The sequence below is a fragment of the Pavona decussata genome, unplaced genomic scaffold (assembly GCF_977016875.1).
Source record: "Pavona decussata unplaced genomic scaffold, jaPavDecu1.1 SCAFFOLD_78, whole genome shotgun sequence".
NCBI lineage: Eukaryota > Metazoa > Cnidaria > Anthozoa > Scleractinia > Agariciidae > Pavona > Pavona decussata.
The window spans coordinates 1,325,049-1,467,993 of NW_028145496.1; the positions used below are offsets into that span (position 1 = coordinate 1,325,049).

Sequence of the window (142,945 nt, forward strand, 5' to 3'; positions counted from 1 at the left end):
CTGAAGTGCCCATCTTCATATTAATGAATCGCCACCTGGAAAATCAACAAGCAAGGTAAGTTGAACAAACGATACGAGCATGATAATATTCTCGGCCATCGCCGTGTTTGTTTATGTGTTAACATGCATAGTTGTCAAGTGACACATACGGGGGACCCCGGTCCCTACCAAGCCTGCGAACACAGAGTACGTATTTCCGGCTGTCGCTTATTCAGTTCATCAAGCTGTAAGCGACTGCCGGAAATACGTCTGTGTTCGCAGGTTAGTCCCTACCTTATAATCAAAGAAAATCACGCATGGATGGCTGAAAGTTCTTTTGGATCTCGCTAAAACGTTTTCCCTTCATTTTCGAGGCCTCCACTTCCCAAAAAGTCGACATGCCGCACAAATGTTGCCAAAGATAGCCTATGAAGAAACTTATTAGCTTTAATTCTTATGTTCTGTACGAGAAGCAGTAATATCTTGGACCCTCTTTCCGACAAATGCCCTTGAAAATTTCCAATGCTGTTATAAGCCAATCTCTAAAGTAAGCCTTGTTGTGCTCAGATTTAAAATTTATTTTCTGTCAAGTTCTGCGCCTAATCTTATAATATAAAATAAGCAATAAACAATTCTTTCACCTTAAGTTGGGGTGTTGCTTACTCTCACTTATATGCAAAGCCAATGGAGGTTGTAACTCTTCCAGAGAATGATCCCCCTAAAAGCGTCTCAAACGAATCCCCACGACAGTTAACGGTATCATGAACAAGGTGGATACGTTTTTTTCTTTTCGCCACCTTATTATGATAAAAGGGTAAGGTAAGATAACGTAAACTTTATTTTGCCAGGGTGGCCCATTTAGCAACGAGGCTGATATCCAGAGGGGCCCTAGACTGCGTTCACATTAGTGCCCAGCAAAAATCGTACTCAGACAACGTGCTCGCCGGAACCAAGTGTGATAAAGCCTAATATAGAACGTGAAGTTTGGCCACTAGAGAAAGCGTCGCTCTCACCTTACTCTGCCTGAGGCCAGTTTCTCAAGTTTCAGGGATGGAAATTCAAGGATAGTTTTTGAGATCCTTAATCCTAACTGAATGTTCTTTTTTGTCAAGGAGTAAGTCCGAATGCTGATAATGCCTGAGATTTGATTTGTTAGAGCAGCTGCAGGAATCTAACGCCATCATGAAGTGGTTAGCTAGCCTGCTTAGCAGTTGTTTCTTTTCAAGTAAGCCCGAGAAGCTCAGCTCAGCCTCTTCTCTCTGGAAGCTACCGAACGTTCTCCCGCTTTCTTTGAAAGAATTAAAGCGATTGCAGCACAGGCTGAGAAGACACTTGAAATAATTACACAGCTTGGTAATCCTTTAGATAATGTAGGCATTTATTTTCACTATAGAACGACGTAACAGCCATTCCACAAAACGACGTGTATGAGGCACTTATCTCTATTAATTTATTATGTATTACTTATTAATTAATTTATTTGTATAAAAGAGCAGTATAGACTCTTATTTTTAACCTATAGGTATTTTTTTACGAGACAATTTGACAGCAAAATTACACTACAGTGCACACAGCTATTTCAATCAACGTTGTCGGAAAGCCTACGCGACAAGACCGCAAGGTGATATGGGTAATTTATCAGCCCTAAACTCAACTATATTTCTAACGCCGAGTTACAGAAGTTAAATCATGGAGAAAAAAATTTTTATGGTATTTTCTCCCATCCTATGTCAATGACAGCCGTAAACTTTTAGTCAAATGATAAGATTTACACCCATCCATTGAACTTTTAAAATCCAAAATTACAATTGTCCTAACATTAAAATTGAAATAGCTGTATACTGTTGTACTATTTAACAGTTCAGTCGCGAGCGCTAGACTGATCACATGGTGACTGATGAGGGCGCATCCTGGATTAAGCTGCCTCTAGAAGTACGAAATCGAACAGTCTAATTGTTTTATTACAAATCTCTATAAATTTTTCACTGAAATATAAATTTTATTAATTACCAAGTTATTTTTAAGTTTAAACAGCACGGGTGACAGCCGTAATGACAGCACGGGTGAAGCGCCTTCTCACAGCTGCAGAACAGAAGGTAGCTTAGCCAACTATAGATTACGGTATTTTTCCAATAGAACGCTTGTTAATTATATTTTTATAACTATATGTTATTGATAAAATAGTCATTAATTATGTGCTAAGTCATCTTTAAAGAGTATTTAAAGTATTGATCATTGACCACAGTCGTGGCTTTCTAAAAAAAATGTTTAGCATTAAAAAGTTCCGACGTGACGTGTCCATCAATTGTTCAAAACTTCATCTCGTATTGGCAGTTTCTGAGACTTTTGCATAGCGGTAACTCGGATCGCTTGAAGAGATCAGAGGGAAAATGCCCTGTTTTCAAGAAACTTTTCTATCCCGGCTCTGTTGTCAACGCAACCAAAAAGTGGATCAACAATTAGATTCACAATTTCACAAAGATGAAAAGAAGAGAGAATTTCACTCACTCTCACTTTTCACTTGCACACAACTTCACAATAAGAACAAGAAACAGGAGCAATTTCTCATTAACAAACACAATTTATTTCATTGATATGCAACAAAAGCAAAGATGGCTTTTTTTTAGCTTGAAGTGGACTTAAATCAGATAATTAACCAAGGAATTTACAAATGCACATGGGCGCGATGTAACACTTGTGTCATTTGCAACACCGACAAAATAATAGAACTAAAAAAGTCTAACAATTTCACCTGAATCTTCACAAATGGTATCTACTGCAAAACTGACTCCATGCAGAAAGATGTCTATTGATGAAACAGGAGAAGAGTCTAACATGGTCGATAAAGAATGATCGACTCACCCAGAACCATCACTCAAATCTTTTAATCTATCAAACCATTCTATTCAGCGCATAACGTCTTCCACCTTTTTAACTCCAAACATTGCGGGGAAAACCATAAAAAAAATCATCTTTCAGATTTACATTCTTAATCGCCACTGGGCATGTTAATAAACACTTTTCGTTGAACTAATTCATTAGTCGGTGTTTTCTCCAGTCTTTTAATGCTTAAAAACAGCTTTTGACCTTTTAGTGATCGCCCCCCGGTGATTGTGGTCGATTAACCTTATTCCAGAATAAGCCGGAGAAAGAAACTAGCCTAAAGGTTTTTTGTCTTAGGTAAACTTGGGCTGAAAGGCTTCTCTGAGAACTTACTGCTGGCGCTCGATATCCAGGATCATTATGTATTCCGGTAGGTCAAAAAATCTTATCACGAGGAATTTTAGTAGGCTTTGTAAGCATTCTTTTTCTGGAAAATTGCCAATCGATCAACATTGGAGCCAGCACCAACTACCCACCTTGGAGAGACATGCATCTTGAAGAGAGTTCAACAGGTGCGCTGGAATGATTCAGCTGCAGCAGGGACCAACTAACGGCAGTGTTAGGAAGGCTTCCGTTTAGAGAGTCCTAACTGGATATGGTTCATGCTAAATGAAACTCGAATTCGAGGAATGCGAGGGATCCGACATTTATTTCGCGGTTTCGTGTTATGTCCTTGTTCAAACATTTCAGTTTCGTTATGGCGGCATTCTGTTCTGCTTCTCCCATTTCGTTCGCCGATTACCGATTATTAGCGGCATTTGACCAGAAGCTACGGATGAATTCAAGTTTCAAAGTTTCAAGTTTATTAAGTTTTTCAAACAGTTACTTACAATGAACACCGCCTGCAAATAGCGAGCTAATCTAGGCAGGCGATGTTAAGGACATATATACATACACGAATTACTAATTGAAGGCGTTAAAAAAGTCAATTTTGAATACATTATTTGTCAAAAGAGTAAAAAGTAATGAAAAGTGAAGAAGAAGTATATGATTTATGATTGAATTATAATTAAGATGACTTTTTTATTTCAGAAATAAGAGTGCTAATGTCAGCATAACTGTCCAGAGTTTCTAAAGTTACAAATAGTAATGCTTGAATTTTCTTTTTGAATATGTGCTTTGGAAGTGTTCGATACTGCTTCGGGAATGCTGTTCCAAATTTTAGCTCCAACGATGGAAAAAGAGTTTTTATGATGATATTTTTATGATGATAAAATAGGGAACGAGGAATCGGGGAACGGGGAACGGGGAACGGGGAACGGGAACGGGGAATCTTTAAAACGGGGAATCTTTAAAAGCGGGAATCTTTAAAACGGGGAATCTTTAAAAGCGGGAATCTTTAAAACGGGGAATCTTTAAAACGGGGAATCTTCAAAACGGGGAATCTTTAAAAGCGGGAATCTTTAAAATGGGGAATCTTTGAAACGGGGAATCTTCAAAACGGGGAATCTTCAAAACGGGGAATCTTTAAAAGCGGGAATCTTTTAAATGGGGAATCTTTAAAACGGGGAATCTTTAAAAGCGGGAATCTTTAAAATGGGGAATCTTTAAAAGCGAGAATCTTTAAAACGGGGAATCTTTAAAAGCGGGAATCTTGAAAATGGGGAATTTTTAAAAGCGGGAATCTTTAAAATGGGGAATATTTAAAACGGGGAATCTTTAAAAGCGGGAATCTTTAAAATGAGGAATCTTAAAAAGCGGGAATCTTTAAAACGGGGAATCTTTAAAAGCGGGAATCTTGAAAATGGGGAATTTTTAAAAGCGGGAATCTTTAAAATGGGGAATCTTTAAAACGGGGAATCTTTAAAAGCAGGAAGTCTTTTAGCTTGACAAAGTTTTCATCACCAGGGTAGTCGGGACTTAGCCCACAAGCAGTACTTTTCACTGTTTACAGTTTCTAAAAGCGCCCTCTACGCGCAGGACTCCATACCGAAATGCCTGGCCATCACGTGTGCGTTACCCACATCAGCGAAGTGAATGTTCTTTGTCACATTGGCTTATTGATTTGAGCCGTCGCTGCTAAAAACGAACACTCAAAACAGAAAGAATATGGTGTCTCAGTGTAGCCGCTGCTAATTACACTCAGCTCTTCGCATCATTTTCAGTTTTGTATAGTGGTGAGTATCCCCGCCTGTCACGCGGGAGACCGGGGTTCGATTCCCTGCCGGGATGAGTTACTTTGCAATGGTGAAGATAGATTTTGTTCATTCAAAGTTTAGTCGAAAAGCATGCATGCGTTCGAAAACATTTCAGCGCACACGCCGGAATGTTCTGTAAACAAAATTGTGTGCATGAATAATGAATCGCGTTACACACTTGTCACACTTCCTATGAATTACTTGGGATGCCTTTTGTAATATACAAATGTTATGATGTAATCATGAACGTGATTTACCATGGGTATCGAAGAAATTTTTCCCGTCTGTTATGCGAAAATTTGAGTTAAAATTCTTGAAGAAACAAGACGTTTATTTATCTGATTTATATCGCACACGGCTAAAAATGTAAATTTTGACAAATAATATTTGCCTCCTGAACTATAATTGTCTTACCGTGTTTTTACTTAGGGATCAGAGAACTGTTTTCTGTCGATTCCAAATTACTACGTACGGTCACTATAGTTCAATGTTGACGCAATAATTCAGTTCAAACAATATTTTTCACGCTGGCGAATGACGAAAAATGCGACGTAAATGTCTGCCAGCAGAGACGATATAGTTCGAAGTGTCAGAAGTACCTAGTTAAATATGTGTGGCAGACATTCAAGCGAGTGTAATTTACAGGATTTACTCGTCTTATTTCCACAACATGACTAACATGGGCTTCGCTTTATACCAGCCGCTGTTCGGGAAAATGACCGGACTCGAGCGGCGACAGAAATCAAGCTTAATTCATTTATTTTTGCGTCCGCGGCTCGGGGGCAAAATGCAAACAAACAAAAATTGAACATATCGGAATTATGGAACCGGTCGGTCTGGAAAAAACAAATATATTATTTATACACCACCCCCCCCCCCCTCCTCAGGAATTTCCTGGACCCTTGACCCCCCCCCCCCCCACCCCTCTGGAATTTCCAATCCCTTCCGTGGGGGAGGTATGGATATTTTCTGGAACCACACATTCCAGCTTTTAAAGATTGCCCATTTTAAAGATTCCCGCTTTTAAAGATTCCCCGTTTTAAAGATTCCCGCTTTTAAAAGATTCCCCATTTTAAAGATTCCCGCTTTTAAAGATTCCCCTTTTTAAAGATTCCCGCTTTTAAAGATTCCCCGTTTTAAGGATTCCCCATTTTAAAGATTCCCCGTTCCCGTTCCCCGTTCCCCGTTCCCCGTTCCCCGTTCCCCGTTCCTCATTTTAAAGATAGCCATGATTGAGCCTAGAATAATTAATATAGTAGTTACCAGAAGATGCTGAGCGAGTATTATACTGATGTATGTCTTGTGTAGAAGTAAAAAGATTGCAGATATTTTGAGGTGCAGAATTAGTAGTTATATCAAGCATTAAGGTTGATGAAAGTTTGAAGTAGAGCATTGTGATTGGCAGAATGTTAGATTGAGCAAACTATGGAATCACATGTGAATTGAATTTTCAATTAATTCACTAGTATCCTACTTTTTAAAGTACTTTATTGATAAGAACAAACTAAACTACCTCACTCAAGCCACCATAAGCCATGTTTTACACGTACAAAGCGAAAACGTCCACGCACGTCTTTCCTCCATTGTCATACTCTGTCTGACCTTTCAAATCTTCGCCGTACCACACTCTAAACTGTTGACCAGTTGAAACTTTCATGGGTACAGTAAGGTTGTTAAATGTTAGCTCGGTTGAATTAGACCATATCCCAGATAGCTTGTACCAATTTCCCTCAGAAACTTGTGGAAAGACAATTTTATTTCTAGCATTAGTAACATAGGTCACAAGAGCTTCTCCCACAGCGCACCCCCAGTTGCTGGAACGGTTTTTACGTTTAGAACACGATACGCTGCCTCTCAAGTGCACGAGTTTAAAAGAGGAGATGTTACCGTTATGTGGCATGGAAAACGTCCCATATGAATTACCACGGGCTCCAAAACACACTTCTTTGGTGTTGACCTTCAACCACGAAGGAACTAAAAAAGAAGGAAATTAAAAACGACATTTTTTTAAAATAATTTAATCAATACCCTAATTTAACCGTCTTCGTAGTACATCGCGAAGACAAATCTATGGATTTGATTGAGGCCTTTGAACAAAGTAACACCAGGTCTGTCCAATTCTGGCCTTTATGTTAGGTTATAAGACCTTCGTTAGAAGCTCACAGATTTGTCCCAGTTTACAGCTGTTTCGACAAAGGTTGTCCAAAAAAAGCGTAAAACGACTACTCGACAATGCCGAAAGGTAGTCTGGAAAATACCCAATAAATTTCAATAAAAGTTCAGAATCCATATTGCCCGCCGTCTCAAGTCTTCGCTGTACGGTCGAGCCATTATGGATTCTGATCTTTTATTGAAATTTATTGGGTATTTCCCAGACTTTCCCCTTTGGCATTGTCACGTACGCTTTTACGCTTTTTTGGACAACCTCTGTCGAAACAGCTGTATACTGGAGCGCCAAAACCGTATTTACTCATTCTGATGTGATTGATCATTGTACGGAGTCAGGACCTTAATAAGAAGTGTGACAAAAACTAACAAACGTGGTCTCGGATTGACGAAACGTTTTATCTTAGTCTTGTTCAAGGCAGGCGAGAGCGATGTGTTCGCATTATTATCGCATTATTGGGCTGATCGTATGGATGGGGTGGTGTTTATTAATTTAAGGCCAGGGTTGATTGTATTGTAGGTTTTGTGGATGGCTCAAGACGAATATCTCTTCCAGAAGCATTCCGCTGGTGGGGGATAAAGCGCCCGGCTCAATAGCTTTATCTGTATACATGTTAAGATGTGTTCAGAAGAAGAATGCATCTCAGGCATATTAAGGCATGGCCAAAAGCCTAATTTGCATAAAAGCAGAAAGCAATCATAACATAATGTCAAACTTGGCAGTTATATGAAACTTGAAGACCTTAACTGATTTTTGCTTCAAAGTGACGAGCATTTTGGTCACGTGACCTGTAAATGATCATTGATTGTTAAAGATCTTCTAAGCTAAATGGGGTATATAAAATGAAACAGAGTTAAATCTCCTTTGGTGTCATACGTTTACATGTCAAGGGATTGAAATGAATTAGCCTTGTCCTGATAACATCTAATAAGAATGACAGGTACCAACAAACAAGGCTAATTAATATTAATAATGAGCTTTCGTGTAATAATATGACACCCGAAAAGGTTTGATTATAGTTTGTTTTATATACCCCGTTCTATTTTCTTATATTGTTTAGACGTGAATTTCTTAGAGCTTTTTAAGTCAGTATCTCATTAGTTTTTTCACAATTGTATATAAGCACATGCTAATTTTTACTTCTCATCTTGAACTTGAAAATGACCGTCGGACGGTCGAAATGTTGTTCTCTTTTAGAATTAACTTTTTTAGTTAAATCCGTTTTACTTTAATGATTTTAGACGTTAATCGTCATTTAATGGTCACATGACCAAAATGTTCCACACTTTAATTAAGAATCCGTTAAGGTTATCAAGTTTTAATTGACTGCCAAGTTTGACATCTCTTTATTCAATCTACGAAATGTTATGATTGTTTTCTGATTTTATGCAAATTGGGCTTTTGGCCGTGTCCTTAATATGCCTGAGATGTGTTCTGTTCAAATAGCAGAACGTTTTCAGTCCTATCTAGAAATTGTACACAGAAATATGTTAACTATTTTTGTCTCTTAAATGAAATATTATGAGATTGATAGAGCTGTGTCATCAGTAGTTTGCTTGTGTCGTGCTAAAGTTATTGCGATATTTAAAATTCTATTAAGTTGATGTCAAAATCATGTCGCATGCAGAAATGCCCTTTCTTTTATAGTATGTATAGGCAAATTTTTGACACTTTCCTTGAACAGAACGTGGCATACCTTTTATCTGGCAGAAGTCTCCAATGGCGGAAACACAATGGCACACAAAACCATCGGCCTCGTCTCGTGGAATACATGTAGAACCGTGCTGACATGTGTATTCACAAGGAGTCTTGAAAATAAAAAGAATCACCCGTTAGATTGATGAATGTATGCAAGACAGAAGGATAGATAGTTGGATCTCTAGGATCCATTGTAATTAAAGGACAACCGGACAGCGGTACCGACTGTTAGAAAAGAATTTACAGAAGGAAGAATGATCCCTAGCACCCTTCAATGGAAGGCCTTTCTTTGCGACTATAACTAGTGACGCATCAAACCATAAGCAACGAGAGCGTAATTTGAATGATTTAGACTTGAGAAATAAAGATTTTTCGTGTTCCTAAATAGAGTTCAGAATTAACACAAGCAGAGGTATGAGAGCACAACAAACAGTTTGAAAACATGAGTCTCATTCGACGAAGTGTGCCACTAGTTCTGTTTCGACTCTCCCAAATTAGAGAACGACGTTTTGTAGTTTTTAAAACATGTTTCAGCATGTTCAAATGCCATCGTCAGTCTTTATGAGTACAGTAAAATTTTCACGAACAAAACAATACATGTACTGAAGTATTAAATTAATTAACCCAGGCTTTTAAAGCAAGTTCTTTGTCCCACTCGAGAACGAATGTAGTCCGGACCACGCTGAGGTATCACTGAATTATCTACCGAGGGTCTCAACCGTTAGCCGATAAACATGCAGGGCTGCCTAAAATTTAACTGTCAACTGTCAAAAAAGGGCAATCTTTGCCGACAACCGTAAAAAAAAACCAGTTATTATTAGCTGTCAAACGGTTTCAAGGTCTTTCAAATATCACTATTTCAGCTCCTCATCCTGGAATTCGTCTGATTAAGCTATTTCTTAAGTCACGAGACATATTTTGCAACCCATCGTGGTCTTGAAGAGAGAGGGAGAGATTCAGAAATGAACGTTTACAGCAAACGGTAAACGGCCAAAATAAGACCAAGTTAGCCCTATTTTTGCCGCTGCTGTTTTCAGTTTCTAAGTAAAATTAAGTACTTTAACTTTAGCATCAAAGGTCAGAATTATTTTGCACTATACTCACCTGTACGTGTTACTACTTTTTTCAAGAAGCATGAACGCGAATCTCGAGTTTGTCGTTAGCCGTAAACGCAATTCTAATTAGAGAGACTTTACGAGTATGCCTGCGCCACTGAGTTAAAAAAATATATCTAGAAGTATCGTGTTTGTGTACGAAATCCAATAAGCTAAGATTTATGGCAAAAATCTAAGCCAATAAAGATGCTACATACTGAGAAGCCATACCTCCCTTGTACATGTACTGGCAGTAAAATAGAAAAGAAAAAAGAAAAAAAAAACGAATTTGTACTTAACCTACCGCAATAGCGTAATGATGAAATTCGTCACTTGGTACAAAACTGCTGAAGTGATGGTACTTGTCTGAGGCCAGGAGATGACAAACGTGGCGGCCAGTACTGTTATCAGCCAAAATAGCAAAGTTGAAGGAGAAACACGCCAAGTTGGCGAGACATTCGAAGACACAGTCGACATAATCAGCAACATCAAGCGAAGCCAAAACTTGGGAAATATTCAGCATGTGACGAGAAATCTCCTTAAAGTTTCCATACTGCAGATCATTTTCGCCTCGTTGGAGCTGTTTTGCCTGGAAGAAGAAAAAAAAACATAACCCATCACCATTAGCTGCCGACAGCGAAACTGGTTTCACTGATCTAATAACATAGAGGAAAATTTGCTGAATGCTGATTGGTCGAAAAAGAGGTCATGTTTTTTGCCGAGAGCAAAATTACTCATTCCTGGTTGGTCGAGCGGCGAAAATACTCGCTCCTGATTGGCTGAACATACGATTTCTACATCTAGTTGGTTTCTTCATTTTTGTGCCCAAAAACTACGAGTTCAGTTTGGAGTTTAACTTTTATGCCGGGCAAATGGTAAACTTTCGTGTATTGCAAGAAGCAGTAAAATATTTGTGTCAAACGCTAAAAACTTGGATCGATTGAACGCTTGAGCGGATTTGTTTGGGTTGAAAAACTGAAATTGATGCATGGCATTTAGTTTAATTAAGCGTTGTTAGTTTGATCACGAATTTGAACTTGTATTCAGAAACTCGTTTTAACGAGTTTCTGGATTATTAAAATAATTCATGAACATTTAATACAACTTATCACGCCACGAGCTTTTAAAACCGGCAAAACTGAGTGTCAATATGAATAGCCTGGGGGCGCCATTTGCTTTCAGTCCCTGGGGAGATCTATTGTCTTTCGCCTCTTTAGTATTATTTGTATAAAAAATTACACTCATTAGTATTCTTCATATAAAGAATACTAATAAGGGTTTGCAAATCTTGAATTTCACTCGCAAGTTTTCGCAGCAGATGTGCTTAGTGCCTTCCAGGTTTAACTATTCGTTCTTGTTGCCTGCCACTCACAAAAAATCTTATCGAGCATCTGTTTACTGAACTGTTCGACTCAGTGGCACGACATTTTCTAATAATTGTCTTTCTTCCTTGGCAATTAAGGTTCGAGAAAAGTTCGCTTCGAACCTATGTTACAAACTAGTCTTTTCCCCGATTCATTCTCTCCACACTATATTTCAGGGTGAAGTTCATTTTCAAAGCCGTTCCCGATACTCTCGTAGTTCGTGTTTTCTCAAGTCACACATAGCACGCTAAAATTCTTTCTTGCAATAGTACTGATAACAATTCAGATTGTCTCAAGGTTAGAACGTTAAACAAGCAACTTTACATATTCTCTAGAGAGGTTCCTCAGTTTCAGTTTGAAGCTGCTAAGAAACTCGTTCGTGTTTTATCGGAAAAATGCTAAGTTTTCCTCTTAATTACATCATGCATATGACTATCAGCGTTTCTCGTTTTGTATGCTAACAGGTTTGTTTCTATTTTTTGGCATACTGGTGAGCGTTCCTTCCCAGCTTTGTCGCTGATTGTTTTACGAAGTGCCTCGATAGTTTTAAGAAAATTTTGCCCTCCATATTATATACAGGTAATCGCAACGAGTCTTAAGGATAAATTTTAACTTGTATTTTCAAAGTTTTCCCAAATTGCGCCCGTTGAATAGCTAACCGACTCTGGTAATTTGGGAAAACTGAAAATATCATTAAAAATTTATCCTTAATTCTACTCGGGCTTTATTACGATTACAAATACTAAGCAAAGGTTAAGAAACAATTTTTAACTCTGCCGTCCCTACAGACAAATACATTCTGGGAAGTCACAATTCCTTCTCTAATCTTTTTCGTCCATTAATTAAAATTGGAATTCAGAGATAATCTCTTTTGAAAAGTCGCCTTCTTCTTGTGATGTCTCCATTATTTTTTTCGCCGTAAACTTACCACTATTGCCGTACAATCAAAGCTAGCACAATAGCGAAAATTGGGTCAAACGTCTTTGTATCAATTTCCCCCAAACACGTTGAATTATTGTTTCTCACTTTGTGCTAACCTGAGGTTATTCTTCAAGTATAACAGTATTCTCTGCTGATGATTTGACCAATATGTAAAGCACTGACCTCTGAACGCTGTTGAGCAAACTGAAATAGCATAACAGAACCAACTGCGATCCAAACAGATGATATTATCAGTCGCATTATCACTCACTCGCTTTCAACCTCTGACTGCGGGGTCCAAGGCTGCAGGCTTAATTTGTTTCGTGCATGCGGCAGGCATAGGTTACGAGCAGGTACAATAACGCCTGCCAAGTTAAATTAAATGCATTAATATTGTCTTACTACAAAGTGTGCGATAATAGGACATTTTATCTATGGCGTCATTTGACTTCAACTACCTCGTTCAATTTGTTTGTTTTCTCATACTTATTACAGCTATTATTCTTTGCTTCCCACTGGGATTACAAAATTTGAATTTGAAAAGGAAACGAAATGATTTCTGGTAATTGCAGTCGAATGACCCCGTTATGAAAACGGCCTATTCACCGCCCAATCTTCCAAAGGGATCAGTCATTTCAATAATGTTTCAAAGTTTCGGCATTTTCTAAACTATGGTTTAGCCAATTTTGTTTATTTAAGTGATACTCTGTCAACACGTACTGCAAAATAAGTGCGACTTCACGTTTCCAAAACTTGCCAATTTTTCGCGGATTGCCAAAATTTCGCCAATCTTCAAAGACGCCGAAGTGCTGCCTCGGAGGCGACCAAATTTTGGCAAAGCGGCCAATTTTGTTTGTATAGCAATTAAGCCGTCATTCATTGTAGCGAAGCGAGTGCTAGCAGCACTCCTGACCCAGTAGAGCGGAGCAGGAAAGGCAAAAAAGGAAAGTACGACACCTGGGCCTAAGCTGAGCAACGACTGCTTGTTCAGTTGTGGGCCGAAAACCACGAGTGGCTAGAGAACAGAGAGTAACAAACGGCGTAGATAAAAATCTGCGACGATTCAAACGCTCGCATGAAATCAAGTGTATGAAGAATTAAAAGAAGGAAAGGAATGGAACAGGAAGCAGACTGGAGGGTCGAAGAAGAAAAGCATGTTTTACGATGAAATGATGCAGTCCTGGGTTGCCGAGACATTGTCACGTTAAGCAATGTGTTCATTCTCTTGCGCGAAAATGTCGAAAATGTTTTTTTTTTTTTCTTGATGTAACAGGAGAAGAAGGGTCAATTATCCGAGCGGGTTATGACTGATGTTGCTGTCAATCAAAGACATTTTGGAACTGCAAGTTTCCGTAGTGCGACCAAGACTAAAAATTGGAAGTTCAAAAATGCCTGCCAAAAAATTTGACCGCCAAAAATTAGAAGGTACAAAAATTCGCTTAGTGCGACCCGGCCCTAATGCTGAAATTTTTCTCGCCAAATCGCACGTATTCATTGGCAAGTTGATAGTTACATAGCATCTGTTTGCTGCGATAAGCCCTCGAGCGTGTAACCTCGCCTGGGGCTTGTTGGAAAGACTATGACGTCAGTGGGTAACATTAAACTAGTAATTACCCGCAAATGCTGACGCTTTTGCATGTAAACAGCGAGCGAAAGTGGCGTAATGTTGTTTTTAGATTCAGCAGGTATTTTTTTTTAAAGTTTTGTTTATCTTTTTTAAAAATAATTTTCTTCATTACACTGTTTTTTCTTACAATAAACTTACTTAGATCTACTTACAGTATTACATTACAGTGCTGACATAAATTTTAACAGTGATGTTATGTTACAATATTATTAAGTCCACAACGCTGCAAAGTTTACAAAGATTAAGATACATGACATTTACAGAAACACGATAACTTTACCTATGTCACTGCATGATATTATAAAGGAAAATACAGGGAGATGTAAAGAATCGACCATAAGAGGACACAGAAAAAATCTGAGACCCAGATGGGATTCGAACCCACGACACCATCTGAACCCACGTCCCTCAACAAAGGTGTGCAAAATTCTGTTTACTAAACCGATTATGGCGTTGAACACCCGTTTTTCTGGGAAGTAAACTACATTCCCCGCAATTAAAATGTTACGATTGCTAACCAATTTTACAGTACGTAACTGTCAAAATTCCCGCGCGCTGATTGGCTCGTAGCTGTTGTCTACAAGAGCCCAGTACGGAAGATGATAATGACGTCACGTGTAAAACGCGAGCGCTTTCTCAGCGGAAAATAAAGGCAATTCCGCTCGTTCTTTTTCCATGTTATTTTAAAACAAAAAATAAAATAAAAATCGACAGCAGTTTTCTATGGTATACTCTTTTAGACCATAAGGTGGCGCCATAAAATATTCAAAACTTGGCAGTGAAACCACTTGCCTGTGGCTCATGGTTCCACTTGAGTTTTGAACATTTTGTGGGAATTTTCAGTACATCTATAAGAGTATAGACAAAAAAAAAAAAACTCCCGTCCATTTGTTTAATACATTTCGTTTTTGGTAAAGGAACCTGCCAACTACTTCGCAATATATCCAGTTCTTTCGGAATCTAAGTATTCACGTTGTGCGATCGTGCATACAAGAGATTGCTTACACTTCGATATGCCGCTCACCTACAGACTGACAAGAGTAACAAACAGAGGAGCCTTTGAGATCACCTCTAGTTTGATTTGGGCCTTGCTTCGGCATCATGAAAATTATTAAAAACTGGATCATTGTGTAATGCAATTCGAGCGATTTGATTGCCTTAGCGGTCATGGTGTATGAGCCATTATGCCATGCCCGAGAAATAGAGACCATTAAATTTTCTCCTTATTCTTCTTGCAAAGCGAAATCAGCAAAATCTAGCAATGTTTCTTGATTGTTTTTAACAAAACAATTATTCCACTCACGCTTGTTGATGATTATAGCCAACTCCACGCTACGCGCCTCGTTGGCTATCTATCATCTCATATTCAACGCACGCTCGTGGAATAATTGTTAACTACTCAATTTTGGCTATATTCGTTCTGCACTGTTATCGACGGTTTAAACATTAAGACCAGGCAACTGAGTTCTTTGTTCTAATCACTTTAACAACGTCTTAGAACGAGAAAGCTCAAACAAATTTCACTCACGTCAGAAAAATGTTTTTTATTGTTTTTAGAAAGGCTCAGACCTTCTCTAAATAATAATAATAATAATAATAATAATAATAATAATAATAATAATAATAATAATAATAATAATAATAATAATAATAATAATAATAATAATATATCCTCTTCGGCTTCTACGAATTTTTATTTCACAAAGTAGTGTAGTTTATTAAAACCATTCTCCACAGTTATGTTTGCAATTCTGTACCGTGCTTACTTTTCAAGTCCGACGGTCAAAATTCTCATAAAACGTGACGCGTTAAAAATTCCTCTCAATAGGACATTTTCATTATGGCGTCATTTTACTACAACTACCAGAATCCTTCTGGTTTTTGTTTTCTCATGCTAATTAGAGCTATTGTTCTTTGCTGTCCACTGGGATTACAAAATTTACATTTGAAAAGGAAAACGAAATGAATTCTGGTAGTTGTAGTAAAATGACGCCATTATGAAAATGGCCTATTTCAATCGCTATCAGGTGTCCTGGTGTTTATTAACAAAGTGCTCTTCTCTTTTTTTCTGCCTACTGATTCAATTACCCTGTCTCACCCAAGGTATTCAAACCCTCGCACAGTTGCTTCTAATCGGTGCTAAAAACACGCGGTTCTTTAGAAGAAACACGCCGTTTGGCGATCTCGAAGAGCATTTTTTTCGCTCCATATTTTGTCCTCGTCTCTCACTTGTATGTCTCACTGAGTGGTGGATTTTGCTGCAAATCATCTCATCCATACAAACAGTTACATTGCAATATTCCGTGTCCACAACGGGTTTGTAAGTCCAGCGCCCAGCGCTGAAAAGAGTTCCACACAGAAGGAATGGTTCACAATCTGAATATCTGTACGAATTCCCTCAAGGAGCTCCCGTCTCGTTTCTCAGTTCCTCGAGCGGGTGGGGACATAAACAAACCAGTTGTAAGCCCCAGTACAGAGATGTCCCACATCGCATGGCACCGCTCTAGAGGGAACTCTTCACTATGCAGTTGATTATTAAAGCCATAACTGCTACTCAACTACACGTACGGAAGTTTCGTTCTTGGCATCGCCAGGCGTGGTTGTTTGGGGGTTTTGCCTTTCTTGGTTCTCGGTTTACGGTGCGCTCGACATGAAAGAACAGCGCAGTAAACAACGATCAGAGCTGTGAACAGCACCACGTACATGGGAAGGGTGGACATGACGCTCATGTGACTCGCCGCAGGAAGGTCATCCGGGTCTGAATCGGCTACATCCGGGTACGGAGCTACTCTCTGCACGTGACGTGGTACGATCACAGGTAACTTAGCAACATAAAAATAACCAATAAAATGTTAGTTTGAGAAATCACTGTGACGATTATAGATTGTAGACTGATCATTTACCTTCAATTAAAAAAAAATGGGAAGCGTCTGCATGAATTGCTTAGTTGACTGAAAGTAATCGGGATCGGGAGTGTACTACATGTAGTTACTACAACTACGTCCTTATAACGGAATCTTCAGGTTACTTCAATTTCTATGGCACTGGACTAACACTTCTCTGGCAAACATTCAACCAATCAATGCCGCATTCCACGACGTAAGTAGTTTGATGATAAGCCCACTCAGTACTACACATCAAAATGTAAACAGCCAGGCAAGCAGCTCTTGAGAACACACAACGTGGGAAAAGAAAAAAAAGACGCATGAATTGATGCATTAACTACATCGCTAGCAGTCCCTTTCCACATAATCGATGGATCATGCGGATGAGAGCGAGGACCGAATTGGAGCGAACTAGCCGAGGGCGACGCAATCTCTTTTCACTTTTTGCTCGCTCCAGTCTTGTCCAACTCACGCCCCTCCTTTGACCCTCCCGGTCCACTATCAAGAAAGAAACTGATAGCAGTATGGAAGAAACAAGCCCCCCGTGTTAACACAGAGTCTGACGCTGGTTCTGTTGTAGGAAGTGACTTGGCGCATGTGAATCGGAGCAGTTTAATCAGTTTGAATCAAGCGACCTTTCTTGAAATACACGCCAGAAAATCACACTCAAGTCGCGATAATGAAAATATGCCTACCTGATCTAAATTGACTGACAACAACCATCTTTGCTTGTGGAGGTTCTCTGGGGCCGTTATATTAAGGGGCTCTGGTTTGCTCCACGCCTGCGCAGGACACTCTGGTAAAGGGACTGTTTCAATGGCCCCAAGTTGAGTGGGGTCCAGTACTTTGGAGTATTTATGAAGGTGATTTCCTTAAAAACGCCACAGAAAAGCAATGTTAGAATTCTTACCGCTACATTTCAAACAAAGAAAAATAGTTTATATGTATTTGCCGGGATTGTTGAACCTAAACTGGTACAATGGCCCTCCACATCCTCCACATGAGTTATAATCTTTATATTTTAGTTACACTTTTTCTCCATCGTTAGCAAAACCAAACAACACATAAAAGCACTGACCGATTGTCGGTCTACGGAGAACCAGATTTTAAAGTAAATAATTAATTTTTCAAGTTTGGACTTGGATCTGAGCGATTAGCCTGAGAAAGCGGACGCCACTAAGATTTCCCCCACCCCCGCGCCGCCGTGAAACGTAGTTTCTTTTCTCAGGCTACTGAGTAATGTCTATGCTATAAAACAATCTGAAACTAATAATCATACAAAATTAACGCGATTTATCAACAGGACAGGGAAACGACGTTTCGCTCGTATAAATGCCCTTAGTTTATTCACTTTTCCGTGACGAAAGTGCCAAGATAACAATAAAGTAGACTATTCACAGTCCCCTGTTTTTCCATGGGATTTTCGAGATTCGTAAGCTTCGATCGAACTCCCGCCATCTTGGTATGGGCGCAACCTAAAGGGGGAGAATCTAAACTAATAAGAGGGCCCCCCTTGGTAGTTTAGGCACTCTCCCCAGGTTGCGCTCGCCGTTCCAAACGAAGATGACGGGAGTTCGATCGAAGCATACGAATCTCCAAAATCTCACGGAAAAATAGAGGGCTATGAACAGTCTAACAATAAAGTCATTTAATGAGTTTTTATCTTGTTGCCCTTGCTCGCCAGTGGAAAAATAATCGCCGCAGCAATACATAATTCGCCCGTGTACCACTGTAGCAGTGCTACCGTAAATCGTATCCTTACCATCCATTCTCTCTGGCAATGATTCAGAAGGCTTTGGAGGCCCACTGCTTAAGTCTTTTAGTACCGGAGATATAATCTGATTTGATGTGAAATCCAGCAGTAGATCCAACAACCAGAAACAGTCTGGGGATAAAAATAACAATTGGAGAAAAGATTAAGCACACATATAAGCGCACGTATTATATTGAATGCTCTTCCAAACCAAAAGGTAATTACAACACACAATCATATTTCATTGAAAGTTTGTAACCTGTCCGTAACAAGAGCTCCATAAAACAGATGTCGAGATAAAAGGTAATTTTATTTTAACGGACTAAAAGAGGACCAAGAAGAACTTTTTTTGCGGAGGCAGAAACTGTAATCTACTGACAGACAGACTTTCTACAAGTATATACAATATACAATATATATCTTTATCAAAAACAAAAATCCCTTTGACGAAATGGGAGGAGTAAATAACTGTAAGCAGTATGTAAGGGAACGAGTTTTTATTGGAGATAGAGAGAGTTTGAAGACAGCTGGTGTATGTACTTGAGGCAGCAGAAACTATAGAAAGACACAGCTACTTGTGATGACGTCGCACCGCAATCTCGGAGTTGCTATGACAATTCCGACGTAAAAACATGTCGGCTCTTTACTCGGGAGGTTTTTTTTAAAATGAGTTGTCCGTATGCAGAAGGAGTTACCTTTTTCCATATGTGCATTGTCCAGACAGTTTGAGTCACCATACAGAACAATCCTACCGCTTGAGAGGCCTGGAACCTGATAAAGCCCCAGGATTGGCACGTCTTCCTCGGTCTTAGTCTCCCCCGTAACAACCTCGTTTCCTTGATGATTCAGCTTTTGCTTTATTACCAAGCCGTCTGATGGAAACGAGGCTAGGCTTGTTCCAGATGAATATAACACTGCAGAAAAACCAATTGAAAAATTTACGTGAAAAAAGGTCGGAGCTACCGTTATTTGCCTTTGGGAAAGTCTTCGTTTAAAATACGGTATGCTGACGTTACATTTCCAAACTAGTGTAATGCCAAACTAAACCAAGATAGCTAACAAGGGATATAAACAAACTATACTACTGACACGAAAAAGGAACAGTAAGAAAGCTGGCTACACCTGCTAATTTTACAACAGCCATTCAGACAATTTCCCTTAAGTGATGTCGAACTGATTCTGTTGTACATTTGTACCAAAAATGTCGTACGAGCAACAACGCCAAAAGCCCATGAACTTTGATAGCAACCGAACTCACCTTTTTTTTCGGATAGTAAACTACCCTTCACACACTTGGTTACTAAATGCCATTGAAGCCATTAATTTTGTCTCATACAATGCCAATCCGACTCTATAATTATTACATTTGAAACAAGAGTCGTGCAGGCAACAGCGCCAAAAAGCCCATGAATCTTGACAGCAACCAAACTCACCTTTATTTTCTCCGATAGTAAACTCCCCTTCATATACTTGGTCACTAAAAGCCATGTCCCACTGGGACAGCAGGTTGTTAATAGCCGGCACATTCACCCCTCCAGTGTCCGGCATCCACCACTGTCTTGTGTTTTCATCATAAAATTTAATCTTTCTCATGACTGGCACATTAAACCAATCACCCACAACAATCACCGATAGTCCCTTGGTTTCCACGTCTTCTTTCAGTTTGGTAATTTCTTCACGAAAGTATTCTTCTTCACTGTCGACCAGCAACAGTGTACCTGAAATTGAAATAATTCAGATATCAATTCACCAAACAAAGTTTCAAAACGAATCATTAGTTTTATCAACTGATGCCCAACTGTAATTGACTTGAGCTGTATTGAATTGCCATCATTCAGAATTGCATTCTGTAACTTTTAAAACCATAAATAAGCTGATGAGTTAAATTAATTGTTTGCCTCATGATTGTGTAGCATACTGGTAAGTGTTAATCGCAACATTTCGAACACTACACCGCTGCATGAAGAAGAGAAATACAAGGAGTCTATACGGCTGTTATCAAAAGCTGCCAACCCGCTATGAATGGCCAACAACAACAGGTGATATGACCGGTCACGCAGAATTTGAAAATGACTAAAACGCAACAGAAAGGAGAGACGCAACGAGGAGTAATTTTACTCCCTCCGGATGGGATGCTGGTCCATCACAGGATGTCCAGCATGAAGCAATGGGGAGTAATGTTACTCCCCCCTGGATGGGATGCTGGTCCATCACAGGATACCCAGCAAGAAGCAACGATGAGTAATGTTACAGCCCCCCCCCCCCCCCCCCCGGGATGGGATGCTGGTCCATCGCAGGATATCAAGCATGTAGCAACCAGGAGTATTGCTACTCCCCTTCACTAAGTCTAGCAGGATGATTCAATAGTCTTTCTTCCAACTTCATATTATCTCTCTCGTTTTGCATGTGTGAACTACATGTACATGTGCGCATCTATAAAACTTATTAATTACAAGTAGACATGATATTCATCAATACATGTACATACTGTATTTTGAGGCATCAAAACACGTGAAAGGTGAACCAAGGACTTCCACAAAATACCCAGCATTCCTGAGGTGCATGTACATGTCTTTGAAGTTGGTGTGAATATGATCACCATTCCTGAAACAGAGAAAACCAAATCACTCATCATCTCAAACTATCAACTACCTTTCGGCAGAGGGTTTATTAAATGTACATGTACAACATTTAGTGCAGATATGTACGAAATTCACAGCTACAGTGTATGCACTTACCAATCTAAAGGATCATTCCTCATTTTCAAGTTATCTCGGGGGAAATATCCAGATGGGTAACGGAGGTTGTGATATTGGTCCCATAGTAAACGTTTGCTGAAAGGAACGGGGAATTCTCGTGATTAGTTACGTCCGAAAGCAAAGGAAAACCACAGACTGCTTGAAGTTTTCAAATGATACACTCATAAATAAAAATAAGAACATCTAAAGAAAGAGCTTGCTTTCCCCCTCCTTGGTGAATACCTTAGAAAGTATGGTGTACCGTACAAACTTGTAACTACTGCATGTTATATGTCTTATTGATTCTGCTGTTGTTGTTTTTTCTAGTTCATGCTGTGTGAAATTGACATTTTATTTTTGTGAATCATATACTGTACCTTCTAGGTGGGGTTGGTATAACTTTAACACGGACTGGCAGTTTGATGGTGGATCTCCTGGGCTCTATGTCAGACTCCTGTAGGTTAAAACAAGAAAACAGAATAAGAATAAAAACAGCATGTTGGAAGTCTACTCCATTGGTACAGAACATTCCTATCTAAAATAAAGAGGCAAGTTAAAATCTGTGACACTTCATGCCACCCTTTTAGGCAAAACGGATGCCTTACTCAACAAAGCAAAAAAAAAAAAAAAAAAAAAAAAAAATCAAAACAAAATACAATTTAACAAACCTGTGGTGGTGATACAACAGTGAGTGACACGTGACCTTGGGCAATGCCTTCCAATGATTCTGCCTTTTTAGCTGGTGTGATGACAACAGCCAGGTACCCAGACCATGGCCACAGAACAGACGAATACGAGAAACCAACCTGAACAATACATGTACACTTCAATACAAATTATACATGACAACCTACGTATATTGTAGAACTGTAGGCAGGGTTATTTCAAGGTTTAATGTATATTGTACACTGTAAGCTGGTGTTATCGCTTCAAAACTAAATTTCAGATACACTGTATGCAGATACATGTAATGTTATTTATTATTCCACTTTTATGTTATTTCACCAAATAAGGTCAAGAGAACGTGCAAAATATAAGACCGTAATACACTGTAGTGTCCTGGTTTGACCGGTTTACAACAGAGCGAATACTTTCTGTGTTGTTTACATTATTCGCACGCGCCGAAACTGATGGACAGATACATATGCCGGGTGTATTTCAACACTTTCTAGAAAAGAAAACCCAAAATAACAAAATATTTTTGTAGTGGAATAATAAATCTCTTATTCGATGGTTTTACAAATAATACCCACAGACATTTTGCTCATTGCCCAAAGGGCCTCGGAAAAATACTACCCAACTCGCAAAATATCCGCGCGTATTATATTTAAAACCACACATAACAATGTTGGTGTGTTTCGTCTCAGAAAATTATAAAGAATAAACCAAGATAGCGACACACATAACACGTTGCTCTGTGCAGCTTAAAAAGCAAAATAAGGCAAGTGATTGTGCCTTTTTTGTCTTTCACTTAGAAAAAGCTGCAATAATTTGGTTATTTTATCATTTACTCAGTCTCTGGTTCCTACTTAAACTAAAGCTCAATGAAATAAATTTTCTTTCTTTTGTCTCACAACAAAAAAAATATTTAACAGTAACAAAGACAGAATTACATGACTGTATGATCTCACCTGGATATAGTCTCCATTCTGAGGCAAGTATGGGTGCCATGTTGGCTGTTGAAAGAATGGTACAAAATGAACATCAAAACAATACAGTTGGGTGCTCAGTCTCAAGGCTAATGGGGCCACATCACCTATTTTCTTCACCAAAATAAACATTTGTATCAAAGGAGACCCAAAGCTATTGGGTCAGTTTTGTTTCAAAATTGCTTCAGTATTCAAAGGAACTTCCCTATTGACCAAAAATCACAAAACCCCTGAAGGATATTTAAAAAACATGTAGCACAAGCTAGAAATGTAAGTGTACCTTATAGAGTAATTGAGCAGCAAAAGAACAAGAACTCACCTTTCCTTCAATTTGCCCAGTGACCCCCATTCCATTCAGAATAGTGATCTGTTGGAGAAAACATCCACACAATTTTAAAATACAACTCCTCAAGAATTAAACAACTGTAAATGCAGCAGACACAATTTAATATTATTCCACTAAACCAAAAAGCCCATTGACAATATTGGCAAACTGTAAAATGGGGGGCAGGTATGGCGCAGTGGTGAGAGCACCAATGTGGCCTGGGTTCGATTCTTGGCATTGACACTGGTCATATTTCATGCAGGTTGAGTTTGTTGTTTGTTCCCGTCCCTGCTTCGAGGGTTTTTCTTCGGATTCTCCGAATTTTCTCCTTCAACAAAAATCAACACTTTCAAAAACTCCAAATCAACTCTTGAGGGGCACCCTAATTAACTTCGAGTTAGCTTGGTCCTACATGCCCAATTTTTCTATTATTTATTTAATATTAAAGCAGAGAATGAGAAGACAAGATTGCATGACTTACACTGTAGAAAAAGTGCTAAGCAGTTTTAACACAGCTGACTATGCACAAGTACCTACATTTACAATGGTTGGCATTCCGCCATAGTAGATTGGCTGTGTACAGTATGGCCACATGTAAGGACATTCAGTTAGGTCAATATAAGCAGGACTCAAACTGCCAAGCAAAACAAAAAATATATAAACAAGTTAAATTGCATAGCTCCTAGTTCATGTTGATAATTTGACAGACAGAAGGTGTGTTCATTTAGAGCATAGTTGTAAAGCCATGAACATATAACATAAATCTATGATTACATTTGGTAAAAAAATAAATTACAGTATGTTCATTATTACCTGGCTTGAGGTTTGTAGTTACTTAGAATCTGATAGGCTTTGATGAGATCAAGCTTCCCATGACCTGAGACCAATAAAAAATGTGATGATGTAAGTACAGAGTTACGCTGTACAAGGTAGCTTGCAAAACTACAGTACATGCACATTATGATATTATTAAATAGTTTTACAAAAATAATATTAGGGAGGCTAAGCAGTAAGCAACGACAACAGCAACGGCAACGACAACACCACAAAACAATAGGTTTAATGAGCAAAAACAATCACTCTGCACTTGCATTTTACAACTGCACATTTTGGTACATTTCTTTGTCGTCTGTAAAACAACAACATGAAATGACCACATTTAAGGTTTTGTGGAGAATGTCAACAGATGACAGTGAATTTTTCATTTTCTTTTCTTAACTTGTAGGCCACTCCTACCAATATTTGGTTCCTGGATGGTTCGCCATTTTTGTAAAAGTTGAGTGAGTTGAAATAATCGCAAAGTACATGTAGCACAAATGAAAGAAAGTTATATTTTCAGGTGACATTTTCGCCGTTATTGTTTTAACTACCCCAAATAAAGATTTACATTGTAAATTTGCTTTGACTATTTCACATACAAGTACACAGTACCTTGCTCAAAGATGTTGAATCCTGGAAGTCGACGAGCTGAAGCCATAAGAGCTTGTTTGACACTGGCAGGGTTTACAGTGTTCCCACGATGCTGCACAGCACTAGTAATGATAACAGAAAATAACATTTACAGCTGTACAATCTATCTCTCAATGAAAGGTTCCTTGTTTGAAAGAAAACCTTTCCTGGCTAAAAGAAACCCTGTCATGGTCCCACACAGTGACGCACAAAATAGTAGGAGGGAAAGGGGGCAAGCAATCTCAATCAATCTAAAACTTTTTTGTGACAGTATCACAGTCATGTACATGTACAAATATGGTCTTCCTGCAAGCCATGCTTACTACGTTAATAAATATTAGTACCTGAGAAGGAGAGATACTGCACCAGCGACAACTGGTGATGCAACACTGGTGCCAGATAACGAACGACATCCACCCCTGATAAACAAAGCAGATACACTTAGCAAGCGTTGTACATTCAAGATGTTTGCATTTGTATCTGGAAAATCAAATCAGTACATACTTGAGACTTGATCCTCGCACTCCAGAACCATATGTAACAACATCAGGTTTCACTCTGCCATATCCACCTGGAAGCTCCTGATGGCAAAACAGAAAAAGGAAATCACTTTGGGAAGAAAGCTTAATGTGCTGTGTGCCCTAAATCACCAAGACATTTTTTCTGCTGTCCATAATTACACCTATCACAGACATGTACTGTATATGTTGTGCCTCAAATTCTTTTGGCAAACCAGTTTGATTTTTATTTCCCTTTGTCTCAGATTATGGTAATGAATACTGCACAAAGGAAAATGAAAATTTAACTGATAGGATCACAACAACTGTTGCAAAAAGGTTTTGATCCAACAATACATGTAGCATGTCCTGTTGAAAGTTGCAAAAAAGCACAGTAGTTGATTGAATGCATTTGTGTGAAGTTAACATGACCTTGGCTGTGCACAATCTTACCCATGTTGTCATTCCTCTAGAAGAAAACCTTGCAATGTGATCCTCAAAATTGATTCCCCCAACACCAATAACATCCATCTGATCAGCAGGATTGTTCAGAGTTCTACAAAATGAAAAGAAAGAGAGACAAATGATTGAAAGAAATTTTTGACTGCACAAAGTGGTTCAACACAAAAAATTAACTTTGTCTCATGAAGTTGGATAACCACAATTTAGTACAGTGTACATCTGCAAATCACATTATAGTTCAAAACAACCACCATGGTCACACCTCTGCTCAGTAACTACTATACAGTAATTCCTTTCTGAACGTTTATTTTTAGTGACTGTGGGTTTGTTTGACTGATAATTTCAGTTGCAGTTCCATAGCTTTTAAGACTTTATGAAAAGCACTTTTTTTATTTATGATAATTATTTAACCAGAACGCCCCTTCCCAAAGTGGTTTTCAAGGAGGTTCTTTTGGATGCCTTCAGAAAAGGTGCTATATAAATTGTACATGTATATTATTATTATTTTATTCCCATGTCAAGACGGTTGCTCAGGGGGCGACATGATTTCTTGTATTACAAGATTCTATTTTCACTACATCTGTGTACAGTGTACATGTAGTTTGGCTACAAAGGAAATTTTATTCATTTTATTTTATTAGCTTCACCTAAAAATGAAGGAATAAGTATAATAAATGCTAAATTAGGCAGGGATGCCACAACAGTGGTCCCAATTAGTGGGGCTTGGTACAGCTGTACTGTACATGTATCTTTCACATGTGTCACCAAAGGTGGCCTGGCAGGTGGATTAATTTGTAAATCAAGATGTACCGTACAGGGTACATGTAGGTTCAGGATACTCATAACAAGTATTTTCTTACCCATAGAGCGGTCCATCATTCCCAATTGCTGAGACCATCACTACACCATTTGCAGTAAGTTCCCAAACCTGATTATGAAAGGAAAAAGCTACTCACAAACAACATTGAATTACAAATTAATCAACGTTCAATAAGACATGCTTGGTGATCATTAATTTTCTTCTGTTAAATCCAGGTCCAAATGAAGATTTCTGTCAAGATGACTTGCACCATATTTAATTATTAAATACAAATAAACAGCAATTATTTTAACCCCATCTAGACCTGGAAGGGGGGGGGGGGGGGGGTTCTATCTGCCGCAATTTCAAACCTGAATATTTGCTGACAGGTGGTTTTCCATGTCTAAAGCACAAACAGTATCAGCTTTTCTGTTTGGATCACAGTTACTTTCTCCTAAACAAAATAATGATCTATTTTTTCATGTCCAGTCTTTTACATCTGAATCGAAGAGATTTTATAAAAGTACCTAGATGTGTATTTTCCACCTGTTAGCATTGCTTAATGCTGCTTTTTGTTAATTTTGCTGCCGCTTTGACTAATTATTATTTAATGTTAATTTTTCAATTCAATATTATTTCAAAGTGAGCCCTCTCGATGAGTTTACTTTTTTTTCTCTTAGGGCAAACTTCGACAATAAAATATGTTTAAATAAAAATATGAAATAACTTTTTTTTAATATTATTTTACAAAAAGTGAAAATGCCATGAAACTTCAGAACATTTTCAAAATATTATCTGGAAAAAATTTGATGTGGTCTGTTAGTGTTCATTGACATTAATGTTACCATGGCAAACAATTTTTGACAGCATTTTTTTTTCCAGAAAATGGAAAATCCCTTTTTAAAATGAAGAAAAAATACTTTTCTTACTGTAACTTTTGTGGTTTTAGCTCATACACTGTATTAGTGTTCCTTCATTGGTTTTGATTACTTTTCACTTAGTCAGGACTTTCCTGAAGGTTTGGGGAAATCCCGAAATCCAAGATGGCCACCACCTGGCAATATTATTACAACCTACAGTGTGATTACTGCATCATATGACATCACCATTTCCCATTGCAGACCTCAAAGGAAACATCTTTGGACATACTACTGTACATGTATCTATTCTCTAAGCCCCCGTCTGTACTTCCCCCTGTACTTCTGTCCATACATGTATTAGGAGGTACCATCGTTACATGTAAGTTACAGTACAAACCTTGTCCACAAAAGGTTGATCCATAAAGTCAGGCCCTCCAATGCTCAAATTCAGAACATTCACTTTCTTCAGGATGGCATAGTTGAATGCATCAAGAAACCACGAAGTATATGACACCTGTTGGTCAGAAAAAGAATTATGCACGTCAAGGGTGAGTATGAATGGTGTATTAAAACCCAATCTCAAGGCATGGTTTTGACAGTTAAAATACTATAAATTACTTCTTTATTTGTTTGTTTACTTAATCACTTACCTGACTGTTAGTAAAAACTCTGAAGATGTGAAGCTCTGCATCTGGGGCAAATCCTAAGCATTCACGTGAACTAGCAACAACACCAGCTACAAATGTACCGTGACCAAGACCTGAAAGAAGATCAGTGTACACAGATCTGGTTTAATAAATTTTATTATAATTATTAATAGTTATCAGAGAAGAAAGCGGGTTTGCGTTCAAGGAAAGGTGGAATTAATTTCTGCAGCCATACAAATGTACACTGTGGGTGTTTTCCATTTGGCCTAACGTTCTTGTTTGAAGTTTCAAAAAATTTAGGCATCAAAACAAATGGTATTTTCAAGGTAAACTGAAATACACGTACAGCTGTAACATAATCAACTCATGATGAAGAAACAACTGGACCTTAGTAGGAATGGCCAATTGAAACAGAACTTTCTAGTTGTTCCAATTTCCCGGGAGGTTAGGACATTCTCACAAGGTACATGTATACCCAAACTTCCAAAATTTTAGTCCGGAAAATTTATGTTCCATTAAATTGCTCACACAGAATTTCTGGAATTTTTGATTGTATGGAAAGCGCTCTGTATGTTTCGGTGTTTCACAGACCTTTGGTTAAAACATGTACTTGCACTATGGAGTACAGTGAATGATTGATCATTTTGAGCTTCAGAGTGCAATGTTTCTTACCATCATCCAGTGTCTTTTCCTCGGTCCAGTTGGTCCTGTCCATGACCTTTCTAAAATGAGGATGATTCTTTGGCAAACCAGTGTCAAAAATGGCAACCTTAACTCCATCACCTTCAAGAAACCAACCAATGTTAAAGTGGAGAGCAACATTTCACCAAGAGTTTATAGCAAGTCCTACTCACAAGGTATTTCCAAAGTACTACAATTTTTACCATGTGCTTTTTGCACAATTTTGTATAAAAGCAATACTAATTTGTGTCATGAAAGGTGTGTACTTAGTCATTGTGGTTTGAAATGATAGCTCAAATTAATTGTTTAAGAGCCTCACCATTGTTTAGCATCTAGGTGTTGATTGGTCACCCGTTACAACAAAAAGCACTTGCAGAGTAGTGGAACTATCACCCTTGAGATTGCTAAGAGAGAGCCCATACAATCAAACAACACAACAGCCGATAAGTACAGGTACCACAGCAAAGACCTAAGAGAACAGTGTGTACTCTGAACAGTGAGGATAAAAATCCTCCGATCACTAACAACACTAACACACCAACCACCATCACCATGGTGCTACTTATATTGATTGACACACTCAGTCGACACCATTGCCTTCAGATGAACACAAGCAGATGAAACGTCGCAATACACACCTACATGTATGCTACACGATCATGAGACAAACGATTAGTCTGAGTTATCAATACAGGATCCGAAATTAACTCTTTTAGGCAGGGGCCACCTGGCGACTGAATATTTTTTTTCAGTCGCCATATTGAAAAATGTGGTCGCCAAAAAGTGTCAATAACATTTTTCCTTCGCAGTAAAACACAAACCAAACTTTTTGGTTGCCAATTTTTCTTTTAAGAATCAGAACGAAGAGAACGCATTTGGGGCCGCAATGGCGATTTTTCTGCTAACGAATAAGATTAAATACAAACACAATGATCGTAGCTGTGAAACGTTGTGGTAGATTTAATTAACAACAGAAAAATTGGTTTTATACTTCAAAATCAGCGGAAAGGTAAAAAGTAAGTCACCAATTGGCGGGCGGCTTTGAATTTTATTTTAATCGATTTGGCTGAAAATCAAAGTTATTGTTTGTATAATGATCATGGCATGAAATAGTTAATCGCCCGTTGGCGACCAGTAGTGAAATTCTGGTCGCCAGTGCAAAATGTTTAGTCGCATTGGCGACCAGGAAAGCGCAATTTCGGACCCTGCAATACAACTACAGTACCATAAATTAATTTCTTCTTTAAATACCTGTGTGGCCCATACTCCATAACACATCGGCCTGTAACACATGAACAATCTGAAACAACAAAAATACAGCTGTAATGGTACAATTCAACAATAAAAAGGATAATGATCAGTCTAATACCATGAACTTTGTGCACATGAGACTACAATAAATTCCTGTCACATGTATCTTAAACAACTTGCCTACTTACACTGTATCTAACCTTCATGTATCGATCAGGAGGAGAAGGTGCACTCTGGCATGTGTATATGTTGTGGTTTAATTTTTTTTTTTGGAGGGGGGGGGGGGGGTAAAATTTTTCAAACCAGTTTAATATTTATTTTCCTTTGTGCAATACCATAAAATGGGTTTGAAAATTTTTTAATCCAAAAAAATTTTGAACCACAACATAGTGTACATGTGTACAGCCGTACATGTAGAAGTACACTGTACATTGTAATACTAGAAATTCCAGTCTAACCTGTCTTGGCACAGATCTTAAAATCCTCCGTCCAGGGTTGTGACGCAGTTGAGATTGAATTAACAAGTTGTGACTCTAAGATAATGCACAGAAAATCATGGTTAGTTTGAAGCACTCATTGTACATAATTTATAGGTAAGACTGATTCCTGGATCTCTAAAGACCTGTTGCCATGAATTCAATATGATTGTTATTTCCAAGTGAGAAGTGACATGAGGACATTGTTGTCAGGCTCTGTAAATAAAGCTTTCCTTATTAGCAGGTTTTAGTCCATTAATATTATTTTGTTAACTCAGACCTCACCCCACAAGCTCACAAAAAAGAAAATAAATAAATTATAATCTGGAATTCTCGTGTGTACATAAGTTTATTTCTGGCAGAAATAAAAGAAGCTAATTAGCAAAAACATCATAATCAAAACAAAAAAGGAATAAGAGGTATCTGGCAGCATAGTCTACAGAAATACTACAAAGCCAATAAACAGAAGTACATGTATCATACTGTTTCAATTTGCCGCAACACGAGCAAATTAGGAACATTAATTATCACTGCAATATCAAAAACAAAACTCACCAATGCTAGGCTTGATCGTGTTGTTCTCCTATTTTTAAATGAAGAAACAATTTATTGAAACACTGTTTCAGAAAACCAAGGCTCAAATCTTTAATCTACATGCAGACACACTTCCTGGACTGATTCAAAGTAAAACAGATAAATACAGTGTAATAGACAGAACAGGCATTGAAACAACAGGGCTAGAGCTGAAACAATAACAATGTAGCAGTAGCTAAATGAACATTAAGACAGGCATCAATAGCATTATATAGGGTAGCATAGGCATGTAGTTGGTAATGTTTTTACAACTGATTCCATGTCACTGTGAAAATGTTGAGTGTCACAATGTAAGTATTCTTACCGTGCACTCCACTTTTGAGACCAACAACCGACATCTTGCTCTGCACAGTCACTGTCAGCCTCGCTCTTTTTGTCAGAGTTGTGTTCTTTCACTAAGAGCAAAAAGTTCAAACATTTCAAAATGTGTGCCACTAGATACAGACCAACAACTGGGCATAAAATGTACATCATTCAATAAACAAACTTCACCTTTAAAAAAGTTGTTAACTTAAATTCAAGGTGAAGATACTGTACATGTAAAGCCTTATGAATCTAGCTACATGTAGTAACTCTATTTAAGTAAACTGCACAGGCAATTAACTGACGAGACATGATACATGTAGCATCCTCCTGGAAAGAATGCTAATTAAATACTTGTCGGTGTGCTTCGTCTCAGAATATTAGTAAGAAACAAGCCAAGATAGCGACACACATAACACATCACTGTGTGCAGCCAAACAAGCAAAATAAGGCAATGAACTGTACCTTATTGCCTCTGAAACAGATTCAGCTGCATACACCTTGTACATGCGGACTACTGCAGTGTGTACATTGTATGTTGTGGTTTAAACTTTTTGTTGGTTGAAAATATTTCAAACAGTTGAATTTTTATTTTTATTTGTGCAGTATTCATTACCATGCGCATTACCTTCAACAAAGGGAAATTGAAATCAAACTGGTTTGAAAATTTTTAAGTTACCAAAAATAATTTGAACCACGACATGTACACCAATAACAAGCATTATAAAACTTACCCGGTACACTCTTGAGAAATCTTTCTACTCTTTTCTGTGGGGTTACAGATCGAACTTTAGGATGTCTCTTCAATGCATCAACTCCATTGCCAGTATCACCTTTCAGCTAAACATTGGGCACATGTAAATAGAGTTAATAACATTATAATAAGTTATTATTGTACAAATACATGCATCTGCCAGTCACTTGTAAGAAAAATTATCATTGCACCAGCACATACAATGTACTGTACACTGTACAGTAGACCACTATGAATAGCATACATGTACATGCAAGCACACAATAAAAGCTATTAAAAAAGGACTAAAACAAATGTATCTCATTATTTCAATGTACATGTAACCTTATGTTACTAATAAATTATAAAGTAATTACTATACATGTAAATGTATTTATTCATTTGCAGAGTAGGTGTAAATACATGCGACTATTGAATAAGTTTCAGTCTGGAGTTCACAATTTCTCTTTAAAACTTGTTCACAGGTCACGTAAAAAAAAAAAAATAAAGCATTCGTTATTATACAAAGTCACACTTCCTTATCTTTCGAGTTTTCTCTCTCCATGGAGACTTTGTCCAAGCAAATTAATTTTATAGTCAGGCCAGCCAATGTATAGTGGCTGTAACTGTTATTTCCAGCACCGGAAAATTATTTGATGAGTTATTGGGTGGGGTGGAAAGGGGGGGATGGTGCAGCGGTGAGAGCACTCGCCTCCCAACAATGTTGCCTGGGTTTGATTCCGATCATTGTTGTCATACTGTATGTGGGTTGAGTTTGTTGTTGGTTCTCGTCCTTGCTCCGAGGGTTTTTCTCCAGGTTCTCCAGTTTTCCTTCCTCCAAAAACACTAACTCTTTTAAATTCCAACTCAACCCAAGAAAGCACGACCACCTTTAATAAAGTAAGTGCTCAGTGGGTAAAACAAATTACATTTTTATTTACATTATTATGTACTAGATAAAATATGAGCGGGAGATTTGTATGGGCATTTATAATGGCAAGCCAAAGGTGAGCCATTGTAAAGCCCATACAGATCAGACGCGACTATTTTATCGTACTTGTGAAATGAAACACTTAATTGAATGTATTGTGTTTTGCATTTAAATCAGTAGAGATCTGTATCAAAAGTTGATTCTACTGTTTAACAATTCATTGATTTGTATTGGGGTTTACAGAGGTGTACATGTGACTAAATTCTACCTATTGACTGGTCATAACTTTGATGAATAATTAATGAATTTTACAATGTCCTTTCAAACACTGAATCAATGTCCGAACTACAGCTGTACCACTCACCTTTACCAGTGAGAAGTCACTCGGATAGTCACTAGCTGGGTTATGCCGAGGAATGATCTTCCAGGAATCCAGAGAGGATGAATCAAGGGCTGCCAAGACAAAGCCATCTCGAGCAGACGTGCTGTAGTATCCATTGAAGACAACTATGTATTCTATAAAATTTTGATTACAGTCAAACAGTTAAAGAGGGTTTGTACATGTACATGCATAAAGCGTGTCTAGTGACAGTAAGAAATTTTCCAAACACGCTTTAGTCATGTGTTTGTTACTTGAGTAACTCATTTTTAATTTCAAAAAGCCGCACGCTTCCATTAGGCAGTTTTGTAACTTGGTTAGAGACATTTCAATTCAAGTACATGTATCAAGAATAATTTACTTTGCTTTGCTTTTACCTTACTGTGCTCTGTAATTGGTTACCATGGCATTAATTGATTGGCCTCTACACGTACATTCTTAGACAAATTACAAGTATCAGAATGATCTAAGGCAAACCACCACTCAAGACATCCCCTTTAGCGCAATTTTGTCAACTTTGCAATCATGCAACTCAAGCCACAATCGCTGGTCCTCAAGTGAGACTAGAAAATTAATCCTCTGTTACCAAGAGCATGCGGACGCTCTCCATAGAGATAAAAGCCCCAAAAATACGTTAGCGCTGTATGAAATTAATCTTGTGATAACACTGTAAAAACCTTGACACGATTTTCTTCAGCATGACCTTTTCACCTGGGGATAGGAAACCTAAGATAAATTAAACTCGGTGAACTCAGATAAATTCTCCCCAGGTAAATCTATTTTCCCTAGTGTGAACACAGCTAATGACGTTGTGATACCTGACACATTAATGCTGTTTCAGTCAATTTTGATGTCAAACGTTTTTTTGAAAATCTCATTCAAGATCAAGTTTTGTTCAAAAGCCTCCCTCTCTGGTACACGTAATCTCCCTGGGCCAGAAAATAAAAAAAAGCCCCCCCCCCCCCCCCCCCTGGAGACTAACAGAACATTATTTTATGGTAATTTAGGCTCTCACTCCACAAAAGTGGTCTCTCAAGGAAATAAGGTATTATATGATCGATAGTAACTCTTGAGTCAATGAATGAGGTGAATTGATTTATATCAATAAAGAAATTGATGTGTTTGGGTCACCAAATACTTTTTAGTGAAACTACAATCACCAAGCCATTTTGAAGAAGTTGAAACCAAGGATTCGCTGTGCTAAAGCTTCAAGCGATACGGATAATCATACTTGTTGAAACTCCATTGGTTAGCGTTGTTTTTAGTACGCAAATAGGGGCATCGCGAAAACCAAGGTGACTCTCTGATTTGAAAATAATTTTGATCACGGATTAACGGCAACACATGGTCCAAACAACAACAGATAAAAGAAATGAAGGCTTTTGGTTTCCTTTAGGAACACCAGATAAACTAAGAAGTCTTATGAAACCAGTAATAATGAATTTCTTTCCATTGAATTGAACGTAACGACAACTAACATGTGAAGAAAAAAACACAACGAGTTTTAAGCTTACCGTACCTTTCCTTTACGAGTTCAGGTCTCAGACTTTAATACGCTGCATATAAATTTAAACGATTACAAAGGTAAAATAATTAAGTTTACCTACCATTTTCAACAACAGAAGTTTTATAGTCAAAGAAAGACTCTTTCTTGACAGACACAACTGTAGAATTTCTCGAACAGTCGAATGGAGTTGCATTGTAGACGTCCGACATTACAAGGCATGCAACGAAAATCACAAGCCAATGATGCCGTCTTCGAACACCATTTTGACTTCCCGAGGCAGGCATGGGCCTAAAGTGACACTCCTGAAGTCGCTGCTAAAGCCAATCCATCGTTGAAGGAAAGAACTCCAGAAAGAAAGCAATGAAGTAAGGCGCCATTTACTTTGCTGCATTCAGACAAACATGAAATGGATTCATGGAGTAACTTTAGAACTTGATCATGTGACAGCCACGGTGAGGTGTGATTGGCTAAATTTCACGGCGCTCGGAAACAAACCGGCCTTGAGAAAAATGCACAGATGAATGATGTAGGTCTAAAGTCGTTTAACTATGAAACAACCCTTACGATAAGGGATGTGCTACCCCCCTCCGCTTCTCCAACAAGGCCTCGGCGGGCTAAATTCGCTCTTGGAGATGACAGCGAGGGGATCTTGTTTAAACGTTTCCGAAGAAATTAAGAACTTGGTATAAGCGCGCCCCCCTCCGGAGGGGGTACTTCCCTAAAGAAATAAGGGTTTGCTCGTCGTTCTACAGTAGGGAGTTAAATTTATGAATTGATACCTCTTAGGGCGCTAAGATCTATGCGATAACTTCATTTAGACACGGTAATTCCAGAAATGAAAGTCAAAACGACTAGTCTACAAGGACTGGTTGGAACAACGTGAAAAGGTTCGAGTATACAATATTTCAACTGGCCAAATCAGGTTTATTAGGACAACTAACGAGTTCACAGAATACGGGAAATTCACGAGTGACTGGTGTTGGCCAGTCGAAATATCTTACACTCAAGCCTTTTCACGTTGTTTGATCAGTCCTTGCAGTGGTCCTTTTGACTTTTATTGCTATTTTTATCGATTTTGACTGATCACGATCCTAATTGATCCAACTTTGAGCAAGATTAATCGTTCACGGTATTTGAGTGGTATTGGGTAAATTCCAGTATATTTAATGAGAAGACGGTGTTCGAAAGAGTCGTCCTAGCGCCAGTTGATCTCTAATCGGTGAACATGAATTTGGACCATGGCCATGGTGATGCCCACAAAAGTAGATTCTGTTACCTGGCCAGTGTTTTCAAAATTTTGCGACGAGCACTCCTTCCGCATTTTTATAAGGGAGTACCCCCCCCCCCCTCCCCGGGAGTTAACACCATGCAGGAGCTTACGGATGCGCCGCTGGATAGGGTATACCGGTTTTTGACACCTCTGCCCTGCCCAAGGGTATCTATATAACTTCAAGCGAGTCTGTCCTAGACAACTGTCGTCGAGTACTTAGCAATTCGAAATCAAGAACGTTTATCTATATTTGCTTAGCAGTTAACATTCTAGGCTTTCAATATCTAATAGAGGCTTTTGTCCTACACAGAGCAGGTGTTTAAGGTTATTTTTGTCCTAAACGTACAGGGTCAGGGTTTTAAATCCCAAGCGGCACCCCTGAATGCCCAACTGATTGGTCAAGTACCACCCCACACCCCGAAATTTAGGCCTACCTGCGTAGCAGTCGTTTCCTTTCCAAGCGAAAAGCAAATGTTTGTTGTTATGGTAGTTTTTGATCCTTCTCCCCGGCCGCCGGGAGCTACCGCTCGCCTCTCGCGCTTGAAAAGGAAACGACTCCCTGCGCATGCGCAAGGTAACGAAACTGCTGACAATATATAGGATGAAACTTACCTTAATTCGTACTAATTTTCACGAGGCTTTAATTTCGCGATTTTCGCGATTTTTCACAAATCGCGAAATTAAAGACCCGCTAAAATTAGGATACACGAAAATTAAACACGCGAAATTTATTACACTTCTATAATTGCTTTAATCAATGATTAACTGCGTTTTTAGCTACATGGTAATTGTTAACAGTCTATTTATCTTCTACTTCAGCACTTTCTTTATCCGAATCACCCATTTTTTCTCCCTGTACATATAGCTCTTCTAAAACATCTTTCGTGCAGTCATCGAACTGTGTGGCATATGTATTTAAAATCATAATTTTACAATTGACTTTTATTTTAAAGTACAGTATTTCAGTAGCATTTGATTGATTTGCAGTAATTGCTTGATTTGTCTGATTATCAACGCTATTTCTATTACGTAATTGCAAATCATGATTGTAAATCAATCGTTATCATTCAATAAAAACGGTTTTCTAAGTCTGTCTTTTGTCAATTTTCGCGAAATTAAATGCCCTAAATTTATCATTTTCTGCAAATTTGCGAAAATTAATGCTCGCGAAATATTCGTGTTCCAAATTCGCGAAATTAAGTGCCCGCGAAAATTAGTACGAATAAGGTAATTATGGCCGGACTAGCTTGCACTGTAGTGATCGAAAATTACCTTAATCACTCGGTCTCTGGGTCTGATTTAATTTTTCCCATTCAAGCTCCTATGGAGTTTTGTAATCACATCCAAATTATGTGTCCACAAATCTATCAGATCCGGACCAAAATGCTCTCCTTTTAATTTCAACTGGTTTCGTATTGTCAGGTAGAACAGTTGTAATGAGTTTTTAGTTTTAACTTTTAGCTCAACTGATGATTCTCCGTGGTTAACTAAAGTTATACATACCATACACAATGACAATAGAGCTCGACTCGAATAGGCCTTCGGCCCACGAAGGAGTCCGCAATTAGTTACATAGGTACATATTCAACTGATGTCACTGTTTATTATATTACTGGCGTTAAAGAATTCGCTTTTAGTGCTACATTGCCGATTCAAACTTTGGTTCTGTACACGGGATAACTTTGTGTTATACGCGGTAAGTTCTGCACTAACACTGGCCAAAACTGAGTCTAATTAAGAGGTATGCCATTCATATTATACGAGATCAGGATCATCTTCGGCATCAACATATTCTGAAATTGTTGAATGCGAAGATGCATGAGAAACCGTTCCGTCATCAAGTTCTGCAAGCAATTGCCTACCAATCTTGGTTTGGATGATAACAAAGTGTAAAAACACGTGAATCAGGAAACCAAGGTACATGGGCGGACCCAGCTCCAGAAGAATGTTCAAACTTTGCAGTTGTTCTTTGATTTCACGTCTGTAAAGGATATAGAAGCTCGGAGTCAATGCAACATGTAAATGACACTACGCCCTTTGTTAATTTGATCAGAAATAAATGAGACATCATTGCAGTTACGTATAGTACGCAATTGAAGTATTTGCCAAAAGAAGGCGTGAAAAAAAAAATAAAGCTTCAACGGGATTTGGGAGTTGCGATGATCTCTCATCACTTACTTCATTCTTTCATTCTTCCCATCTACGGGTACATATTGTACGAAGTTAACCAGCTCCCAATAGACCCTTCTCCAAAATGGCGGCCGCAAATTCAAATAAGTTAAAATTAAAAACGTATACCAGCACTAGAAAGAACACTTTTACTTCAGTAACCCTGCAAAGTTTCAGCATGATCAGGGGTAATATCAGCTGAGAACATGCCAGTTGGAAAATTAAAAATTTACAGACGTTTGTATGACTGGGGGTATGACGAATACCACCAGTCAAATTTGTCAAATTTCATCTTACATTTTCTAAGCTGATATAACACCTAATATGCTGAAACTTTGCAAGGTTACTAAAGTAAAGGTGCTCTTTAAAGTGATGGTATCAGTTTTTCATTCAGTTCAATTTTAACTCATTCAAATATGTTGCCGCAATTTTGGAGAAAGGTCTATTGGCTTGATTAAGTTGGTAGAGCACTGCACCAGATCGTAAAGGTCATGGGTCCGAATCCCGTCCAAGACAGACTGTTTTCAGGCTTTCTTTTCACATCTTCTTATGTTGCGCACAGAACTGCGATGGTTACTCGTTTATTTTATTCTTTCATGCGCAGTCTAATTATGTGTATTTTAAATATTTGGCTTTCCAGTACGCCCTTTGACTTTCACTGTCTAACCCAACGAACGAAAAGGGGGCTTATCAAGTCAGTACGTATACCAGGCTCAACTTCACTTGTTGAAGCATGCAAGGACCTTGTCACATTGATTAGTTCCCTTTTTATTGATTGGGTCGCTGCATCCCTGTGCCACAACAGGAGTATAATCTATCGGGACGAAATTGATCGAGCATTATAATGCTCAACCACTTCGATTGTCTTGTAGCCGTGAATACGGACGCATGACAAATGATGCGTCAGGCAAACCGGCTACCCAGTTCTGCGCTATGTCTATACATGTACTGCAAGGCTTCGCCGAGGAGAAATAGCTTCACTTGCTTGCACATTCAATTTAGCCGTGAGGACAAAAGATTCAGTGATGGAAATAAACCTGAAAATCAGACATTTCTTATAAAATTGTGTAGCAGGGAAAATAGATAATAGTGGATAAATTATTGTTGACACAAATGATTTCTACTCTTTGTAACGGACGGTTTATAGTGGCTGATAAAGGGGTCACGCAATGGCTGCAAGGTTTCGGAAAAATGTGTTCGGGAAGACATTACCCGCCTCAGAAATTTGGATTTACCGGCTCAAACTTTCGCGATCCCCTTCGTTTTCGGATAGGCAAATACGTCGTCATTACCAGAAATCGGGGACATTTCACGCCCGCGATTAATTAACAGCGGTATCTCGTTTTCAAAATGGCGGCCGTAAGCAAACCTCGCGAGCGAAACGTGTTCCATACCATATTTTAAGCAGTGTGAGCTCACTCGACCTATTTACATTCTGAATTTACTTTAAGTGCCCATTCTTGCTTCTGTTTTTTGTAAGCGTCAAGAATCTCAGACATTTTTACTTTGTTTTGATACCGGCAGCACACTCTTAAAATTTGTGTTCGTTTTTCCCGCGTATTTACTTGCTAAAGAACCAAGCCTGGTTTATAAATTGGGGGTCTGGAACCTAATTCTATCCCGTCAAACATCGCTGGACTATAGCAACAAACAAAATGGCGGCTGGAAAGAAGTTCCGAGTTTGGAGTCTTTCCTTCCCTTCTTCGACCGAAATGAGGCGTTTGAAAATGGCGTCTGTTCACTGGAATAAAGATGGGAAAATGAGAGACTTTGGAAGTATTTCGCAGGGACATATTCATACTTTTTTCAGTGGATTTAAATGCACTACACATTGATGAATTTATATCGAGTCGCGCAAATTGACTCCATGGAAGGGTTCAGAGTGGAATGGACGAGTGTTTGGCATGACTTCAGCAGGATTTTAATACAATGTATGGGGAAATGGTGTGTAAAATGAGCGATGAAAGTGATCATCTCGGGAAGTAAGTGAACCTATGTGTATTCAGCCGTTTTACAATGAAATACGTAGCTCTTACTGTACTAATCATAATTCAAGTCGCGCACTGAAGACCCGTGAGCTCGTATTGGCTTTTTTTGAGAAAGTTTTTATCTCTCCATACATTTTCTTACACGATTTGGCCGCCATTAGGACCTAGGTGCGCACGCGCGGCCGCCATCTTGTCCCCAATTTCTGGCAATGTTAAATTACGAAAAAAAGGTCAGCTAACATGTTCGGAAAGCTAACAACAGCTCATAAATTAAATTCATTCGGGGAATAAGATTTTCGGAAACTTAAATTTTCAGTTAAAGAACAGGCAAACGGATCAAACGGTATTAGTTTACACAAATTTGCCTTTTAAAAGGTCATAAAATGATGCCGGAATGCAGGAAATAACATTTTAACGATTTAGCTTGAATTTTCTTGCAGGCTGCCCTTAAAATAATACATTTAGTATTTTAGATTATGTCACTCGTCTGACTCGTCGATCGCAAAAACGTTAGCAATAACAGTACTGGTTTAAATTCTCTCACAAACCTGAGCGTAGGGTCCACTGACCCAACATACTGATCAATCAAAGTTTCTAAAAAGACGGAAAATATCCCCAACATGACAACGGGTACAAGGAAGTGATTGATTCTCTCTGTTGGATTGTTCAGGGGGAGTGCCCGTACGTTTACTTTCATGAACAAGAACATGATAAATGCTGTTGTGAGCCCGCGAACTATGAACTTTGCGGCGGCCCAAGCCATGTACAACGGGTCAGCGAAGTCGTTTCTGTCATGCGCAGAAGCGGCAGTAGCTGCCAAGTAGGCCACGATAGCTGCCTTGACCATCCAGCATATGAAGCCAACAGCACCCAAACAGGAGACCTACCAGGGAAGAAAAACAATTATTGGATAACGAGCCATTAAGCTCTAGAGCGACCCCTTTTCGAAAAGTATCAACTGAAATTTGAAACGTAAAACGATACGATTCGTTTAAAACTGACAAATGCAGTGAAGACGCTCACAATGACATCAGTAATTTAAATACTAAACTTATTGGGGGTTTTGTTGTCGTTGTTTTGTTTTCTTTCTATAGAAAAATAGCTTGTTTTGTGTTTTAAAACTGAATATGGTCTCAACGAGTTTTAAGCCCCCCCCCCCCCCCTCCATGAAGGTCACTGTTCACTGTGCTTGAATTAGCACCGTATTAAAAAGTCGAAAACTTTTGCAACGTAACGCTAGGCGCTTATTCGAGTCAATACGATATACAGTCAGAATACTGAGTAAATTAAAAATTAAGTTTTCATTTAATTCGCCTAAAACAAATTCGATTCGCATTCAAGGATGCCTGTCGCTATGAACTCCTATGCAGCTGATCATGAGAGTGTAACAACTCCAGTAGCTTGAGATTGTTATCGTTTGAACTTACCATAATTTTTACTCCGATTAATTCTCTTATCTCTCCTTCTTCTAAATTGTTTCTACGAAGAAAGCATACGCCGGCAATAAGGATTACCAAGTTGACGACAATGGCGAGTATCTGAACTGATGGTCCAATCTGAATCGGAAGGATGCGCAAATAGTAGAGAATACAGAATTCTGGCGCAGTAAGACAAGTGAAACCCACAAAAAATCCACAGTGCCTCTTGAGTTGATCTCGTGGTGTCATATTGCTAATAGAATGGCCTTCGTCCCCTTCACCATCCGGAGCGTCATCATTTCCGTCGACTTGAAGTTCCATTGAATGCTCGAGGAACAGTAAACAACACAATAAACGGTAATCTATGATCAAAGCCTTGTACAAAACTATGAAGACGTTGAACCAACCACTGGGGTTCCCGGTGATGGATTCCGGACTTAACTGAATATCACTGTCAAAGTTCACTTGTGAGTCTACCCATTGAATTAAGTTGAAGAATGACAGTATTCTGAAATAAAATCGAGCATTCTCCCCGAACTCCAAACGAGTGATCGTGCTCCTCAAATAAAGATAGGTGATCACTTGAACAGGCTTTTGTACAAGAAACGCGGATTCGAAAATAATTACAATGATACTTGTTGTATGAGTTTCACAGCATTTGCGACAAGTTAGAACTAGAAGATAAACCTCGATGGCGAACAAAAAAAAAGTAATTACGCCAACTACACCCCCCATTGAAGGCTGCTGTCGACCCAAAGTTGCCGGTTGATTTGCGCCTTCTTGCGGTAGTGCAAAGAAAAGTGCTGCGCCAAACAAGGTGAAAGCTATTCCAATGACAATTACTATGGATGAACGGAAGTATAGCTTAATCTCGAAGTTGTCTGCGTTGGTGAAGACATTTACTGAGGCTAACAGCGCGCCGATGAGAAAGACGAAGAAAGTTCCTCGAGAGGAGCAGAGTCTGGCGAAACGCTGAATCCAAACACCGAGGAGGCTGAGAGTAAGAATGGCCAAGTAAAACAGCCCTGTACAAGAAGCGACGATTACTTGAGACGCTGTTTTCGTGGTGTTCACATCGTGCTTCGTGAATGTCTGACATGAAACGGGCCAAGTAGTTTTGCCAGAGGCAGAAGCCAAATCTGAGGAACCATTTTGCCAGAGTTCGGATAGATTCATTTTCATCCAAGAGAATCAGAGCGATTCAATGTTTTCCAAGAGACCCGAAACGGCAATCCAACTTGGCAGCTTCTCAGTTTTGCAATGCAAATTGATAGCGCTGTGGAATTCTACGGTCACTTGTTCGGTCAGTGAATCTTTTTCGGAAAAAAAAACTGAAAATCCGGCACTGAATCAATGGCGCTATATTGCATGCAGTTTTTAATGCGCCAACTCGCCGGCAGTTCTAATGCACAGAACTACAGAGCTAGAAGAGCAAGTAAACCGGGCTCAGTGAATGTGTTCCAGTGTTGGTTGATACATGGCTCCGAATAAGCAGTCGGACCACTGTTTGGTTTTATTTTCTTTCCCGAAAATAAATCGAAATTAGCGAATTTTTACCAACCGTTGGAATAGCCGCGATCCACACTAATGTACAAAAATACAGATGTAGTCGTGAGCCGAGTTCATCACGAAATCCTTCATTCAATTCGCCCATAATTACGCGAGATGCCCTGAGGGGCATACTGTGTCAAAAACGAGTCGATTTCTTTTCTTTCTTCGTCGTAGCTACAAATCTGTACATTAATTTATTACGCGGGATGCCCTGAGGGGGCATGCCGTGTCTAAAAACGGGTCGATTTCTTTTTACGCGGGACGGCATACCGTGTCTAAAAACTGGTCGATTTCCTTTTTTTTCTCAGTAGCAGCTTCAAATCTGCACATTAATTTATTCATTAAACTCACCCCTCTCCTAGTCGGTATGTATTGTTCTGATTGTCTTCAACAAAAGCAGGCCAGTCAAAATCCATTCTTGTCGTTTATATCGCGAGGGACGGAACCCACTCACCCCCTACGTGTGTGACGTCAACGCATGATTTATTCATAAAACCAGATTAAATTGTGGCGCCATATTGTTAACATGTTGTTGACTCAAGTATGCCGTTTAAAAACGGAAATTTAACCCTTTTGAAGCTGTAAATCGAAAGAATAACTTCTAGGAAGCATTCGACATTTAAAACGGTGGAAATTGGAGAGTTCCTGGCGAAGGAATCGTGCTTTGTTTGACAGTCTTAGAGCACGATGGAATGAAAAGAGGTCATTGAGAAGCTTACGTTATCGTAATGGAATGTCCGAGACTTCCGTTGAACCGCTAAGTAACGTAACAGCGTAACGTCATCTTCGTGACTCAAACTTTTCCATTAGCAAGGATAGTTTTATCAATCTGCGAAACATACAGTTGGAATAAATGAATCAGCTACAGCATCACGCGTAAATGCCAGTATAGACATCTTGTTCATTAAACTCTCCCCTCTCCTACTCGGGATGTATTGTTCTGATTGTCTTCGACAAAAGTAGGCCAGTCAAAATCTATTCTTGTCGCTTATATTGCAAGGGAGGACACCCACTCTCCCCTACCTATGTGACGTCAAAGCATCATTTGATTTATTCATTAAACCGGATAAATTGTGGTGCCGTATTGTTAACATGTTGTGGACTCAAGTCTGCCGTTTTCAAACGGAAATTTCACCATTTTGAAGTGGTAAATCGAAAAAATAACTTTAAGAAGCACTCGACATTTAAAACGGTGGAAATTGGATAGTTCCTGGCTAAGGAATCGTGCTTTGTTTGACAGTCCCGAACCACGATAGGAGCCTTAAAAGAGGTCATTGAGAAGCTTTGGTTATCGTAATGGAATTTCCAAAATTTCCGGTGAGACCCTTAGTAGCGTAACACAAGGGAAACAACATAACGCGATCTTTGTGACTCAAACTATTCCATTAGTAAGGATGGTTTTATCAATGGGCGAAGCATACAGTTGGAATAAATGAATCAGCCACAGCATCTTGCGTAAATGCCAGTATAGGCATCTTGTTTTTTTTTCTTCTCTGTAGCCTGATTGTCTTCAACAAAGCAGGCCAATCATCTTCCATTCTTCTCGCTTATATCGCGAGGGAGGGGACTCACTAACCCCTCCCTGTGTGACGTCAAAGCAACATTTGATTTATTCATTAAAACCGATTGTCGCGCTAATCGTGCTTTGTTTGACAGTTTTAGAACAACGATGGAAGACTGACACCCCCTCCCCCAGGAAATAATGGGGTATTTTCCCACACCGTTTATTCCAGTGTTCGAGCATTAGACTTTTACCCAATTACCCCGGGGCATTTGATCATCTCTTTTTCACCTTACAGCACTTTCCCTCCTTTAATGACCTATTCATTGGCAAATACAGTAAGTTTCTTATTGAATACGTCTATGTACAACAAAAATGGGACGCTACAGCAGCAGAATGGCCATATTGCAATACCACGGTGTGTGGGAATGTTTCCTGAGGTATTACAAACATTGTTTTGCAAGTCAACGATCTGTCATGTCACTCATCGTCGCTCGCGAGATTATCAACATTTCCTTTAAAAAAAAAAACAGGCTAACGTCATCACTCCCCGTGTCATCACGCGACGCGTTATTCAAGCTTTAATACGATGGGCCTTGTCAGATTATCCATAAACGCATAAAATATTGCTCGTGCCCCGACAGTCTTAAGTTCTCTTCTCCAAACATCTGATTTAAACAACCTTGAGGCTTGAGTAACATTTTCACAACAAGTAGCGGTAGGAAAAATGTGCAGGTCGTTGCACATTTTTGACCTTATGATTATTTTTGTGAAAATCAGTAGACGCATACGTCAGAGAATAAAGATCCTTAAGGGAACAAATTACTTTCATTTTCGATTGTCGCCTGACGTCTCACAAACAGATACTTAAGACTAACTAATTCCTTTGTTTTCTTCGGTCACTTGTTCCCTAAGAAAGCTACCAACAGTAAGTATATGACGTTCGCCTCTAATTTCGTTAGCTGTGATTTCGTACAATGACAAAAGATGAAAATTTCGTCAAACAGACCGGTAGGAGGGGTATCTGACTAAAACGTCGGTGGGTGAGACAACATAACGATATACTATTGCATGCACACATGGAAGACGCCGATAGAATCCCGGCATAGTAAATCGAACCCAATCGAACTAAATTTCAATCGAACTCAATCAAACTCAATCCGTGGATTGAGTTCGATTGAGTTCGGCAATCGAACGAAATCGAACTCACCGAAAAGAAAAAAAATCAATCAAACCCAATCGAACGTTCGATTTTCGAACTCGTGGTTTGTGTAAAACAGGCTTTGTAAATCCGTAACCAGATCTTGGAAGCTCGAGTTACTTCAGTCCGGAGTGTAGCGCACGTGTTTTTCGTAAACGAAGAAATTACGCAGAAATGGCTTCAGATGCGCTGTGGATTTTAAGCTTCAAATGCGTAGTAAAAAGGTTACCAGGAATGCCGCTTTGACGTAAAGGATGGCGAAGTCTTTTAGTAATTTGCTTGTAGTTTTGCATAAAAGTAACCCTTCGATTTTCTCATTCCGCAATTGTAAGTGAGCTAAAAAAGGAAAGGGTACGACGATTTCGGAATACGCCCGCGGGAATAATGATAGCTTTGTTCTGTTCTGTTCTGTTTTCTTAACGGCCGTGGACAGTTTATAAATGGGGTTTCTGTTATTGAATAAATTGTAACAAAGCACAAGAAAAACCTGCGTTGATGGGCTTGCTTTGTATAGGTTTACCAGAGCCAATCAGAACTCAATCAATTAAATTGTGTTCGATTGAGTTCGGTTTCCGAACTCAATCGAACACAATCAGATGGATTGAGTTCGATCGATTGAGTTCGATTTGTTCGATTGAATACGATTTATACGGAAATCGAACTCACTGAAAGTCTGGTGTTCGATTTCGTTCGATTGCCGAACTCAATCGAACTCAATCCACGGATTGAGTTCGATTGAGTTCGATTTTCGAACGTTCGATTTACTATGCCGGGTAGAATTGAAAAGTCATAATTTTACTCAATAAACGATCTCTTAACAAGCTTAGTCAATATGAAATGCCATCTTATCTTTGCAAGCTTATGTGTACTCTGGAGGGATGATGTACGGTGTTTGGAGCAAAAAATCAATTATGTTATTGCCATGCTATGAAAACAATCTCGGTGTAAGGTTACGTTGTGATGGTGGAAACAATCTAGGTACAACACAGAGGAAATGTAAGGGAATGTCGAAAATCCTCGTATTATCGTACTAGATTGCGATAAATGTTCTCATTTAACATCAAAATAAACGTATTTTAACCTTAAATATTGTGTGCTGTTGTTCTTGAGATTGAAGACGGCGATTTTAGCGATTTGAAGGGCTTGACGTTGGACGTTCACTCGAGTGTAATAGTAGAGAGAGGGAGGAGGAAAGATCCCAGTCGGACCGGTCCAGCGCCGAGCCAAAATTCACGAACAAATCCTCATCGCACGGGTTGCAAACCACGCACCAGGTAAGTTGAAAGTCCCAGCTTTCATCTCGTACCATTTGATATGAAATCCGTCCAAAACTTTTACAGGTAGAACTAAAATGAAAACGAAAAATTCAGCAATCCAAGCTCGATGGATGGGACTGGATAAGTAGCTTGACTTTCGTGTGCCGACCGAAAACTGTCACGCATTGATTTCAAACAGCGTGACAGTTTGCTGTTTGCTCCTCGCTGATTGGATGATTTCAAAGGGCATTGATTTCAAACAACAAGTAGTATATTAATAGAAACCGCAGCCAAACTCTTAAAATCCAGACAGACTCCTGGTTCTGATCAAATTCGCAATGAAATGCTTAAGACAGGAATACAATACCTCAGAGTTGCAATTTGCAAACTATTTAACCTCATACTAAAATGTGGGTTCTTCCCCACACCTTGGTGTCAAAGTATTGTAACGCCTATCTACAAGTCTGGGAACAGATTAGACCCCTCAAATTACCGAGGAATTTGTATTAATAGCTGTCTTGGAAAACTATTCACTTCAGTACTGAATATCAGACTGCAACACTATTTAAGTGGACGTAACATTTTACACAGAGCTCAAATTGGATTCCTGCCAAACCACCGCACATCTGACAACATCTTCACCCTTCGAAGATTGATTGATAAACATGTAACACATTCTACTAAAGTAAAACTATTCACTTGTTTTATTGATTTCAAAAAAGCATTTGACTCAATTTGGCATGATGGCCTGTTTTATAAACTTCTACAATATAAGATTGGAGGTAAATTTTACCACTTAATCAAAAACCTTTACTCAAAATCTAAATGTTCTATGAAAATTGGACTCCAAAGAACAGAATACTTTGAATACGCAAATGGTGTTAGACAAGGATGTATTCTTTCACCAATGCTTTTTAACCTCTACTTGAATGAAATTCCTACCCTTCTCTATAAAATGGATACATATCCAATCATATTACCAGACGGTTCAAAACTTAATTGTCTCCTATATGCTGACGATTTAATTCTGATTTCTAACACGTCTGAAGGATTACAAAGATCACTAGATACATTATCCAAGTTCTGTGATGACTGGTTACTAAATATAAATCTAGAAAAAACGAAAGTCATGATTTTTCAAAAGAAACGCAGAAAATCCACTTTCAATAATCACCATTTTAAGATAAACAAAGAAAAAATAGAAATTGTCAGCAACTGCACTTATCTTGGTGTCAATTTCTCATCAAATGGAAATTTTCGGGATAATAAATTAATTTTAAAAGAAAAAAACAAGAAGATCTATATTTGCAACACGCCATTACCTAAACTTCTCAAACTTACCAACTGACATTGTCAACAAGTTATTTGACTCTTTATTCCTACCAACCTCATGTACGGTACAGAGGTTTGGGGAGTTTATGACAAAAATGATTATCACTCATGGGAAAAAGACATAATCGAACGAACACATATCCATTTTTGTGAACTCTATTTAGGAGTCAATAAGCAATGCCCAAATATAGCATGTAGAAATGAACTCGGCAGATTACCAATAAAAGGAATAATTGACATAAATGTTATTAAATTTTGGTTACACTTGGAAAGCTTACCAGAAGATAACATTACCAAACAATGTCGGCTTTACCTCTCAAAAGAAATGGCCGACAAACTGATGAAAAGAGTTAATTCATTAAGCAATTCTTCAAATTTAATCATTTCAAATTTAAACGTTAACGATTTCGATAACATTAAAACACATATTCGATTAACTGTTACTAAAACCTCAATCAACCATCAACTTAATTTATTGAAATTAAATAAAAAACTGAAATTCTACTCTACCTTCAAAAAAGATTGTCACAAAACTGATTTTTTAGATCCAATAAAAAATACACTCCACAAGAGACAAGTCAATAAATTTCGTCTTGGAAATCACAATTTACGAATAGAAACTGGAATGCACAACAAGACACCTGAAAATCTGCTCTCTTTGCCATTTAAACGAGATTGAAGACGAGCTACATTTTTTATTTTCTTGTCATCATTATAATGACATACGCAAAAAAAAATTTCAATGAAATAAATGTTAGATATCAAAATATTTTGTTTCTTTTTAACAACGTTGACCCTTTTGTTAGCCTCCCACGCAGTCGTTTTTAGGGGACTCGTATTACCTCCTCCCCACAAAGAGGTAATACGAGTCCCCTAAAAACGACTGCGTGGGAGGCTACCCTTTTGTCGGTAGCACAATCGCTGCTTATATCAGTTTATGACTCAATGTTAATACGACAATCAATGTTAATTTAATTATTCAAATACAAACTATAATTTTATATTATATAGCTCTATTGAGTCGGTAATGCCATGTATACATATGGAAATACTGAATAAACTGTTGTTGTTGTTGTTGACTGACACCCTGTTCATGGGGATTCCCATATCACGAAGGGAGACAAAAGTCTCGGGGGTATGATGAGAAATTTTAATACGCGGTAAAATAAAAACTAAATTTTTTTATTCAAAACATTCACTTCGACGAAGAATAAAAAGTACTGGTTAAAGCGATAATTACAACCCTTAAATGAAAAAATAAGTTCACCTTAATGCTGTACTCGATTTTTATGAAAAAATAATGAAAACAGAGAACGCAGGCTGTTCTCGTTGAAGGACACCGTGAAATTTAGAATGACAACAACACTGTTGCACTGTTATTGCCGCGAAAGGAAGCGAATGAAAACTAAAAATACAACCACAAGGAACCAACAATACGTTGTACTTACCAGAAAAGACATACTTCTTTCGCTTGGTGTTGGATAAGATGTGAAGCAGAACCTTTGAAAACAGAAAAATGCATTGACACTGGACTCGCCAAATACTGGTTGCAGACAAACCGCCATCTTTACTGTCGACACGTCAAATCAAAAGGGACTTTCGTCCACCGAAAAATTACCACAGGTGATGTCAAACAAGGTTTTCCGTCTCCGCCTTGAGTTGCTTTTTATGGCAACATGCCTCACTTAGCTTGCCGTCGAACCGTTTCTGAATGCTTTTCATTTAAAGTTTAGGTTGTCAAATCTAACCGCGTTGAAAACCTCGAATCACGAAAAACTAAAAAAAAACGTTAAATAATTAACAATCATTCACCAAAGTGGAGGTGAATAGTGGCGGATATTTCCCGAGCCGCGAAGCGGCGAGGTAAATATCCACCACTTTTACCGACACTGAGGTGAATAATTGTTTTAGTATATACCACACAAGCTGAATAACTAGCGGGCCAGAATTCCTTTATTTTTCACAGTGTACCGACAAATGGTGGGAAATTTTAAAATATCGCGCGCCGCACGGTAAGCGATTTCTTGTTGTATAAAGTTCCGTCTCGCTTTCTTGCGAACAATTAAAACTTTAAAACTTTTTGAGACACTTGTTTAGTTGCCAAAGTGTCATTTCTTTAATTGTTGTGTGAAATTCGTCTTGATTTTGAAACCATGCTCCAAAACATTAGATGTTTTATTGTCTACATTGTAATTATAGTGCTCGGCAGTTTTCGTAAACAAGGCATTGTAGTTTCATTTTTCGCCTTAGAATATGAGGTCGAAAAAATTAAATAACTTACCATTAATGCCGTCAAACTAAACTTTGTTGTCATTTTTGTATTTTTTGTAACAGCTGCCTCGTTTATCTAAATAAATTCCTTTTCAGTGACCGTGGCAAAACGGGAAGCCATCTTGTTTTCTCTTCGGTTGCTCGGAGGTGAATAGTACTTGGCTAATCACCTCCGAGCTAGCCAATCAGCGCGCGCGAAAAGTACTATTCACTTGTGCGGTATATACTAATTTGGGTTATTGCGAGCATGCGCAGACAATTGTCTCCCTTGCTTTATCAAAACAATTATCTTTCTTTGCTTTGCGAATATTGCTCTTTCCAAAATACCTCCAACATAAACAAAGCTCCTTTGATAGTTTTTTTTTTTAATTCCTGGTTAATTCCCAGGTCTTTGGGAACGAAAATGACTAATAAGGGACTGGTCATAAAGTACCGGGGGGGGGGTGGGCTGGAAAAATTCATTTTTACGAAGGCTAGTTTTGTGTGACCCACCCTCATATTTTTGCAGAATAATGCATGGCCCACCCATATTTTTCAGGTAAAAAATGAAATGACCCACCCCTAGTAAATAAAGGTAAGACTATACATAAAACTAGACAAATTAGAGGACAAGTATGATAGAGGAAGGAGCACACATGCACAAAGTCTTGTTTTTGAAGTTTATCATTGCATGAGATCTATTTTTGTTGAAATACCTGAAATGATTTTGAGAAGATAATGTGCATCTAATATGTATCATTAATAACCACATGGAATCATAGTTGTTCATTTTAATGGATGCGAGTGAACTTGCCCTTTTCTTGATAGAATGTGTAGTTCCAGAAAATATCCTTACCCCACCCATGGAGGGAATTCAAGATTCTGGAGGGGATGGTGGTAAGAGAAAGAACAAAATTACAGAGATTGTATGAAAGAAACTTGGAAGTTCCTGGCGGTAGGGCGTCCTTTTATAAATTCCCTCTGTGATGGGGGATGGATATTTTCTGAAACTACACAATCATAATTTGTGCTTTTACTGTTAATACATTTCACAGTTTTACTGGCAAAAGGCACCATTTGATGCAAAACATGTGCAAAAATATTATGTGCCCCACCCCTTTAATGATGCATGGTTTTTGCTAGCCCACCCCTTTTTACATGCATGAAAACAGTGACCCACCCCCCCCTTTTTTTCCAGCCCACCCCCCCCTGTACTTTATGACCAGTCCCTAACTATAATTGTCGATTCCGAACGATGATGTCAAGTACTAAAAAAAGGATATCTCCGGTTCTCTTCGGCAGAATTCGCTAATTCAAACGGTAAAATGCTCTCCATTCATAGACAAGATTTTCCCTCAAAGTTTCTGTGATGCGCCGATCACATTTATTTGATTTTTCTGCAAGGAAAAGTTTTGTTTTTTTCGACAGCGGTCAACAACAAACAGCCGGAATAAACACAAGACGATCGACGGACATGCACCTTGACCACCAATTTTCAGTTTTTTTGCAATGCCCATTGAAATCAGCAATGACCTTTCCACAATAGAAGAAACAAAAGGCTAGCTCATACATGCCAACGAGACATACGCGTATCAGCATATACGCGTATGCGTATATGTCAATACGCGTATGCGTATATACGCAGACGCGTATTATCCGCGTTTTACGCGCACATTTTGGTTCGCTTATCTCTGAGCTGCACTGTAAGTATCAAAAATAATTTACTTTGCTTTGCTTTTACCTTACTATGCTCTGTAATTGGTTAACATGGCATTTATTGTGATTGGCCTCTACACATACATTCTTAGACAAATTACAAGTATCAGACTGATCTAAGGCAAACCACCACTCAAGACATCCCCTTTAGCGCAATTTTGTCAACTTCACAATCATGCAACTCAAGCCACAATCGCTGGTCCTCAAGCGAGACTAGAACATTAATTCTGTGTTACCACGAGCATGCGGACGCTCTCCAAAGAAATAAAAGCCCAAAAAATGTGTTTAATGGTATAACATTTAATCCTGTGAAACCACTGTAAAAACCGGGATGCGATTCTCTTCAGCATGAACTTTTCAACTGGGGACGGGAAGCGCAAGATAAATTTAACTCAGGTGAACTCAGATAAATTATCTCTAGGTAAATCTATTTTCCCTAGATTGTGACCACAGCTAATGACATTGTGATACACAACACATTAATGCTGTTTCAGTCAGTCAGTTTTGATGTCAAACGTTTTTTGAAAACCTCATTCAAGTTTTGTTCAAAAGCCTCCCTCTCTGGTACATCTGGTACACGTAATCTCCCAGGCCCCTCTTTCTCGGGGCCAGAAAATAAAAAAAAGCCCCCCCCCCCCCCCCCCCTGGAGACTAACAGAACATTATTTTATGGTAATTTAGGCTCTCACTTCACAAAAGTGGTAACTCAAGGAAATAAGGTATTATATGATCGATAGTAACTCTTGAGTCAATGAATGAGATGAATTGATTTATATCAATAAAGAAATTGATGTGTTTGGGTCACCAAATACTTTTTAGTGAAACTACAATCACCAAGCCATTTTGAAGAAGTTGAAACCAAGGATTCGCTGTGCTAAAGCTTCAAGCGATACGGATAATCATACTTGTTGAAACTCCATTGGTTAGCGTTGTTTTTAGTACGCAAATAGGGGCATCGCGAAAACCAAGGTGACTCTCTGATTTGAAAATAATTTTGATCACGGATTAACGGCAACACATGGTCCAAACAACAACAGATAAAAGAAATGAAGGCTTTTGGTTTCCTTTAGGAACACTAGATAAACTAAGAAGTCTTATGAAACCAGTAATGATGAATTTCTTTCCATTGAACGTAACGACAACTAACATCTGAAGAAAAAAACACAATGAGTTTTACCTTTCCTTTACGAGTTCAGGTCTCAGACTTTAATACGCTGCATATAAATTTAAACGATTACAAAGGTAAAATAATAAAGTTTACCTACCATTTTCAACAACAGAAGTTTTATAGTCAAAGAAAGACTCTTTCTTGACAGACGCAACTGTAGAATTTCTCGAACAGTCGAATGGAGTTGCATTGTAGACGTCCGACATTACAAGGCATGCAACGAAAAACACAAGCCAATGATGCCGTCTTCGAACACCATTTTGACTTCCCGAGGCAGGCATGGGCCTAAAGTGACACTCCTGAAGTCGCTGCTAAAGCCAATCCATCGTCGAAGGAAAGAACTCCAGAGAGAAAGCAATGAAGTAAGGCCCCATTTACTTTGCTGCATTCAGACAAACATGAAATAGATTCATGGAGTAACTTTAGAACTTGATCATGTGACAGCCACGGTGAGGTGTGATTGGCTGAATTTCACGGCGCTCGGAAACAAACCGGTCTTGCGAAAAATGCAATGATGAAGCATGTGTGTGTGTCGTGTGTCTCTGACGTGGTTTAACTGACCCTTACTACGATTAGGGATGGGCTACTCCTCCGCTTCCCTAACAAGGCCTCGACGGGCTAAATTCGCTCTTGGAGATGACAGCGAAGGGATCTTGTTTAAAAGTTTCCGAGGAAACTTAAGAGCTTGGTATAAGCCCCCCCGCCCCCCCCCCCATCCCCCCGGAGGGGGATACTTGCCTAAAGAAATGGGGGTTTGCTCGTTGTACTTCAGTGGGGAGATAAATTTGGATTGGTTCCTTTTAGGGCGCTAAAATCTAAAAGGACCGCCGCTAGAGTTGTCACGGATGCTCAAAAGAGGATACAAATTTATGACAATACTTTTCAAAAATCTTACTATGCGATAACTTTATTTTGACACGGTAATTCCAGAAATGAAAGTCAAAACGACTAGTCTGCAAGGACTGTTTAAAACAACGTGAAAGGCTTGAGTATACGATATTTCGAACTGGCCAAATCAGGTTTATTAGGACAACTCAAGAGTTCACATAATACGCGAGGAATTCATGTGTGACTCGGGTATTGGCCAGTCGTGTATCGTATACCCAAGCCTTTTCACTTTGTCTGATAAGTCCTTGCGGTGGTCGTTTTGAATTTCATTTCTTTTTGTTATCGATTTTTACTGATCATGATCCTGTTTGATCCAACGTTGAGCAAGAGTGATCGTTCGCCTTTTCTTAGCGGGTATTATATGTTTAAAAACCTTCATTTACAACGGTAATTCCTTTAAGAGAAGATGGTGTTCGAAAAAGTCGTCTTAGCGCTTGTTGATTTGTTCTTTTAGAATTGGTACCTCTTGGTGGTGAAAATGAATTTGGATTAAGAATGGTGATCCCCACAAAAGTTGACTCTAATACCTAGTGGCGTTTTCAAAATTTTCCGACGACCACATCCGGCCGTCATTTTTATAAGGGAGTAACACCCTCCTCCCCCCCCCCCCTCCCACGCCACCCCTGTGCCTGGGGCTCGTGGTTCCACTTGAGTTTTGAACATTTTATGCCGAGTTTTTAATAAGGCCCTCCCCATAAAGGTCACTGCCCTCGAATCAGCACCGCATCGGAAATTAAATTCGAGAACTTAGTTTGATAACGAGCAGCGCTTATTCGAGTAAATACGATGTACAGTCAGAATAAGTAAATGGCAATTCTTGCAAGTTTCCATTTACTTCGCCTAACACAAATTTGATTCGTATTCAAGGACGCCTGTCGTTTTAAACTCATCTACTGCAACTGATCATGACAGTGTGACAATAGGACATTTTACAGTTCTGTGCTCAGTGACCTGGCCTTAGCGTGATCAATCCAGCAACGACGGCGGCAACGGTAACAAAAACGTCACCTGAAGATATATCTTTATTTCATTTGTACTACTTCGCGATTATTTCAACTCGCTCAACTATCCAGGGGCCAAATTGGTAGGAGTGGCGTACAAGTTAAGAAAGAAAATGAAAAATTCACCGTCGTGCGTTCACGTTCTCCACAAGACCTTAAATGTGGTCATTTCACGTTGCCGTTTTGCAGAGGATAAAGAAATGTACCAAAATGTAAAACGCACGTGCAGAGCGATTGTTTTTGCTCATTAAACCTATTCTGGTTCAGTTGCCGCGTTGTCATTCCAGTGCCGTCGCCGTCGTCGTTGCTTAAGCTCCCTATTGTCGGGAACTATTTCTTATTTTCTCTTCGGACAACTGATTATTAACTGCAAATGCCCCCTAGGGTTACTGTGTGGTCATGCAGCCAAAATATCCAAGGACCCCACGGTATAGCTTAGAAAAGGGACTTTCTTTTCACCGTTCATTATAAAGGGTGTAAATATCCCATCGAGACAAGACCAAAATTATATTTCATTGCAAACAAGCTAAAATTTCATTAAATAATTAAGAGAGTATTAAACTTCACAACCAGTCACCAAGAGCATTTTTTCTGATATATTACGTTCCCTTTACTTTACTTTACTTTTAATATTACTTTACCTGCGACTTCTGAATTTTATTATGATTATGAAACAAGCTGTCTGGTTCTTCTTGCTACAAACAAAAATTATTGTTAAAGTCCCGGGGGAGGTACTCCGCTATATGGGCTATACGGGGACGTGCCGCTGGATAGGGTATGGTTTTTGGCCCCTCTGTCCTGAACAGGGTATATAATTTCAAGCGAGTCTGTCCCGGACCCGTCCTAGACAGGGTATTGTTGCAAGACTGTCGTCCAGTATTTGGCAATCCGAAATCAGAAACGTTAGTCTGCATTTATTTTAGTGAACAATGCTTCACGTCAATTGAGTTTCCACTTAAGGTTCACCGCTGTTAATGCGAAATTTTGGGATTTTTCGCCATCACTTCTAGGAAGTGTATTATTTTATCTGTTGTGATTGCTATTCGCGTTTCAATGCGTGGAACATCACGTCCGGTAAGTGACAGTGGGCCTTCAAATGTTATTACTATTACCAATAAACACTTGTCAGTTGTGTAACACTAGAGCTAGATGTTGTCCTCTGTCCTAAATAGGGTCTTAAAATTGAGGACATTGTCCTACACAGGGTAGGTATTTAAGGTTATTTTCGTCCTAAACAGGGTCAGGGTTTCAAACCCCCAGCGGCACCCCTATACCCAAACATGGGTCAAGTGCACCCCCCCCCCCCCCCGCCCGGGGAGCACTTGACCCATATGGATTCTACTTCATAAACTGTATTCTGCTGTTGCAAACTAAATAACAGCAGAATACAGTTTATGAAGTAGAATCCATATGAAAATTAGCCATGTGGAATTTTTCGTGTTGAGCCAATGACGTCACTTCCTGTAATTTGAGCCTTAACTTCCGGTACAAGGCCAAGTAATGTTGGCCGTGAAATCTCGAATAAAAAGCTAAAAAAAAATACTTCCAATCGCCGTAAAGGATTGAAATTTGGTAACATGAGTAAGAAGGTCATATTCTACACGAAAATGCAAAAAGATGGAAAATGAAATTTTTGTCCCAGGGGCACTTTAAGAGTGAATGTCGTTCATGAGGATTATCGAGCTCGTTTTTGAGCTTCTTGTTGTGCTCCGTTCTTGTGTTCGTACGTAAAAGCAAGTTAGTAATAAATTTAAAAAAAAGTGTAAAGGTTTTATGGAATGGAAAACCGTGAAAACACAACACTTTATTAACACAACACTTTATTAAAAATAGACAGTTACAAGGTGTTTATATACCTACCCGCAAATAGCTGAAGCTAGTCGAGGCGGGTAGGTATGTTTATACTAAAACGAAAACCGTTTAATGTTTCCATTTCCTCCGCTTGGATCTGTCATACTATGAGTAGCTACGACTTTCCGATAAAATTCAGACTCTACAACAGATTGCTGTCGCTAATAAGTGTTTGTCAAATTTTAGACTTAGATGGGCAGTTCTTCTTCCTTAAAAATTGCTTTATATAAATATATATTTTTTTCTTTTAATTTAGTAAGAATCTTTAGCAGTTGCTTTCTAGCTTGATCATTTTGTACGGAATCACTGTAAAATTTGTAAAAATTGTATTTGATGTAAAGTAATGTTTTGTTAGTAAAAATAAGAAAAAGTGTTCACTAAAAGACATAGCGTTATTCCTGTAAGTAGTGTGAACATTGTAAGCACTTTTAGTTTTGTAAGTATAGTAAGTATTGTTAACAATGTAGATATAGTCATTGTGGTTAGTACTCTATGTATTGTAAGTAATGTTAATAGTGCTCAGTTTTGTAAATCTCATGTCATGTATGCAAATAAAAATTGTTAAAAAAAAAAATGAGTAGCTACGAAACTAGCCTGTGAACAGTAATATCTGAATCTCTAGCGTTTTAAAATTTTTACAATAGAAATTCGAATGCGAGTTTTAAATGTATCCTGTCAATCTTCCCGCGCGGTGGACCAGGACGTTAACAACTCAGCCGGTCTACAATGAAAAGTACTTGCAGCTTCGCTAGACCAATGTTTATTTTTATAATATGATGCACAAGACGATTTTGTAAAACTATTTTCAGCGCAAAACAGTGGAGTTGTGATTCGCAACGACCATTTTGAACGCTATATATCCTGTTCCGTGGAAAGTTGACGTCGTGTAACAAAGATAAAGCAGAGTGCGCTACCAGGATGTGGGGACTACAAGTTAACACCCGCTGGCAAGCGCTAAAATTGTACTAAAAATTGTCCACGGCAACAACGTCCAACCCAACATTAGCGTAATTTAGAATCGCGCTTACGGCAAACGTGAGATTCGCGTTCAAGTTTCTTGAAAAAATTAGAACACAGATAAGAACCGTGCAAAATTTAATAATTCTGACCTTTGATGCTAATGCAAAACTACTCTACTCAATCGTACGGAGAAACTGCCGGAAAACAGCGCATGCATAGTCACGTGGTCATTTCTACCGTTTGCCGTAAATGCAATTCTAAATCTCTCTATAATTTCGCTTAAAATTGTAGTTGCGGATACCGGTGTCCGAAGTTGCCTATACTGTATTGATCATAGGTTCCAGTAAAGTAGATCCGTTCATTGACCGTAGGTGGCCCCATTTAGGGTATAATTTGGTGAGTAACATGAGACGTCTTGTTGTGAATGACGTCACATGCCTGGCTGGGTGGGGGGTTGAGACCCTGAAACGAGGTTGAGGTGGGACAGGTGGGGACACTTCGTGATGCTTTTAAAAGAAATGTGTGCGCATCTCGAGGGCGGCGAAAATCCGGCTCTGATGGAAGTTCCCACGGCTATGGAGTTCGTCTCTTCGGCCGACAAAGGAGTTCTGATCTGCTTTTGGTGGAGTGGCTACGTTTACATGCAACTAATGTCACCGTTTATTCCATTAAATCGATAAAGACATCGTCTTAGCGTTCACAGTGGAAAGGTGCGTATCTTGATCGCAGCGAAAATATATTCCATGACTATGGAGTTCGTCTCTCACGAACCTTCGGACTGCGAAGGAGGTCTTCGTCGCTGAGTCACATGAATGTCATCGTTTATGCTATTAAAGATATGGTCTTAGCGTGACTTACACTGGTGATCGAAAATGAAGTCTGAATATGTACACGAGACGACGATGTGTTATACGTTAGTTCTGCACCAACACTGGTCAACAGTCCAGTTAGATAGAGGTATGTCCCTCACATTATACGAGGTCATTACGGCCATGATCACGATCATCTTCTGCATCAAAAAATTCTACTATTGATGAATTTGATGATGCACTTGAATTTTCGTCATCAGCTTCGGCAGGTTGATGTTTGGCAATGTTGGTTTGGACGATAAAGAAGTGTAAAAACACGTGGATCAGAAATCCCAGGTACATAGGCGGACCCACCTCTAGAAGAATGTTTAGACTTTGTTCTTTGATTTCACATCTGTAAAAGATATAGAAGCTCGGAGTCAATGTATTAAGTGACAGTATGGCCCTCGAAATAAATGAGAGATTATCGTAGTCATGTACTCAAACTAAACCAGCTGCGAAAAAAAAAAAAAAAGATCGGAAAAAATTTCAGGCTGCGGTGAAACGGGAATCGGAAGTTGCGTTACCTGCGGTCTCTCATTTCATCCGCAGCTCAAACAAATGTATTTCATAGGTTACACTAATCTTTCATCACTTAACCTCTACGGGTATGTATTTACGAATCAAAAAAAGGACCAACTCCCAGTTGGCTTAATAACAGAAGCACCATGCAGTTCATCTCGCTGGATATGATATTCGCAGGCCTAAGTCGATTAGTCGTCTCACAATTTCTGCCTTTAGTTGTTGAGAAAATCTCAAGGTTATTTTGACAAAATGACAGCTCAAAATTAAGTAATACGGATAAACTAACTCCTGTCGTTTTCGGAGGGGCAAATATAGCGTTACAAATGCAAAAAAAGCGAGCTAGCATTTTCGTAAAAGCAAAGACAGCTCGTAAGCAAGTCTCAGGAAAATTGTGTTCATTTACGCACAAAGAATATGCCCATTTCAAAGCTGAATGCCATCGGGAATCTAGTCAGTGTTACAAGAATGAGATCTTTATGCTGCATACGACGTTAACATTACAGAAGTATTTCTAGTAACTACGAGTTGTAGTCACTGTAATTTCCTCGAGATTATTGACAATTCTCGTACCCATGCAGAATCCCAAGGTTCTTTGGCCAGCGGATGGTCGCCTGGAGTAACTCTGGGGAAAATGAAAAAAAAAAATATATTACTGCAGCATTTTTGCAAAATTCCAATGCCATTGAGTCTCTCCAGGCGACCCGGCATCCGCTGGCCAAAGAGCTCGAGGACTCTGGGTACGAGATTGGATTATTACAAACCTAAGCATCATCTCCACAGGCCCAATATACTGATCAATCAAACTTTCTCCAAGCGCGGAAAATATCCCCAACATGACAACCGGTACAAGGAAGTGATTCACTTTCTGCCTTCGATTATTGAGGGGCAGTGCTCTTGCGTTTACTTTCATGAATAAGAATATGAGAAATGGAGTCATGAGCCCACGCACTGTAAACTTTGCAGCGTCCCATGCCATGTGTGTCGGCTCATCGATGTCGTTTCTGTCATGCGCAGTAGCTGCCCAGTAGGCCATAATGGCTGCCTTTACCATCCAGCATACGAAGCCGACAGCACCCAAACAGGAGACCTATCAGGGAGAAAAACAACTTAACGGGGTAGTGTCTGGGCAAATGTTCTTTATAAATAGGATGTAATTTGAACACACATTCTCGTCGCCAGAAACCACGTGCCTCTTCCCCTGTCTCGATGACTGGAGCTAGGTACATGCGGTTGGAAGAATTTTGTGTATAAATTTATCTGTTTGTGTTGTAATAAAGTTTTGTTGTTGTTGAGGGTTTTGTTAAATTGTTACGCGATTCAACTGCAAAACATCGTAGGCTCCGAGGACGAGGATGTTGCACACGAGTGACAGTCCGCCACCACACGAGATCACAACGGATTTCCAACGGATTGTTTTTTCAGTTTTTTGGTTTACATTGTTGATGATCAGACATATTCCCGAGTCACAGTAGAATCATACCTATAAAAAAAAACCTGGTTGATGTCATTGATGTCTGTGACCTTGCGCGATTTTACTGGGCCGTCGATAAAATCCGGAACATGGAACATTCCGGAACATCCCGGAACATCCCGGAACATCCCGGAACAAGTAAAAAAAAAATTAAGATTCAAAAAAATAATAATAATAAATTAAACAAAAATAAAGGAACAAATGAAAAAAAAGTGTGTATATCTATATAAAATGAAATTACATTGTATTCGAAAAAAATTCATATAAGAAGAATTACGGAGTAGGTGGAAGGGTATCGAATGGTCCTTGCGAGCATTTGCGAGCATGCGAGCCGTGTGTTTATTTTTGCGAGCACGAGCAGTCGTCAAATTTTTCTCGCGAGCAGCGACCGCTTGAGAAAAATACAGATGGCGAGCAGCGAGCACTTCGTAAATTTTCCGCTAGCCGAAATCTCTCTTTTATTAATAGGATAAATGTTTTGCGCCAAGTACTAGCTAATAATCTGGCTTGCACCTCCAAAACAGGCTGAACTGTTGAAGAAAGACTGAAGCCAGAGGTAAGGATGTTTAAACCATTTTTTTTTTAACCCTATCACAACTGATTTATCTTTTATATATGCATAAAAAATAACTACAAAGGAGGATTAACGAAATTTCGAGCAATCGAGCACATGTTAACGAGAATGCGAGCATGCGAGCAGTTGCAAAAATTTTGCGAGCACGAGCAAGCGAGCACCCGTGTAATTTTTGCGAGCAATTCGACGAGCAAAGGCCAAATTTTGCGAGCACTTTTAAATTAAATGGGACCATTCGATACCCCTAGGTGGGACGGTAGTATAAATGGGTTGTTGAACTGACCACACTGGATGAAGGCGCAAGTACTTTCCCGCCATTTGCAGCACGTGCTTATCGTCCGCTACGCCAGAAACTGATCAGTTCCGGCTATTTTCAATGGATTTTATCTTAAAAACAAACAGGCCTAACAGGAAACTTTGTTCATATGAAAAATAGTTATAAGCATAGAGAACAGCTTTGTAAAAGCAAACAATCTACAAGGAACCGCACAACGAAAATGCTGCAATTATACGCAGGATCTGTGAAAGATCTAATCAGCCAAAAATATAAATGACTCAAATTTCTGCAAGGCTGATCGGACTGCTTAGAAAACCTAACACGACAGCGACATGATAGAGGTTGCCGCATTCTGTTGATTCTTGGTTTGGTCTCATTGAAAATAGCATGGAAGGGCAGTGAAGTTTTCGTGGCTTTCGTTCGAGAAACGGGTCCAAGCTCCCGAACGACCAACAACGGAGTACAAATACGGAACGTGAGGCCCTAGGCGAAGACACGGGGAGCCTGGGAGGGTTTTGGTAAAAAGACTGCGCGAACGACTTTTAGTTCCACTCCGAACATCAGGAAATTGATTCTTTGGTCAGCCGAGCCGGAACTGACCCATTTCTGGCGTAGCGGGCGATAAGCACGGCGGGAAAGTACTTGCGCCTTCATTCAGTGTGGTCAGTTACAACACCCCATTTATCGTAGGTAATTCATTTTTTATTATAATAAGGGATACATGAAGTACATACCATTGAAGTACATACTCCATTTAGACTACCCTCCCATCTACTCCGTACTTCATCTTATATGAATTTTTTTCGGATACAATGTAATTTCATTTTATATAAATATACACACTTTTTTTTTTTTTCATTTTTTCCTTTATTTTTGTTTAATTTATTATTATTATTTTTTTGTATCTCAATTTTTTTTTCGTGTTCCGGGATGTTCCGGAATGTTCCGGAATGTTCCGGGATGTTCCGGAATGTTCCATGTTCCGGGTTTTATCGACGGCCGTCTATAAATCAAGCGACGCGTATACAAATTTCTCACAATGAGCGGCATGTTTGCGAATCAAAGACCCGATGTGTACAAATTGAGCATACGATTTACTAGTCAAGCGACGACAAACAAATCAAAAAGACCCTTTCCAAATCGATTAAAATCGAATTGAAGCTAAGTTTTCATGAATATTCAGGAGGAATACTTCATTTAAAGAATCTTTTACAGCTCCGCTTTTTAATCGGAGACAAGTAATATTGATTCACTTACTATTTTGCCTCAGAGCTCCTTAAATGCACTCAGTTATGGGCTTGACTTTCCCGAGAGGGAAACACTAGGCTGATGTGCGGAATTTGTTTTAACAGATGATGAAAGCAAGTACAGTGGAATTCTCAATTCTCGAACCTCGATCCCGATTTCTCGAATCAAAATTATTTTCGCTTGGGGCTGCTTCACTCAGCCTGTAATTTTACCAGATTTTACCTCGATAAGCTTATCTCGAACTCGCCATTTTTCGAATCAATTTTCGTTTCCCTTGGAGATTCGAGAAATCGGGAGTCCATTGTACATTTTTGACTTTTAGAAGTAAATTACGAACCGGAAATTTAATACAAGGTCAATCAAACCGTTCTGATTCACATGTTGATTGCCCCTAGTTTAAATGGGAAGTATCACGCAAATTTGCTGTCATTTCAAAACCCCAAAATGTTTGTCTCTCAGCAGAAACAAAGAAATAATTGTCAAGTTTGTTATAAATTATCACCCCAGTGCAATAAATCTGTCGATTAGTGCCTCTGGCCAGAGACAGAGTAGGCCGGTATGGATTAAAACTTGAAAAATGTTAGGCTAATGTTTTTCAAGTTGTCGCATTTTTGTTTCCAAAATGCGCTAGAACAGATCAAGAGTTGTTCCTTTCAAGAATTGAGTTGATTTCTTTCGTCTCGTCATTCTAGAATTATTTGGCAGCTGATTGAAGGTCTTATTTCATCATTTTTAGCAAAAGATGCCAAAAACCCCATGATACTCTTCAACACGAACCGCAGAAAAGAAGAATATTAAATAAGAAGCAGCGTTGTACCCACTGTATGTGCAAGCCGAAGGCGGGTTTCGTTGCGTCAAGATCACTCAAATCAGAAATATTAATTAGTCATAAATACTCAAAAAGTGGAGCTGTAAAAGGTTCTTTAAATAAAATATTCCTCCTGATTAATTATTCACGAAATTTAGCTTATCGGCGTTTTGGTCCAAGTGGGAAGAGAAGAGACTTCGAGCCCGCGGACCTAGATAGGCAGCAGATTAAGGGCACCCCTGCGACAATCTCGTACCCAGACTCTTCAGGCTTTTGGGTCAGCGGGGCAACGCTGGGAAGACTCTGGGGACATCGAAAAAATTCAATTTTTTTGATTGGCTGTTCCGTAACGTTTTCCATTGTTTTACCGCAGAAATCCTGCGGTAATAAAATTCGATGTCCCCAGAGTCTTCCCGGCGTTGCCCCGCTGACCAAAAAGCCTGAAGACTCTGGGTACGAGATTGCCCCTGCGAGGAATCATGAGTTGCCTGCTCTTACCCAGAGTCCTCAGGTGTCTTTTGCCAGCAGTTGGTTGCTAGGAGAGACTCTGGGGTATCCGCTTCCCGACGTCGCTTGACTAGTATTTGGGTCAATTTGTACACATCGGGTCTGATTCGAGAAAGTAACGCAAACCGTCGCTTGATTTATAGACGTCGTGTAAACGATGCTCGATTTGCAATGTTGAATTTTGACTTTGGAAACTCATTAATAATTCAAAAGCCAAAGACAAAGGAAATCATGCACCGTGACGTGTTTGAAGTAATATATCAAACACGAGGAAGAGTGTTTCATCAGATATCCAAACACTGAGAAGTAGGTTGAGAAAACGAGGCGCAGCCGAGTTTTTTTAAACGCCTTCGACGTGTTTGGATATCTGATGAAACAAACTTTCCAGTGTTTGATATGGCTTCTTAAATGATCAATAATTCTTGGAGAAATTCAAGGATAAAGTTGGCAAAATTTTATGGTAACTAGGATTTTCTTTGTTTTCTCTTGATGAATTATTAATGAGTTTGAGAATAATGCACCAGTCAATGTAACCCCCCGCACCCCCCCTCCCCCCCGGCCGGGACATAGCGGGGTATTTTCGGGGTATTTTCGGGGAATTTTCCGTTATTTGACGAGCGAAAGGGCCGCCGGTATCGGGGACTTTGACCTCTTTTGCACGCCTTCCAAGAACAGCGGGGGAGTGGGCCGGGGTATTTTCCACCGAAATGTCAATGTCAATTCTTGACTGGGTCAAGAATCGCTAATCCGGCAAGATGGTGGCTTTTGGCTAGGAAAAGAAGGTACGAGTCGTTTTATCTTAATCACCTTATATCTTTGGCTGAATATGCCGTCCATCTTTAAGGTCGTTGTATAATGCTAAGAACACATAAATATAATTTATTGTTTTGTGATCAAAAATCTTTTGTCACACTTTTTACTCGTACTATATACCAAAGAGCTGGAGATAAAAAGATAATCTTTCTCTAGAGCCGGCGTGAAGCTGTGGAATGAGTTGCCAACAAAGCTCCGGGTATTACCCAAATCGCTATTCAAAAAGAAAATCAAAATTGTACTATTTAACAACCTAGAATCTGAAGACTTGTATGGTGATTTTGAATCTTTAGTAACAAAAGTCAAATCACAATTAACAAAGTTGTATATTACCGTTTTTTCATTCTTTTCCTTCCTACCCTATTTCATGTTTTCCTTGTCTTTTCTCCTGCCTTTCAAGAAGCTCAAAAAAGTTCTTCATTATTTTAGTCCTACCAGAAACCTTTCCTTATTCTTGTATCTTTGATCTTATAGCTCAGTCTGCCTTCTTACTTAGCAGTTAAAGTCATTCTTTCTTTTTGTCATCCTGATCGTCATAAATTAGCTTTGCTACCTGCGGCGTAAATTTATACAAACACCTAATAAAGTTGAATAGTTGAATGAGCACTTGAAAAGCATTGTTTGCGGTGACGCGTGTTTCTTGACAAATAAAGTTTAAACCATTCACATTAGCCTGTGTCTTCCACTTTTTTTCAACAAAAGCGGGGGATATGAGCGGGGTCATTAGCTTCAATAAGAGGAAAAACCTGACCTTGGGGTGCGGGGCATTTTGCAACTTTAGCAGTGAACGCTTGTCAAATGCCCCGCTATGTCCCGGCCGGGGGGGTGCGGGGGTTTACATTGACTGGTGCATAACTGATGAAAAACTCCTCGTTTTTGCATCCTTAATTTCACCTTCAAAATCATTTTGTTTGAGAAGTTATATCAAACACTCGTCACAGTGTTTCATCACAATATCAAAAACCTCGAAGTTCGTCAAAAATACTCCGCTACGCGTCGTACTTTCAACTCTCTTCTCGGTGTTTGATATGCCCGGCATAGTAAATCGAACGTTCGAAAATCGAACTCAATCGAACTCAATCGAACCCAATCCGTGGATTGAGTTCGATTGAGTTCGGCAATCGAACGAAATCGAACACCAGACTTTCAGTGAGTTCGATTTCCGAACAAATCGAATTCAATCGAACAAATCGAACTCAATCGAACTTAATCCATCTGATTGTGTTCGATTGAGTTCGGAAACCGAACTCAATCGAACACAATTTAATTGACTGAGTTCGATTGGCTCTGGTAAACCTATACAAAGCAAGCCAATAAAGCAGGTTTTTCTTGTGCTTTGTTACAATTTATTCAATAACAGAAACCTCATTTATAAACTGTTCACGGCAGTTAAGAGAACAGAACAGAACAGAACAAAGCTATCATTATTCCCGCGGGCGTATTCCGAAATTGTCGTACCCTTTCCTTTTTTAGCTAACTTACAATTCCGGAGTGACAAATCGAAGGGTTACTTTTATGCAAAAATACAAGCAAATTACTAACCGCGACACAGGCAACGGCACACAGTAGATGAATAATTAACAAAAATATCTTGCTAACAATATACATGATTCTCTCAAATTCATCTTGGACAATTAACAGTGACCAAGAGAGTAAGAGGTGAACGAGCGCCAGAATATTGGACGTTTGGGAGCATCTTACTGCCATGATAGAAAGGATAAATAGTAGATGCAACAGTAAAATTATTTTTCTCCTCAGATCAAAATCAAAGTAAATGATCAGATGTTCGTGTACATTTATTTCTTGAGTGTCAAGAGTTATCTTGCCCCGCGCTCTTAAGAGTGTACTGCTTGACGATGACAAAGCACTGTTCTCGTGGAAGGGAGAGCTGATTGAATTCTCTGTTACCTCGCGTAGTTCCTCTGTATGTAAATTCACTGAATCCGTAGAAGTAACAGTAACAGGCCAATTATCGTCACAAGTGTCATTTTGCATTTGTCTGGCCTGTGTTACCTTTTCAATTAGTTTTGCTTTGCTCTCACTTGATTTGAAAGACACACCCATCTCCATAAGTACTTCGCGTAGCAATATAACAGTCATATCTTTAGGATCCCCAGCTTTAATTTTTGCAATTTTCTCTTGCTTTTCTTTCTCCTCCTGCTTAGCACGTTTTGACTCTGCAGCTATTAGTGCAGGCAACCTTTCTGAAATGAACCTGTGATCTTCTTCCGTCATAACAAATCGACTATTATCTGCCTCTCCATTCAGGACAGGAATACATTCTCTCCTATTACACCAAAAATATCTGCCAGTTTCCTTGTAGATTCTAGGAGGATGGTCAGACTCTTCGTTGTCTCCATTAAAAGCCAATATACCAACTTCAGTTATACCTGACAACTTTGAACTGTCTTTGTCTACATGTAGTAGGTTAGTCCATTGAAAGGGTCATAACTATGACAGTTTGCCACACGCGTTCCTTTATATCCCGGGTTCACGTTGACCGGGCAATGAAGGGCTAATTGTCCGCGCTCTTTTGCAATTCGGAATGCACGGCCTTTCTCGCCTATTTTCTTTTAAACCTGGAAAGCTTCGCCATCCTTGACGTCAAAGCGACATTCCTGGTAGCTTTTTTACTACGCATTTGAACCTTACAATCCACAGCGCATCTGAAGCCATTTCTGCGTAATTTCTTCGTTTACGAAAAAGGGAATTATTATAATCACGAATTACGGCATTATCTTGTTCGGTATATAGGAACACTTTTTCGGCCGTTTTCTAGTTCTGTGAAATTAATTATCCACTATTTACCGATCGAAACTCGGCCGTTATTCCAATTGACTTAACGGCCGAATTTCGTTCGGTATATTATTGGAAACCAAAATTCGGCCGTTATTCCAAATGAATTAACGGCCGAATTTCGTTCGGTTATAATAGGAAACCCAAATTCGGCCGTTATCCCAAATGAGTTAACGGCCGAATTTCGTTCGGTCATAACAGGAAACCCAAATTCGGCCGTTGTCCCAGATGACTTAACGGCCGAATTTCGTTCGGAATATAATAGGAAACCCGAATTCGGCCGTTATCCGAAATGAGTTAACGGCCGAATTTCGTTCGGTTATAACAGGAAACCCAAATTCGGCCGTTATCCCAATTGACTTAACGGCCGAATTTCGTTCGGTTATAATAGGAAACCCAAATTCGGCCGTTATCCCAAATGAGTTAACGGCCGAATTTCGTTCGGTCATAACAGAAAACCCAAATTCGGCCTTTATCCCAATTGACTTAACGGCCGAATTTCGTTCGGAGTATAATAGGAAACCCGAATTCGGCCGTTATCCGAAATGAGTAAACGGCCGAATTTCGTTAGGTTATAACAGGAAACCCAAATTCGGCCGTTATCCCAATTGACTTAACGGCCGAATTTCGTTCGGTTATAATAGGAAACCCAAATTCGGCCGCTATCCCAAATGACTTAACGGCCGAATTTCGTTCGCAATATAATAGGAAACCCAAATTCGGCCGTTATCCCAAATGAGTTAACGGCCGAATTTCGTTCGGAATATAATAGGAAACCCGAATTCGGCCGTTATCCGAAATGAGTTAACGGCCGAATTTCGTTCCGTTATAACAGGAAACCCAAATTCGGCCGTTATCCCAAATGAGTTAACGGCCGAATTTCGTTCGGTTATAACAGGAAACCCAAATTCGGCCGTTATCCCAAATGAGTTAACGGCCGAATATAATAGGAAACCCGAATTCGGCCGTTATCCGAAATGAGTTAACGGCCGAATTTCGTTCGGTTATAACAGGAAAACCAAATTCGGCCGTTATCCCAAATGAGTTAACGGCCGAATTTCGTTCGGTTATAACAGGAAACCCAAATTCGGCCGTTATCCCAAATGAGTTAACGGCCGAATCAGTTCGTTCGGTCATAACAGGAAACCCAATTTCGGCCGTTATACCAAATGAGTTAACGGCCGAATTTCGTTCGGAATATAATAGGATAATAGGAAACCCGAATTCGGCCGTTATCCGAAATGAGTTAACGGCGGAATTTCGTTCGGTTATAACAGGAAACCCAAATTTGGCCGTTATCCCAAATGAGTTAGCGGCCGAATTTCGTTCGGTTATAACAGGAAACCCAAATTCGGCCGTTATCCCAAATGAGTTAACGGCCGAATTTCGTGGAAAATGTGGAAAAGAATCTGAAGAAATAAGATACTATAACCTCGAAAAGGAATATTTGCTCACACAACTTTTATTTTTTTATTTCAGTGTAATGAAATAGGTATGTCACAATTTATAACAAAAAGACACGTATGCCTTGCAAAAGTTGACACCCTAGTTCAGACGCCGAACTTTTCATGAGCCGAACCTAATACTTTGAATTGAGTACATGGAAAGTTCGGCGTCTGAATTACTTGAGAACGGCTATTTAAATTTGGAACGGCTTAGCCGGCAATTTCAGCTTTGGAACGGCTTTGATTCAGACGTCGAACTTTTCATGAGCCGAACCTAATGCATAACTTATCATAACGTACTTCAATTAAAAAAAAATAATAAAAATTGAATGAAAAGGTTCAGTAATTCCGATTGGTTTTGCTTCAAGTAATTTAAGTTCGGCTTATTAAGTTCAGCGTATGAATCAAAAGTCGGGATTTTCGTGATTTGGGCCGAAGTGGATTTGAATTAAGTTCGGCTCATGAAAAGTTCGGCCTCTGAATAAATACCGTCGTCTAGTGGGTGTGGCCTTTATTTGAAGGTACATATGCAAACAAACTCAGGCGACTACCCGCTACATCCTGGCAACAATGAGTCGAGCTGGTTACTCGATGATACCCTCTGAGTAGCTGTGATGATAAGCTACTCAGGTAATACCCTAGCCAACCAAAGAAGCGGTTGGCATAGGGGGGGACCTGGAAACCACAAACCCAATCCGGCCGTTAAGTCATTTGGAATAACGGCCGAACTTGGGTTTCATGTTTCATTCCATATACCGAAAGAAATACAAGAAACATAACTTTCTTAACATTTACATCGAATTTACAGTGCCACATACATCCATTTGAAGAAGATACAAGTTAAGGCCCGCCTTTTAACTTGTTAATATAACAAAACAAAAAAAAAACCAATTCAAAAGTAGTTTAAGCAAAATGCTCCCACTTCTCATTGCTCTACATTGGGGTAGCGTTGCTGGGCGCAGAGTCTCTGCAGAGTCCCACCATCACCGATCCACCCGCGCGAGGGAACTCTTAATAACTTGGTAATGCTGAAAACATTATATAACACGCGACAGCATCGTTTCCCCCCTATATGAGAGACATTTTCCTAGATGTGCACGAGGCGCAGCCTCGTTTTAGTGCGAAGCTTGTTTTCGTCCTATAACGTCATAAAATTACTGTTTTCATTAACAACTATGGCAGAGGTCTTGAACTCGTGGATTTCTTGACATATTTTAGGTTGATGTCGATTACATCAAGGATTTTCTTGAAAATGTTCATCTTAAAGGGACACTGTCACGGCGATTTTGCTATATTTTCGTCAAAATGGCTCTAATATTTGACAAAGAACTTTTTTTCTAACATGAAATTGCTGTTAGAGCACCGGGAAGGAAAATATCAAGGGATTTTTCCGGGGAAGAACAAACTATAACAGTTTTTGACGACTTCTCTACAATACACAGGAGGAACTTGAAAAAATTGGCCTCAAGTTGCAATCCATTCCCATCCTAGCCATCCCCAGCCAAAGATAATTAATACTAGTTTCTGTGCATTATTAGGGTTATTGTTAACAAAACTGAACCATTATTTTGACGATTCCATCGATTCAAATATGTTTTTTGGCTATTCAAAGTAACAAAAAAATCGGTGACACTGCCCCTTTAAGGGGGAATACGCCTAAACGCCATTTTTCCGCCACTTGACATGGCTTTATGGAAATATCTCGCTCACTTTTCAAGCAATCCAAAAACTCTTTCATCATCCCGTGAATCTGTGTTGCGGGGTAGTTTGCGAATTTTTGGGTGATTTTTGGGTATGTTTGGGCGGAGTATTCCTCTAAGAGGATTGGTCAAATTAAGAGAAATAGGTAATATATGGAAGTTAGTCCACTAGCAACCTGGGGTGCTTTTGCGTGGATACCAACTCTCTCAGTGTTGTTGTTCCAAATATCTTTTTCTTTATTCTTTCTCTTTTTTTTTTTAAACCTTCAAATTTCATTCGGGATAACGGAGAAAATAGGTTTCTTTTCCACATTTTCCACGAAATTCGGCCGTTAACTCATTTGGGATAACGGCCGAATTTGGGTTTCCAATTATATTCCGATAGAAATTCGGCCGTTAACTCATTTGGGATAACGGCCGAATTTGGGTTTCCTATTATGTTCCGAACGAAATTCGGCCGTTAACTCATTTGGGATAACGGCCGAATTTGGGTTCCTATTATAACCGAACGAAATTCGGCCGTTAAGTCAATTGGGATAACGGCCGAATTCGTGTTTCCTATTATATACCGAACGAAATTCGGCCGTTAACTCATTTCGGATAACGGCCGAATTCGTGTTTACTATTATATACCGAACGAAATTCGGCCGTTAAGTCATCTGGGATAACGGCCGAATTTGTGTTTCCTATTATATACCGAACGAAATTCGGCCGTTAACTCATTTGGGATAACGGCCGAATTTGGGTTTCCTATTATAACCGAACGAAATTTGGCCGTTAAGTCAATTGGGATAACGGCCGAATTCGGGTTTCTTATTATATTCCGAACGAAATTCGGCCGTTAACTCATTTGGGATAACGGCCGAATTTGGGTTTCCTGTTATGACCGAACGAAATTCGGCCGTTAACTCATTTGGGATAACGGCCGAATTTGGGTTTCCTATTATATTCCGAACGAAATTCGGCCATTAAGTCATTTGGGATAACGGCCGAATTCGTGTTTCCTATTATATACCGAACGAAATTCGGCCGTTAAGTCATTTGGGATAACGGCCGAATTCGTGTTTCCTATTATATACCGAACGAAATTCGGCCGTTAAGTCATTTGGGATAACGGCCGAATTTGGGTTTCCTATTATATACCGAACGAAATTCGGCCGTTAAGTCAATTGGGATAACGGCCGAATTTGGATCGGTAAATTATACCTAACGAAATTCGGCCGTTAACTCATTTGGGATAACGGCCGGGTTTGTCTCGGTATATAGTATTAATTAAATTGTATTATCATTCTTTGTACTGATCGAGACTCGGCCGTTAACTCATTTGGGATAACGGCCGAATCCGTATCGGTATATAACAACCGAACAAGTTAACGGCCGAAAAATGCTTGCTATATACCGAACAAGATGCCTGCTATACTGGCATTACGCGTGATGCTGGGGCTGATTCATTTATTCCAACTGTATGCTTCGCCGATTGATAAAACTATCCTTGCTGATGGAATAGTTTGAGTCACGACGATCGCGTAACGTTGTTTTCCTTGTGTTACGCGACTCAGACTTTCACCGGAAATGTGTGGAATTCCATTACGATAACGTAAGCTTCTCAATGACCTCTTTTTAGTCTCGCGTCGTGGTCAAGGACTGTCAAACAAAGCACGATTCCTTCGCCATGAACTCACTAATTTCCACCGTTTTAAATGTCGAGTGCTTCTTAGAAGTTATTCTTTCGATTTGCCGCTTCAAGATGGTGAAATTTCCGTTTGAAAACGGCACACTTGAGTCCAGAACATGTTATAAACAATATCACGCCAAATGCATTTAATCCGTTTTTAATAAACAGATCAAATGATGCGTTGACGTCACACAGGTAGGGGTGAGTGGGTCCCCTCCCTCGCGATGTAAGCGACAAGAATGGATTTTGATTGGCCTACTTCTGTTGAAGACAATCAGAACAATACACCCCGAGTAGGAGAGGGGTGAGTTTAATGAATAAATTAATGTACCGATTTGAAGCTACGACGAAGAAAAAGAAATCGTCCCGTTTTTAGACACGGTATGCCCCCTCAGGGCATCCCGCGTAACAAGGTTGAGGCTTATTTCGTTATTATCAAAACACTCTACGAAAAACACGTGCGCTACACTCCGGACTGAAGTAACTCGAGCTCCCAAGATGATGTGGTTAGGGATTTTCAAAGCCTGTTTTACAGAAATCACGAGTTCGAAAATCGAACGTTCGATTGGGTTCGATTGATTTTTTGTCTTTTTGGTGAGTTCGATTTCGTTCGATTGCCGAACTCAATCGAACTCAATCCACTGATTGAGTTCGATTGAGTTCGATTGGGTTCGATTGAAATTTAGTTCGATTGGGTTCGATTTACTATGCCGGGGATATGTGATGAAACACTGTGTCTCGTGTTTGATACTGATTACAGTAAAAACACGCCATACTATGATCGACATTTTTCATCAGTTAGTTCGCCTCAAAACACAAATTCGTATTTTCGGACGCCTCTCCTAAATACGTTTTGAAGTTATGACTTACCATAATTTTAACGCCGGTTGATTCTCCTATCTCTCCTTCCTCTAAATTGTTTCTACGAAGAAAGTTAACGCCGGAAATGAGGATTACCAAGTTGACGACTATGGCGAGTATCTGAACTGATGGTCCAATCTGAAGGCTGTCCGAATAGTAAAGAATGCAGAATACCGGCGCAGTAAGGCAAGTGAAACCTACCGAGACTCCGCAAAGACTTTTTAATTGATCCTGTGGTGTCATATTGTTATTGTTACTGCCTTCGTCACCTTCACCTTCCAGGGCGCCAATGTCTTCAGTTTCACTGATTTCCATTGAATTTTCGAGGAATAGTAAACAACATAATAATCGGTAATCTATGATCAAAGCCTTGTATAAAACTGCCAAAATATTAAACCAGCGAGCAAGCTTCTCAGGAATGGATCCACATAACTCAATATCACTGTCCACGTTCACTTGGGAGTCCACCCACTCAATCAAGTTAAAGAAGGATATTATTCTAAAATAAAATCGGGCGTTCTCTCTGTATTCCACACGAGCAATCGTGCTGCGCAAATAAAGATAAATAAACATTTGAACTGGCTTTTGTACGAGAAACGCTAATTTGTCAATAATGACAAGGATTCGTGGAATGGAAGTCTCCCAGGAAAGCTCGGCCGATTTGCGAACTGATAGAACAAGAAGAAAAATCTCGATGGCGAGCAGAAAAAATGTTACCGGAAGAAGTATACCCTGCATCGAAGGCTGGTGTCGACCAAAAGTTTGTCCAATTGCGTTTCTTCTAGGTCGTTGAAAGAAAAGTGCAGCGCCAAACACTGCGAAAGCTATTCCAACTATAGGCACTTTAAATGAACGAAAGTATAGCTTTACCTCGAAATTGTCTGCAGTAGTAAAGACATTTACAGAGGCTAACAGCGCGCCGATGAGAAAGACGAAGAAAGTTCCTCGAGAGGAGCAGAGTCTGGCGAAACGCTGAATCCAAACACCGAGGACGCTGAGAGTAAGAATGGCCAAGTAAAAAAGCCCTGTACAAGAAGCGACAATTACTTGAGACGCTGTTTTCGTGGTGTTCAGATCGTGCTTCGTGGCTGTCTGACATGAAACGGGCGAGGTAGTGTTGCCAGAGGCAGAAGCCAAATCTGAGGAACCATTTTGCCAGAGTTCGGATAGATTCATTTTCCTCCAAGAGAATCAGAGCGATTTGATGTTTTCAAAGAGACCAAACGGCAATCCAACTTGACAGCTTCTCAGTTTTGCAATGCAAATTGATATCGCTGCGGAATTCCACGGGTCACTTGTTCGGTCAGTAAATCTTTCTCGGAAAAAAACTGAAAATCCGGCTTTGAATGTCTTCAATGGTTCTATATTGCATGCAATTTTTAATGCGCTAACTCGCCAGTTGCAAGTTCCAATGCACAGAACTGCAGAGGTGGCAGAGCAAGCAAACCGGGCTCAATGGACCCGTTCCAGTGTTGGTTGGTACGTGGCTCCGAATAAGCAGTCGGGTCACTTGTTCGGTTTTATTTTCTTTCCCGGAAATAAATCCAGACTGGCGAATTCCGCTCTACCCACAGACCCTTGCGTAGACTATTTTTTACCTAACATGCATGCAATCAATGGTTTAACCATTCACACATGCTTGTGGTGTCGTGTTCAATCTAAGGCTATTAAACTGCTACTTAAATTAGTAATGCATGCATCCTTAATTTTTGATCCTCGGCTGTGTTTGTATTGTCAGACTGTAAAAATCGACTTCCTTGATAAATTCATTTAGTTTCACCTTGGATAAATTTTTTTAAAAGTTATGGAGTAATGGTTGGATGATATGTTGCACAACACAGCTCCTTTATACCTGATAGAGTTCTTCATATGCTACGAACTGAATCTCGGGTTGGCAGCCTTGTTCAAAGTGATCTCTTAGTTGTTATTGATCGTTTCTCCATACAGCAGACGCTGTCTGATACTGCCTCAGGTGTTGTTATTAAAGTTGTTTGGAAATAGTTTGATCAAAGTTAACCTCTACATATGAAGAATTGATTTCCATTATTGGGAGGAATTAATTAATATTGGGTGAGGTAACGTACTCTGAAAGTTTACTCAACATTGCACCCCATCCCCCCCCCCCCCCTTAAACTCAACCCTTTAGTGAAAGCGCGATATTTACCACAGCACAAAAGAGAACCAATTTTGATTCTATACTGATTCACACCAGTTTCTTGTTCATACCAAACAGACACAAACAACTTTTTGAGAAGATTTATTTCTTTCTTTTTTGTATTTGTCTCAGTATTATCTGCAAATTTAGCGAAGAAGTGGTATTCAGTATACGCATTGCGTACCTAGAGTGTTGTGCGCATGACAGTAAAACATGTGCTCGCCCGCCATGGAGAACAGTTGAAATATATGCTTGTGTTCTGCCGAATTCTTTTGCTTATTGCTTTGTTTTACAACATTTTGGCGACGAGGATGGCCGAGATCACATCCATACCACCGTTTCATCCCTTCGAACAGACCGGCAGTGTGGGTCCCCGCTGGGACAGATGGAAAACACGACTACAATATTACTATCGATGCCCGTGGAACTGTCTGTTGACAATCGCAAACGAGCGTTGCTACTTCGCCTTGCCAGGCCGGCTGTCCAAGCAGGCCTGTAGCAAGAGGAGGGGCAGAGGGGGGGGGGGGGGGGGGGGCTTGAGCCCCCCCAGAATTTTTGGAAGTTAAAAAACAATGTGCTAAAAAATATATAATTAAAACAAATAAATGTGCACTGATCAATCATTCTTGAACTCTGATGCTAAAAGTGCCTTTTCACAACCTTCAATAATTTGTTTACTACGGTACCTGTCAGTTTCCTTCGCTAACAGGTTGTTTTTATATACAACAACAACAAAGGCACTCCAACAATACCTTGTGAATCGGAAATAAGAACCAAAATGGATCAAAATCAACCAATTTCAAGCCGTGAAAGCTGTTGAAATAAACTGACATCCGCTCATTGAAAGCATTATAAATGCCCTTAGTTTATAACAATTTAGTGTTCACGCGTTGTCAAAAGCCACACAAGTATGTCCTCTCAAGAGCCAGAGAAAAAAAATTATCTTGCAGTCGGATTCTTACTGCCCGATTCCAAATTTAAAATGTGAAAAAAATCTGTCGTCGTTTGTTTATGTCCTCCTTCAAACTTGAAATTAGAAAATTTCATGTGGTAGTCTGCGTAAAAGAAATCGAAACGGCAAAGAACTGTACCAAAAAGTGTGATGCAGGTGCAAAGTTATTGTTTTACTTACTAAACCTACTGCTTTTTTTATGTTCTCATTGCATTTTAAACTGCCTAATCAGTCTGTTTTTTGAGCGACCGGCCGGGCGGGGGGGGGGGGGGGGGGGAGTAGTTTTGTTTAACCAGTTTTTGCTCGGCCCCTCCAGTTGTTTTAGCCTTGCTACGGGCCTGCCAAGGCATCTTTGTTTCTGTATCTGACACTGGGACTAGCTATATGGAGGCGCTTACCGCGCTGAACACTCACTTCACTCCTCAGAAGAGTTTACAATTCGAATGACACACCTTTCGCCAGGCTAATCAAGCGCCCAATGAATCGATTTCTCAATACGTAACACGTCTACGTCGACTGAGAGAGCACTGTGACTTCGATAAATACTCGCTCGACGAGTCTATTAAGGACCAGCTAATTGAACATTGTCACTCCAACACACTTTGCCGACGCCTCCTTCGTGAAAAATCCACTGTTTCTCTCAGTTCCTTATTAGATATTGCTCGCTGCATGAAGTCGGCCAATTTTAAGGCGACGAACATCGAAAATGCCTCGTCCCAGGAACACTCGGAATTCGCTTACCAACTGACAACACCAATAATCAGCGAAGAAGAACAAGCAAATTTTACTTCAAACAAACGGCAACAATGTACACATTGCGATAATCAATCCGACCACCAGCCACGAACCCCCACATGCCCTGTTTTTGGTAAGACATGTTCCTACACCATTTCGCGTGCGTATGAAAAGAACCACAAATCCAGGTCGCCCAAATGGCAAACAGGCAGGGATACCCAAGGCCCAGTATGTTTGTTACTCTTCGGATGACGAAGAAAGTCATGATGCATTTCAACTCAATCCTAACCAGTAAAGTACAGTCAGATATCACGGTAGCCATCAAAGGTACCACAGTCAAAGTCTGCATTGATTCTGGTGCTACAGCGAACACCATCAGTGCTGCAAAAACGGTACCCTTAAAACCCACAAATATTAAACTTCGCCCTTATGGGGAAGATTACCCTGCGCCAATTCCCCTTGCCGGATCGTTTTTCGGGCTGATCAATACTCCATCCGGGCAGACGGATCTGACAAGATTCCTGGCGCTCAAAGCATGGAATGCTGGTTGTCTCCTGAGCCGTGAAACCTCAACCTGGCTGGGAATGTTGCATATTGCTGCTTCTACCGCCACCGAGCATCCACTTGTACATGGTGAATACCAGCCTCTCTTACAGAAGTTCCCAGCAGTGTTTAGTGGCAAGATCGGGAAACTAAAAGATTACCAGCTCGAGCTCAACATTGATCCAACTGTACAACCAGTCGTACAAAATTCCCGTCTTACACCCTTACACTACTGTGCCAGGTTGAAAGCCAAGCTGAAACAGCTTGAAGATCAAGATATCATTGAACAGGTCACAGGTCCAACTCCATGGGTGTCACCACTCGTCATTGTCGATAAACCAAATGGTGACGCCCTCCTCTCTGGTACATGTAATCTCTCTGGTCCCTCTTTCTTGGGGCCAGAAAATAAAATACATGAAAGCCCCCCTGGAGACTATTAAACAGAACATTATTTTATGGTAATTTAAGGCTCTCACTCCACAAAAGTGGTCACTCAAGGAAATAAGGTATTATATGATCGATAGTAACTCTTGAGTCAATGAATGAGGTGAATTGATTTATGTTAATAAAGAAATTGATGTGTTTGGGTCACCAAATACTCTTATATGTAAGTGAAACTACAATCACCAAGCCATTTTGAAGAAGTTGAAACCAAGGATTCGCTGTGCTAAAGCTTCAAGCGATACGGATAATCATACTTGCTGAAACTCCATTGGTTAGCGTTGTTTTTAGTACGCAAATAGGGGCATCGCGAAAACCAAGGTGACTCTCTGATTTGAAAATAATTTTGATCACGGATTAACGGCAACACATGGTCCAAACAACAACAGATAAAAGAAATGAAGGCTTTTGGTTTCCTTTAGGAACACTAGATAAACTAAGAAGTCTTATGAAACCAGTAATAATGAATTTCTTTCCATTGAACGTAACGACAACTTACAACTACAGTAACATGTGAAGAAAAAACGTACCACAATAACCTGAAGTCTTACCTTTCCTTTACGTATGAGTTCAGGTCTTAATAGACTTAAGCTGCATATAAATTTAAACGATTACAAAGGTAAAATAATTAAGTTTACCTACCATTTTCAACAACAGAAGTTTTATAGTCAAAGAAAGACTCTTTCTTGACAGACGCAACTGTAGAATTTTTCGAACAGTCGAATGGAGTTGCATTGTAGACGTCCGACATTACAAGGCATGCAACGAAAAATGATGTAGGTCTAATATGGTTTAACTATGAAACAACCCTTACGATAAGGAATGTGCTACCCCCCTCCGCTTCCCCAACAAGGCCTCGACGGGCTAAATTCGCTCTTGGAGATGACAGCGAGGGGATCTTGTTTAAACGTTTCCGAGGAAATTAAGAACTTGGTATAAGCCCCCCCCCCCCCCCGCGCCCCCCTCCGGAGGGGGTACTTCCCTAAAGAAATAAGGGTTTGCTCGTCGTTCTACGGTAGGGAGTTAAATTTATGAATTGATACCTCTTAGGGCGCTAAAATCTAAAAGGACCGCCGCTAGAGTTGTCACGGATGCTCCTGAAAGAGGATACAAATTTATGACAATGCTTTTCAAAAATCTTACTATGCGATAACTTCATTTAGACAAGGTAATTCCAGAAATGAAAGTCAAAACGACTAGTCTGCAAGGACTGATTGAAACAACGTGAAAAGGATTGAGTATACAATATTTCGACTGGCCAAATCAGGTTTATTAGGACAACTCACGAGTTCACAGAATACGGGGAATTCATGAGTGACTGGTATTGGCCAGTCGAAATATCGTACACTCAAGCCTTTTCACGTTGTTTGATAAGTCCTTGCAGTGGTCCTTTTGACTTTTATTTCTATTTTTATCGATTTTGACTGATCACGATCCTAATTGATCCAACTTTGAGCAAGATTAAGCGTTCACGGTTTTTGAGTGGTATTGCCGGTAAATTCCTTTATATTAACTGAGAAGACGGTGTTCGAAAAAGAGTCGTCCTAGCGCCAGTTGATCTCTAAGGGGTGAACATGAATTTGGACCATGGCCATGGTGATGCCCACAAAAGTAGATTCTGTTACCTAGCCAGTGTTTTCAAAATTTTTATAAGGGAGTACCCCTTCCCCCTCCACGGGAGTTAACACCATGAACAAATTCCATACGGGGATGCGCCGTTGGATAGGGTATACCGGTGTTTGGCACCAAGGGTATCTATATAATTTCAAGCGAGTCTGTCCCGTCCTAGACAACTGTCGTCGAGTACTTGTACGTTTAGGACAAAAATAACCTTAAACACCTGCCCTGCGTAGGACAAAAGCCTCTATTAGATATTGAAAAGCCTAGAATGTTAACTGACAAGTGTTACATTGTCAGATCGATCTCGAAATCTCAAAATTTTCTCAGCTCTCGGCGACCTCGGCCGTCCGGCTACTCAGCAGCACCAATTTTGTGACGGCAAACACAACAAATGATCAAAAATGATCAAAAATCCCGAGACGTCCGCAACAAACGGCTCCGGTGAAGCGATTGGCGCGGCATGGCAGCGTTGACGAATAACGAGGGCCTCGAGATTCGACTGAGGAGCAGAAGAATTACTTTCACCATCGCATTTTTGATCATTTGTTGTGTTTGCTATCACAAATAAAATTGGTGCTGCCGAGAAGCCGGACGGCCGAGAGCTGAGAAAATTTTGAGATTTCGAGATCTGACAATGTCTTATGTTCAGAGCGACAGAGATTTTACGCAGCGGAGGGATTTGTTGCTCTCCTAAATTCGTCATCATTTTTTTTTTTTGTTACATGAGACTAACCTAGCGTCTCCGATGCCATCATCCGTTAGCATGAAATTAACCACCCTAACTCACCCTTGGTGATAAGCCGGATATACACGCTAAACAAAGGAATCGATGTACTACGAGCTACTATGAATAAACAGAAGCCTCCTTCTTCGAGACGCAAAGTAAAAAAAAAAAAGCAAATACTTTATTCATCCACGGTATTCTTATCAGTGACACTAGTACTACTTATAAAAATACTATAGCTAGTTACAAAATTCGTAATATAAATTATCTAAACCTACAATAAATTACGTAAACTGCTTTAATTACATTAAAAGAAGCCGCTGCAGCCAGCATGGAAAGATGCTAGAGATCCTGCCTGCCACAAGTGAGTTGGTAAACTGTTCCAAAACACCGCACCACTATACCTTAAAACTGTTCTTAAGAAAATTGGTGCGGGGAAGGGGGACGCAGCATGCAAGTTTATCTTCAGTGTTGCGAAGAGAAAAGCCAGTAAAGGAGTGCTACGCTCGACAAATCTAGATCGAAGATAATCATGCAAGAGCGAGCCCATTTAGAGATTTATACACCATGCAAGCTTTTTGTCATGGCGCTGAGATTCAAGCTTTCTCCAAGCGTCTTAACCGCAATGCAAGTAATACAAGGCCTTGATGTCCTAAATGATTACATAGAAAATCAAAAGTTACTCGTCAAGTTACCTAGCCTGCAGTGCAGGCGTTTTTCATGGGCGAGCGCTGAATAATAAATTTAGTTCGCGTATTTGTAGGAGGCTGAGGGGGAGGGAGGGGGGGGGGGGGGGGCAGGAAATGAGAGCGAAAGAAAAAACGGCGTATTTTTCCCTCCTCTCCCACTCTCCCCTCCTTTATTTCTCAGCCAGTCGTCCTCTCCCTTAGGGTCACTTTTGACTCGCTCCAGCCCTCTCGCGCTTCCTCGCCCAAGATGACAGCAACAAGCCATATTCAGCGCTCCCGCTCCAAAAATACGCCTGCATTGCAGGCTACAAGTTACCGGACTCAATTCATCGCAACTGTGGAACCGAGACTCTCGTGAGAGACTTAAACTGAAAACGCTTATTTTCTCTTCTCGGGAGACGAATTTGTCGTGACAACTAGCCAATCATGGCTCTACTACTAACCTCGATGTTTTCTTTTCCTGCGGAGGACTGAGCTCTCGAAAACGTAACTTATCCAACGTACTCAGGGGTTTGCATAAGCATTGACTGCATATTGACGGTTAATCCAGTCAGTATTAATTTGAATAGCATTTGGCCATCCCTTTCAAGTGAAATCCTCTCTCCTCCGTAGAGGAGTGTGTCGCTGGCTTAATGTGACTGAAGTGCAGGCATCATGAGGCTTTTAGGTGAAACATGCATGGTGCGACATCGTCGTACAAGAGGAACGGGCGTTTTTGACCGCGAAAATGGAATCTGGTGGACACATATTCAGTCTATAATCAGGTAAAGCAGTTGTAATGAGTTTTTAGTTTTAATTTTTAGCTCAACTGATGATTCTCCGTGGTTAACTAAAGTTATACATACCATACACAATGACAATAGAGCTCGGCTCGAATATGCCTTCGGCCCACGAAGGAATTCCGCAATTAGTTACATAGGTACATATTCAACTGATGTCACTGTTTATTACATTACTGGCGTTAAAGAATTCGCTTTTAGTGCTACATTGCCGATTCAAACATTGGTTCTGTACACGGGATAACAATGTGTTATACGCGGTAAGTTCTGCAACAACACTGGCCAAAACTGAATCTAGTTAGGAGCTACGGCCATTCATGTTATACGAGATCAGGATCATCTTCGGCATCAAAATATTCTGAAATTGTTGAAACCGTTCCAAAACTTGAATATCCGTTCTCAAGTTCGGCAAGTAATTGCCTACCAATCTTGGTTTGGATGATAACAAAGTGTAAAAACACGTGAATCAGGAAACCAAGGTACATAGGCGGACCCACCTCCAGAAGAATGTTCAAACTCTGTAAAGGATATAGAAGCTCGGAGTCAATGCAACATGTAAATGACAGTACACCCTTTGTCAATTTGATCAGAAATAAATGAGAGATCATTGCAGTTACGTATAGTACGCAATTGAAGTATTTGCCAAAAGAACACGTGCAAAAAAAAAAATTAAAGCTTCAACGAGATTTGGGAGTTGCGGTGATCTCTCATCACTTACTTCATTCTTTCATTCTTCCCATCTAAGGGTACACAATACGAAGTTAACCAGCTCTCAATAGACCCTTCTCCAAAATGGCGGCCGAAAATTCAAATAAGTTAAAATTAAAAACGTATACCAGCACTAGAAAGAGCACTTTTACTTTAGTAACCCTGCAAAGTTTCAGCATATCAGGTGTAATATCAGCTGAGAACATGTAAGTTGGAAAATGAAAAATTTACAGACGTTTGTATGACTGGGGGTATGACGTATACCCCCAGTCGTTCTGTAAATTTGTCAAATTTCATCTTACATTTCCTAAGTTGATATAACACCTAATATGCTGAAACTTTGCATGGTTACTAAAGTAAAGGTGCTCTTTCCAGTGCTGGTATCAGTTTTCCATTCAGTTCAATTTTAACTCATTCAAATAAGTTGCCGCCATTTTGGAGAAAGGTCTATTGCCTTGATCAAGTTGGCAGAGCACTGCACCAGATCGTAAATGTCATGGGTCCGAATCCCGTCCAAGACAGACTGTTTTCAGGCTTTCTTTTCACAACTTCTTATGTTGAGCAAAGAACTGCGATGGTTACTCGTTTATTTTACTCTTTCATGTGCAGTCTAATTATGTGTATTTTAAATGTTTGGCTACCAGTACGCCCTTTGACTTTCACTGTCTAACCTAAAGGACGAAAAGGAGGCTTATCAAGTCAGTACGTATACCAGGCTCAACTTCACTTGTTGAAGCATGCAAGGACCTTGTCACATTGATTAGTTCTCTTTGTTGGTTGGGTCGCTGCATCCCTGTGCCACCACAGGCTTATAATCTATCGGGACGAAATTGATCGAGCATTATAATTATAGTGTGTTTACTCAACCACTTCGATTGTCTTGTAGCCGTGAATACGGACGCATGACGAATGGCCAACCGGCTATCAGTTCTGCGCAATGTCTATACATGTATTGCAAATCTCAGTCGCCGAGGATAAAAAGCTTCACTTAAATGCACATTTAATTTAGCCGAGAGGAGAAAAGATTCAGTGATGGAAATAAACCTGAAAATCAGACATTTCTCATAACATTGTGTAGCAGGGAAAATAGATAAAAGTGGATAAATTATTGTTGACACAAATGATTTCTAGGCTTTGTAATGACGGTTTATAATGGCTGATAACGGGGTCACGCAACGGCTGCACGGTTTCGGAAAGATGTGTTGGGAAAGACATTACCCGCCTCAGAAATTTGCATTGAATTGTGTAAGGAAAAAGCAGTGTTTCAGTAATTTAACAAAAGGTCACCTCAAACTTTCACGATCCTTTTCGTTTTCGGAAAGGCAAATACGCCGTTTAAATTACGAAAACAGGTCAGCTAACATTTTCAGAAAGTCAACTACAGCTCGTAAATTCGGGGAATAAGATTTTCGGAAACTTAAATTTTCAGTTAAAGAACAGGCAATCAGATCAAACTCACGGTGTTAGCCTACACAAAATGATGTGAATGCAGAAAATAACATTTTAACTATTTAGCTCGAATTTTCTTGCAGGCTGCCCATGAAATAATACATTAAGTATTTTACATTATTTCTCTCGTCGATCGCAAGAACGTTAGCAACAACGGTACTGGTTTACAGCCTGTAAATTCTCTCACAAACCTGAGCGTACTGTCCACTGGCCCAACATACTGATCAATCAAAGTTTCTAAAAAGACGGAAAATATCCCCAACATGACAACGGGTACAAGGAAGTGATTGATCCTCTCTGTTGGATTCTTCAGGGGGAGTGCCCGTACGTTTACTTTCATGAATAAGAACATGATAAATGCTGTTGTGAGTCCGCGAACTATGAACTTTGCGGCGTCCCACGCCATGTACGACCGGTCAGCGACGTCGTTTCTGTCAGGCGCAGTAGCTGCCCAGTAGGCCACAATGGCTGCTTTAACCATCCAGCATATGAAGCCAACAGCACCCAAACAGGAGACCTATCAGGGAAGAAAAACAATTATTGGATAACAAGCCATTAACCTCTAGAGCGACCCCTTTTCGAAAAGTATCAACTGAAATCTGAAACGTAAAACGATACGATTCGTTTAAAACTGACAACTGCAGCGGAGACGCTCAGAATGTCATCAGTAATTTAAAACTAAACTTATTGGGGGTTTTGTTGTTGTTGTTTTGTTTTCTTTCTATAGAAAAATAGCTTGTTTTGTGTTTTAAAACTGAATATGGTCTCAACAAGTTTTAAGCCCCCCTCCCCCCTCCCCCCTCCCCCCATGAAGGTCACTGCTCACTGCGCTCGAATTAGCACCGTATCAAAAAGTCGAAAACTTTTGCAACGTCACGCTAGGCGCTTATTCGAGTAAATACGATATACAGTCAGAATACTGAGTAAATTAAAAATTAAGTTTTCATTTAATTCGCCTAAAACATTTAATTCGCCTAAAACAAATTCGACATGAACTCCTATGCAACTGATCATGAGAGTGTGACAACTCCTAGCCTGAGATTGTTATTGTTTGAACTTACCATAATTTTTACTCCGATTGATTCTCTTATCTCTCCTTCTTCTAAATTGTTTCTACGAAGAAAGCATACGCCGGCAATAAGGATTACCAAGTTGACGGCAATGGCAAATATCTGAACTGATGGTCCAATCGGAAGGCTACGCAAATAATATAGAATACAGAATACTGGCGCAGTAAGGCAAGTGAAACCCACAAAAAATCCACAACGCCTTTTGAGGTGATCCCGTGGTGTCATGTTGCCAATATAATGGCCTTCGTCCCCTTCACCATCCGGAGTGCCATCATTTCCGTCGATTTGAAGTTCTATTGAATGTTCGAGGAACAGTAAACAACACAATAAACGGTAATCTATGATCAAAGCCTTGTACAAAACTGTTAAGACGTTAAACCAACCACTGGGATCCCCGGTGATGGGTCCCTGACTTAACTGAATATCGCTGTCCAAGTTCACTTGTGAGTCTACCCATTCAATTAAGTTGAAGAATGACAGTATTCTGAAATAAAATCGAGCATTCTCCCCGAACCCCAAACGAGTGATCGTGCTCCTCAAATAGAGATAGATGATCACTTGCACAGGCTTTTGTACAAGAAACGCGGATTTGTCAATAATTGCAATGATTCTTGTTGTAGAAGTTTCCCAGGAAAACTCAGCGGATTTGCGACAAGCTAGAACTAGGAGATAAACCTCGATGACGAACAAAAAAAAGGTTATTACGCCAACTACACCCCCCATTGAAGGCTGCTGTCGACCCAAAGTTGCCGGTTGAATTGCGCCTTCTTGCGGTAGTGCAAAGAAAAGTGCGGCGCCAAACAAGGTGAAAGCTATTCCAATGACAATTACTGTGGATAAACGGAAGTAAAGCTTAACCTCGAAGTTGTCTGCATTGGTGAAGACGTTTACTGTGGCTAACAGCGTGCCGATGAGAAAGACGAAGAAAGTTCCTCGAGAGGAGCAGAGTCTGGCGAAACGCTGAATCCAAACACCGAGGACGCTGAGAGTAAGAATGGCCAAGTAAAACAGCCCTGTACAAGAAGCGACAATTACTTGAGACGCTGTTTTCGTGGTGTTCACATCGTGCTTCGTGGCTATCTGACATGAAACGGGTGAGGTAGTGTTGCCAGAGGCAGAAGCCAAATCTAAGGAACCATTTTGCCAGAGTTCGGATAGATTCATTTTCATCGGAAGAGAATCAGAGCGATTTGATGTTTTCAAAGAGACCAAACGGCAATCCAACTTGAAAGCTTCTCAGTTTTGCAATGCAAATTGATAGCGCTGCCGAATTCCACGGGTCACCGGTTGGGTCGGTGAATCTTTCTCGGAAAAAAAAACTAAAAATCCGTCGCTGAATCAATGGTTCTATATTGCATGCATGCAGTTTTTAATGCGCCTGGCCCAACTCGCCGGCGGTTCTAATGAAGAGAACTAAAGAGCTGGAAGAACAAGGAAACCGGACTCAATGGACGTGTTCCAGTGTTGGTTGATACTTTGCTCCGAATAAGCAGTCGGGTCACTTGTCCGTTTTATTTTCTTTCCCGGAAATAAATCCAAATTAATTGGTGGTTTTTTACCAACCGTTGGAATAGCCGCGATTCACACGAATGTACAAAAATACAGATGTAGTCGAGAGCCGAGTTCATATTGGTAATTGAACTGAGTGGAGTGCAATTTGGTCTGAAATCATACGCGTGATTTCAAAATCAAACGAGCGCGCAGCGCGAGTTTGATTTGAAATCACAAGTATGATTTCAGACCAAAATTGCACGACACGAAGTTCAATTACCACTTAATTACATCCATTTCGAAATCACAGAGTATCATTGTCAATATTAGTATTCTATTTGTGTTACTTCATTTCCATTTTGATGGGCTAAAGAAAGGATGCAATTTAGAACAAAAAATGGTGCAATTTGGGAATAAACTGCATCATTTTGGACCAATCAGGTTCCAAGGATCACCAGTGATTTCAAAATGGATGTAATTAATCACGAAATCCTTGATTCAATTCGGCCGTAATTCTTTTACTTGCTATTTTTACTTTTCACATCCGTATAGCCTCGGGGAAATTCCCCGATTTAACTTTTTGGTTTCTGTTTCGGTTTTTATCTGCTTCTTGGAAACACAGGAAAATCTTATTGAGAAATATTTGCTTATGACATCAGTGCTGGCTAAACAGGACTTTGTATCTACACCACTCTCTTCGCCAGTAAAAATTCAATTGTAAATCACTTTAGAACATAAAAATAACGCAATATTCATTTAGTCTTATCCACGAATCTCGATCTCCACAGAGGATAAAAAGTGTGGCGCTTTGGGCCTCGTTTACATGCACGTCTAACTTCCGGTTTACTTCATTGGCAATATGGTTCCCGCAATACCAAGAGAGGCTTTAGTACCCGAGGAAGCTGCAGACCTCAAACAACCTGCGGAGGATCGAGTCACAAGGGGTTAAAGCCCGTGAACATGGAATCTTACTGGAACAGTTCCTACGCAGACTTGAATCCAAAATTTAACTGTGCTGAAACAAGCGAACGCGATATTAACACAACTGTAACTGCCTCTCAAGTTATCGTCGCGTCGTATTCCATGCTCTTCTACTTGGTCTTACTTCTCTTGAGTATTCTCGGCGTTCGTTTCCAGCCATGCGTCAAAATCTTGAATTCCCAAGGTACTGCGTTGTTTCTCATTGGAGCACCGATAGTCTTTGTTAATATATTCAGCAATTCAAACAACCTCGAAGTCAAGATCTACTTCCGCCTTGCCAGCGGATCTCTGGTCGGAATACTGTTTATGGCCGCTGGCGCAATGCGGTTCTTTACAAAATCAGAAAACCAACGCAACCAGTCCACTCTGGAACACCAACAGCCTTCGATGGGGCTCGTGGTTAAAACGATAACACTTTTTTTGATTATCCTGGAAGCCTTCCTTCTCGCAGCAGCCAATGCCGCTGCTAAGAAGAATGACAATTCGGAAGAATCCCATGCCCACCAAATTTGGATCCTTGTTCTATCAGACAAGGTAACTTTCCTTGTTCAGAAGATCATTCAGGCGTTTATTTACTGTCACGTTTTGCGACCTAAAACATTTTCCCAAGATTACAAAGAAAATGCACAATTTTATTTCAAAGTGTTGGCGTTTTTTAATTTGATGGAATGGGTGGACTCCCAGGTGAACGAAGAGAGTGACGTGCATTTGAGTGGAGCCGGGCAAATTTACGGTGAATGGTTCGATATTCCTATAACATTCTATAAGGCTTTGATTATAGATTACCGCCTTTTGTGCTCATTGCTGTTTCTTGAGCATTCCTTAGAAGATGGCCTCGCTAAAAACAGTAGAGGTTCGACGGCAAGATTGATTACACCAGAACCGCAATACCAGAGTGCTGCAGTTATGATTGGTTTTACCAGCCTGTCTGCACCGATTTGCTGTGCCTTGTATTTTGTACCTAAGCTCTCTATGCCCGCGTGGGTCCATGTATTCTCCATAATAGTCAACTTGGCAATCATTGGATTTGGAGCGATCTTTCTTGGAAAAAATAACTTGGAATCCGAAGAAGAAAATACTCAAGGTTCTTCCGGTGTAAAGATTATGGTATGTGGACTTTACTGCTATCCGTTTCTTTTATCATGGGCACCCAACGGTATATTTCCGGTGAAATTTAGTCGTAAAGAAAATCTGCAGGTTTTTAGTTTCGGCAAAATGTCAGCTAAAAATTTCATAGCAACGAAAAACTGTCGTTCAAAATTGCGTAAAAGGTCAACTAGCCTCAATTTCGTAAAAATAACAACAGCTAATAAATTCATGAATGATATTTCGTTTTCTAAAAATGCTAACAGTTTAAATTTTAAGCCGAAGCATAAAGCACCCGACCAGGCCAACCTATATTTAATACGTTAACTTACATCAATTAAATACGATGGCCCAAAAGTACGGTGGCCCAAAAGTGTCGCGGCAATTTCAATTTCACCACGTCAATTTCAAATTCACAACGGCAATTTCAACCTCGTCACGGCAATTTCAATTTCACCACGGCAATTGTAACTTCGTCACGACAATTTCAATTTCGTCACGGCAATTTCAACTTTGTTCACGGTAATTTCAATTTCACCACGGCGATTTTAATTTTCACGGCAATTTTTTTCAACCTGTCTAAGAACTGGAAATAGTCACCTTGATTCTAGATATAGAGGCCCATTACCATCGGGTATAGACAAAACCTGGGTCACCCTATAGAGTGTTTTCATTCACGTGACTACCGGCCATATTGGTTTACTGAAACAAAAGAAAGTATTTGCATAAAAAAAGAGTTCATTTCCCAGAGGTTTAGTTTGGGACACCAACATGGCCGCCATTTCTTTGTTTTGGGACACCAACATGGCCGCCGTGACGTCATGTGAAAACACTCTATAGGCTACCCATTTCTTAATGAAAATAATAAAAAATAAAGAAATAAAGAAATAATTAATAAGTAATAGAAAACAAAAAATTATGACCAAATAAACAAATAGCAAAATAAATAATCAAAATAGAAGAAAAAAATAAATAGTAAAATATAGAATGAAAATAAATGATAAACTAGAGTCCAGAAAGCCAGTGTAGTGCTGGCACATGTAGCTAGGAACCTTACATGAATTGAATAAGAATGGTTTCGGCTTCAATATAAACTAAATACTACATAAAAATGCCAGGAAGTGATAAGATACATAATCTGGAAGTACAAGAAACTGTGCTATTATTTTTCCGAGCCCCGACGAGGAAAAATACGAGCAATGAGCAAAATGTCCGCGCGTATTCTATGTAAAACCATCGAACAAGAGATTTATTATTCCACTAAATTTTTTTTTTCTTTTGGTGAAAACATTTTTACATGTGGTGAAAGATTTCTTGGTCTTTGGGTCTCAACAGTTAGTTACGTGACAAAAATTAATGATTAATAAAAATTAATTATTACTTATTATTTATTTATTTATTTATTATTTTCATTAAAAAAAGCGGGTAGCCCATAGACCCTTTGCATAAATGGCGCCCAAATTTGAATAACAATACTTGATACATCCTAAGCCTCATATTCATGTGAAAAATCCTTTGTCTGGAAACATAAACACGAGGCTTAGGATGTATCAAGTATTGTTATTCAAATTTGGGCGCCATTTATGCAAAGTAGCCCATGGGAAACTTTTGGGTGCATGCGACCACACGACGCAAAATAAACTGTTGTGAATACTGATTGTAACTGATTGTAACTCTGCCGCTGAAGAAGACTTGCCTTTGCCTTAGTGTCAGCCCTGCAATCAGTTTGGTTTTTGTAGCCCATAGGGTGGCCCAGGTTTTATCTACACCCGGCAACGTACTATGAAAATTTACTCAAGGAACTGTTGCATTTAACATCAGTTGCCTCCCCCCCAAACTCAAACCTTTGGGGAAATTTCGATATTTACCACAGCACAAGCACAGCACTGATTCAGTCCAAACGGATCCAAGGAAGCTTTTGAGAAGATATCTTTCTTGTCCGTCAATCAAGCTTATCTCAGGTCATTGAACGTTTCATTGACGTTTTTTAAGTATCATGCTAGTGTAAGCAACTGAAAGACAAATTTTACTCGTTCTGCCGGATAATGGCGCGGCCATGAACTGATCTTAATATCAGTGGCGCTGCTGTGTCCTCAGATTTGCAAATTTTAAGACTCACAACATCGTAAGTATGAAAAGCTTGATACAAGGTGTTTGTCTGAATATCATCTGTAACTTTAGCGAACAAGTGGAAGGCGAAGTCATGCCATTCATGTACTATACCGGCTCAATGTATACTGTCAAACACAATATTTGAACCTTATAAAGGAAATTAAACGGATATATAACCACTGCCCAACCTGCGCCGGATTTCGTTTCAATTTTCAACAAGTTGACATTTCAAATCAATTAACTTCCTTGCTAGGTCAGTTTTAACCTGAACATCCTCCGACTTTAGACAAGTGACCAGCCGGCTAAATAGTCTATTTCCTTACGACAGGTTTGCTGTTTGGCTACTGTTGGATTCACTTGCTGGATGGTGAAAGCAACTATCGCCGGTTACTGGGCAGCTACTGCGGATGAGAGAGCTGACATAGATGACCAGTCTTACTTTGCTTGGGTGGTACCCAAGTATTCTATACGTGGGATTACAACCGCTTTCCTGATGGTTTTGTTCCTGAAGGTCGACGCCCAAAATACGGCTCAGAGAAATCCGGACGTGAAACTAAATCACTTCCTGGTGCCTGCGATCATAGTGACCACAATAGCAACGTTCTTAGAATGCTTGATTGACCAGTATGTTGGACCGGTGGACAGGAGACTAAGGTTTGTATCACGAACATATAACAGGCTTCAACTGATACCAGAACGAGCCATAATCAGTAAAAACTTTCTCAGTCTGTATACAGTTATTATCTTAAAAACTAAGCTTTGACTACCTGAAAATAAAGCTCGAGTCGGGTTTAGCATTGCAGCTTTCACTTAACATTGTTCTCGTGAAGCTTTGCCATTAGACTGAGGTTATAACAGTTCCAAGGTACATCTTTGCAAATTCTTGTTTGTAATAGAAGTAAAGGATATAAGTTGTGTCAAAACTGATATTTTCAGTAATTAAGTTGACTTAGAGATTGAGGCAACGTGGAAGAAGATTATTTGCAGTTGCCATCAACTGGAAGCATTGAATTCCGTACTGTTGTGTCTATATTATTTAAAATGACAGAGGAAACCTGCATAAGCCGACTGGTCTGACCGAGAACTGTTTTCCACAGTGGCTATCGGCCCTACATCTTAATAAAATAGATCGCTTCTTCGTGTCTATATTTTGGCTCAAAAGATTTGATAAAATATTGGCATGTTTCACTCTCGCTGAACGCATGTCCTCGTATCTGTTTTAACTAATTTTAAGAGAGAGAGAGAGCAAAGACATTACGACAAGGATTGTTTTCAATCATAAAGCTGGTAAAATTGTACAATTTGTGTATTCAGCACATGTTATTTACGTTTATCATTGTATGTTAATGAGCATACTCGTATTGTCCCTTAACAGGTGTGAGATCAAAGATCTAAGCTTGGATATTTTGTTTGACGCTGGTCCACCCATGTACCTTGGTTTCCTGATTCACGTGTGTTTGCACTTTGTTATCATCCAGGCAAAGCTTGCAAAACAATCTGGCGACGGACGATCGAGAAATAACAATACATATTCAAACTACGGTTTTGCCGAAAACAATGCCTATAGTGTTTTCAGTTGAGCTGGGCTCAGAAGCAATCACACAGACCAACCCATTCAACTGCGAATTGTCAGATTCATAGTCAGACTGAATGCGTCCAAGGAGATATGAAATATTTTTCACTAGGGTTCAAATTTTTATTGCGTGTATATAAGCGCAGTAGGTAATATTTACTCCGTATTATTTTACTTTGCTTGAGATAAACCTCAGTCCGTGCGATGTGGTCAGCCTCATTTTCAAATATCTAATTAGGGCCTACAGTGTGGCCATTCAACTGAAGGCTTTCCATCACCACTTTCTAAGTTATTCTAAATCTAGAGGAGTAGCTGTAATGCATGAAAGTTAGATACAAAAACTCGAGCAGCAGTGTTTTATCGGGATTTAAAACCACGAGGCGCAGCTGAGTGGTTTTAGACCCGACAAAACACGTGCTGCGAGGTTTTTGAACGGCTTCAAAAACATTCCTGGAAAAACGTGTGTCAAGAGAGTTCATAACAATGATGCTTTTGTGAACATTGGAAATTAGCATACCAGAAAAACATTGAACACTGCATTCTAATAAGGAGGAGGTTTTATCGGGTTTTATAACCACTGCACGTGATGTTTTATCGACCATTTGATAAGTCAATGGGCTTATGAATTATTAATGAGTTTTTGATAGATAGTTAGGTGTCCCCAATTAGCGTACATTCTAGTACATTAGAAGCTACGACACATTTATTTCATAAAGTTTTCTTTTCACTTCATTTCTTTTTTCATCTGCCCATGCTATTCCCACATAGTCATATAAACCGATCAGATCTTAGGGGTTTTGATCTGAGATCAAACGACAGCAATTCAATACAGCACAGGTACGATTAATTATGCGTATTTCCAAATAGAAAATGTTTACATGTAACGCAGAATAGATAAACGTATCTGCTTCATTCTGAATGCTGTCATATTACTTGCATCCGTGAAAGCTCTTAAAAGGAAAGCTCATTGATGTTTTAAAAATTAAAATCAATAAAAAATGAACACTTACTGTAACATGTTTTTACTGATGTTTAGACAAGTTCTCCCAAACAGAACCAAGAAAAATACATCAGGAGGATTAGGAGAAAGTGTCTAATGATATTATTGAAAGTTGAAACCGTGCGGAAGCCAAGGGTTGAATGGCAGTGAATCATCGTTATGTTCTGAGGAATTCAACGTCAACGGAATATATTGATTTATTTTATAATCTTCTATTATTCAGTTCAACTATTATGTTTTTGAAGAACCGTATTTATGTCCGTTACTAGTGACAAATTTAAACTAAGAAAATGGTTTAGTTTTACCGAAATTTTTACTACCTTTCACTTTTGAACGCATCAACCGCTTTTTGACGAGATCGCAATAGGATATTTCCTAATTTTTATGATTAAGAAAAAGCTTTTTTAAGAAAATAATGCTGATTCATATACTGGCAGACTAAAACTGCTGCTCTTGTCTTCAGTGCAATCATACTTAATCGAGGGACTAGCTGCCATGAAAACAATGATGCGGCTGCAAATTATGTTGGGAGGTCCGCGACCCTGCAAAATCCTTTGTTTTAACGTTCACACCACAGTTGAAAATCTCAACAGGAACGTTTCTATTAGTCATTTGCCCCAACACTTTTAAAATCTAGTGTGGTTTGTGCATGGTCAAGGCCAAAAATGCTAACAAAAACATATAACAAAGAAGTTTGCCAGGTTCCATAACCATTGCCTTTTATTAACGGTGCAATGGAAAAATGAATGAAACATAGTCATTAATTTTGTGACTGTTGGCGAATACTTCAGTACGGCCCAATCTTTTCACAAGCGCAGCATTGGTGAAGGCCTGATGATCCAACAATGGAGCCCCAGTCTGAGAAAACAAGCTCATTCTTACGTAGCGAAACTGTTCCCAAGGGGAATCACCTAAAACATGTAAAATATTCATGCATGACGGTCCTTTACCCTGAAGATAACTTCATTACTCGAAGACGTTCGGGTTCTTTTTCTTCTAACTATTTTAGCCTTGTAAAATATTATTTTAAATCTTTAGCGAATATTATGAACCTATCAAAGAAGATGTTCAGTGTTCCGAGGTGAGGTATTGTATACCACTTCTCGACCCTCTGTACAAATGGGCGTTTCCCGAACGCCTGGTCCTACAATTGATTGTTACTAGTAGCTGGGTATGTCATTTTCTGATTTGTAATCCAGACGTCGTTTCCCACGTAAAGCTCCTAGGAGTTATTATATTTTATTCGTCCTCTTCTAAATGACCACGCTTGGAGGACTCCTGTCATTTCTCCGCTCGCGGGGTTGTTTTGCAATCTCTGAGTGGATGACAACCAAGTGTAGAAACACGTGAATCAAGAAACCAAGATACATGGGTGGACCGATGCCAAACAAAATAGTCAGGCTCAGTTCTTTGATCTCATGCCTACGAAAAAAACACATTTTTATACTGGATTAAATGAACATGATAATATTTGAAGCACCACTAGATTTTAGGTTATAAACTGCAAGGTGTTTTTCATATCTTTCCTTATAAATTTTTGGAGGATGTCAGGGTCTCACATTACTTGATCTCTTCTAGAAGATAAGACAAAGCATCCCTCTGATTTTAACTATTACCAGCGCCAAACTCTGTTAATTAGTACCATCAAAAGTTGGTCCTATAAACAATTCGATAGGCATCAGAGTAATGGCCATATTTATGCGTCTACTGACTTCTTAAACACTTGTAGAATATCGCCTCTGAATATCCCGTTCGCTCACTTATCTTTGAGACTGATAAAACAGGCATTAATTGTTTGTTCTATGCATGTGAGAGCGGTTCAATTTTGGTACAAATCGGTACAACAAAGGGTAAGGGGGTGAGCCTCCATGCGAACTCCTCCCTCCGCACCCCCCCCCCCCCCCCCACTGATTAAAACCTTACGGACTACCCCTTCCCGATACCTACTGGAGTTTGCTGTCCAGTGGCCCAACATGCTGGCTAATCAAGCTTTCTAAGAATGTGCCAAGTATTGTCAGCATCAAAACCGGCAGCAGAAAGTGATTCAACGTCACGTTCAGGTTATTCAAGGGCATGGTTCGAGCGTCCACCTTCAGGAACAAACCCATCAGAAATACTGTGGTAACTCCACGTGCTATAAACTTAACAGCAACCCAGGAAAAGTAAGACGAGTGAATGGTGTCGACGTCAGTATGTGCCCAGTAAGCGGCAATTGGTGCTTTTGTCATCCAACATGTAAATCCAACGGCACCTAAACAACAAACCTACGAAGACAAAACGGACGAAGCAGGTGAAAAAAGATTAACATAAAATATTGCCCTATTATATGCTTTGTATGTTCTGTATTGGAGAAAACGTCTGATCTTCGATCTTCTTGAAGACACTCATACAATGGCAGGAGTCCGAAGATATTAACTTCCGGTAGATGCTATCTGCCGACCAAAGTGTTAGAGAATAGATGGGACTGGGGTGTTACTAATCAGAGTAACGCAGTAACGAGTAACTAGTAACGGAGTAACGATAAAACGAATAACGGCAAAAAAATTCCACAGGTTAAAAATAATAATAATAATAATAATAATAATAATAATAATAATAATAATAATAATAGTAATAATAATAATAATAAAATAATTAAATAATAAAAACGGGTAACGGTAAATAAAATTCGACGAGAAAAACTAAAAAAAAAATAGATTAGAAAAGAAAAATTTCAGAAAAGTAAAATTAAATGTAAAGATTATTTTAATATTGTAGCACGAACCACTTTTAATGTATTCACATTCTTTCGTGTACTGATCAGAAGCCTCAAGCATGCGATAGACATGCGGTTAGAAACCAAGAACTGCCGCCTCTTGGCTGGCAAATGTGAGGACACCTATATCTTTCGAGTTAGGAACCGAGTTAGAAACGAAAAAAAAAAAGACAAAAAATGGTTTCAAAAGTGGTTTGACATCTTCGCTTGGTGTTTTATATCAAATCTCTATTTAAAGATCTCAGTCAAGTAAATAAACGCAGCTGCAGGCGAAATAAATTGATGTATATTTTGAATCACGAGTCAATTGGTTTGCTCCATTTCTACAATCACATACAATACTTCGATAACAAGTCATTCAGTATTACAAGCCATATTGATTGTGTATTTGTTACAATAACTAACCCCTTTGATTTTGCGAGCGAGATTCGTGAACTACAGATCAACAGTGGCGATATTCTTGTGTCATACGATGTTTCCTCGCTATTTACCAACATGCCCCTAGAGGAAACCATAGAGATACTTGCTGATAAAGCTTTCACAGATAACTGGTTCAACAAAACCCACCAATTGAACCTTAGCAGAATGGACCTTGTAGATCTTCTCAGAGTATCCACCAAAGATCAGCTGTTTCAATTCAATGGCCAACTTTACGAACAAACCGATGGCGTCGCCATGGGTTCACTCCTTGCCAATGTCTTTATGGGATCCATTGAAGAAACCCTAGAGTTTGCAGGGAAAATCCCTTCTTTTTACAAGAGGTACGTTGATGATACTTTGACCATAATGCCGGATACAACATCAGCGGCTAATTTTCTCCAGGTTCCTAACAACTGCCTCACATCTGTGAAGTTCACCATGGAAACAGAGGTTAATGGTCTGCTACCCTTTCTTGGAATGCAGCTCCTTAACAGAGCTCCCCAAATTGAGACAAAGGTCTACATAAAACCTACTAACACGAGTCTTTTGCTCCAATACCAAAGTCATGTCAATATGCGCTATAGACGAGGGCTTTTGAGAACCATGCTTGATCGTGCGTATCGCTTATCATCGTGTTGGTCGTACTTCTCTGAAGAATGTGACCGTTTGAAAGCTGTGTTCACCCGGTTGAAATGCCCACAACACCTTATCAACACCACCGTTAGGTATTTTGTAGCCTCTAAGGCTGAAGGCCCTCAACCAATACCTGCCCCAGGAGACAGTCCAACTGTCCGAATAGTCCTGCCTTTCAAAGATCAGGCTTCGGAAGACCTGGTACACAAACAGCTCAAAGATCTTAGCCAGAAGATATATTGACACAGTCATCCAACCGATTTTCGTTGGTAACAAAATCCAGCAAGAACTTAAGATAAAAGAGAGAAAACCACCTATTGTAAATCACAATTGTGTTCTTTATAACTTTCAATGTGACTTCTGCGATGCAAGTTATGTAGGGTTTACATTTAGGCATTTACACCAGCGCGTGGTCGAGCATAAATACCAATCTTCTTCCATTGGCAAGCATCTTCTTAACAAACACCGTCATGTCCCTAAAGACCTTGACAAATGTTTTCTGTCCTTAAGAAGTGCATGAATAAGTTCGATTGCTTAATTTACAAAATTTTGCTAATTAGAGAGTTAAGACCATCTCTCAATGTCCAATCTACGGTGGCCCAAAAGTGTCACGGCAATTTCAATTTCATCACGGCAATTTCAATTTCACCACGGCAATTTCAACTTCGTTCACGGCAATTTCAACTTTGTCACGGCAGTTTCAATTTCACCACGGCAATTTCAACTTAGTTCACGGCAATTTCAACTTTGTCACGGCAATTTCAATTTCACCACGGCAATTTCAACTTCACCACGGCAATTTCAATTTCACCACGACAATTTCAATTTTGTCACGGCAATTTCAACTTCGTTCACGGCAATTTCAATTTCAATTTCACCACAGGGAGTCCACAAAAGTTGTGAAAAAGAAATAAATTGTTAAATTATTGACTTACGTTGTTCGTTTCTTACGGTTTTCTATAGTGCTCATTTGCATAAAATTTACGCGACAGCACTAATGTCGTGTACTGAGTTGTGCGCGAGCTGATCTGCATCTGCTGACTTTACTATATAAATATTGACAAGGGAGGCAACTTTTTCGTGAAACAATTTGAACATACTCAGCAAAATAGCTTTGAGCGTTCGACTTGTTCGCCTCTTTGCAACCAAATTCGTATTAAATGAAATCTGGATAAATTTTGGAACACACTTACCTGTTAGAATCCCAAGAAAAAACAATTTTGAGCCAGCATTTGAGCTCCCTTTTCGTAGTTTTGCTCGGTGAAGTTTTTCGCAACAGCTGCGGCCAGTTACCTTGGCGCAGACGTCACAGATTTACGCGCCATCTCGAGCGAAATGTCGCCTCTCCCTACCTCGCAAAGATGTTTTTGCATGACAGCCATGGACAGTCACCGCTCCCTGTTTAGTCACAAATTGCACGATCTGAAATTCTACTTTGGTTTTATTTACAAAATTTAGATTTGCGCGACAAGTCGGCTGAAATTTATTTCCGGCCCCGCTCAATTTGTGACAGTCACCGCTCCCTGTTTAGTCACAAATTGAGCGGGGCCGGAAATAAATTTCAGCCGACTTGTCGCGCAAATCTAAATTTTGTAAATAAAACCAAAGTAGAATTTCAGATCGTGCAATTTGTGACTAAACAGGGAGAAGTGACTGTCCATGGCTGTCGTGCAAAAACATCTTTGCGAGGTAGGGAGAGGCGACATTTCGCTCGAGATGGCGCGTAAATCTGTGACGTCTGCGCCAAGGTAACTGGCCGCAGCTGTTGCGAAAAACTTCACCGAGCAAAACTACGACAAGGGAGCTCAAATGCTGGCTCAAAATTGTTTTTTCTTGGGATTCTAACAGGTGTGTTCCAAAATTATCCAGATTTCATTTAATACGAATTTGGTTGCAAAGAGGCGAACAAGTCGAACGCTCAAAGCTATTTTACTGAGTATGTTCAAATTGTTTCGCGAAAAAGTTGCCTCCCTTGTCAATATTTATATAGTAAAGTCAGCAGATGCAGATCAGCTCGCGCACAACTCAGTACACGACATTAGTGCTGTCGCGTAAATTTTATGCAAATGAGCACTATAGAAAACCGTAAGAAACGAACAACGTAAGTCAATAATTTAACAATTTATTTCTTTTTCACAACTTTTGTGGACTCCCTGTGGTGAAATTGAAATTGAAATTGCCGTGGACGAAGTTGAAATTGCCGTGACAAAATTGAAATTGTCGTGGTGAAGTTGAAATTGCCGTGAACAAAGTTGAAATTGCCGTGGTGAAATTGAAATTGCCGTGACAAAGTTGAAATTGCCGTGAACGAAGTTGAAATTGCCGTGGTGAAATTGAAACTGCCGTGACAAAGTTGATATTGCCGTGTACGAAGTTGAAATTGCCGTGGTGAAATTGAAATTGCCGTGATTGAAATTGCCGTGACACTTTTGGGCCACCGTACCAATCGGACTCAATTCAAGTTAAACTATTTGCGTGACATTATATATTCAGCCATTATGTTAATTTTTTGGTGAACTATTTCTGACATTGACTTTATTTATTTCAATCACTTCGAACCAACCTCGTTCCCAGGGTCTCTCCTCTTCATGTCCCAAGGGACGCTCCCTGGGACGTGACGGAGGAGAGACCCTGGGAACGAGGTTGACTTCGAACATGATAATGGCGTCATGACGACTCCGAAACGTTGTTCGGTTTTATCGTTTCTTTTCACTTGTCTATGTATAACTAAACCTTTACTTACAGACAACAAACAAACAATGTTTATAAGCTTACTTCTTCCGTAACCAAGGCTCCCTTTTTCAGTTATAGTTGCTGGTGTAGCTGTCCTCTGTTAAACAAATCTATGCGATACAAGAGGGAGAAAACTTCTCAGGGGCTTGCCTTCCATGACACCAGCTGTGATCGAGGAAGGACCCCAGGAGGAATTGGCCACGCGATATTTTTGGCGCGAAGATGTCTTCGATTCCTTTCCACGCAATCTACGTTGGCAATTTATGTTTTATTCATTTCTTATTTACTTTTTGTTTTTCTAGTCGAATTTTATTTCCCGTTACTCGTTTTCTGTTTATTTTTTTTTAATAATTTTTTTTAACCTGTGGAATACTTTTGCCGTTACTCGTTTTCTCGTTACTCCATTACTCGTTACCCGGTTACTGCGCTACTTATCATTATCATTACTGCTACTCTGTTTAGTAACACCTTATAGGACTGGTCCGAACAACGTGAACAGCAAATAACTCGTGTGTCCCAGAGATAAGAATTTGTTGATCACTCAGTAAATCAATCAATCAATCAATATTGATGTGGACCCTCTTATTCAAATCAGAAATAATCCTTTGAAGCTATTAAAGATGGGGTCACAGATATGGATCTTTGTATCAGTTGCAAACATGAAATCAACATACCATTATTTTGACACCAGACCCCCTATTATTTTCTGATGAGGGTAAATCATTATATAGAAGGAAAAGGACACCAAAACCAATGACTGCCACGTAGACAACAATCGTGAATACATGGATCCATGGAGGGATTGCGGGCTTAGGTATGTAATAGAGGGCGCAGCAAATTGGTGCAGACAGACTTGTGAAACCGAGCATGAAACCAAGACTTCGACATTTTCGCTCCGTTCTGGTCAGATTTCTGGCCATTGGCTCGTTACTTTCGCCGCTTTCCCCATCCGCCTCGTCTTCTAAGGAATGTTCAAGGAACAATAATGAGCACAAAAGGCGATAGTCTATTACTAGTGCCTTGTAAAACCTCGAAAACACGGCAAACCAGTCACCATAGATCTCTTCTGCCCCGCTCAGTTCTACATCACTGTCCTCGTTCACCTGAGAATCCACCCATTCAACCAGGTTGTAAAATGATAATATTTTGAAATAAAACTTCGCATTTTCTTCGTAGCGAGGAGAAAACGTTTTATATCGCAAAATGATGTAAATGATCGCCTGAGTGATCTTCTGAACGAGAAAAGTTAGCTTGTCTGATAAAACAAGGATCCAAAGTCCCCGAGGTTGTTTAGATTCAATAGTGTCCTTGGAAGCGTAGGCCGATGCTAGAAGAAACACTTCGGTGATGATCAAAGGGATGGTTATCGCTCCAACGACGAAACCCATTGAAGGCTGTTGTTGTTCCAAGGTAGACTGGTTACGCGCTTCTTCTGGTTTAGAAAAGAACAGTGCAGCGCCAAAGATCACGAACACTATTCCGACCATAAACCCGCCAGCAAGGCGGAAGTAGATCTTAACGTCGAGCTTGTTTGAATTGGTGAATATATTGACAAAAACCATCAGTGTTCCAATAAGAAACAGCATAAAAATGGCTTGCGACGAGGCTATTTTGACGCATGTCTTGAAGCAAACGCCAAGAATGCTCAAGATGAATAAGATCACGTAAAAAAGCATGGAATACGACGCGACGATAACTTGAGATGTGAACACGGTTGTGTTATTATCGTGTTCGCTTGCTTCAGCATGGTTAAATTTTGAACTCAAGTCTACGTAGGAACTGTTCCAATAAGATTCCATGTTCACAGCCTTTAACGCCTTAAGTGACTCTTCTGCAAGTTGTTTGGTGGTCTGCAGCTTCCTCGGGTGCAAACGTCTTTATTTGCCGCCAGGCTCAGTCTCTTGCAGCGGCGATTATATTGGCGTGAACACCTAAAATATGTCTGAAATGTTTATTATGTTGTAGCTATTATGACAGGCGAGATCTTCACACCACAGAAACCACATGCACAGGAAACGAACGGTTTCCTATCGGTCACGGAACAAATTATTTTCGTTTTGTTTTAACATTCAGTCTTTTTACAAGTAAACAATTGCTTTTCCTTCCTATTTGTTTACAGTATACAGGTTTGGTAACCAATGTACTTGTGAGCGAGAATCGACATCGCCAAATATACGACATGGGGAAACCTTATCCTCCAGTAATCCGGGAAAACGTTTTAGATCTTCACAACAACGGTTTGTCAATCAGACAAATAGCGCTCAAGCGCGAGTTAGTACCGGATTTATTGCGAAAGTTATAAAGGAATACAATGAAAACAATTACTCTATGTTTGCATTGGTAATTAACTCCCTTGGGATTATTTGAATACAATCTGCAATTATTTGAATATGCAAAATAATAGATTGCATTGTGTCACACTCTGTCACTCAACTTGAGGACGCGAGCTCAAATCCTGTTTAGCGAGGCGTGTTCAAGGTTCTACCCAACTGACCTCATGGCTGATGCCGAACAAGTACCTCAAGCTGTCCAAGTTGAGGTTGTTCAACAAGTTGTGAACCCTCCTCAAGCGGTTGCCTCGGCGGTTGCTCCGGCAGTTGTTCCAGAAGTCGTCCCAGCAGTTGTCCCAGCGGTGGAAGCGCAATAACTTGTCGCTGGTCAAGTTCAGGATGAGTTACGTTAAGTTCTCACCTTCGTTTAGTCTTTTCGGAGCTTTAGCTTGTTTCGTGCCGCAGACTAGTTAAATTCCTCGTGTTTGTTCTTAGTTTGCATGTAGTGGCGAGATACCCCAAGTTGTGCTTGTTCATTTTTGCATGAACAGTAAGGTATCTAGAATTTGCTTGACTGTCTGGCGGGATAGTTTCTAGTCGGCTAGTCTTACCTGGGGGGTAAAATTTGCTTATGTGCCGTATCATCCTCTGGGGCGGCGTTGGAAATTACTTTAATTGCCTGTGTGGTTTTGCCCGAAGTTGTGGCAGTATTATCTGTGGGGTAAAATTTGCCTCAGTGTGGTGTTGCCTGAGGCGGCGTTGGAAATTGCGTGAATTGCCAGTGTGGTTTTTTGCCTGAAGTGGCGGCAGTATTTTCCTGTGTGGGTTTTTTATTTGCCCGTGTGGTGTTGCCTGTGGCGGCGTCGGGAATTGTGAGATTTTTTGCCTGTGTGGTTTTGCCTGAAGTGGCTGAAGTATTTTCACGTGTTCACTAGCCTTGCCTCAGTGTGGTGTCGTTTGTGGCGGCGTGGTAATTGTTTGTGGCAGTATTACCTGTGGGGTAAAATTTGCCTGTGTGGTGTTGCCTGTAGGAACGCGTGACGAACCCCTAAGAACGTCTGCGTGGGAGGCTATGTTGCCTGAGGCGGCGTCGGAAATTGCGTGAATTGCCTGTGTGGTTTTTTTTGCCTGAAGTGGCGCCAGTATTTTCCTGCGTGGTTTTTTATTTGCCTGTGTGGTGTTGCCTGTGGCGGCGTCGGGAATTGTGAGATTTTTTTGCCTGTGTGGTTTTGCCTGAAGTGGCTGAAGTATTTTCACGTGTTCACTAGCCTTGCCTGTGTGGTGTCATTTGTGGCGGCGTGGTAATTGTTTTTTAAATAAGCAAAGGCTGATATTGTCTATGATTGCGAATATTTTTGCATGTGGTTTTGTCGTAGTGGCGAGATTTTTTGCACGTGCTAAACTTACCTGTGATGTGTATTGTTGCCTGGCGCGTTATTGAAAAAATTAAAAATAATTTTTTATACCTTGTATTGAGAATTGTTCTGACAAGTCTTTGCGTCGAGACTCCTTTTTCTTGTGTTATACTGTGATTTACCGAAACGCGGTGTTTTGGATTGTTTTGAATTTGTTTGTTGAAATGCCGAAAGCCGTGAGAGGTGTTTATGAATTTGCTTGTAAGGTTCTGGTTCGGTGATATTTGTTTAGTTCTAATTGCCTCTTGTACTTAGCTCCCAGTGGGGTTTGCCTCAAGTGGCCGTAACTATTCTTGCTTTGCTGTTGCCTAATGGGGCCGGTTTTTGTCTTGTCGATGTCGTTCAGGATCCAAAGCGTCCGCAGATACCTGTATAGGGGTCATCTTTTTGTGAGACTTATCGTGGTGTTCACGGTTTTTTATTTTTAGCTGTGTTATTGCGGGTTATATGTGGTCCTTTGGTCCTTATGTTTTATATTTATTTACGCTTTAACGTTAATGGTCTAATTTTGTAATTTTCTAACGCCAATAGATTAAATTAACAATATAATAATTGTAATATAATAAAAATAATAATAATAATGATAATAATAATAATAATAATAATAATAATAATAATAATAATAATAATAATAATAATAATAATAATAATAATCGTTTATTCAACCTCCTCGATGATGAACAATGGTTTGTGAAATTTAGCTTTAGATCGGTAGGAGGTATTGTTCTACCAATTGGAGATGGGCTGATTCGGCTAGTGTTCGCGTAGTTTTTTCTTGCTTTAGTTTTTCTTTCAGTTACCTTAGTTCTGATTTCTCTATGAATTGTCTCGATTCTCAAGTAAATGTATTTGTAATTAGTGCATTGGTTGCTAATCCCCGGTATGTCATTCGCGTTTTATTTAATTTCATTTAGCTATTTTCCCTCGCACCTTGTAGCCCTTTTCGGTTGGGTATAGGTTCGTTTTACCCTTTTCTTGGTCGGGGTGAGTGACTCCTGTTGGTTTACCGTACCTCTCGGTGACCACCAGACGTTCTGTTTCAGACGTGTTGAAGTTGCTCCCTCCTGATCGGGAACCCCGGGATTTGCCTTCTTGTAGTCGCTGGTTTAGCTCAGGTTTGGTGCTCTTCCATTTTTCGTGTTGCGTGATCCCTGTTTAATTAAACTCTATTTTTTCTTCACCTCGTTAAAATGTGGGACATAAGAGAAAGATAATCCCGCTTGATGAAAATGGGAATGTTTCACGTTCAGACCCGTGGATGGAGTTTCGAAATCGTGCACTTGAAATTGAACAGCGACGGTCGTTCAAGTGGGTGAATATTTCCGGGGTCCCCGATCTGGAGGGGCTAGCAGCACTGTCCGATTGGAAAGATGTAATTTTGTCGGGTGTATCTCCAGTTCTTTAGAATTTACGATTAAGAGACCCCGATAATTTTTTGGTTGGCGGCATGCATCAGAATGTTGGTGCGTGGGAAAATATTCTAAAAGGCCATCCCCTGGAAGAATGGATTGGAGACTGGATACGGAATAAAGTTAACATCTTGGACTTCTCTATTATAGGATTTTGTATAAGAAATATTTTTATTTTGGTTATGTTAAGTAAGGATTGGGAAACAGTAGTGTTTGTATGCGGGCCGAGTTTGTAGTTGATGGCAAGGATTGGAATAAACATTTGTTGGCCATGTCGCGAACGCCTCCGCGTGGCCTCAGAAATCCACGACAATTCTCAGTATAGAAGACGTTTTATTTCAAGTCCCTGGTCCCTGGTCACAATGTTCAATGTTTTCAATGCGTTCACTCTCTCCAGTCCATAGAGAAACCTAATCTTCACTTAACATATTTAATTATTTCATTCTTTGATCTTATCAAGTGATTTAGTTTGACAAGTAGGTAATTAAGTACGACCGATTCTGAAAGCCTTTTATTGCATGGAATCGATTTCCGACAGCCATACCATTGGTGTGTTACTTTGGGTTAAAGTATGGCTAGGGGAAGGCCAGAGCGATTCCCCATACCTTATGTACACCTCAGGGAAGTTGAAAAGTTATGCAAGCCAAGTCCGTATAGTGACGACCTACAATACGAGATTATCGGTTGGATGGTGTCTGTTTACCAGGCGAAATACCGTCAAATGCATCCTTGAGGAGATTTTTCAACAAGGAATTGAGGACTCAGGCCCCGTCCACACTAACGCGTTTTGGTTTGAAAACGAATACTTTTTTATCCGTTTTCGCCTTCCATCCACACTAATACGATCGAAAACGGAGGAGTATGTCTGCGAAAACGGAGGTTTTCGAAAACGCTCTTTAGAGTAGAAGTTTTTGAAAACGGAGGTCAGCGTCTTTGTGTGGACCGGGACAGGCAAAAACGGAGGTTTTCGACTGGCATTGGCATGTCCCAGTTTCACTTGCGCGTAAAAAGCATATACTACCGATCCAACATTTAGTAAATAAACCCCTTCAGGCGGCTGGTCTGTCGGCTGATAATGTCCGTGGCTGAGAGATTGTCCGAAAAATGAATATTTGGCCACGAAGCGAAGCTTCGAGGGCAAATGTGAAATTTTGTTCTTGGATTTATGGTTGAACAATTAATTTCTGTTAAACAAATTGCATTCAAACGATGAGATTACAAAAACATTTCCATTGAATGTTATTAGACTTATAATATTCATTTTTATATTTTAAGAAGAAATAAGGCATACACAAAAGATTTTGATGTGTTTGTGTTCTGTATCGGTTTTTGTAGTCTCAAGTTTAAGAGCTAACCCATTCCCAGTGCTGGTATCCCTGAGCAAAACAGATTTGGTTCTCACTTTGCAAAGATGACTGCAGTCTGCTTAAAGCTTCTAGCATGATGAATAATAAAGTTAGGGGGCTATGTCTACTAGGCTAGTGGATTAGTTTTGGACGTTTTGCCCCATGCATTCAAATTCTCTTTCACCGATACACTTAAGTAACCACCCCCCCCCCCCCCCCCCTCCACCACACATCTCCAGGTATGTTTGGAATGAAACTATAAAAATTCCTTGGGCTCATTAATTGATGTGTCCTTGTTGTTTTCACAAGAAGTCTGAGTGGCCTCTTGTAACCCTCTCACTTCTTTAAAATTTTCACCTGAAAAATAACGGTTTTAAAATAAAAGATGTAGTGAGAGTTGCTGTGGTTGAGGGGAATTTTTCAAAGGCCCATGTTTCACCTTTTTCCTTTTGTAAACACATGAAAACATTATATAATTTTTATATCAAACTAAGCAAAAGGGCAGAACCTTGACTTGTAAATCATAAGTTGCATGGAACTAAGTAACTTATTTTCCAGTATTGGTTCTGAACATTACAACGTATTAATTAAATAAGCTAAAGGGCTTGTTGAATTTACATAAAAACCAAAAAACGGCTGTATTGTATGCAAGGGTAGTGAATTAGAAACCTATCTACCTTGGATGAGCCAGCAATCAAACGATTTCTGCGTGTATCCCTCTTAAACAAAGCCTACATTAAAATTGCTTAGAAACTCGATGAAATTCTGCCGGTCACTTTTAGAAAATCATTCTTACTTAAACAAACTCAAACTCAAACTGATCTGAAATAATTTAAAGGTGAGCACATACAGCTTAATTAAAAGAATTGAAGTTACCTTTTCTCCTCGATTGATAGAGCCACGGCTGAATTTTCTCAGTCCTTTATAGATACGGCCAATCACCATTTACTTCTGTTGCAATATTTACGACAAAAAAATTCCTCCAGCCCAGTATGTATGCTTGTGCTCGCAATACATCGAGGCAGATGTCGCGGAAGAAAAATTCGATCGCTCCCAAAAGCGAACAATTCTGCCATAAAAGTTTCCTTGGGCTTAAAAAAAATCCTTGTCATTATTTCCACCATCGTGATTAAAGAAAACGCATGAACAAGAAATCCTTATTTTGGCCGCCATGTTTGTTTATAATGTTTTCGTTGGCGCGCGTGTAATCGGAACCTGGGCTCTAGGAAAGAGATTAACCAATCAGACAAAAGTCTCTTTTGTTTTTTTCTGTTTCAGCCGTAAACCAATCAGGAGCGATATAGGTACCAGGGTTTGCCAGAGCTCTTCTCTCCCCACCGGTCATGCGCAGAAGAGCTCTGGAGTCGAGAATGGTTGAGGACGTCAAAACAACCGATTTGCCGTCTTCGAGTGAACGTAAGTATTAAAATTCACTTGTCTCATCTTTGTGTCCATTTATAATAAAATTTGCTCAAAGGAAACTTATTTTCTGCCTTTTACCGAAAGCTGGACGCAAATATATCCGTCAAGTTAGAAAACTGAGAGCTGAATTGCTCGATGGCGGTGGGAAAGAAACCGTGGGTGTTTTAGTTTGCCTTCAATGCTTATGACTGTATAAATATTTGTCCAGAGAGACTATTTCAGTAAAACTAAGATTAGATTTTTACTGAAGCATTCTATCCAGGGTGCCCAGGCGTACAAATTGCGGCAGAAGTAACCGCTTAAAACGAGCTTAAAATCACTGGTTCTCAGGATGCTTCGATTCAAACTCTTCCGATAGAAGAGGGAATTCTTCTTCGTTAATGGTATTGTGCTCAAGACTTAAAAGAAGCATGACGCAATTTACAACTTTCAGAGGTTCGAGGTCGGGAGCTTGCTAAAACATTTGTTATTTGTTTTTCGCGCCGTTCGGCGTCGTCAACCCGACCAGCTTGCTTAAACGTTTCTTTTTCCCACCGTGAACGGCGTCCTCGGCCCAGGGGCCCGTTTCTCGAAAGTCCTGGTAACTTACCGGGCCCGATAAACGTCTTTGGTGATAAATGTTTCTTGACAATAGTCAATTTTTGTTAGCTTTGAATACTAAATTTTAAAATCTTATTATTCTATGAAAACATTGGCGAAGTACCATGTCTGTAATCGTTGTGTAATCGGCGAAAAAACATTTAAAAATATACTTATCGGGCTAGGTAAGTTACCGGGACTTTCGAGAAACGGGCCCCAGGTCCTATTCGGTCACGCTCGTCGTCGTCCACAGACACGTCGAGACTGCTTAAGGTCCCTAATAAGGTTAAGATTTGCGACGCGATGCAAGACGACTTAGAACAAAATCTGTGAAGCAATGGCTGCGAAGTCATTTCAGAAAGTTCAAGAAATTCTTCTCTTTTCCTTAGAAGAAGAGATTATAGACGAAGAAGAGTTTTTTCCGCTTTACGAGGCATACAGCCCTCAAAATCTTCCTTTTCCGCACGCAGCATATGAAAAGTTTTCTCCCGTAAACAAAGACCCCGCCGAGTGTAAAGCTGATTTTCGGGTGAAAAAAAAGTGATATTCCTCTCCTTGTGGAGGCATTAGGAGTTTCTCCGCTGTTCGAATGCCGGAATGGAACAATCTGTGACGGTACTGAAGGCCTTTGTATAATGCTTAAGAGGGTTGCCTATCCATACCGTTATTCAGATATGATTCCAATTTTTGGACGATCCGTGTCGGACATAAGCATGATCAGCAATGAGGTCCTAGCCTGGATGTACACCAATCATGGGCACAGAGTAATACAGTGGAATCATGCAATTTTGAACTCAGCTTCGCTGAATACCTACGCGGATGCCATTCACAACAAAGGAGATATTATTGAAAGTTTAAACCATGAGGAAGCCAAGGGTTTAATGGCAGTGAATCATCGTTATCTTCTGAGGAATTCATGATCAACGGAACATATTGATTTATTTTATAATCTTCTGATATTATTCAGTTCAACTATTATGTTTTTGAAGAACCGTATTTATGTCCGTTCCTAGTGACAAATCTAAACTAAGTAAATGGTTTAGTTTTACCGACATTTTTACTACCTTCCACTTTTGAACGCATCAACTGATTTTTGACGAGATCGTAATAGGATATTTCCTAATTTTTATGATTAAGAAAAAGCTTTTTTAAGAAAATAATGCTGATCCATATACTTGCAGACTACTTATGTTGGGAGGTCCGCGACCATGCACAATCCTTTGTTTCAGTGTTCACACTACAGCTGAACATCTCAACAGGAACGTTTCTATTGGTCAGTTGCCCCACCACGTTTAAAATCTATTGTGGTTTGTGCACGGTCAAGGCCAAAAATGCTAACAAAAACATATAAATAAGAAATTTGCCAGGTTCCATAACCATTGCCTTTTATTAACGGTGCAATGGAAAAATGAATAAAACATAGTCATTAAACAACAATAACAACAACAACAACAATACTTTATTTCACCCCACTATTACAACAGAAAATACAAATATATGCATACAATAATTTTGTGACTTTTGGCGAATACTTTGTACGGCCAAATCTTTTCACAAGCGCAGCACTGTTGAAGGCCTGATGATCCAACAATGGAGCCCCAGTCTGAGAAAACAAGCTCATTCTTACGTAGCGAAACTGTTCCCATCGGGAATCACCTAAAACATGTAAAATATTCATGCATGACGGTCCTTTACCCTGAAGATAACTTCATTAGTCGAAGACGTTTGGGTTCTTTTTCTTCTAACTATTTTAGCCTTGTAAAATATTATTTTAAATCTTAAGCGAATATTATGGACATATCAAAGAAGATGTTCAATGTCCCAGGTGAAGTATTGTATACCACTTAATCTCGACCCTCTGTACAAACGGGCGTTTCCGGAACGTCTGCTCCTACAATTGATTGCTACTAGTAGCTGGGTATGTAATTTTCTGATTTGTGATCCAGACGTCGTTTTCCAAGTAAAGCTCCAAGGAGTTATTATGTTTTTTTCGTCCTATTCTAAATGACCAAGCTTGGAGGACTCCTGTCATTTCTCCGGTCGTGGGGTTGTTTTGCAATCTCTGAGTGGATGACAACCAAGTGTAGAAACACGTGAATCACGAAACCAAGATACGTGGGTGGACCGATGCCAAACAAAATATTCAGGCTCAGTTCTTTGATCTCATGCCTGTGAAAAAAAAAAACACATTTTTATACTGGATTAAATGAACATGATAATATTTGAAGCAGCGAAAAAGTTTTAGATTATAAACTGTACGTTGTTTCTCACATCTTTCCTTATAAATGTTTGGAGGATGTCACGGTCTCACATTTCTTGATCTCTTCTAGAAGATATGGCAAAGCATCCCTCTGATTTTAACTATTACCAGCGCCAAAACTCCGTTAAATACTACCATCAACAGTTGATCTTATTAACAAGGCGATAGGCATGGCCATATTTATACGTCTACTGACTTCTTAGACACCTGTAAAATATCGCGTCTGAATATCTTGTTCGCTCACTTATCTTTGACACTGATAAAACAGGCATTAATTGTTTGATCTATGCATATGAGAGGGGTACAATTTTGGTAGAAATTAGTACAACAAAGGGTAAGGGGGTGGGCTCCTCCCTCCGCACCCCCCCCCTCCCCACTGATTAAAACCTTACGGACTACCCCTCCCCGATACCTACTGAAGTCTGCTGTCCAGCGGCCCAACATACTGGTCAATCAAGCTTTCTAAGAATGTGCCAAGTATTGTCAGCATCAAAACGGGCATCAGAAAGTGATTCAACTTCACGGTCAGGTTATTCAAGGGCATGGTTCGAGCGTCCATCTTCAGGAACAATCCCATCAGAAATACTGTGGCAAATCCACGTGCTATATACTTGACAGCAACCCAGGAAAGGTAAGACGAGTGAATGGCGTCAGTAAGTGCCCGGTGAGCGGCGTTTGGTGCTTTTGTCATCCAACAAGTAAATCCAACGGCACCTAAACAACAAACCTACGAAGACAAAACGGACGAAGCAGGTGAAAAAAGATTAACATAAAATATTGCCTTATTATATGCTTTGTATGTTCTGTATTGGAGAAAACGTCTGATTGTTATGTCTTCTTGAAGACACTCATACAATGACAGGAGTCCGAAGATATTAACTTCCGGTAGATGCTATCTGCCGACTAAAGTGTTACTAAACAGAGTAACGCAGTAACGAGTAACGAGTAACGGGTAACGGAGTAACAAGAAAACGAGTAACGGCAAAAAGAAAAGAAACCAAGAACCAAGAACTGCCGCCTCTTGACTGACAAATGTGAGGATACCTATCTTTCGAGTTAGGAACCGAGTTAAAAACGAAAAAAAAAAAAAAAGAGACAAAAAAATGTTTCAAAAGTGGTTTGACATTTTTGCTTGGTGTTATATAGTGTGTGTGCGGATGACGTCACAAAATTACCCGGCGGCCATGTTGAAGGACGAATAAATGGCGACGGAAACAACAGAGGTTGAGCCTCTGATGCTCTCAAATTATAGCGAAAACCTTGAAGGCAAGGTAAAATATAGGTATCTTGATAGCATAGATTCGCTTATCATCCCAGCGAAAAGTTGAGCGAGGAATGCCTTCCACCAGTTGAATCCATGGATTTACTTTCGTACCTTGTGCTCGATACTAGTTTTTATTCCAACGCACATCAATTTAAAGCTTACAGAAGGTACTGTGATGTGATGTTAGGAACACGGCAAATGCTACATTCGGACACTTGTCGCTTTTGTTCCCATAACCAACAATTAAACAAAACGACGGCATTATATCAACAACACCAATTCACACAGGCTCTAGTTTAATCATTCGAAGGCTGCTTACACTGAAATGCACGTGGATCAAGGCAATTTTTCTCATAAAAACCATTTAAATTTTTCACTCGTAGCCATGTCGAAAATGAAAATGATCCCAATTTATAAGAAACTGTTGCACTAAAACCAATTTTTGTAACTTTCGCCGAATTTCAACACTGGGATCATGTTTTCAAATTTAAAAATAATCGGGCCTACAAAACAAAATAAGCGGAATAATCGGTTTTAGAAATTGAAAGAAATAGGGCTCAAAAAATCGATAGAAGGGGGCTTTGTGGTTGAATACACCTCAAATGACAAAAGGGCACTGTAAATTAGCTACCTTTCCGATTTTAATTCACAACGTTAAGGAGAACGCGAGGTATATCTTAAAAGCACTTGCGCTGCCCGTACTCTGAAAGGTAAACACAGGGAAAACCCATCAAAGTGGTCCTCCAACATGGCGGACGGTAAATCAAGGGTCACGTGTCCGCACATACACTATATCAAATTTCTATTTAAATACCTTGGTAAAGTAAATAAACGCAGCTGCAGGCGAAAGAAATTGATGTATATTTTGAATCACGAGTCAATTGGTTTGCTCCATTTCTACAATCACATACAATACAGCCAACTCTCTCATAGCGACCACTTCTCGTAAGCGACCACCTCCCGCAAGCGACCACTTCGTAAACAACCGTTTTGTTTCTCAGTTAAATACTGTTTCAAGAGCTCTCTCGTAAGCGACCACCACTCAGATTTCTTAAGGGACCGCGAGCACTTTTTAGGCCAGAAATTACACATCTTCTTTTGTTTTCCGTTTCCGCTAAGCGACCACCCAACATAATCACGAGTGATCGTCAGTAAATCATTACTCAGAAGTGACAAGAGTTCAATTTTTAATGACGCTACCCCAGACTGCTGACAGATAATAACAGTTTACAGACAGAGAAGTTAGCTATAATCAGATCTGTAGGTAAACGGGAATTGTTACAGTGATCTGTTCCAAAATGGTATACAAAGTTTCATCAGAAGAATGAATAGATGTGAAAAAATCAAATAAATTAGTTTCTATTTGCCCAATTTTAGCTGCTAAGGTAATATTTTTATGTAATCAACCTAGCAATCCAGTATTAGGCTTATTTTGTTGATCTTTCCCGTAAGCGACCACTTTGTCGTGCCCCAAGGGTGGTCGCTTACGCGAGAGAGTTGACTGTACTTCGATAACAAGTCATTCGGTATTACAAGCCATATTGCGCCATATTTTTGGAACGAATTGAAATGGCAAAGTACGATTTTTTGCCACATAATCACTGAATCTGTTCGTTACTTAAGAAACATTTTCTTGCTTTATTGCTTCTTACTCTGACCGCTAAAAGATTCGAAAACTTGCCCGCAAATGTGTTTGTACCCTATGAGAAAAACCTTGCCTTGAACTGTCCGAAATGACGACGATATTACAGGAAAAGCATAAATGAAGCAGCGAAGCCGAGAACGACAACAAACAAACAACTCCTTGTTTTCAGTTATAGTTGCTGGTGTAGCTGTCCTCTGTTAAACAAATCTATGCGATACAAGAGGGAGAAAACCTCTCAGGGGCTTGCCTTCCATGACACCAGCTGTGATCGAGGAAGGACCCGAGGAGGAATTGGCCACGCGATATTTTTGGCGCGAAGACATCCTCGATTCCTTTCCACGCGATCTACGTTGGCAATTTATGTTTAATTCATTTCTTATTTACTTTTTGTTTTTCTAGTCGAATTCTATTTCCCGTCACTTGTTTTCTCTTTATTTTTTTATGATTTTTTTTTAACCTGTGGGATATTTTTGCCGTTACTCGTTACCGTTACTGCGTTACTCTGTTTAGTAACACCTGATAGGACTGGTACGAACAGCGTGAACAGCAAATTACTCGTGTGTCCCAGAGACAAGAATTTGTTGATCACTCAGTCAATCAATCAATCAATCAATCAATCAATCAATCAATCAATCAATCAATCAATCAATCAATCAATATTGATGTGGACCTCTTATTCAAATCGCAAAATGATATAAATAATCGCCTGAGTGATCTTCTGAACGAGAAAAGTTAGCTTGTCTGATAAAACAAGGATCCAAAACCTCCGAGATTGTTTAGAGTCAATAGTGTCCTTGGAAGCGTAGGCTGATGCAAGAAGAAACACTTCGGTGATGATCAAAGGGATGGTTATCACTCCAACGACGAAACCCATTGAAGGCTGTTGTTGTTCCTAGGTAGACTGGTTAAGGCTGGTTTTCACTAGCGACGGAGTCGGAGTCGGAGTCGTAAGCGGAGTCGTAAGAGCGCTTATGACGTAGTGAAAATCAAAAATCGGAGTCGTAAGCGGAGTCATAAGCGCGACGGAATCGGAGTCAAAAGAATCAGAACGTTTCCATTTTCTTCCGACTCTGCTTACGACTCCGTCGCTTACGTTCAGGAGTCGGAACGCTGTTTTCACGAGATCATAAGCTCTACGCTTCTGACTCCGACTCCGTCGCTTGTGAAAACCAGCCTTTACGCGCGTCTTCTGGTTTAGAAAAGAACAGTGCAGCGCCCGGAAGATCACGAACACTATTCCGATCAGAAACCCGCCAGCAAGGCGGAAGTAGATCTTAACGTCGAGCTTGTTTGAATTGATGAATATATTGACAAAAACCATCAGTGCTCCAATAAGAAACAGCATAAACTTAACGTGGCTTGGGACGAGACTATTTTGACGCATGTCTTGAAGCAAACGCCAAGAATGCACAAGAGAAGTAAGACCAAGTAAAAGAGCATGGAATACGACGCGACGATAACTTGAGAGGTGAATACGGTTATGTTATTATCGTGTTCGCTTGCTTCAGCACGGTTAAATTTTGGACTGAAGTCTACGTAGGAACTGTTCCAGTAAGATTCCATGTTCATGGCATTTAACGCCTTAAGTAGTCTCCCTCGCAGCCGTTTTTTGGGCCCAAAAAACGGCTGCGAGGGAGACTACGCCTTAAGTGACTCTTCTGCAAGTTGTTTGTTGGTCTGCAGCTTCCTCGGATGCAAACTTCTTTGCCGCGTAGCTCAGGTTCTTGGTATTGCAGGAACTAAAAAATGTTATGCAACGATCAGTGATGCCACGTAAAGCGGAAGATTATAAGTGCATCAACACGAGGCTAATCGGCTGGCAGTTAATTAATTTCATTTATGTATTTTAACCGTCCTTGCAGATCGAGTTTTGTGCATTATTTCTACATGAATAAGTTTTTAATTGTCCCAAAGATTGTGAGTGACTAACAGGAGCTTTTACGAACTTCCGTTTAAATCGCAGATGAAATGTAGTTCACGTGATTCCGAGAAGCAGATCTTAATAGTTGGGCCGCGGACTAACCTTTCAATTTTAATCAAGAAAGGAAAACCGAAAACTTGAAATTGGGAATTTCCCGCAGCCATTATCAGATGTGAAAAGAGCAGAGTGTCAATTCATGACGACTCTCAGTCAGTCCTCATGTATCTGCTAGCGATGATGCGCCTTCAAGTTTGGGCTGGCTGGCCTTTACGTACGTTTCTGTCAATGAAATCACGTCCCGTAATATGGCCCTTTTAGCAAATGCGGATATTCATGACTACAGTACTCAGAACAGAGATAACCTGAGACTACCCCGTGTGACAAGGAACGGGGGAAAGCACCGGACAAATTACCAACAATTTTAAATGCAAATGGCATATGATTTTTAGCCGCAAATGTTTAAATCAATTTTAGAACATTTTTACTGTTACTTGTTAGTGCTTATCTGTCATTGCTTTTTGCACTTAATTTTTCCATTTTTTATTCGTCATCGATCTATCAGCTTTTTTCCAGGACCTTTCTGAAAATCAATTTGCTGAGAGTCTCAAGGTTTAAATTTTATAATTACTATTACTTATTTTGTATATTGGCACCTGCGAGCAAATATGAGACGCTGCATGAGCGCGAGTTGCGCACGGCGGAAGGAGCGCGAAAAAAATAACGCCTGTTCGCACACCATTGTTCATGCTCCTCCGCCCCAAGACACACCCCCAAATCACCAACCAATCACAGCGTTTGGTGTGGACATCCACTGATCGAAAAGGTGATAACTCGTGAAATTTTTCGCAGAGTTATCACTTTAGTTGCATTAAATTACACAACACAATAAACAAAGCAGAGTTTGGAATACAAGACAGCTCTTATTTTAATCATAATTTAATACAATCGAAGCTCTTTTAAGCAAACACTCAAAGAGTTTGATGTACTGTTCGTAGAATTGTTTAAGATTATTGATGTAAGTAGTAATAGGCCTGTAGTTTTTTGCCGCGAACTATTTTTAGTAGCAGTTCACGGCTGGTTCGCTGTGCAAACAAATGTATGGAAAGTTCAAAACACGACTGGACGCTTTCCGGCACAGCTACAACCCTCCATTTTTTTTCTTAAAATCACTTTCCTAGTCCCAAAAGTTTCCAATTCATGGATTTTTCAGAAACGACGTTTTATGAAAACTATTTGACATCGGATTTCCAAACAAACACTGCGGTTATTTCAAGACATGTTTGCCTACTCATCAAAATCGATGGCGTCGAAAACCGTGATAAGGCCTATAGTAACATCATCTCCAAAAGGTGAATGCTCTGGCCGATTATGCATTCCCGTCGGTCAAGTTCACATGTGGCGTGTTGTCTTTCAGATGCAGACTGTTGGTTCATGGTAGTGTGGATAGATTCACTCGTGTACCTGACTACCTCAAGGACAATACAAATAACCATTCATGCTGAAACAGTACTCAACTTTTGTTTTTGAAATCTGTGAATATGTATGGGCTACCTTCAATCAAGAGTTAGATCGGACAAAGGGGGGAGGGTGGAATGTTGGCGTGTCACTACATCATCCGAATCGCGATTCCAGAAGAGAAAGCATGAACACAAGGTATGCATAGAAGCAAAATTTCTGCAAGCCACGTCCTCGAACCAACATTGGGAAACAAATGTTCTTCTATCAGGTAATAGATCTCTGGCATGACTATTTCTCATGTCCTGAGTTACCCAAAAGACCACAGTACATTTTCTTTAGCCAAAGAAGTAAAACATTACTTTACTGTCAGAACAATACCCCAAGTAGTTTGGATAGAAACGCTACAACATTAAGCATTTTCGGATCGCTTTTCTACTGGATGGCGATCATCAATAATTGCCTTAGTCCGTTGTGCTTTAAGCCTGCAGGTTTTAGATTATTTAAAATTTATTGAGTGTTCGTGTTTTTGGTGAGAAAGTTTAGAGTGCTTCGTTTTCGAGTTCGGGTGCTTCGTTTTCAGAATCGGGGTGCTTCGTGCTTCCGTCTTCGTTTTCGATACTACCGAACACGCAACCATATTTACGGCTCACCTTAAAAAACCTTAAGCTCTAGTTGAAAAATTCACACGTAGGTGTAAATTTCTTCACCAGATCCAAGTATGTGATGCAGAAGAACAGGCAATGGAAAACAGAAATTACACAACAGAGTAAACCCAGCCTCCTACGCAGAAGTTCTGCGATGGAAGCGTAAGAGCAGCTGTAAGAGGCTTGGCTTATTCTGTTGTGTTACTTAGTGCACCACGTACCAACATTAGTCACCTCCGCTTCTCACAAAATCACGGCGAAAATGCGTTATTCTTTGTCCAAAATCACCGCTTTTGACGAAGAAGCAACTTAACGCCACAAGCGACTTCCAATGTTTGTTCCCCTGACAATCCTTCGCGCATAACATAGGTCTCTGATTAATACCAAATCATTCATTGATACCTGTACGGAAATCTCTACGGGTAATCACTTGTTCGGTCATTGAATCATTCTCGGAGAAAAAGAATACTTGAATTGATGGTGCTACACTGCATGCCATTTAAGAGCAATTCTCCAGGAAAGTGAAGCAAAGTTGGAAATGAAAAATTTTAACCCCCCTTTCAATTTTTGTGTGTAGGTAGGTTACCTTGGGGGATAGACAAAAACAACCATATTTGGATCGGCAGATGTATCGTTGCCATGGTAACCGCACTATATGACGTCGGCCTTGGGACCATGTTTTGAGCAAAAGTTCCACTCTCAAAAAGTAAAAGTAAACGAGTCTGGTTCTCGGCTGCATGTGAACCAATTCAAATGAAATTCATACAGATCGTAGAGCCACTCTCCCAGTTTATAAAATTCGCCGTCACAATAATTTGGGTTTTATAAACAAGAAGAAAATGCTCGTTCTACTATGTTCCCTGTCAGCCATTTAGACAAGCAGGAAAAACAAGCACAACGATATTCGTTATTTCTCCGAAAGTACTCTTTCCACATAAACCAAATTAGCAGCAGAGATTACATATGCATAGATATTGACGTTTCTAAATATTATAAAATCAATTTGGGAAAACTATACTCTGGCCATGGGTGCTGAAGACACCCGGGACAAATTGCAAAAAATTGCAAAATTGGTAATATTGAGAGCACTAGTATTTAGCTCAAACAGGCTTAAAAGAGAGAAAATCAGCTTCAAAAGTATCTTTTATCATCTTGTCTGCTACCTACATTTAGTAAATAAGGTTTTGGCCAACAAATTTGATGAAATATAAATTGATACAAAACCTACTTTGAGGGTTTTGCGAATTTCTTCAGGATGCTTCCGTCGCGTGGTTCTCTCCAGTATCTCTCCTTCGCACGTTCCGTCTTTTTGACCAAATCTAGCGCAGACTAACAGTTACTTCCGTCGAATATCCAGTTTGCTGTGTTTCAGACCAGGGATGATGATACAAGTAGCCCGCATACACTTGACAAAGAATAGTTGACAAAGTCCAAAACATGGTCGTAATGCTTGCGATTTCTGCCGTCGAGCACCTAAATTCATCAATATTATTCAGCCAGGAAGTAAAGTAAATGTGTCGAGATCGATGTACAAAGCAAATGCATGCCTTTGAACAATCCAAAGTAACGACTTTGGCTAAAATCGGGTCAGATATTGCGATAGTCGACAAGCCAAGAATGGTAAATAACCTGAACGCATAGGCCGGAAGTCCGAGAAGCACCACAGGGAGCCCACACAAACTATGTGACCGTTTGTATTTTGAATTTATAGAGGCAATGTATGGGAATATCGAAAATCCTCGTATTATCGTACTAGATTGCGATAGATATTCTCATTTAACACCAAAATAAACGTAGTTTTACCTTAAATGTTGTGTGTTGTCGTTCCTAAGGTTGAAGACGGCGATTTTAGCCATTTGAAGGGTTCGGCGTTGAACGTTCACTCGAGCGTAATAGAAGAGTGAGACTTCTCACTCTTCTATTACGCTCGAGTGAACGTTCAACGCCGAACCCTTCAAATGGCTAAAATCGCCGTCTTCAACCTCAGGAACGACAACACACAACATTTAAGGTAAAACTACGTTTATTTTGGTGTTAAATGAGAATATCTATCGCAATCTAGTACGATAATACGAGGATTTTCGATATTCCCATACATTGCCTCTATAAATTCAAAATACAAACGGTCACATAGTTTGTGTGGGCCCCCTGTGGAAGCACGACTGCTGACCGGATGTAACACAATGTAATAGGATGTAACACCGGATGTATGTGTAATGATATCCTCTTGTAATGGTGTTGTTTCACAATGGTAATGGTGAAGGAAGCCAAAAAAAAAAAAAAAAAAACAACAGAATAACCGAATAAACCAAAAACAAAGGAAATGAAGCTGAACTGAAGCTTGGGTGAAAATTGAACGCATGATCATAATAGCTGCACCCCCCCCCCCCCCCCAAAAAAAAAAAAAAAAAAAGATTGCTCTTTTGACTGAAAATGCAATTACAAATTCAGTTATGATAAACTATTCGTGACAAGAGAATGAAAAATTCGCGCTTGAAATCTTATAATTATTGACCTGCACGGCAAAGAATAAGATCCATTTCGTCGCGGATTTCATCACGGTTTATACTAAGTCCCTAGGCTTACACGTGCCTGGAAATATCCCTTTGACATTGACTGAGTTTTATATTGTTTCCACTGCACTCACAAACCGAAACGTCCCTTTTGGGATTTGAAGGAGACCAACTTTTCATTGTCCCGACCAGGATATTTTCCTTCGCACGACGATATGCAAATTTCCCTTACAGTGTTTTGATCGACGGCACAAATTTACGTCCGGTCATCCCTCCCCCCACCAAAAAAAACAGCAGCAAAAAATAAATAAATAAACAGAAAGAATGCCAAAATTTGGGCAGGTATTAGGTACTGAATGTGAAAATTTATCGGCTTGAAGAGGACTTATTTATTTCTGGAGGAGAGGTGGGTCAAAAATTCCAACTTCGTAACTTCTAATGTGTACGCTAATGCCCCAGATCAGCGTCGTATTTTACATGCAGGCCATCCTTAACATCCAATAAGCAATGAATTAAAAACAAACAAACAAACAAACCCAGGAAACATGGGCGGCTTATGTGGTTGCGTAAAACGACTAGTGAAGCTCTTTTATTTTGTCCTCTTTAAGGCTGGTTTCCATATGATCGCGGATCGCAGATCGCAATAAGGTCTGCGATCGTCTGCGATCATATGGAAACCAGCCTTTAGATAGAACATGGTTCTATCTTCTGCGATCGTCTGCGATCACGATCGCAGGATCGCAGACCTTATTGCGATCTGCGAGCTGCGATCCGCGATCATATGGAAACCAGCCTTTATTCACCACTGTAAAATAGTCATAAAAGCGGATCAAAAGTCGTCCTTTTATCCCCCCATCAATGATATATTGTACCAAAAATATCTAAAGAAGAGATAATGCCATTGCGACAATTAGTCGAAGCTACGAAAACAAACAAACAACCAAAAAGCGCGTATATCGCATTTAAAACTACATCCGGTCAGCAGTTTTGCTACTCGCAGGTCGTAAACAACGATTTCTTCGCTTCTCAACCATGCACCACGGAATGTACGGCTCGATTTAGCCAAAGACGTTATTCAGAATCGTCGCAGACATGCATTTGCTCAGAGCTGTGATCTTGATGCATCTATTTAACTTCCTGGATGGATTGTATCGATGAATTATTTCGATACTCGACACACGACTGTGTTTGACCTGTTCGACTGTTCTTTATTCGGGTTAATGCATCATCATCTTTGGTCTAAAAGTAGATGTTCGGCGAGCCAAGGCAGTTAGATTTGTCCTTTCGGCTAGAGTCTGTGCAACATTTGGTCAAGAAAATGGAGCGAGCGAACTGAGGAGAGACCCATCCTATACGACAAAAGCATCTGGAAGAAATTCCCAAAATTGCAAGGTAGGCTTTGTTTTAATTTATATTTCATCAAATTCATTGGCCAAAACCTAATCAATCAAATGTAGATAACAGATAAGATGAATGAAAAAACCTCTGAAGCTGATATTGTCTATCTAAAGCCTGTTTGAACCAAATACTGGAGACCTCAACATTTCCAATTTTGCAATTTTTTGCAACTTGCCTCGGATGTCTTCAACACCCATGGCCAGAATATAATTTTCCCCAAATAGATTTTATAATATTTATAAACTTCAATATCTATGTAAGCCCTGCTGCTAATTTGGTTTATGTGGAAAGAGTACTTTCGGAGAAATAACGAATATGGTTGTGCTTGTTTTTCCTTCTTGTCAAAATGGCTGACAGGCAACATAGTAATACGACCAAGGTCTTCTTGATTATGGAACCCAAAATACTCTAACAGCAAATTTTATAAACTGGGAGAGTGGCTCTACCATCTGTATGAATTTCATTTGAATTGGTTCACATGTGCTCGAGAACCAGACTCGTTTATTTTTACTATTTGAGAGTGAAAATTTCGGTCAAAACATAGACCTCAGGCCGACGTGATCAAGTGCGGTTTCCATGGCAACGACGCACCTGCCGATCCAAATATGGCTGTTTTTGTTCATCCCTCCAGGTAACCTACCTCCACACAAAAAATGAAGGGGGATTAAAAATTTTCATTTCCAACTTTGCTTCACTTTCCTGGAGAATTAAAGTCTTTAAAGCAACAACTCGATTTTTTTGTCGCAATGTCTAATAATGCACAGACTTCAATATTAATTAACAGCTATTGCATGAGCGAGAAAACCAGGCTTGTGGATGTGTTCCGGTGTTGATAGATACGTGGCTCCCAATAAGCAGTCGGGTCACTTGCTCAGTTCTATTTGTTCTCAGAAATAATTTCAAACTGTCAAGACTTTAGGGACCGTTCATTTGTTATGAGCATGGGGGGCTGGTGGGATTTGGTTAATTGCCACGACGAAACTGTATGACCCCCCCCCCCTAGCATGCAAGTTTTTTCCACATGCCCCCCCCCCCCAAGCAGTAACTATTTTTTTCTGATGACCCCCCCCCCCCCTCCAGCCCAACCAGAAACAAATCATACTCCTAACTTTAACAGAACGCTTATGTACTGTTTATATCAAAGATAAACGTAATTGTTACTGTGATTTCTTTACATTACTATTAAAAAGTTGCCGTTCTCTGCTTAGGTAAAGATTTCTCTTGTTTAAAAAAACGTTTTATAGATAGCAACACGTTTACGGCAACGGCAAACCCTAAATTTCCATTTAGATTCTCAAAGGAACTATAAAAATTAATCAAGCAAATGGTTAACGTGAAATTACTCTCCTTCGAGTAGAAACAATTAACGATTAATACACGTACGGACACACCAGGACACACAGATATCAGGCGCGTAGGTAAGGGTTAGATAGGGGTGTTCGTTGAGCCCCAAATGTTGCTGAGCGCCGGAGGCACTCTTACTAGGGGAAATTTTTGAAAATCTAGGTTCCCAGAAACCTCATTTCCTGCATTTTGAGACCCATTTTAGGCAAATCACAAATTTGTTTTACAGCAGCTTTTTGAGCTATATACATCATTTTTACGGCACAATTGTTTCAACTTAAACAAGAAAGTTCAATGTACATTCCACGCCCTGTCGAGTTCTGATAGCTATTCGATCTGCTGATAGTCATACACCAAGCTGGTAAACTGCATCATTCTCGGGTGTAGGCCTTCGAACAAATTGACTATCTCGTCAAGATTGACAGGCATATCATATTTGATATGCATTAGAACCAGGGCGGACATTCTACTCTCTCGCATGGTACACCTCATGTAGTTGTTCAACCTCCTCATTGTGCTTTTTCTTCCGCCATTACTGATCGAACCCCTCGAACCCTCCCTCCTACGCGCCTGGGTATTAAAGTACTGCTATTAAAAATGACAGTTACAAGCTTTTCTGAAGATGGCCTACGGCTCAGATTCACCGTCAACTGAAGTCACCAACAACAGTTCTATTATTAAAACTAATCTGGATGTTCACACTAGGCATACTACTGAGTCTACTGCATGATACTCCTGGGTTCAAATAATTTACTAATCAACAGTCTTTATAAAAGTGAGTACTGTTAAACAGAACATTAAACAATCTATTGATATAGTTCTGAGTACAACCACTTTGTAGAAAACTACTCCCCCACGGATGATTCAATAGTGAGACTGTTACGTTTTTATATTAATTTGAACTTGTACAAACATAGGTGTCTACTTCAGTTTATATTCATTATTGCTTTTCCAACAGATGTGCTTCATTTCCTCAGTTGTTGTTAATATAAAATGCAGATTTCGACCTCAGTATGTAAAACAAATTAAAAGTGGTTAGGAAAATCGCATTAAATAAAATTGAAATAATATTCAATTTCTTCATCTGTTTCTGTTTTGAGCCACTTTCAATTTCCCCTACTAGCCAATTATTGCTGGTGACCCCCCCTCTTTCACTTAATTTTTTTTGGTAGTCCCCCCCTTTAGTGCCATTTTTTTCTCGTGCCCCCCCCTAAATCCCACCAGCCCCCCCCCCCCCCCCCCCCCATGCTCATAAAAAATGAACGGTCCCTTACGCCAGAGTATAGACTGGATTACCTCCGAAGCGTCTCAGATTTGCTCACAGGCACGAATATACAAAATAAGTGAGAATTGATTGAGTCATCAAAAAATCCTTCAGTTCAATTGACACTTTGATGTTGTTTTGTTCACATCTGTTATGATAGCTTTGAAAAATTCCCCAGGTCAAGTTTTCGGTTATACTTAATTAATATTGAGACTGATCATTCCGGCCGACAAAAGATCTGCTTCTTGGAAGCACGGTACCTGTATTTCATCTGCTTATCACACTGGCACTGCGGTTAAACCTGACGTTGTAAAAAAGCACACTTCGTAAAATCTCTTGAAAATAACTCAGAATCATTGGGACGTAAACTTCATTTATGTAGACTTAATGCACAAACCCGTCGATGTGCATGGAGGGTTAAAATGAAGTTAATTGCCCGCCCAAGTTTAGCCTCGTGTCCGGTTGCAATTTCAACTTCCGGTTTACGTGGAATTACATCGTTGCGTTACTAAACTTACATTTAGTTCCCGCAATACCAAGAGACTGAGCCCGGCGGCAAAAAAGTTTGCAACCGAGGAATCTGCAGACCGCCAAACAGCTTGAGTTAAGACGTTAAAGGCCGTGAACATGGAATCTTATTGGAACAGTTCCTACGCAGACTTCAGTCCAAAATTTAACTGTGCTGAAGCAAGCGAACAGGATATTATAAACACAACCGTGTTCACCTCTCAAGTTGTCGTCGCGTCGTATTCCATGCTCTTTTACTTGGTCTTACTCATCTTGAGCATTCTCGGCGTTTGGTTCAAGACATGTGTCAAAATGATCTCGTCCCAAGCCACTTTTATGCTGTTTCTTATTGGAACACTGATGGTTTTTGTCAATATATTCACCAATTCAAACAAGCTCGACGTTAAGATCTACTTCCGCCTTGCTGGCGGGTTTCTGGTCGGAATAGCGTTCATGATCTTTGGCGCTGCATTGTTCTTTTCTAAACCAGAAGAAGCGCGTAACCAGTCTACCTTGGAACAACGACAGCCTTCAATGGGTTTCGTCGTTGGAGCGATAACCATCCCTTTGATCATCACCGAAGTGTTTCTTCTAGCATCGGCCTACGCTTCCAAGGACACTATTGACTCTAAACAATCTCGGAGGTTTTGGATCCTTGTTTTATCAGACAAGCTAACTTTTCTCGTTCAGAAGATCACTCAGGCGATCATTTATATCATATTGCGATATAAAACGTTTTCCCCACGCTACGAAGAAAATGCGAAGTTTTATTTCAAAATATTATCATTTTTCAACCTGGTGGAATGGGTTGATTCTCAGGTGAACGAGGACAGTGATGTAAAACTGAGCGGGGCAGAAGAGATCTACGGTGACTGGTTTGCCGTTTTTACGATGTTTTACAAGGCACTTATAATAGACTATCGCCTTTTGTGCTCATTATTGTTCCTTGAACATTCTTTAGAAGACAAGGCGGATGGGGAAAGCGGCGAAAGTAACGAGCCAATGGCCAGAAATCTGACCAGTTCGGAGCGAAAATGTCGAAGTCTTGGTTTAATGCTCGGTCTCACCAGTCTGTCTGCACCGATCTGCTGCGCCCTCTATTACATACCTAAGCTCGCAATCCCTCCATGGATCCATGTATTCACCATTGTTGTCAACTTGGCAGTCATTGGTTTTGGTGTTCTTTTTCTTCTATACAACGATTTCCCCTCAGCAGAAAGGACTAAGGGTTCTGGTGTCAAAATTATGGTATGTTGATTTCATGTTTGCAACATATAAAGATCACTAGTTCATTTTGGAGAAACGTATCCCATATCCCATAATCAAAAGATTATTTCTGAGTTGGAATGTCCACATCAATATTGATTGATTAATTGATTGATTGATTGATTGATCGATTGAGTGAGTGAGTGAGTGAGTGAGTGAGTGAGTGAGTGAGTGAGTGAGCGAGCGAGCGAGCGAGCGAGCGAGCGAGTGAGTGACTGAGTGAATGAGTGACTGACTGAGTGACTGAGTGACTGACTGAGTGACTGACTGACTGAGTGACTGACTGAGTGACTGACTGAGTGACGGACTGACTGACTGATCCAAAACTTCTTGTTTCTGGGACATCCCTGCTGGATACTTTGTTATCGGCAAGTCCTCTGTCGGTACAGTTCAAAACCATGTTTACCCTATATTTGCCAAATGCTGTTTTCAATTTCTCAGTAAAATTGAGGAGTTTTGTGTTAGCATCAAAATTCAGAATTATTTTGCACTATTCTCATCTATGTACCCATTTTTCCAAGAAAACATTAACGTGAGTCTCACGTTTGCCGTTGGTCATTAACGTAAAACAATGAAAGCCGTTACGGAGCTTATACAGAGCAACCAATCAAAAAATTTAAATTTTTTCGAATTCTCCAGAGTCTCTCCTGGCGCTTACTCGCTGACCAAAAAGCCTGAGGACTCTGGGTACGAGATTGTTTATCATCATGGTAACACAGAGGTAGTCTTGGGCGGCTTAAGACCTTGCGGGAAAAGCAGATCCTATGGCATGAACTATTGGAATTAAAAAAAAAAAAATTGGGGACGTCTTCACATTTTTCAGAGATGAAGATGCAACAAGTCAGTAATTAGGAATGTTTTATTGGTTTATCAACAGAGTTGATAACCAAAGATAAATTGGCCACCGCAAAGAGATTCGAGTTATGACGTTTGGAGCGTTAACGGTGGCCAATTTACCTTCAAATTATCAACTCTGTTGACAAACCAAACATTCGTTTCTACTCCCCACCGACGCAGCACCACAGTTTTTTAGAAACAACCCCCCCTAATTTAAAAATTAGTCTCAAAAATTCTATAAGGCTTTTTTTTTTCAGCTAATGTAATCTGAAATTTCTGTGATTTACACTCAATTTATCTTTTACATCCGATCTATTTTTCTCGTATTGCTATCACCATCAACACCCTCCCCCCCTCCCCCCCCCCCCCTCAACCTCCCAAAAAACTCCCAATCTCTCGGGTCATCCTGGAAGGCCAGGGGAACATTAGCCTGCGAACGCAGACGTATTTCCGGCTGTCGAGATATTTTTCGTCGGAGAGAATCTCGACAGCCGGAAATACGTCTGCGTTTGCAGGCTAGGGGAACATACGCGCACTAGCAAAATGAGGCAGCATCCGTCTCTCGGCAGGAGTAACTTTGATAAATGTTTTGTTAAGCCAGCGTTTGAGTGAAATGACTTCACACACGCACACCTTTGAACGGAGCTCTTTTTCCAAACAAATCTTCATGGATCGATTCTATTGGATCCAGAGCGCTTATGGCACCTTTTGTTTGGAGGAAGAATCTTCAAAGAGAAATGAGACGTTGTTTTTCGGGTTCTATGTTCTCATGAAACGTTTTCTCCAATACCAAACTTACAGAGCCTCTAAGGCAATATTTTATGTCAATCTTTTTTTACCTGCTTTGTCCGTTTTGTCTTCGTAAGTTTGTTGTTTAGGCGCCGTTGGATTTACGTGTTGGATGGCAAAAGCACCAATCGCCGCTCACTGGGCACTTACTGACGCCATTCACTCGTCTTACTTTTCCTGGGTTGCTGCCAAGTTTATAATACGTGGATTTGCTACAGTATTTCTGATGGGTTTGTTCCTGAAGGTGGACGCTCGAACCATGCCCTTAAATAACTTGAACAAGAACTTGAATCACTTTCTGATGCCCGTTTTGATGCTGACAATACTTGGCACATTCTTAGAAAGCTTGATTGACCAATACGTTGGGCCGCTGGATAGTAGACTCTTGTAGGTATTGGAAAGGGGTAGTCCGTAAGGTTTTAATCAGTGGAGAGGGGGGGGGGGGGGGGGCGGAGTGGGAACTTCCCAGGGAGGTTCACCCCCTAACCCCTAACCCTTTGATGTACCAAATTCTACCGAAATGGTACCCCTCTCACATGCATAGAAAAAACAATTAACCCTTTAAGCTCTCACAGTGATCAGCATCAAATTTCTCCTTGTTATATCGATGCTTATTCAACCCCTGAGGTCATGAGAATTAAGGATATGATCACCCAAAGTGAAACTTCTTGACATTTTAATAACCTCTCCCCGGTACTTTTGTAAGAAAAGTATGGGGACAAGATATCAGAATCTGTTCTTTGATATTAGGGTTTAAAAGGTTGAACCCCTTTCTTGATGGTCAAATGAACAAGAAATTCAGACGTGCCATTCAAGACGTCCCATACCTACCGCCTTGTGAATAGGACAAACGTTTGGTGGCTATTAACAATAAAAGTCAGAGGAAAGCTTTACTTTGTCTTCTAGAAAAAATCAAGCTAGAACTATGGAGATCGTAACGTCCTCCAACTATCAGTAAGGAAAGTTGCGAGAAAACAACGGGCGTTCACAACCTATCATGATAAAATCTATAGCGCTGTGTCAAAAACACCTTGATTGGATTAAAATGAACATGATGTTGTTTCATCGCAGGTGTGAAATCAAAGAACTGAGCCTGGATATGTTGTTTGACGCCGGCCCACCCATGTATCTTGGTTTCCTGATTCATGTGTTTCTGCACTTGGTTATCATCCACTCAAAGTTTGCAAAGCAACCTCGCGACGAGCGAAATGACAGAAATCCTCCAAGTGCAAGCGTTGTCAATTAGAAGAGGACGAACAAAATATAATAAACCCCTCGGAGATGTGCTTGGAAAACGATGGAGCAGGAGTTGGTTTACTTCAAGTGGAAGTAAAAAATACGAGGTATTCCAACGATCGAAGAATAAATGTTGGCACCTAAGTTAAACTTTAAATAGTGTTACAAAACTTGATTGAATAATGTTCTCAACCTATTTTTCACCATTGCAGTAAAAAAATTAATTAATGTTATTGTTTTCATTTAGTGTTTCCCCCCCCCCCCCAAAAAAAAAAAAACCCACCAAGAATCTCTATCTGATTATGTAATTAAAAAAACCCAGCAACTCTATTTCATTAATTTTATTTGTTCACATTGTTTTACTGCTACAATTACAATAAACAACAAGGAAACTTATCCGAGTAACATAGAAATATATTTTACTGACATTGATTCTGTAATTAATGACATAGTTAATTTATAGGTAATATGTGGCTCAGTATTATTAGTGAGTTTTAGTGAGTTCAAAAGTGAATGTTTAAAGTAAAATGTGGTACTTTGAATTTTGGTGAAGCTCAGGCAATTTCTTAGCTTAGATTTGGCTCTGATGACGGACATGAATATAGTTCTTTAAAAATAAAATAGTTGAACTGAATAATAAAAGATTATAAAAAAAATCAATTTTCACATTGATCGAATTCCTCAGAACATATCATAACGATGATTCAATGCCGTTCAACCCTTAGCTTCCTCACGGTTTTTGACATCAGGGATTCAATGAAAATTACGGATCCACACTATTGCTTAAACTACACCAGGGGGCAGTAGCTTTCTTGTGGTTAAAACATTTAGAAGTGTTTTCTTTACTGTCTTATGCAAGGCACGATGATTTTTAAAGACCTGGCAGAGCCGCTTGATTGACAATCGGCTAAAAGCGCGGCAGAAGTCGGCGCACTGTTGTTGTTTGAATTCCCGCGTGTGTACTCATTTCACGTTAGACTAAGTGCTCGGTGCCCGTTTTTTTTTATTTATTTATTTATTTTTTTTATCTTCGATACTGTCCGGAGGATTAGGCACTGTCGTTTCGTGTGTAGGCTGAATGCGGCAAAGCTGGCTTCACTGTCAAATAAGATTGATTTTTTTCTTTTTCTAAAGGCTGTGATCTTCTATAATTTCTTCCTATTGTAATTCTAAGGTGCAGAGGCAGCGCTTCAAACTCTGTCCTACATTTCAGCGATGCACAAGTATCTGCCCATAACTGGTTTGAAAAGTTGGTTTCACACTTTTGTTGGAAGTTCAGCTGTTTCAGCTGAGAATCGCCTCATTTCTTCTTTTAACGGTGGCCAGCTGAAGCTTCTGATCCAGCAGATATCTATGTTGAGAGTAAGAGAGAGCTTCTCTGTTTCTTAAACTTGGGAACTCTTATTTCTCTCTTGAATTTATTGATTGTTGACGATTAGTTTAGATGCGGTTTCACTCCCACTAACTTGAAGATTGCCAGCGTCGAACAAAGTCAACTGTGAATCTCTGCCGAGAATTCTACCCGAGAACGCACGGTACGTGTTCGTAGTTTTCGATTGACTGTCCTTTGCTCTTCGGCAAAGAATTCCCCACTCAAGAAACTCAGCATATGCGTTTATAATCCTGGGCTGGTTTCGACGACAACAATGTTGAGACCGGCGTACGCAATCTTTGATGACAATTGAATAAATTTTTAAAGGCACTCGGATCACAATTAATTGCAATGCACTAGCAATGATATTTCTTGTCCGAACGGTATCGTTTAACTACTTTCCATCGATTCGTAGCAGTGGATGGATTGGTTTTTCAATGATCGATTTTTGTCGATTGCGTACGCTGGGCATTTTAAATAGTATGAAAATTAAAGAAGACAATAGGAACGTTATGCAACAAAGAAAGGGTTCAGGGTTCACACAGGATGAGAAATGCCGTTCGATACTGATAAATCACGATCAAACCAAAGAACAGACGATGTTATGATGTTAATTTAATCCATTAATTTGTAATGGTAGTATAAAAAAAATAGAGTCCGGTAGAGACTAATTTGCATAAAACTCGTCGCAGGATTTTTGCTTTTCCGCCATTGCAAAAGCTTTTGAAAATGCCGCGCCAACAGCGTCTATGATAACTAAAAAACGTTTGTAAATGAAGAGCTAAGTTAACTTTCCGAAGATGAAGGCGATTCAAACAGATGAAAACAGCTTCCTGAACTATCCGACGGTATTTGAAAAAATTGGATATAAATATATGAAACATATATTTAGTTGAAAAAGTTGGGCAAAACGATTTCAAAGTGCTTCTCAACAACGCGCGCATGCGCCGGGGGTGACATAGTCCCTTTAAAAAATCGGACGACCGCGTAGCAGGAGTTCGATTTGTTTCATCACGAGTATTAAAACGTCAAACTAAAAATACAAAAACAGCGAAATAATTCTTAAGAACGAAAGCGAAACGTTTATAATGCAAACATTCACAGATATAAATAACTGAAAAGGGCTAAAATAAGCCGAAAAGGAGAAAGAACAAACATCTTACAGACTGTTCTCCTATGCACTTGCAACGACGAAGAAACAACAGATTTAACGCAATAAAATTACTCGGAGAATATTCTCGGAATATTCTCGTCCTAGCTAACTCGTAATGAAAACATACAAGAAGGCACATCCTCCATCTATTATTGAAACGCGCTTTGTTACGTAAATGAAGGGCAAACAAACAGACAAACAGCTTTCATCCCCGTTTTTCCTTTTATCTAAACGTGGCCCTTTTGCACCAACGTAGATAGGTCGTCGCAATATCTTGGACATATTAACAAAACCACGAGAGCGCTTTCGAAAATAATAACATTTACCGAGATAACATTTAAACGCGCGAAAGAAAATATACAGAGTTACAGTGGCAGCATTGGGAATGTTATTGGGTCGCATGAGCCTGACCCAGTTTGCTTTTGCTACTACAAGTGTCGATTTTAAAATAGTTTCTGAGAAATAAAATAATAACAAAGAAATATTTACACAATACAGTGGGTTTGGCTTTTTTTAGATCGGGTGATTGTTGCCCCGCGGAAATTCGAAGTTCTTAACCCTTATCTTGACCGGGCCTCTTTTTTTGTGTCTTCTGGGCCTGGGAGAAAAGATTCGCCTTCTTCCCCCCCTTCCCCTCCCCTCTCCCCTCCATACCTTTGCGACTACTAAAGATCTGGGCTGGGTTGTTCGAAAGGCGATTAACGCTAATCTACGATTAAAAGTTAATCGAGGTTTTCATCTCGCTCATTAAAAATTGTTTTAAAGGCTAATATCGAGCTAAAGGTAATGAAAAGTCTACAGTCAACTCTCTCTAAGGCGGACACCCTCGGTACCAGATTTACTGTCCGCCTTAGAGAGAGTTCATGTAAACTGATACCCGAACATCAAAACTGAAACCAGTGCTTTATTACTTTAATTACAGTGTACAATGTAGTCATGACAAGCCGGCTGTGTCTCTTTTAATCATTCCTTACGGAATCCAACATAGTTCATACACACTTTGAACATTTGTGAATCAACCTTAACAAAACTCGTTTGTGTCGCTTGTTATTTGACAGTACGTGGAGTTAGGGTTCATAACTCCCATTCACGACGAAAAAAACTTAGTTATGCTGCACTGTTGTTGCGTTGCAAGTCTGGCATCTTGTAGGTCGTGGCCTGGATAGCAAAGTGCTTGGGGAAAGTAAACGAGAATATTACAACTGCGGTTGATCTAAACCATCACGCGAAAAAGCGAAGGAAGAATACAAGTGACTCAACTGATTCCAGTAAACGGCAGCGCAAATGAGTTGCTGTATAAATGACGGGAAAAGTGACTTTAATATTGTATTAAGACATATTGTAAGGTCTGGTATACTTTATTAAAACCACTGTTATCTGATTGCGCTAATTTTTCGGAATTTTGGACCTGTTATAAAATTTCAAAAACATCCGGTGTCCGCTTTGAGAGGTTTATTGAATCGAACCAACATGTTGGAAAAAAGTGTCCGCTGTCCGCTTTAGAGAGATGTCCGCCTAAGAGAGAGTTTAGTTACAGAGAAGAGAGAGTTGACTGTAATTGAAAACTGAGGGACAAAGATCTTTTGGAAGAATCTTTATTGATTAGAAATTAAACTCGAATCAAAGTTTACGTTAATCCAGGATTAGCTTAATCAGGCTTTGAACAACTGAGCCCTGAAAATGATACTTGGAGGATCAATTATCCAATTAACACTAACCGACCACATCAAATTATTCCCAGATAAATTTCTTAAAAGCAGCCGTCAAGGTTCATGGCCTTTGCCAAAATATTACATTGTAAAAAAAAATTGTCCAGGTTAAAACTCTCCGCGGGCAGATTCCGCCTCCGAGAAGGGAAGCTGCTAGTTTTAAATTTCAAAATGGTTTTCCGATGGTTCCGAGACAGAAACACCGTATTGTTTTTCTTGTCAGAGTTCATCACCATTTTTTTTCTCAAAAATAGCTTGTGAGACTGCCACTTCGATGTAATTTGACAGTGCTATACTTGTTTGACCTGAAAAGGTTGAACTGAAAAAATAGGACCCAATGAACGTACAAGGTAAAAAAAAAAATAATACAATACAAGCAATTAGTAACCAGTTTTTTAAAGCCGGAATTAGAAAGAGTGGTTAAATAAGGTTCATTTTTTCTGGTAAGCGCCGTGACTATCCATCCGCATTTTCACTGAGTGGACTGTATCTCCCTCTTCGCAGATGAGTACTTTTATCTAGCGCAAAGGACTTATTGGTGACACAAATAAAAAATCTGGAAAAAATATGGGGGTGGAGTTTTGCTAATTGTGGTTACCTTATCCAAAAGCATTCACAGTTTGCTTTAGTCTTGATCAACGCAGACGTTCTTTAGCTCGTCACGTCACGCAAACTTCCCAGAAATGAATGCGTGTCGAGCCCAAAGGGCGTCTGCTTAGGAGGGTAGGGTAAGTTTGCTTTTGCTACAGCATATCGCGTTTAAATCGTTTCCGAGAAAAACATGACCTGTCTAGTATTAGCGCTAGTTTCCTGAGCTATCAATAATACTAAGTGGAGCCGGTAAAAAAGCGTACGAGTGATTTGTTAGTTCGAGCTTCTAAGGGTGAGTACCAGTCTAATCACACTAAATCTGACAAGTGTATACATCATAACGGAATTTGAGCAAGCAGCATGTCTTCAGAGTTATCTATTGTCGTCCGCTGTTCCGAGGTGAATGGGCACGATGAAAACACAACGGTAGCGGCGTCTGAGTCTATCGCTGCTTTTGGTGCAGGGCTGTTTTACATCCTAATATTTTTTCTTAGCATTCTCAGCGTTTGTCTCAGACCTTGTGTCAGATTGTCTTCATCTCAGGGAACGTTTTTTGTCTTTCTCATCGGTGCACTGCTGGCTTTTATAAACGTCTTCACAAATGCCGACAACCTGAAAGTAAAGTTATACTTTCGTATAAGCATAACTGTTCTCATGGGAGTAGCTTTTACCCTCTTCGGCGCAGCGCGTTTCTTCTCAGAGCCACGACAAGAGAGAAACGAGCCAACATTAGGTCGAAAGCAGCCCTCTATGGGGCTAGTTGTTGGGTCGATAACATTTCCTCTCACGATCATCGAGATTGTGCTTATAATATCAACTCAAGCTTCCAAGAATTCGTACCAGCCTTCGAGCGACCCATATCAATTATGGACCTATGTCCTCATAGACAAATCATTATTCCTGTCTCAGAAGGTTGTTCAAGCCGCTGCCTATCTTTACCTACGGAACACGATCACTTGTGTGGAATACAGAAGGAATGCTCAGTTTTATTTCAGAATAATGTCTTTTTATAACTTGATGGAATGGGTAGATTCTCAGGTAAATGTGGACAGCGATGTTCGATTAACCGGAGTTCAGGAAACACTCGATAGCTGGTTTGATGTTTTTACAGATTTGTACAAAGCTTTGATCATAGACTATCGCTTGTTGTGTTGCTTGCTTTTTCTTGAGCACTCATTGGAAATTCAGACTGATGAAGGAGACGATGGAAATGGTGGACAACAAGCGGATGATGCGGCAGTCGACGAGCTTGAAGGTCCTGTCATTAGCTATATGGCGCCAGCGGCTCGACAACAAAGTTGTATTGGATACATGGCTGGGTGTTTGTTCCTGATTGTTGCAGTAGTCAGTGGGCTATCTTACGTTTACAGCCTCAACATTGAGCAGTACGCGTGGGTCCAGGGGTTGCCTATTATTGTCAATTTGGTGATGGTCAGTTGTGGAATATGCCTTCTATATAAGAATAACTTAGAGGAGGGTGAAAATAGGGAGTCACCTGGAGTAAAAATTATGGTAAGTCAGTAGAGTACCGTAAGTATTTCCTCGGTCTACTAAAGCCGGCGACACACAAGGCAATTTTACTCGCCGATCGCGGCGAATTTGATCGCCAGCGAAAATCGCACGCGATTTTCGCCACCGATTGATGTGGACACTGGCACTTCGAGCTTGTTCCCTGGCTTCATCTTATCTGCTAACTACCATTTTGAAAAGCAATATGATAAAATAGCTCATCCCCGTTGATTGGCGATTCGCAGCGATGAGCGTAGAAAATCGCTAGAGCGAGCACACTTGGCGAATGCTGGCGAATTCAATCGTTGATATCTAACATGCCAGATATCGGCGATGTTATACGCCGATCGCGGACATCGCGAGGTGTGTGGCCGGCTTAAGCCTTATGTACAGCGTAATTCATTCCCGACGAACCAAGTGGTACTGCGTTTAAACGGTTGGTTTTGCACGTTTGAATTAGGTACAGAAAAATCGCAAGATACGACAGGAAATTAGTTTGCTGCTTGTAAATTTGATGTAGAAGCGACTTCGATGTACTATAATGTTTTTTTTTTATGTATTTTTTCACTACTGAGTCTTCCAGGCCTAGTCCTGGCGGCCTGACTAGTGAAGCTTGCGCACGCAGAAAAAGATTCCACGAAATCGGTACGGTATAGGCTGCACCCGATTTGAACCAGTCGTCGTCACTCCAAGTTGGCATCTAAGTGGAACTTGATTGAATTATAAGGTTACGCCGTCTGAGTTTAAGTATATAAACCCCCTTTCTTTGATCCCTAACCCACAATCAACTAATTCACCCCCCCCCCCCCCCAATCCCCCTTTCCTGTCAGAAAAATTTCTTCCATCCAATGATTGACTGGCCCCTTGTAGTGGGAATCAGCACCAGTTATACTTGCATTTCCAACACGAAATTGAACTGAGACTAAATTAATACAAACTTACTGTTAACAGGCTCCTTGTTTTAAGCGGTCACCCTGTTGGCAGTAACAAAATTCCTTCCGTTTATAACCCAATTTAATGTTTATTTGCATTCGACTTCCTTCCCCTCCCCCGTCCCCCTACATTTAAGGCCAAAAGTTATTACACTTAGGACCTTTATTACATTTAAGGTCGAAAGTTATTACACTTAAGACCTTTATTACATTTAAGGCCAAAAGTTATTACACTTAGGACCTTTATTACATTTAAGGCCGAAAGTTATTACACTTAGGACCTTTATTACATTTAAGGCCGAAAGTTATTACACTTAGGACCTTTATTACATTTAAGGCCAAAAGTTATTACACTTAGGACCTTTATTACATTTAAGGCCGAAAGTTATTACACTTAGGACCTTTATTACATTTAAGGCCGAAATTTATTACACTTAGGACCTTTATTACATTTAAGGCCGAAATTTATTACACTTAGGACCTTTATTACATTTAAGGCCGAAAGTTATTACACTTAGGACCTTTATTACATTTAAGGCCGAAATTTATTACACTTAGGACCTTTATTACATTTAGGGACATTTATTACAGTTGAGGCCTCCCTCTTCAGAAAAAATAGTCGAATGGTTCCTTCAATTCATTATTCTTTTATATTCAGGTGTGTTGTTTGGGTGCAGTTGGATTCACCTGCTGGGTGGTAAAATCAGCTATTGCCGGTTACTGGGCAGCTACTGCGCATGACAGGAAGGACATCGCTCCTCTGGGCCAGGCGTTCATGATTTGGGACACTGCAAAGTACACAGTGCGCGGGCTCACTACATTGTTCCTGATGGGATTATTCATGAAGGTCAACGCACGAGCGTTGCCCATTCAAAATCCGAACAGAACAATTAATCACTTTCTAGTTCCGGTTATAATGTTAGGAATATTATCCGTGTTCATTGACAGCCTGATTGATCAGTATTTTGGACCAGTGGACAGAAAAATCAAGTAAGTTGAAACAGCGTTATCTAAAAAAAAATGGGCATTGTTTAGACCAAGCCGTGTTTTTTTATAAAACATTTGAAAGTGAGCAAATTATCACGTGCAGTGAAAATTGAAATTTTTAATTTAAAAATACTTTTTATTTTCCCTCGATCTGGCGCGAGAATCAATTTAAATAAAGTTTGCCTTCTCTTAGCGAGGTAAAATTCTTAGTTTCTTACCGGGTTACCTTGGAATCTTGTCAGAATTCAAAATAATTTCAACGGCTTTTCTTTGATTGACGTCCACCAAAACGCAACTTTATCTATAAATAGTTTGAAGCTAAAAGGGTATCTCCTGTGCAGCTGACTGCCGAAAAATGAACTTATTCGTTGGAGCAATGGCCCAATCAGTTTCGATATGTTAAAATTCAGTCTGAAACAATAAAAAAACACTTCGAGGCTCCGGGAATAAATTGTAGAGTTTATATGGGTTTATTACCCGGAGCCTCGCAGTGATGTTTATTGTTTCAGGCTGAATTTTAATATATCGAAATTGGGCTATTGCCATCTGTCCATCAAAATAATCCCATAATCCCTCACGCCTGTCAGTCTCCCCTCAGTTTCTATCAGTGTGAATCAGTATAAACTTAATTAAGATGCTGAATTAAGTTTCGGCGGCTATAAATTGGGCAAAATTTTGTTCTTTCCTTTGTAGGTGTGAAATCAAAGAGGAAAGCATGAAGATTCTCTTGGATGCAGGCCCGCCAATGTACCTAGGTTTTCTAATTCACGTTTGTTTGTATTTTGTGATAATCATAACAAAGATCGGTACACGACCTCACGCTCAGGATAATTTGGAAACCTTAAGTAACTCAAGTTACAGAACAGCTCGCTCGTCAACTATTTCGAACTATGAAGAAGCAGTAGGGGATCTCGTATGACAATCAGCATCTTTACAGCGGTGAAACACACGAGTTATCCGAGTTCCTCTGAATGCACCACGCCCATTTTGACTGTCACTAAGGCCGTGGTTGAGTCATGTCACTGTGGTCTGGGAACGCGGGTCTTCCATAACTTCGCAAATATAAAAAACTGTAATAACAAAACTTGAAGGATAGATAATAAGTCCGAAGGTGTTTCCTTTTAGGTTCGCAGGGGGAAATCATTACGTCATATGACGTGGTAATTACGCGTCATGATTGCACAATGGCGCTCATCTTTGATCCGCCTCCTTTGGTTTTCTGGATTGCCCCAAAACTTCAGGAAAGCGCCAAAATTGAACGAAAAGTAATCAAAACATATAAAGAAACAATACTATGGGGTTAAAAACATAAAAGTAATTTTTCTTAATTCAAAAAAGGTTTTCCATATTAAGAAACAACTATCTGCCCAAAATGTTTCGCTATGATAACATCAAAGTCAAAGAACACTAACTTACTACAAAACATTTTTCCCAGACAAAATTTTAGAAAAAGTACGCACGTACTAAAGTTTCATGGCATTAGCTCAAAATTAAAAAAAATGTTATTCATGTTCAAAGTCGACGCGAGCAGACCGGAGAGCTGAGTAACGTCCTAAAAATGTTTTCTTTATTTTTTACCATATAGTTTGATAGCAAATGTAACTTCTTTGGCAGTTGTTATTCCTACTTTGTGAGTTAAGAGATTATTTAGAAATCTTAAGGAAATCTTAAGAATTTGCAGTCCAGGGGTGAGTTGCATAAAATTTAACGTCGGGCGTAACTGCTAACGCAAGACCTTCAGCCCAGTCACATTCAGTATTTTAACGTCTGACGATAGCATTTACGCCCAACGTTAAATTTTATGTAACTCACCCGAGATGTTTTGCTGAGGAATCATGTTTTTTTCTTTAATTTGTGTGTAAATTGTTGTTGTAAGTTGTCCTGGACTTTTTAAGAATTTCAGTACTAACGTGCTCAGACGCGATTTTTGTTTTGATGAAAAAAAAAACTGAAGATTAACCACATTCACTTGCTTGTTTTTATTGTGTAGAAGAAGTCAGTATACATGTATCTCGAACCTTTGCAAATTTTATTCAATATGTCTGTCACTTTCTTTAATAGATATATATTTTTTGCGTTCTTCAGTTTTTTCCAAATTCACTTCACGCCACTGAAAATTATATTCGTCACTCGCGTTTTTTAATTCTCCGTCCAAGTAGCAAATGCCACAGTCTGCAAGGAAGCAAGCAAGCACGTAGGTGAAACCTTTATTTACCCGCTGGTTCCATGAATAACAATCATGATAACGGTCTGTTCCATTGGGCCGTGCAAACTGCTTGTTTCGAGACTCTTAAATGACAACATGTACGGGAAGGACAAAACCAAGGCAGTTCAAAGTTAATTTAATACAATTTTATTCTGATGAAGTACTTACTGTCTTACAGATTAAAGAATCTAATGCGTAAGTTATGCAATCCAAACTTTATGCCTATTGTACCACAGTAATTATTGTCAAGCGAGAGTCAACCGAACTCTGCCGAGTATTCTACTCGGAGAACTCGACAATGTTTGGTTGACTCTCGTTTGCTTTTTTCCACGCAAGTCTTGGTTTGGTTTGGAATGTCAGTAATGCAAGATGACTTCTTTATTAAGCGGAAAACATTTTTTATAAAACACGCATTTAAACTTTTGTTGATAGTTCCCAGTTTGATTTGTAGTCTTCTAAAGACCCGGTTATCATAAAAATTGCCTCAGAATTTTCCATGTTTAAAAGGATAATGAGCCGAGAATTAAGACTGTTTAAAGTGCACCAGCATTGTCAGTTCTGCTAGTTATCTTGACGCCATCTTGTATTTGACACTTGTACTTCGCTTTTCTAAACAAACCCAGAACCGCGCCTTATGACGAATTTTTGAATAACATTGGTAGAGATTTGGCCCTGATATCAGGCATATGAAGAACTATCATAGTTGAATTGCCGGGAAAATGAAAAAAAAAAAACTCTCATCATTAAGCTAAAATATATATTCACTTAGTTCGCTAAAAAAAAAACTCAAAGAAATATATCACTGTATCAAATATTGTTAATCAATTCACTGCTGTTCAGCCAATGTATTTCTCTCGGTCTCTGCCGTCAATGTTTCCGAATCAGATTTCGCTGTTGCTTGAACAGCCCCAGGTGAACAAAAGTCCTCTTGCGGTTGCACACTTGGTAGAGGCTTCTTTACTAACTCCTGTAGGCTGGATGAATTAAGGCCTGGCAAAGCTTGTTTTACAATCGGTTGAATGTGCGGCAGTGGTCGTTTCATTGTTGCCTGGATCCCCGTGTGTACTCTTTTCACAATCGGCCTAGGGCTCGGCAGTCCTTTTTGTATCTTCGGTGCTGTCGGTGGATGAGGCACCCCCACCGTCGATTCGTGTGTGGGCCCAATGCCTGGCAAGGCCGGCTTCACCGTCAAAATTCGATCGTTTCCACCTTTTGCTGATGTCTGATGTCTCCCAGCTATAAGTTCAAGACTCGGCGTCAGCGCTTCAAACTCTTTCCTCTTTAGGTTCAGCATTGCATAACTACCTGCCGACAACTGCTTCTTATCGCTTCGATTCACAGTTGGTCGACAGCTCCGCTTTTCCTCGTTTTCTCGATTCTTAGAATTATGCAGCTGTGATAACGACTCTTTCCACTTACGGCTCAGCAATGCATAGCTATCCATCCGTGATAATTTCGTTCCGATTCGGCTCACCTTATTTTCTTCTTCTCCCTGCTTAGATTTCTTCGTTTCTTCTCTCTCTGAGCACTGATCAATCGCATTATTTCCTTTCGCTGACGGTGGCCATAGAGCCTTCTGGTCCAGCGCATGTTCAGCTTCTCTTTTTCTCAAGCGTGGAAACACTTCTTTGTCTCTTGATTGCCGACTGTTCTTGATCATTTCCACTGTCCCCTGAAGACGTGGCAATGCTCCTTTCTCTGAAATTTTATGACAGTCCTTCGTTCCTTTAGCTGTCGCTATTGACAGCCTTTGATTCTTTGCTACTTGAGCCCTTACTTCCGTGTCTCTGTGCATTGCTGTAAAGCTTACTGACTCCTCTTTTGCTTTCGAATGGTAACTCTCCCTGCACTGCTTCACGCTTGACAGTAATACGTCTTCTCTCAGGTAGTCTGGTCTGACTTTGCTCCTTGATGTAGGTCTTGGAACCGCTTCTTCCACTACTGATTCAGAAACCTGTACTTCTTGACACTTTGTCGGTCTGAGCGGCGAAAATTTCTCTTTTGCTACGGTGTCAGGACTGGCTGACGTTGGCTTTACCCATGGATGGCTCGCTCTGTTCTCTTTCCTTCGTCTTCTCTCTTGTGTCATGTCCTTATCTTTATCAATCGGTTTGAGGCCAGGACGTGATTCCTTGTCCACGGGATGGATACTTGTTTGGGTTTCTTTAACAGCCTTCTTTGGTTTCTTTTGTAGCTCTTTCTTTCTAGGCTGAATGTCCTGTTGGTTCTTCTTTCGGCTCAGTGTCTCATCTTTCTCTTCTTGTCGAAGGCTTGATTCCCGCTTTTGCTGTAGACCAGAAATGGTCTCTCCTTCTTTCAGCACAAGTGATGCCTTGTTCTCTGCGAGTGCTGAATCTTGATCGCTACGATCAACCGAGGCCAACGGTGTTGTCTCCTCCACTAGCGAAGGGGACGCTTGTTCTTCTATTGTCGGAAGGCTAGGTAGCATTGGTTTCCGGCGCGCACCTCTGAATTTTGTCAGCGGCTTAACCACAGTCGGTTGGATACTCGACTGGTCTCGTATCTCCGTCGGTGGCATTCTCGGAATTCGTGTCTCTGTAGGTGGAATACTCGGCAGAACTCGTCTCACCCTTTTCGTTCTCGTGCCTACCTTGGCCGCTGACATATGTGCACTCCTTAGACTTTGTTCCTCGAGCGAGGTCTGAAGAATCGTCGTGAGCGTTGAACACTTATCTTTTTTCATTGCGGTCAGCTGAATTCTCGGAAGAGTAAAATCCTCAATCCTTGGAAGACTAGGAAGAATTCGCCTTCCTGTAGATGTAGGTTTCGGTACTGCTTTCCTATTCTTTGTCGGGCTGTTCGGAGTACTTCGCTTCTGTATTGACTGAAGGCTTGGAAGTGTTCGTTGAGCAGTTGGCAACGCTTGAATTACTGTTGGTTTCATAACTGGCAGATTTAGTTTCTCTGCAAGTAAAAGGCCGGAAGGCTTGTTGGTGTTTGCTCCAGAGTTCCACTCTGAATTTATTTTCTCCGCTTTCCTTTCTGGAAAACTACGATGATTTTCACGGGACATTTTCCCGTTTGGACGTATTTTGTCGGTTTTTGGACGTTATTCCAAATCAGAAGACGCAAAATAAATCTTTTCTCTTCGCAAAATAAACGTGACAAACAGCAACTGTTTTTCCATCGAACAAGTATTACCTGGATACGTCTGACTTAACAAAAGGGAAT

The 142,945-nt window shown here is 39.8% G+C and overlaps 10 protein-coding genes, 1 long non-coding RNA gene and 1 pseudogene across 13 annotated transcripts; 4 read left to right on the forward strand and 8 right to left on the reverse strand.

The window, feature by feature from the left end:
• Positions 1 to 6,236: 6,236 nt before the first annotated feature.
• Positions 6,237 to 12,587, reverse strand: LOC146476247 (uncharacterized). The gene is made up of 4 exons (XM_085114813.1): positions 12,428 to 12,587; positions 10,264 to 10,548; positions 8,864 to 8,975; positions 6,237 to 6,974 (listed from the first exon to the last, which is right to left on the reverse strand). The coding sequence occupies exons 1-4, from the start codon at positions 12,503 to 12,505 to the stop codon at positions 6,541 to 6,543; spliced, it is 909 nt and encodes a 302-aa protein (XP_084970939.1). The 5' UTR covers positions 12,506 to 12,587; the 3' UTR covers positions 6,237 to 6,540.
• A 2,808-nt stretch (positions 12,588 to 15,395) lies between these two features.
• LOC146476248 (membrane-bound transcription factor site-1 protease-like) lies at positions 15,396 to 53,989 on the reverse strand. Of its 2 annotated transcripts, none has more exons than XM_085114804.1 (28): positions 53,708 to 53,989; positions 33,269 to 33,420; positions 31,975 to 32,080; positions 31,242 to 31,332; positions 30,899 to 30,926; positions 30,326 to 30,400; positions 29,868 to 29,916; positions 28,608 to 28,718; positions 27,939 to 28,048; positions 27,686 to 27,802; positions 26,490 to 26,557; positions 25,621 to 25,723; positions 25,175 to 25,251; positions 25,015 to 25,089; positions 24,653 to 24,753; positions 24,035 to 24,098; positions 23,759 to 23,855; positions 23,216 to 23,263; positions 22,879 to 22,923; positions 21,916 to 22,053; positions 21,625 to 21,701; positions 21,248 to 21,343; positions 20,998 to 21,113; positions 19,943 to 20,227; positions 19,205 to 19,423; positions 18,519 to 18,641; positions 17,452 to 17,627; positions 15,396 to 16,693 (listed from the first exon to the last, which is right to left on the reverse strand). In XM_085114804.1, exons 1-28 carry the CDS (start codon positions 53,889 to 53,891, stop codon positions 16,430 to 16,432), a joined length of 3,195 nt encoding a protein of 1,064 aa, XP_084970930.1. In that variant the 5' UTR covers positions 53,892 to 53,989; the 3' UTR covers positions 15,396 to 16,429. The 2 variants fall into 2 exon arrangements, with proteins under 2 accessions (XP_084970930.1, XP_084970929.1); XM_085114803.1 differs by lacking the exon at positions 53,708 to 53,989 and adding an exon at positions 34,891 to 35,289.
• Positions 37,480 to 43,287, reverse strand: LOC146476249 (uncharacterized). The gene is made up of 3 exons (XM_085114807.1): positions 41,645 to 43,287; positions 40,766 to 41,100; positions 37,480 to 38,041 (listed from the first exon to the last, which is right to left on the reverse strand). Exons 1-3 carry the CDS (start codon positions 42,815 to 42,817, stop codon positions 37,816 to 37,818), a joined length of 1,734 nt encoding a protein of 577 aa, XP_084970933.1. The 5' UTR covers positions 42,818 to 43,287; the 3' UTR covers positions 37,480 to 37,815.
• A 3,319-nt stretch (positions 53,990 to 57,308) lies between the features above and the next one.
• LOC146476250 (uncharacterized) lies at positions 57,309 to 87,346 on the reverse strand. 2 transcript variants are annotated; one of them, XM_085114806.1, is made up of 4 exons: positions 87,283 to 87,346; positions 73,868 to 75,422; positions 60,445 to 60,770; positions 57,309 to 59,513 (listed from the first exon to the last, which is right to left on the reverse strand). In XM_085114806.1, exons 2-4 carry the CDS (start codon positions 75,032 to 75,034, stop codon positions 59,282 to 59,284), a joined length of 1,725 nt encoding a protein of 574 aa, XP_084970932.1. In that variant the 5' UTR covers positions 75,035 to 75,422; positions 87,283 to 87,346; the 3' UTR covers positions 57,309 to 59,281. The 2 variants fall into 2 exon arrangements, with proteins under 2 accessions (XP_084970932.1, XP_084970931.1); XM_085114805.1 differs by lacking the exons at positions 60,445 to 60,770; positions 73,868 to 75,422 and adding an exon at positions 84,845 to 85,170 and having other exon boundaries at positions 85,715 to 87,339.
• LOC146476251 (uncharacterized) lies at positions 81,191 to 82,817 on the reverse strand. Its single transcript, XR_014865679.1, has 2 exons — positions 82,034 to 82,817; positions 81,191 to 81,723 (listed from the first exon to the last, which is right to left on the reverse strand). It is a non-coding gene; the product is annotated as an uncharacterized LOC146476251 (long non-coding RNA).
• Positions 87,347 to 87,698: 352 nt separating the features above from the next.
• LOC146476252 (uncharacterized) lies at positions 87,699 to 93,969 on the forward strand. The gene is made up of 3 exons (XM_085114787.1): positions 87,699 to 89,302; positions 91,722 to 92,047; positions 92,769 to 93,969. The coding sequence occupies exons 1-3, from the start codon at positions 88,175 to 88,177 to the stop codon at positions 92,971 to 92,973; spliced, it is 1,659 nt and encodes a 552-aa protein (XP_084970913.1). The 5' UTR covers positions 87,699 to 88,174; the 3' UTR covers positions 92,974 to 93,969.
• A 699-nt stretch (positions 93,970 to 94,668) lies between these two features.
• Positions 94,669 to 102,812, reverse strand: LOC146476253 (uncharacterized). The gene is made up of 3 exons (XM_085114788.1): positions 101,182 to 102,812; positions 95,914 to 96,230; positions 94,669 to 95,388 (listed from the first exon to the last, which is right to left on the reverse strand). The coding sequence occupies exons 1-3, from the start codon at positions 102,304 to 102,306 to the stop codon at positions 95,220 to 95,222; spliced, it is 1,611 nt and encodes a 536-aa protein (XP_084970914.1). The 5' UTR covers positions 102,307 to 102,812; the 3' UTR covers positions 94,669 to 95,219.
• On the forward strand, positions 96,804 to 98,137 carry LOC146476254 (uncharacterized). The gene has a single exon (XM_085114789.1). The coding sequence runs from the start codon at positions 97,004 to 97,006 to the stop codon at positions 98,015 to 98,017; it is 1,014 nt and encodes a 337-aa protein (XP_084970915.1). The 5' UTR covers positions 96,804 to 97,003; the 3' UTR covers positions 98,018 to 98,137.
• Positions 102,813 to 110,427: 7,615 nt separating the features above from the next.
• On the reverse strand, positions 110,428 to 111,990 carry LOC146476255 (uncharacterized). The gene is made up of 2 exons (XM_085114790.1): positions 111,625 to 111,990; positions 110,428 to 111,117 (listed from the first exon to the last, which is right to left on the reverse strand). The coding sequence occupies exons 1-2, from the start codon at positions 111,897 to 111,899 to the stop codon at positions 110,949 to 110,951; spliced, it is 444 nt and encodes a 147-aa protein (XP_084970916.1). The 5' UTR covers positions 111,900 to 111,990; the 3' UTR covers positions 110,428 to 110,948.
• A 2,800-nt stretch (positions 111,991 to 114,790) lies between these two features.
• LOC146476256 (uncharacterized) lies at positions 114,791 to 115,935 on the reverse strand (annotated as a pseudogene).
• An 8,927-nt stretch (positions 115,936 to 124,862) lies between these two features.
• On the forward strand, positions 124,863 to 130,964 carry LOC146476257 (uncharacterized). Its single transcript, XM_085114656.1, has 3 exons — positions 124,863 to 126,418; positions 128,136 to 128,445; positions 129,130 to 130,964. Exons 1-3 carry the CDS (start codon positions 125,287 to 125,289, stop codon positions 129,302 to 129,304), a joined length of 1,617 nt encoding a protein of 538 aa, XP_084970782.1. The 5' UTR covers positions 124,863 to 125,286; the 3' UTR covers positions 129,305 to 130,964.
• Positions 130,965 to 133,403: 2,439 nt separating this feature from the next.
• On the forward strand, positions 133,404 to 139,511 carry LOC146476258 (uncharacterized). Its single transcript, XM_085114792.1, has 3 exons — positions 133,404 to 135,631; positions 137,219 to 137,550; positions 138,241 to 139,511. The coding sequence occupies exons 1-3, from the start codon at positions 134,480 to 134,482 to the stop codon at positions 138,464 to 138,466; spliced, it is 1,710 nt and encodes a 569-aa protein (XP_084970918.1). The 5' UTR covers positions 133,404 to 134,479; the 3' UTR covers positions 138,467 to 139,511.
• The last annotated feature ends 3,434 nt before the right edge of the window (positions 139,512 to 142,945 follow it).

Bases quoted from the DNA above. Each gene is read 5' to 3' on its own strand.
- LOC146476252 (XM_085114787.1), top strand. From the start codon at position 88,175: ATGGAATCTTACTGGAACAGTTCCTACGCAGACTTGAATCCAAAATTT. The intron at 89,303-91,721 runs GTATGTGGACTT...TCCTTACGACAG, and splicing joins CTTCCGGTGTAAAGATTATG to GTTTGCTGTTTGGCTACTGT. The intron at 92,048-92,768 runs GTTTGTATCACG...GTCCCTTAACAG, and splicing joins CCGGTGGACAGGAGACTAAG to GTGTGAGATCAAAGATCTAA.
- LOC146476247 (XM_085114813.1), bottom strand. From the start codon at position 12,505: ATGCGACTGATAATATCATCTGTTTGGATCGCAGTTGGTTCTGTTATG. The intron at 10,549-12,427 runs GTCAGTGCTTTA...TTCTTCTTCCAG, and splicing joins TTGCTCAACAGCGTTCAGAG to GCAAAACAGCTCCAACGAGG. The intron at 6,975-8,863 runs GTATGCCACGTT...CTTCTTTTTTAG, and splicing joins AGACTTCTGCCAGATAAAAG to TTCCTTCGTGGTTGAAGGTC.
- LOC146476248 (XM_085114804.1), bottom strand. From the start codon at position 53,891: ATGCCTGCCTCGGGAAGTCAAAATGGTGTTCGAAGACGGCATCATTGG. The intron at 33,421-53,707 runs GTAGGTAAACTT...AAAATTTTATAG, and splicing joins AACTTCTGTTGTTGAAAATG to AATACATAGTTGTCTTCAAT. The intron at 31,333-31,974 runs GTAAGTTTTATA...TTTTGCTCTTAG, and splicing joins ATTTCTCAAGAGTGTACCGG to TGAAAGAACACAACTCTGAC.
- LOC146476255 (XM_085114790.1), bottom strand. From the start codon at position 111,899: ATGACAAAAGCACCAAACGCCGCTCACCGGGCACTTACTGACGCCATT. The intron at 111,118-111,624 runs GTAGGTATCGGG...TTTTTTTCACAG, and splicing joins CCGCTGGACAGCAGACTTCA to GCATGAGATCAAAGAACTGA.
- LOC146476254 (XM_085114789.1), top strand. From the start codon at position 97,004: ATGTATATTTTGAATCACGAGTCAATTGGTTTGCTCCATTTCTACAAT.
- LOC146476253 (XM_085114788.1), bottom strand. From the start codon at position 102,306: ATGGAATCTTATTGGAACAGTTCCTACGTAGACTTGAGTTCAAAATTT. The intron at 96,231-101,181 runs GTATGTTGATTT...TTGTCTTCGTAG, and splicing joins GGTCTGGTGTCAAAATAATG to GTTTGTTGTTTAGGTGCCGT. The intron at 95,389-95,913 runs GTAGGTATCGGG...TTTTTTTCGTAG, and splicing joins CCACTGGACAGCAAACTCCA to GCATGAGATCAAAGAACTGA.
- LOC146476257 (XM_085114656.1), top strand. From the start codon at position 125,287: ATGGAATCTTATTGGAACAGTTCCTACGCAGACTTCAGTCCAAAATTT. The intron at 126,419-128,135 runs GTTGATTTCATG...TGTCTTCGTAAG, and splicing joins TGGTGTCAAAATTATGGTAT to TTTGTTGTTTAGGCGCCGTT. The intron at 128,446-129,129 runs GTAGGTATTGGA...GTTTCATCGCAG, and splicing joins CCGCTGGATAGTAGACTCTT to GTGTGAAATCAAAGAACTGA.
- LOC146476249 (XM_085114807.1), bottom strand. From the start codon at position 42,817: ATGAAAATGAATCTATCCGAACTCTGGCAAAATGGTTCCTCAGATTTG. The intron at 41,101-41,644 runs GTAAGTTCAAAC...CTTCCCTGGTAG, and splicing joins TAATCGGAGTAAAAATTATG to GTCTCCTGTTTGGGTGCTGT. The intron at 38,042-40,765 runs GTTTGTGAGAGA...TATCCTTTACAG, and splicing joins TCAGTGGACCCTACGCTCAG to ACGTGAAATCAAAGAACAAC.
- LOC146476250 (XM_085114805.1), bottom strand. From the start codon at position 86,893: ATGAAAATGAATCTATCCGAACTCTGGCAAAATGGTTCCTTAGATTTG. The intron at 85,171-85,714 runs GTAAGTTCAAAC...CTTCCCTGATAG, and splicing joins CAATCGGAGTAAAAATTATG to GTCTCCTGTTTGGGTGCTGT. The intron at 59,514-84,844 runs GTTTGTGAGAGA...TATCTTTTACAG, and splicing joins CCAGTGGACAGTACGCTCAG to ATGTGAAATCAAAGAACAAA.
- LOC146476258 (XM_085114792.1), top strand. From the start codon at position 134,480: ATGTCTTCAGAGTTATCTATTGTCGTCCGCTGTTCCGAGGTGAATGGG. The intron at 135,632-137,218 runs GTAAGTCAGTAG...TTTTATATTCAG, and splicing joins CACCTGGAGTAAAAATTATG to GTGTGTTGTTTGGGTGCAGT. The intron at 137,551-138,240 runs GTAAGTTGAAAC...TTTCCTTTGTAG, and splicing joins CCAGTGGACAGAAAAATCAA to GTGTGAAATCAAAGAGGAAA.